The sequence below is a fragment of the Camponotus vicinus genome, unplaced genomic scaffold (genome assembly GCF_025532165.1).
Source record: "Camponotus vicinus isolate PSW18456_S1 unplaced genomic scaffold, iyCamVici1.0 SCAF_4, whole genome shotgun sequence".
Lineage (NCBI taxonomy): Eukaryota > Metazoa > Arthropoda > Insecta > Hymenoptera > Formicidae > Camponotus > Camponotus vicinus.
Window position 1 is genome coordinate 16,426,267 of NW_028141976.1, and position 144,179 is coordinate 16,570,445.

Sequence of the window (144,179 nt, forward strand, 5' to 3'; positions counted from 1 at the left end):
CAATTGCAGAGGGACAGCGATAAAATTCTTTTGTTAAAACGGTAATCTTGTATAAGAGCGATTAAAAATTTTATATTTGATCACGCGATGTGTATATACTTAATATGTACATACTTTAGACGGCACTCCCGGTTTCGGTACGAGCGAAAATCCCATTTCATTTACGAGAATCAGCTTCGAGTCAATAGGTCGGGAACGCAACGATACAACGAGCAAGGATTAAGTCCAAACCGGAAAGAAGACGAAACGATTGACGGAAATAGAGGAAAATGAAGTTCACCAGCTCTTTTTCGCGTATAATTATCCTATCTCGTATCGAACCTGGACCCGCTAAGCACGATTTCAGGTGCTCCGCCCGGACATATTATGCCTCTCGCGGTTGCTATATGCTACACCAGGCTAGTAGACGGCAAAAGAAGAGGATACCCACATTTTTTAAATGCTAACATTCAGCAATTTAGAAAATGGGGAGGCAATCCCTTTTACCGAGCGAAAATCGTGCCTAGGGGAATCCACTCGACTCCTCGACAGGGTTAACACACGCAGTGCGTGTGGCTGTAGACGAGCAAAGAGAAGGGACCCATTGACGACCATTCCGAGCAATCGATCGAGTTCTAATCAATTCGGGTCGAATCACTTGACGAAGCACGAAGCGCGAGTGTACGTTGCAGAACAACGTGTGCAAACTCGAAAATCCCAGTTAATTGGCATCGGAAGTAGAGACTCGTGACAATAATGAAATTGGGATTTTCATACAAAAAGTCCAACGCGGAAGCGCGAAAACGCGACGACGCGAGAATACTACAACGCGGAAACACGGTAACGAAATGCCGCCGTCCGCGACACGTTGACGGCACCGACGATGGAAAGTCGACGACGCAATGTGCGTTCAACGCATTAAATGCGCGTGCCACATAAGAGCCATTGTGGGATCTTACAATAAAAATCCCCAATTTTTAACAGGGCACCGAACTAGACGTCGCGAATGGATCTTATAAGAACCGATGAGAAATAATTCTCCATAATGAAAATCGTTTCGACTCCTCGGCGGTACGAGCCACGCAACTTTCATTAACGTTTATATAACGAAAAGAACAACGATAACTCTTTTATTAAAACGACAATCTCGTCTAAGAGGGCGAAAAGAACGCGGGAAAAACACCGTAATTTTTTCGCAACCGTAATTTATTAATTTATTTATGAATATTTTCCGATACAAAATACACAATCGTAAATACACAAATATAACTGAAGAAACAAATTATTAAATTTCTAATAATTAATTCGCGATTCTATAATAGCAAAGGTGACCGCGATAAATTTTGTAAAGCTAATATTTAATCGTCGACTTATCACATCGAATCTTCACATTTTTTTATTCCATATTTCTTTATATTTAATTATCGCAATGTTCAGGAATATTATCTGACGAGAGGGACAGATAAAATTCTTTTGTTAAAACGGTAATCTTGTATAAGAACGCGAAAAGAACGTGGAAAAAGCACGGTATTTTCGCAATCATAATTTATTAATTTATTTTACGAATACGAGTATTTAGTTCCGCGCGATATGGAATTCATAAATAGATAAATTTAACGGAAAGCATATCATTAAATTATAGTTATAATTGTATTTTATACACATTTATGTCAATAATTAAAAATATCAATATTAGATTATAATTAATATACAATTATAACTATTTACAATTTACAAAATACAATTTATAATGTTATCAATATCAAATAAATGGATTCGATTTATTCAAATGTTTAATAACATAAATAATTTGATATTGACAGCATTAACATTTGGACTTAATGTTATATATCATATATATGTGTAAATTATATATTTATATATTTTTAATTTCTAAATAAAATATAACATGTTAAAAAGTATCTTGAACATCTATAATTATGCAATTTGTTTGATCTTTTTGAAAATAATTTTGATAATTTAAATTTCACTTTTAAGACATTTTTAAAAATAAATTCAATTTAATTTCTTAAAAATAATTTTAATTTATTACAAAGAATTACACGAAAGTATCCAAAATATACGTATAATATAAAATTTATTAAAAATTTCTACATAGTCAAAACAAGACTGATTAGTGTTGGTGAATTATGCGATATTCACTATTAATAATTGATATGCAATAATAAAATTTAATAAGTTTTATGTAACGTAAATATATATAATCGTGATCAAAAGAGTCATTAATAAAATTATCGATCGTTTTTTCGATTGTAGAAGAAAGTATTTGCATCATTGGCGCATAATACAAGATAAATAACGATTTAAAATTCGCGAGAAAACGGTAACGAATAAATAAATCGATAATATTAGTAATAATATTCGATTACCATATGCATAATTTTTGTAATACGATAATCGAAACCGCCAATAGACAGCGCGATATAATTATTATCAAACAAATACGAACATATTTCGAGACATTTGAGATCTATAATATTTGCGAATATAGAATTTATTGTCTGATTTATTTGCGAATTTTAATATATAATTAATATATAATTAAAAAATCGCGTTATCACCACGTTTAATAGAGAATAACGGAACGAATGATTTTATCAACGTCCCTCTAATACTCTAACTACATACTTAACTATATCTGTAACTATCAATGTAATAGTATAGTTTAATAAGATTTAAATAATGTAAACAATCGCGATTAAAACAGTCATTAATAAAATTATCAATCGTCTTTTAAATAGTAGAAAAAAATATTTGCCCTACTAGCGCAGACTATTAACGACAATATTCAAAGACGTGGAAAGATAAACAAAGCTTCGATGTAAGTCAGCGATTAAGTTAGGTAAATCGCGATTTAAAATTCGCGGGAAAACGCGACGAATAAATAAATTGATAATACACGAAATATTCGATATGTATAATTTTTATTATAATATAATAATCGCGAAGTCCTCAATAGATACGCGCGCAATGTAATTATGCTGTCACATAAATGCGAAGATATATTTCGATAGACATTCGAGGTCTGTAATATTTGCGAATATAAAGTTCACTATCCGATTTATTTACGATTAATATGCAATTTTATATGAACGTCGCGATTTAAAATAAGATACATATCTCGCGCATGACTAACTAAATAAGATAAAATGGAAAATTTTTATAATATGATAATCGAAATCATCAATAGACGCGTGCGCGACATAATTATTATCACTCAAATTATCACGCAATTTGTAAATAATCGTGATTAAAACAGTCATTAAAAAAATTATCGATCGTTTTTTAAATAGTAGAAAAAAATATTTGCACTACTAGCGCATTTTGCGCGGACTATTAGAAACAATATTCAAAGACATGAAAAGATAGACAAAGCTTCGATGTATAAGTCAACGATTAAATTATAAGATAATATTAAAATATAAGACACATCGCGATTTAAAATTCCCGAGGAAACGCGACAAATAAATAAATTGATAATATTCGGAATAACCGATTCCGCGATATCTATAATTTTTATAATATAATAATCGAAGCTCCCTCAATAGACACGCGCGCGATATAATTATTATCACACAAAGGCGAAGATATTTCGATAGACAATTTGAGGTCTGTAATGTTTGCGAATATATAATTCATCGACTGATTTACGTGCGAATTTTTATAAGATAAATCGCGATTTAAAATTCGCGATAAAACGCAACGAATAAGTAAATCTATAATATTCAAAATAATCGATTGCGCATAAATTTTATAATATAATTCGACGCCATTTAATACGCGGATGACATACCGGTAATATCCGATAAAAAGAGGAGCGACCTTAAAAATGGAGAACGATATTAACATCTTGTTTCTACATCAGATTTCGCAAGATCAATTTGCGAAGAAAAGTTAAGTGATCCATTGAACGTCGGGAACTTCACTGTAGGAGGGAACGAATCCCGGATCTTCCGGACTATTCCCAATAGCAATGATTTCAGTAATAAATCAACGACAATTATCTCTCGTCATTATGTTCAATTCACGAAATTGATATGCACGTCAGAAAACATGTTCTTCCATTACTAAGAAATATATTTCTTCATTGAAAATTAAATGGATATAACGATTTTTTTTTATAGAAATGTGATTATGAACGATTATATTTATAAATAATAAAATACATGCATCATTGGAGTTTGTGTTAAATGTGCGAACACATAATTTGGGGTACCATTTGCGCGCGCGAGACGAATCGAACCAGATAACAGCAAGATTTAAAAAATTTCAATTCGAATAGTGTGCAAAATAAAATAAATCAAATAATTTTAAATATATAATTAATTCTAGATTAATTCTCTAGATTCTTATTCTTATAACGTTTAAATTAATAATTTTTTTTCTTTTAATCAATATCTTGCTGATATAGGGGTACCCATTCGATTCGTCTCTAAATTTTTAAGTATTCGCACATTTTATGTAACATTCATATATAATTTCGCGTATATATAATATATCATATTAATAAAAATTATAAAAATATTTTGGATACGTTAATTTGTGCATGTATTTTATTATACATATATATATAAAATGGTATATATCTAAAAACTAATATTCTAAAATGGCGATGGATGTCCAATACCTGCAAATAGTTTCTTAAAAGAAACTAAAAACTAATATTAATATCCCCAGTACCTAGAAATAATTAATAATTAATAATAAAATATATTCGTTCGTAATCATTTTTATCAAACAGTTAATAAAAACTATTACAATATGAAATTACTTGAAAAATAAAAATTTATACACAACGCTATATCCATATTTAATCTATTATTAAACCTTTCTGGCATTAGACAATAATAATTCCAATCTTAATAATGACAGAACATATTTAACGAAGAAAAGAATAGATGCATTTCTCTCACATCTAAATATATATTACTTAAATTAATTCGACTTTAAAGAAACGCATGGCGTTCTTCGTTGAATGACTACCGAAATCATTGCTGTCGGAAATTGCCAGGAAAACCTGGGATTAGTTCTATTCTGACAATAAAAATTCCCAATTTTCAACAGGGCACCGAACTAGACGTCGCGAATGGATCTTACAAAAACCGATGAGAAATAATTCTCCATAATGAAAATCGTTTCGACTCCTCGGCGGTACGAACCACGCAACTTTCATTAACGTTTATCTAATGAAAGGAACAACGATAACTCTTTTATTAAAACGACAATCTTGTAAAAGAACGCGAAAAGAACGCGGGAAAAACACGGTGTTTTCGCAACCGTAATTTATTAATTTATTTATGAATATTTTCCGATACGAAATTCGTAAATACACAAATATAACCGAAGAAATAAATTATTATATTGATAATAATTAACTCGCGATTCTATAATATCGAAGGTGATCGTTTAATTTTATAAAGCTAATATTTAATCGTTGACTTAACACATCGAATTTTCACACTCGTATTCCATATTTTTTTATATTTAATTAGCACAATATTTAGGAATATTATTTCACGAGAGAGACAGCGGTAAAATCCTTTATTAAAATGGCAATTTCGTTTAAGAATAGGGAAAGAATGCGGAAATAAATATGATATGTTTCCGTAATTTATTAATTTTACGAATATTTATTTCGGATACGAAATTTGTAAATACATAAATCGAATTGAAAGTAAATCATTAAATCCGTATAATAATCGACTCGCAATTTCATAACATCGAAGGCGATCGTTAAATTTTGTGAAGCTAATACTTAATCGCTAACTTAACATCGACTCTTTATACTCTTATTCGATATTTTTTTACTTTTAATTAGGAATATTTGAGAATATTATTTGAGAGGGACGGCAATAAGATCCTTTATTAAAATGGCAATCTCGTCTAAAAACGCGAAAAGAACGCGGAAAAAGCACGGTATTTTCGTAATCATAATTTATTTCATGAATATTCAGTTCCGCGCGATATGGAATTTATAAATAGATTTCGAATTTATTAATGACTCTTTGATATGAAAATACAAACAGTTACTCTTTTAATGAATATTTCAAAAATATATACTATAGAATCAAATATGTTAATTTAATGAATTACTATTATATAATCATTATACGTATACTTTGGATAATTTTTCGTGTATTATTATTATGTAATTTTTGGTGTAATTTGCATAAGAATGTATTCATGATATTTCTTAAACACTAATAATTATATATGTACAATTTTCTTAATATTCCTGAAAAAAATAATTTTAATAATTTAGATTTTATTTTTGAAGCATTTTTAAAAATAAATTCAATTTTATTTTTTAAACTGAAATAAAGCCAAATTACAAATTTCTATATATTGTATTAGAGTGCTAACACGGCCATATTTCATATGGTAAAATATAAAACAAAAGCAACCATTTATAATTAGGCAGAATTTATGCCGGGTATCACAGAATTTAACGTAACACTGTCACTCTCGAAAGATGCAATTGTAATTTATATAATTATTGCTTGTATATTTATTTTAATACTATATTTTAATATTTTATAACTGCTTATATTATTTATTTTTATCTCGTTGCAGTTTATATTTATTTTAATAAATGCCGGCAAAATGAAATGACACAATATGTATACATTAATCTAATCTGTATATGTATCCTGCCCAATTGTAAATGGTTATCCTGACTTTAGTTGTTAGCAGCCTAGTATAATATATAAAATTTTTATAATATAAAAATTTTCTGTACAAATTATTAATAAAAATTGATTGATATTATAATAATATATATAATTAATAAATTTTTATAGTAATGCATAATTTATAATAAAATATAAAATTAATATGTGTATAACACATCATATTACAAGTTATTTCATTAATTAATCATTTGGCTTTACATTCAGTTTAAAAACAATATCTACAACAAATTCTATAATGGATGAGCTATAAGAATAAAATATTAGAATAAGATAAGTGAATAAGATAAATACGCGTTATAAGAATAGCATCAGATGTAATTGATAAAATTTTTAATGTTCTTTTCAATAAATTAGATAAAATTTATACAAAAATGATCTTTTCTCGATCTTCTTTCTTTATAATTAAAATGCTGCAATATATTTTCGCGATGAATGCAATACATTTCGAACGAATTTATTAAAAGTTATTTAATTTATTCTAGCTCATTCATTTTAAGGCAACGGATTTATCTACAATCTCTATCGTTACCTTAAAATTAAATAAAAGTTTTTGTCACTCACTGTGGCATTGATGTGTAGCAGCGGAGTTGTCGTTATCGAAACTACGTTGTCGTTAATACTACGTGTAACATACAAATATAAAATTCATTTATAACAAAGTTCAAAATACAATCAATATTTCAAAAAATTATTATTGTGCGGAATTTCATATCCGTTGTGTAAAATAATAAGCAGATATAAACACGTATATGGGAAGATTTTATATACATATTTTGAAATTATTTTTTAAATAGAAATTTTTATATTTATAAAATTCTTTCTCTCTAATTCCTTTAAATTAAAAGAACGAATTATTATGCGTACGATTTATAATAATTAATATACAAATAATAAATATTCACCATCAGGTTGCTTCGCCGATGCAAGATGCCTCCCCCAGGCCTCTTCCTCCTCTGACAATAGTTTGTTGGTCTGTAACATACAAAGAAGATTCAAATTGTAGTCACGGTTAAAAAATTATTATTATATGCATTTAATTTTATATCCGACGCACATAAATAATAAGCAGATAAACAATTTTATAAATTTTGAAAAAAATTCTACTAATAAGTAATAATTTAATAATTCTATTAAAAGCTATTCGAACGTAGAAACTTTTAAATTACAGTTTTTATGTAAAAATTTCTCTCTTTTTCTCTTGTTTAAGTCATGTAAATAAAAAATCAAATTACGCGATTAATTACTTAATTTAAATCGCGCGTACGCAATTAATAAATAATTATATATAAGCGATAATTTATTTACCATAGAGTTGCTTCACAGGTGCCTGATGCCTCTCCCAGGCCTCCTCCTCCTCTCATGTTGTTGACGCGCGATACTTTCAACGGCACTCACGAGCGATATTTTTATATCGCTATTTTCGCTATTTTACGCGCGATACTTAACGATTTCCGCACTATTTCGATGCGATTAAAAATTTTATATTTGATCGCGCGATGTATATACTTAATATGTATACCTATACATTAGACGGCATTCCCGGTTTCGGTACGAGCGAAAATCCCATTTTACTTACGAGAATCAACTTCGAGTCAACCGGTCGGGATTGCAACGATACAACGAGCAAGGACTAAGCCCAAACCGGAAAGAAGACGAAACGATTGACGGAAATAGAGGAAAATGAAGTTCACCAACTCTTTTTCGCGCATAATTATCCTATCTCATATCGAACCTGGACCCGCTAAGCACGATTTCAGGTGCTCCGCCCGGACATATTATGCCTCCCGCGGTTGCTATATGCTACACCAGGCTAGTAGACGGCAAAAGAAGAGGATACCCACATTTTTTAAATGCTTACATTCAGCAATTTAGAAAATGGGGAGGCAACCCCTTTTACCGAGCGAAAATCGTGCCTAGGGGAATCCACTCGACTCCTCGACAGGGTTAACACACGCAGTGCGTGTGGCTGTAGACGAGCAAAGAGAAGGGACCCATTGACGACTATTCCGAGCAATCGATCGAGTTCTAACTAATTCGGGCCGAATCACTTGACGAAGCACGAAGCAAGAGTGTACGTTGCATAGCAACGTGTGCAAACTCGAAACATCCCAGTTAGTTGGCATCGGAAGTAGAGACTCGTGACAATAAATGAAATTGGGATTTTATATGAAAAGTCCAAAAGTTCCGCGAAAACGCGACGACGCGAGAATACTACAACGCGAAAACGCGGTAACGAAGCGCTTGCCGTCCGCGGCACGTTGACGGCACCGACGACGCGAAAGGGTACTTAGCTTCCCATTCAGGCACCTTAAGATTTATCATAAATAAAAAAATTTAAGATAAACCTCAAGGCACCATCCAAGTACTAAGCCCTCCCACCACGACAAGGTGTACCCCATGGGAGGGTTATATTATATATAATTTTATATATAATATAATACATAATTTGAAATTTATTTTGTAATATAGTACATAAATTTAAATTCGCAAATATAAACGATAAATAAAAATATAAAGGATAAGAGAACATCTATTATACAAAGCAATGTTAAAAATAATTGATTTTAAATTTAATTATTGCGTGCAATTAATTTTTACATTTTTACTTTTAAATAGATATATTTTAATATTATAAACTGCGTAATTACAAAATAATTTATATTTCTTAGATATAAACTTTTAAAAATATGATAAATAAAAAAATTTCTATTTTTTTGTATGTGAAATATTTAAATAAATATATTAATTTGAAATGTTTTATAAAACATAAAAGTATCTGAAAATATTAATTAATAAAAAATTTTATAAATGTTTTAATTATTTTAAAATAAAATGGAATATTTTTTATAAGTATATGTATTATATATGTTACAATTTAAAATCACTATTAAATCACAATCAAAGAAATAAAATGAAACGAGAAATATATATATTTTGAATATATATATTATTGATAAATAATTTATATATTGTTGCATCCGCGGAACGCGGTTTATATCGAACGCGATATATATCGAACGCGCGCGACACAATCGGCATACGCTGACGCTCGTGCACTCGTAAATAATAACGCGATTTAAGGTGCACAAGAATTTTAATAAATCGCGAGTAACATACAAGAATTCAGAATAATCGTAAAACGGATCACAAATAGATGCGCGTCCGCACAACTTGACAGCTGGGCTTAGACTCTCTGACAGTCGTTGTTTATAACAATATCTTGACAACGCGCGCGAAAACGATCTTCTTCGAAGGAATTCAACGGGTGACGAATACATTCAGCGGGACGGGACGCGGGGACGCAACAATATAATAAATAATGAATGTGATAATTAATTTATATTAATGACTTACATCATATCTTATTGATCCATCCACTTCCAAAATTTCCTTTTTTCTTTTGCTTCCTTCGCTCTTTTCTCGTGGCACTTTAATCCTCGTTGCACTTACACTTATTCACGAAAAGTTCCTCGTTGCACTTGCAATTGTGTTTAGAGAAAGAATTTGATAATATATGAAACGTCTCACATCACTACTTCACTGCTCAAGAGCCACTGAGCGAATGATCGTAAGTCAAGAACATTACCGCGGTACTGTTTATATCGCCAGGATCGACTATGTAAAGAAAGAATTTGATAATATATGAAACGTCACTACTTTATTGCTCAAGGTTACTGTGCGAATGATTGTAAGTCAGAAACATTACCGCGGTACTGTTTATATCGCCAGGGTCGACTATGTAAAGAAAGAATTTGATAATATATGAAATGTCACTACTTTATTGCTCAAGGTTACTGTGTGAATGACCGTAAGTCAGAAACATTACCGCGGTACTGTTTATATCGCCAAGTTCGACTTATACTACGTTATTGTTATAATTCGTCGTTAAAAAAACTTCTACGAATTATTGCCGATTAAGAAAATTTAAAGCATTGGTTGAAATTTATTTAATTCTAATAGATATCGTTAAGGAAATTATTATAATAAGCATTAATAATCGAAAGATCATAACAAAATTAATTCTTTTATCCCCTTTTATGTATCCCCTGTTTCAATTTTTATTCGCAGTAATTAATGATTGCGATGCGATAAAGATTTATCGTTGCGATACAGTTTCATGTCGTTTATTATAAGATAATTAATTTTTAATTATTAATAATTATATCAAATCATGTTTCGATACTAATCGTAATCGTGTTTAGAAAAATATTCGACAATATGCGAAGCAAAATATGTAGTATAATTATAATATAATTTATAAATTAATGATGCTATCAACATCAAATAAATATATATTCGAATTTATTCAAATATTTTCAATAATACGGATAATTTGATGTTGCATGAGAGCATTATAACACACACGCTTGGACTTACAATAATATTATATATATGGAAAGAAAGAGAAAGGAAAGTTCGGAGAGTAAGATAATTTTTCGAAAAATGAAGATATTGCAAGATATATTTTCCATTTTTCGAGACTTTTATTCAAGATTTATTCTCTATTGTGAGTGTTATAAATAACTTTTATACATAGTTTTGTTATAATTTTCATAATAACTTGATATACATAATAAATTGTTATATAGAATATATACATAGAATATTTTATTATATTACACGAAAATATCAGAAATGCGTACAATGTAAAATTTATTAGAAATTTTTAGATTGGCGTATATAGCTGATATAATCTATCGCAATCAAAAGAATTACTAATAAATTTATCGATTATGTCTTTCAATTAAGAAAGAGTACCCGGAATTTTAATGTATTTTGTAAGGTTTTCTAAAAGAAATATTATCACGAAAAGATAAACTAAGTTTCGATGTTACCCAATGATTAAATGAGAAAAAAAAATCGCGATTTAAATTTCACGAATATACACGACAAATAAATAAATTGACAGTAATAGTAATATTTAATTACAATCCGTGTAATTTTTATAATAATCGCAACACAACGTGCGCACACGCAATATAATTATTATCGTTTTATATGATAATAAAAAAGTATCAAGTAATTAATTTTTCTGTTGCATTTAACAATTAACACTTAGCAATAAAACGATAATTTATTTTATTGTGATTTTTATAAGAATAATTATTTCTTTAACGATACTTAAAGATTAAGTGTATTTTATTCGATGTTTTATCATTCAACTTTTTAACAATCTAAATACAATTCAAATTATTATTAATTTTAATTCTTGTCACACACTTCTATTTTTAAATCAATATGTCAAAAATTAAATTCAAATATAATCAATTAATATTCTTATAGATCTATTCTTTATAAAACTCAAAATAATTTATTTTGTAAAACTAATTATTACGCGCAATCAATTTTTTTGTCTTTTAAGAGAGATTTATCTCTGATATTAATACTTTAAATGTAAAATTAGCAAAAATATGTTTCTTTATTATAAATTTTTGAAAAATATAATTATATAAAGAGAGTATGTTAATTTTCATATATGAAATATTTAAATAATTATATTATTTTAAAAATATTTTATAAAATAAAATATTTATATATAAAAATATTAATTAATAACAAAAATATTATAAATGCTTTATTATAGATACTTTAAATGTGTTAAAATAAAACCTGGAATATTTTATACATGCATTATATTACGTGATTTTTAGAGCGAATTATATATACCATTGAGAAAATGAAAAAATAATAAGCAATATGTCTATTTTCAAATTAATATATATTGTTGCGTCCACGGAACGATATGTATCGAACGCGCGCGACATAATTGATCGGCACACGCTCGCACTCACGCACTCGAAAATAATAATACGGTTCTTTGAAACACAAGAACCACGAAACATAGAACCACGAGAAACATACAAGAACTCAGATAATTCGTAAAACGAAACACAGATTTTAACGCGCGACCGCTCAGCTCGACAGCTGGGCTCAGATTCAACTGACCGTCGTTGATGTTAAACAACCTCTTAACAACGCGCGCGGAGACGATCTTCTTCCATCGACGTACTTCCCGACAGAATAACGGATGGCATATACATCCGCAGGAACGAGACGCGGGGACGCAACAATATAAATAATAAATAATTTTTATAAATTACTCACCGCATATCTCTCTGGCTGCTTCAGGCTGTTTCACTGTTCTCTGGCTGTCCGATACTTTTCCAAATATCCTTCTCCTTTCTTCATCCTTTGCTTGCACCTTCACAGCACTCATGTTCACTCGCGAACAAACAATTAATTATATTTAGTCATATGTAGAAACGATTGCGAGACACTTTGCACGGCACTCCCGATCACGGAATAATTACGAGAGACGCACTTTAATATATTGTATAAGGGATAGAGAAGTACGATTCGCTCGACGTTTTTATGAAATCAAATTAAATACTAATTCATTACAAATGTTGTTTTCATTATTGATATATATATGCAATACATGTATATTAATACGAATTATAGGATCGAAAGTTTAATAAAATTGAAAGTCATGATACAATAATTGTTTAAATAATAATTAATTTAAGAATATACGACGTATTTCGCACTACGATCTTTACTGCTCGAGTGTTGCCGTGTGAATGATACCAAGACCGTATGACTAGCGCGCTATTGTTTACATCGTCAAGGCCGAACACCGTGTTATTGTCCGTTCGTCATATCGAAATATATTGTATTATATTATATTATATTTTATATTATAATATAATATAATATAAATATGTTAAAGTACGTAAAATATTTCGATGACGAACAGACAATAATACCGACCTTGGCGTAAACAATACATATATTTTATATTATATTATATTATATTATATTATATTATATTATATTATATTATATTATATTTTACGTATTTTGATACAGCAAATAATTTGTCGATATTGATCGCGATCGCGTCTAGAAAAGGATTTAACGGAGCGTCTTGTACTACTACTTTACTCTTTGAGTGTCGTCGCGCGAATAATAATAGAGCCGAGAAAATTAGTCCGAAAGACCGTGTTATTATTATTTTTTTATCGAAACATTTTTCAAGACTATGGCATATAAACTTTAGCGCGCTATTGTTTACGCCGCCAAGGTCGGTGTTATTGTCTTGTTCGTCATCGAAATATTTTACGGAATTTAACACACACGCACACGCACACGCACACGCACACGCACACGCACACGCACACACATGTATGTATATATATATATATATATATATATATATATATATATATATACACACACATGTGTGTGCGTGTGCGTATGTGTGTGTGTGTGTGTGTATATATATATATATATATATTGTTGCGCCCGCGGAACGATATTTATCGAACGCGCGCGACACAACCGATCGGCACACTCTAATTACGCGGCACCCGCGCACTCGTAAATAATGACACGGTTTAAATGATTAAGAGAACTTTAATAACAGAACTCAGAGAATACACAATAACGATATTAATAAGCCGCGGATCGAAACGCGTCCGTATAGCTCGACAGCTATTTTCCCGACTCAGCTTGACTCTCGTTGTTTATAAACAATTGACTACGGGATCCGGATAACGGCAGGGCCGCACGACTCGGGCGCGCGCGTAACACTGCGTAACCCTCCTCTTCAAGATTGTCGTCCCGACAATCAGCAAGGGGCTCGTTGACCAATCTTCGCGGACTCCAGGGACCCCGAACGATATCCTGCTCTCCCTGAGCTGTTGCTCCCGGTTACCGAGCATCGCTCCGACCAGGCCCCAATCCACTGGGCAGACTCCCAATCAATTCCTTCCAGGGAGTTGGCCAGATCCCCAAGAATTGACTCCAGGGCAGCCTCCCATTTCAGTCATCTTCCTCGTGCCCGGCGCAAGTCTTTTTCCGTCCTTATCTTCCCGTGTCTTTCTTCGGACAAGAGGGGAGTATCCACCGTGGACCCATCGTCCTAAAAGGACTCCCCAAGTCCCTGCCTCGGCATTCGCCCTCCGGCCCACGGGAAAACCACGGCTCAAAAACCGTGGGCGAGGCAGTCTTCTATTAAGATCTCCTCTTCAAATGTTTGTCACAGTAGACTACTCCGACGCGTCTCCAAAATTTCCTTCCTTTATAACAAAAACAATAAAACGAGTAACAAGCACTAAACTTTTCCATTCATAACTCTCCCCTCGGGCCTCGGATGTAGAACCAATCCCTAATCAAAATAAAATTTGGGAGTCCCTCCCACAATACTTCGAGGATTACTCTACCAATTACAATTCATTCAAAGATAATTAGAACCAATACAACCATTATTAAAACAAGCACCGGAAATCACGAATATTGCCATCCAGGCATTCTAATGAAAGAATTAATCCCCTATCCAAGATACATCCGAGCCCGCCTTAATTTACACACACCAGTTCATTCTTTTTTTAAAGAAAAACTTTTTTTAAAGGAAACACTTTCAACATAACGTTTTTTTTAAAAAGAAACAAATTACGTGTGCAGATCTGACTGCGTGCGATTTATTAGCCGCATTTTTAAAATATTGGAGCGACTTAGCTGGATCGTTTGCCTCCTCTCCTCCCTTTCTCGGAGCATTTCGCCGCAGCTGCTCCGTATACTCCGTCCGCTGCCGCATTCGTCCTTCACGGAGCGTTGCCATTTTTAACGCAAGGATGTTCTTTTTATTCTCGGGATTCTCAGATCCTTTCTCCCCGGGATTCTGGTATCCCGGACGAGCCCCCAAAATGTTGCGCCCGCGGAACGATATTTATCGAACGCGCGCGACACAACCGATCGGCACACTTTAATTACGCGGCACCCGCGCACTCGTAAATAATGACACGGTTTAAATGATTAAGAGAACTTTAATAACAGAACTCAGAGAATACACAATAACGATATTAATAAGCCGCGGATCGAAACGCGTCCGTATAGCTCGACAGCTTTTTTCCCGACTCAGCTTGACTCTCGTTGTTTATAAACAATTGACCACGGGATCCGGACAACGGCAGGGCCGCACGACTCGGGCGCGCGCGTATATATATATAACAATATATATACATATGGAATATATTAAAGTATATAGAAGTACTTTAGATTATATAGATTTTTTAATTATATGATTATTTATTAAAAGATTGTATGATGTATCATGGAGCCTTACATTATATTAATTGTTTAGATCCACGATTCAATTATTTTACTGTGCGTCCTTATAATCCGAATTATATTTCAATGATTGAAAAATAAAACAATAAAACGTCGCAGACATATTATATTCGACTCTATAAATATCTATAAATATTAAAGAAATAATTTCTGCTCGTAAAAATCGATTTCATATCGAAATAATAATTTATTATTTTAGATTTCTGTTACTATATATATATATATATATATATATATATATATATATATATATATGATTCTTATTATAATTAATTAAATGAATAAATTACGAAATATGCGATTCGAGAATTTTCGTCGCGGTATGTATATAGATATTAATTATGTGTTATTTATAAAAGTTAATTAATTATATTGTTATAATAAATAATTTTCCGATGTTAATCGCGATCGTATCTAGAAAAGAAATTTAACGGCGTATCACTATATTACTCGTTAGAAAATATTAGACAATAACATATGAAATTATATAAATCGTTTCACAATCGACATGCAGATATTACAATGCTATCTGTATCTCATTTATATAATTTCATATGTTATTGTCTAATATTTTCTCTAATGTGTTATATTAATTATTTTGTATCAAATTTTAATCACGGTAATAAATGATTACGATTCGATAAAGATTTATAGTTGCGATACAGTTTCATGTCGTGAATTAATTTTTAATTAATTAATTTATATTAATATTTAAAGCAAATTGTGTTTCGATACTAATCGTAATCGTGTTTAGTAAAAAAATTACAATACAATACGAAACGTTTCTCACTACTACCTTATTACTCGAGAGTCACCGTGCGAATGATGACAAAGCCGAAACATAGCGCGCTACTGTTTATATTTTATATTGCCAAAGTCGAACACCGTGTTATCAATAATTCGTTGCCAAAATATTTTATATATTATAAAATGTACATTAACGCGGAATATATTAAATTAATGAAGTATTTTAATTTATTGATTAAAATTGATTATTTATTAAACAATTTATCCTTTCATTATGCTAATTATTTGCATCTATAATTCGATTGATTTACTTCGTGTTCTCTCACAATCCAAATTACATTTAGATTGTCAAGTAGAACGATAAAGTAACACGGATGAAATATATTTGTGACTCTAAATATTATAATAATAATTATTGTCCGTAAAAATCGCAACGATCGAAGTAATTATTTAATATTTTGGATTTCTATCATTTAATCGATTTTCGATTAAATTGTATATTGTTTAATAACAAGGATTGAGAAAATTAAAACATTGGTCGAAATATAGTTAATTCTAATATTAAAGCTTTAACATAGCGCGCTACTGTTTATTTTTTGTATTGCCAAAGTCGAACACCGTGTTATCGATAATTCGTTGCCGAAATATTTTATATATTATAAAATATACGCTAACGCGGAATATTAAATTATAGAAGTATTTTCATTAATTAATTAAAATTGATTATTTATTAAATAACTTATCACGGAACCTTTCGTTATGCTAATTATTTGAATTTATTCGATTATTTTATTTTCAAAGTCAAATTCTATAATATTTAGTTTTGCATTTTAGAAGACTGACTTAGAGCGAGCTAAATAAATAAATAAATAAATAAATAAATAATAAATAAATGATGTTGAGAAGAAAAAGAACACACATAAATAAATAAATAAATAATAGCGTGGAAAGAGAGAACATACTAATATTTTTATATAATAAATTATTATTAATTAAATTATTTATATTTTTATTTATATTATTTATATTATCAGAGAGACATATATGTTACCCTCTGAGAACATTCGTGGACATTGGCTTTGTAGTTCATGTTCACGTTTTTATGTCCACAGAGGGAGTATCGCTTCCAGGAATCACCTAAAAGCGGGCCATGACATCTCTCAGTCTTCTCTCTGATAGAATACGATAAACATGTTAAGTCGGGTTTATAACGTTCAGATGGCGCCGGTAACTTCCTGTTATAATTTATGTGTCGTAAGAGCTATTTTTAGTCGCGCGTTTTCAATAAATGTTTGCTCTTAAATTAGAATCGTTCGGAATATTTTACGAGGATCTTTATAAATAATCGTTATATAATTCCGCAATTCCGGTCGAATATATTCGATTAAATGAAACTTATTGTTAACCCATCTTCTCTCTTGCAATTGGTACTTGAGGAAAAATGTTGGGTATATTTTATTTCATTTAAAACTTATTTTTCGTTACGAAAATTTTTAATTGCGCTAAAATGATATTATTTATTATAGCAATTTAAGAATATCCTCGAGTTGTCGATAAGGAAACTTTGTTAACGTGCTCGTACTAATCTTCGAAGTTACATAATGACAATAATAGGAGTATTTATATTTCCTTTTATCTACAGGTATTTTTACTTTAACATTTTTTCGTTATTATCGTTAAGCGAATCTCTCTCTCTCGAAGCATTGCCAGAATCGTAAAGATAAAGTGTATATAAATTAAGTTTACTTTGATAAGTCGCGCGTTTTCTCGAATGTCGAAGATTCTTCTCGCTTCCGCGCAAACGCGATTAATTTTATTCGAACGGGCTGTCGCGCAATTTCTCGCCATTTCTAGAAAGTACTCGAGTGATTTTATCATGCAATCTTATCGATTTTTAACGAGCTAGAAAGCATTCGTAGTTAAACAAACATTCTTTATACTCTCGATCAATACGCATGATATTTCATCGAAACGAAACGACCGTAATTTGCGCAGTTAATTATAGCCGAGGATATTCTATAGCGTGCGATTCGGGCCAGTTTTCCTACATTCGTATCTTTGTCCTTCTCTTTCTAGCCCGCTCGTTGTGCATCGCGCGCTCTCCTTGTCTCTCCTACGTTCGCGACGCATGCGCCAATGGAAGCATCTTGAGGACTCGAGAAATCGCGCCGCGATTGGTCATCCTCGGAAGCTTCTCGAAGCGGGCGATTCGGTATATTAAAAGCGCGGCGGAAGCCGCGTCATCAGTTTCCATAACGAGCGCGACGAGTGCAAGTGTACTCTCGAGTCTACATTTGAGTGTCGACTGTAACGGATTAAATCGTCTACGTGATAGAAAAGTGTGGTGAATATTCGACAAGGTGACTATTCAAGATGTTTAGTTTTATAGATTACAAATTATTTTTTCTTATAAAGTAATCGTATCGTAGTGTAGGTTAATTCTTTTTTGAAAACTACGTCGTATTTTCTGCGACTGTTTTTATTCTCGAGAACGTCAAATCTATATTTTTGGATAGTTTTCTTTGACGTCATCAAAGTTTGCTTATTTTAGTAGATTTAATGTATAAATCTTACTTTTTCACTATCATATAAGTTTCGATTAAAATTTAAAGTTGTAATTCAAATGTGCAAAAATTATGAAAGTGCAATTTTATATAAGAATTTGTTCGAATGAATAACTAAAGGACATTATTGTTGTTATATTTAAATAATAATTTTTATATTATAATGTCGAGATATCTTAACTTCGAGACAAACGATGCAACGACGCAATAATTGATCGTAGTGGAAAAACAAAGTTACCGGCATTTTTGAATGACTTCTTACAATAATATCATATATTTAAAGATATACCGTAATATATTTTTATAATTATAAAAATAATTTTACAATTAATATTGAAATTGTTCAGTTAATCGTTAATCAATTCTTCGAGAACGTAACATGTTTATGCGACATAGTTATTGCGTCGCATTATTTCAAGCGCGAAGTACGTGACAATTCAATCGCTCCAACTTCAGTCGCTCAGGATTAAATTAATTAAATTTATTAAACTATTTTTTTATTAAACTATTTAAATTAAACTATTTTTTTATCGCGATACACATATAGCTCACGTATTATTTTACGATTTCAGTATCTGATTACGTTGAGACATCAGATTCTCGTAAGAGAGGAGGATAACAATGTCGAAAGCACCGGCAGTTGGAATTGACTTGGGCACCACGTATTCCTGCGTGGGTGTCTTTCAACACGGAAAAGTCGAAATCATCGCCAATGATCAGGGTAACCGAACTACACCGAGCTACGTAGCCTTCACCGACACCGAGAGATTGATCGGCGATGCAGCGAAAAACCAGGTTGCCATGAACCCCAGCAACACCATTTTTGGTAAGTAGGAAATTTTCATGCAAGGCATGTTGCAATTGTATATTTGTACATGTTGCAATTGTATCAACATACAGTTTAGTAAGATTTTCCATGTTTTATAATATTTTAATAGAGTTTTAAAATTATATTAAATATTATTATGTATATCTATGACTTTAACATTTTAGAATTTATAATATTTTAATATCGAGATAGTTATTTGACTTTTTTGGGATTCTTTGGAATTGAAACTGTATACATACAGTACATATCGACATATTGTGTATCTTACTACATTAACGACCTTGCACAATCTTCTATATAGCATCTATTCGTGCACGCAATTCCCTCTTTTCTCCGCCCCTTCATTTTCATCCTTTACATTGTAGCCGGGCGTTCTAGCGTTTATACACGTCATAGTTTTATATAATCCTAATTTATGCCAACGACAAACGTTATTCACCAACTCATGGAAATTGTTGGATTGAAATCAAAATTATTTGCACGATATATTTTTCGCTAAATCGAACATTATTAACTTTTTACGTAATAAATAAATTGCGTAATGTCGAACATTGTTAATTTTTTACGAATGCGCATATTATGTTTAACGCATTATATTGTGATAAATATTTTTTACTTTTATAATTTACTTTTATAATTAATAAAACTTGGTAAGTAAATTACAATTTTTTTCTTTAAACAAAAGATATTTATAATATTATATATATCAAATATTGTATATTTTTTATTATTTTAACGCTCTGCAACTATTCCTTCAGGATCCAATACAATCCACATCCTTATTTCCAGTTAATTGCACGGCATGTTTTAAGAAATGATTTTTGAAGAAACAAGACAACTTATAATTTTTTATAATTTTTATCTTTCTAAAGACGCAAAGCGTTTGATCGGTCGCCGATTCGATGATGTGACTGTACAAAGCGACATGAAGCATTGGCCGTTCACGGTAGTCAGTGATGGAGGCAAACCAAAGATCAAGGTGTCTTACAAAGGCGAGGTGAAGACCTTCTTCCCTGAGGAAGTGTCCTCCATGGTTTTAACAAAGATGAAGGAAACAGCGGAAGCGTATTTGGGCAAAACCGTGACGAACGCCGTTATTACTGTACCAGCTTATTTCAATGATTCTCAGAGGCAGGCGACGAAAGATGCTGGTGCTATTGCTGGTCTGAATGTTCTTAGGATAATAAATGAACCGACAGCAGCTGCGATAGCGTATGGTCTCGATAAGAAAGCCGCAGGTGAAAAGAACGTCCTGATCTTTGACTTGGGTGGTGGTACCTTCGACGTGTCAATTCTGACAATCGAGGACGGTATCTTCGAGGTGAAATCTACAGCTGGCGACACGCATCTCGGCGGTGAGGACTTCGACAATCGAATGGTAAACCACTTCGTGCAAGAATTCAAGAGAAAGTACAAGAAGGACTTGAGCTCTAACAAGAGAGCTGTGAGACGTCTGAGAACAGCCTGTGAAAGAGCGAAGAGGACATTAAGTTCGTCGACGCAAGCAAGCATTGAGATTGACTCGTTGTTTGAAGGTATCGATTTCTACACATCAATCACCAGAGCCAGATTCGAAGAACTCTGCGCCGATATGTTCAGAAGCACTCTTGAACCTGTCGAGAAAGCGCTTAGAGATGCGAAGATGGACAAGGCTCAAGTTCACAGCATAGTTCTAGTCGGTGGTTCCACCAGGATACCAAAGATTCAGAAATTACTTCAAGATTTCTTCAACGGTAAAGAGCTGAATAAATCCATTAATCCGGATGAAGCCGTTGCTTATGGCGCAGCAGTTCAGGCGGCTATTTTACATGGTGACAAGTCTGAGGAAGTTCAAGATCTACTTCTACTAGACGTGACTCCTTTGTCATTGGGCATTGAAACCGCTGGCGGTGTCATGACAACTTTGATCAAGAGGAATACAACGATACCAACGAAGCAAACCCAGACATTCACTACATATTCCGACAATCAACCAGGAGTACTTGTCCAAGTCTACGAAGGAGAGAGAGCAATGACCAAGGATAACAATATTCTTGGCAAATTCGAATTAACTGGAATACCACCGGCACCTAGGGGTGTACCGCAAATTGAAGTTACTTTTGATATCGATGCGAATGGTAAGTTTAATATTTCAAACATTAATTTTTTTTATAATCAAAGATTATTTAATTTGATTATTTAATGTTTTTCTTATATTTCTATATTTTATTTTGTAGGCATATTGAATGTCTCTGCGATTGAGAAATCTACAGGCAAAGAAAATAAGATCACGATCACCAATGACAAAGGACGTTTATCTAAGGAAGAGATAGAAAGAATGGTAAATGAAGGCGAGAAATACCGGTCAGAAGATGAACAGCAACGAGAAAGAATTACTGCTAAAAACGCTCTCGAGTCATATTGCTTTAACATGAAGACCACGATGGAAGATGAGAAGATTAAAGATAAGATCGATGCGTCTGATAAGGAGAAAATTATCTCTAAATGCAACGAAATTATCTCGTGGTTGGACGCCAATCAATTAGCGGAGAAGGAAGAGTTTACTGACAAGCAGAAAGAACTGGAGTCTATTTGCAATCCTATCGTAACGAAACTTTATCAAAGCGGTGGAGCACCCGGTGGTTTTCCTGGTGCTGGAGGAGCAGGTCCCAACCCAGGCGCTGGTGGTGCTGGTGGTGCTGGTCCAACTATTGAAGAAGTCGATTAAATTGATCATCATTTTATTTTTTCTTCTCATACAGCTTGGATAACATTACATTTCATCTCACTTTACAATGCGTATTATTATTTATAATAGAGTTATTTTAATTCACATTTCTTGTAAAATAAGATTTTTTATTTTTTAAAGATTATATAAAAAATTAATTTTGATTATAAAAAATATATAAATAATTAATATAATGATAAATTTATTATAATATTTATTAGAATTTAAATAAATGTTATATTTATTTAGTTTATATAAATATGTGTATATATAAACATTATATTTTCTTCTCTCCTACATTTTAGTGCTATTTATTAAAGTATCAATATTTTAGTATTTTCTATTGAATTATACGTCCAGATGTTCAGGTCGATAAAATTGAACGAGAATTATTAAGTAAGTAGTAATCACACCAACAAACTAAAAAATAAATTATTATTTATTTTGATGTATAGTACTATTAATTATACAATATTATACAATATTATAAACAACAAAAGGACGAATTAATTTGTTTAATAGATAATAATCATGTACTCACATTACTAAGTAGAGCATTATTCATTTCGAAAAAGTTGCAAGCCGTAATTGCTACTCGATGTTGTTGTAATTGAATCGAAAAATCATTAATCTCGTTTCTGATACAGTCTCGATCCAAGTTTTTACGCAGGAGATTTTCCAAGGCAATGTAGTTTAGATTATAATTGCTACTCCTATTAGAATTTTGCTCACCATCTTGGTTTTCCGGTGCTATTTCTAGACTTGATTGATTTCTTGTGTCATTTAGCTTATCAGAATTCATAACGTTGTAATTTAATATAATCGTATACATAATTATTCCGATTTTATCAGATTCTTGACGCGCGAGCGTACAGATCCAACACATTAGGCCAAATTGTGCAGCATATAAAATCCAAATAATATTATTTATCAGCATAAATGCATAATTTTTTTCTACAACGCCCATGTAAATTCTAAATAACGTAGCCACGACCATGGTGAAACAATTTGTTGAGCAAAGAAGAAGATGAAAACCATAAATATCGTTGATTATGATGACTAGATCACAAATTCCTGCATAACAGAAAATTTTCTATTATTATTTCTCTGATATCTATTTTTACAAATTGCACATCTATTTTTACAATTACACATATTAAATTATGTCTTGAATTTTACATGAATAATAATATACAAAGTGTTTTATATAAAGTGTTACAAGATGTTTTTTTTTGAAATTTCACATCATAAAATAACCAGTTTCAGATAAAATTTATAAAGTTTTGAGAGAAAAAAAATTAATAATTTTGAAAAAAGTTGATAATTTTGAATTTTAACTCAGATCACTTTTCAAGATTATACGAAAGTAAACCTAGTTTTTTAAATGGAAAATTAATTCAATTTTTTATTCAAAATTATCAATTTTTTTCTCTTTCGGAATCTTAAATTTTGTCTAAAATCTTTTTTTATTAAGGTATTTTGAAGAAAATATACAATAACATTTTAAGTTAAACACCCTGTATATACTACTATCAAAAAAGAATAATACTCTCTATAAAAAATACTAAAGTAATATTTATTTTCAAAGAGATTGTAAAAATATTTTTAATAAAACATTCTCTTACCAGTATGCAATTCTCTGATGCGTCTAATTTTAAGCGTAATCCATGACGCGCTTAATTGCTTATCTAACTGCAGGATTAATTCATTTATCGTTTGAAATCTGTGATACAGCACATAGATAATGACATCAAAAATAAAGCTGTTAATCAATGACTGAGCTATCGTATAATAGAGTAGCAAATCGGATGCGAAAATATCTTCAGGACGTGTGAAATAATAATATACAGCATGTATAATTAAAGATAAAGGTCCGCAAGCGAATGTCACGAGAATAGTCAGCACTTCGATACTTTTTATGGGCCGATCATTTATTAACGTTTCTCTTCTGATCTTCTGATCAAGGTTTCTCATTTTTCTCATTAATTCAGGCCATTTATCGTATTGTCTAATGCCGTGATAAACATAATAATATGACGACACATAACACATCACTTTGTTCATGTAATACATAATCTTGAATATATCACTTTTGAAAACGTTACCAAAAGTGTAGAAAAAATCTCTCGCACCGTAAACCACGATAACGGAACATATTCCGAAGTGAATGATACGTAGAATTATCGTAATAGCTTTAGGACACTTTTGCGGACGTGCAACGCCAACACCCAAGAACCAAGACACAAATACTATTGGACGTAAAATGTGCTCTATTGAGGGCGAATTATCTTCCACTTGCACAGAGATTTCCTCTTCCATCTTTTGCTTCCAATCTCCTTGTTACCTCCTTATTAACTGATACCTTTACGACGTAAATAATTACATTAAAGTTATATTTTTATTATAAAATTTTTGAAGAAAAAATATATTAAAGTATATGTTAAGCTTTTCTGGAAGTAATGTAAGACAATCTGACAAGTACATAATATGTTTTCCCTGGTATATCAGGTAAAGCAAAGAACACTTGTAATATTAACGAAGCTTAGATTGTTGTCAGCACGTTTTAGTTGTCCTACGCATAATGCGGTTTTAGTAAATTAAATCGATCCTTAAGCAAAGAGAGGAACAATATATCATTATATTAATAATGCAAAATTTTTGAATAATGAAAGCCTTGCGTTATCTTTTTGAGATTGCTTTTTTCGTAAGTGATATTTTATATTACATTATGTTATATTAACACATGCAATATTAAGAAAAACAATTTAGAATAAACTAACAGTGTTGATAAAAATATCAAAATAGCAATTAATGTGTATTATACAATTTATGTATGACACAAAAAAATAATATACGTGATAAAAAAGTACATAATTTTAATTCTTGCATCAAAATATATCTAAAATATATCTAAAATATGATTTTGTTTTAAGTATGCAGTTTCTCTAAGACTTACATATTGCTTTTATTGAGAAATCTAAAAACTGTATCTCAAGAGATGGGTATGGTTCAATATATGCTTAAAGCTCTTGCCGCCAATATAATATTTACCGCCAAATTTATTCTAAGAATAAAAACCACGTGGTAGTAGGAATGCCGATTAAAGATCGATTTTTTAAAGATCGATTTTTGTATCATCAATTGATTGACTTTTAGATCAATTTTCGGGCACTAATCGATCGATTTAATAATCGTGATACAATCATAAAAATCGTGAATCAATTTTCACGGTTGCCCTGGCGAAAATAAATATCGGAGCGTAAGTCGAATGTAAAGAAAGAGTAACAGAAGTGTAAACGAAGCTTCTAAGAGGCGTAAATTGAAACAACGAAACGTAAACGAAATATTAACACTTCGTTAGCTTCTGTTACTCTTTCTTTACATTCGACTTACGCTCCGATATTTATTCGCCAGGGTGCATTTTTAATTTTTTTCTAACCTCTTTATAATTTGCTTTTAACAAAATAAAATAATATATTACGCAAAATCTTTTCAAAACGCACTTAAACCGGTTTAATTTTCCGTATTTTTAAAACTAATTTTTCGAAATCTTAACAGTCGTCGAGTCATCCTCTGATTTTTCCTATTTTCTATATTTGTTTTATCAATCTTTCATAATTCATTTGTGACAATATGCACCTTAAAATTTTTTTTTCTACACATGATTTTGAATCGATCTTATCCAACTGATTTTTCCGTGAATCGATTCTTGATCTGAATCAATTAAAAAAATCGATTTATTAGAAAAAATCGACATCTTTACGCGATAGGAATAAGATTTACCATGTAATGTACACAAAGAAAAACCATATACGTATGAAAAAAATAAGTTTAAAGAGTTATATATATAATTATATATATAAATTATATATGAAACAGATTTTATATATGTCCACATATATATGTGTGCGCGCGCGCGCGTGTGTCTGTGTATGTGTGTGTACGCGCGTGCGTGTATGTGCGTGCATTCGTGCATACATGCGTGCGTGCGCACACACATATTAATAATACATATAATCGCACAATAATATCTTGCAAGATATTTGTTTTATCAATGATACCTGCATGTTATCTGTACATATTACCTACATAGAAATTTACCTACATCAGAAATTTCCATGCAGCGCCTCACAAAACGATTAACTATAAGGCATCAAAAGTGACATTTTGGCAGCCTAAATTATTCTCTTGCGTGCCATTTTATTATTATTCATTCTATACTAGTGCAGTAATGTTTAACGTGTTTATGAAACTTATAAAATGTTCCGAAAACTAAGTTTAGCAAGAAATATACTGTACAAAAAAACATTTTCCATTCTTTTCAACAGTTATCAAACCATGTGTTTTCTCGCTTACTTTGATACTCATTTTAAGGCTATTTATCAAGGGAAAAACTTAGTTTTATATTTTACAGGTATGCTAAAGTGATCTGTAATGTTATTTTTTCAAAATATCTTTTTACTTAAAAATGGCATGCAAGAATTCTCAGTGTATCATTTCTCGCTTCTGATGTCACGATTTTCCATATAGCTGCGGTGACTATTCAGGAAACTTAAAGCAGATGGGAAAGAGTGAATCACTTAATAATGACTTCACTATCATTAATATACTCTAATAATATATTTCTAGTATACTAAGTAATACTAATATACTAATATATTATACTAATATGTACTATATACTATTATATATGTACTATATTATATATGTACTATATACTATTATATATGTACTATATAATATGTACTATATACTATTATATATGTACTATATTATACTAATATGTACTATATACATATTGTATATATATATATATATATATATATATATATATATATATATATACAATATGTACTATACTAATATAATACTGTACAAATAATATATTACTATTATACTAAATAATCAATCGAAAAATGTAAAAATAATGATAAATCGTATTCGTAATAATGATCAATCATATGTATGCTTATATCGAAAAACGAGCTTTATTTACCCCAACGACTATATTACAATCTTATAATACAGTAAACACTTAAAATTGGGATAAAACGATAACGTTGTACATCGATTTTTATAAATCAGGCGTCATTGATTATATATTGAATATTTCGAAGAAATGCGGCCTGTGCATGATATAACTTTACTATTTATATCCTCTTACTTAATGATAATAGATCGATCGACTACGAACGAGCCTAATAATCAGATACGATCGTTGCCGAACACATACGTAATTTTATCTTTGTGTCGAGTGTACATAGATTTGCGTGTAATTACATATGCTTATACAGCGTTCACGCTAGCATGTATGAATGTATGAACATTCTAGAGTTTAACGCGATACGCTCTTTGTTTTTTTAATCTTTGTCTTTTTTTCATTTATTCGGAAAAGGCAGCGTAAATCATCCGAACACGAGAATGTCGATATATGCTTTGCTATAATAAATAATGTTTCTGACGTTCGCCTGATTCCGTAAATCTTTATCACGGACATGATTGCGCCATATGATATATAATTTCTTCTAATGATTTGTAGTATTTATACGTTTTATATTTTACATGTGACTCCAGCGACCAAAAATTATATTTTAAAGACTTATGAAATGATCTTAAAATGTTACGATTATGTTTTAACTATAATAATTAGAGCTAGTTTGTGTCATCATATAAATTATGAATTATGCAATTGCAATAGAAAAGATCTCACAGTTTTCTCATGAGTCATCATTTCAATCTTCAAACATAAAATCAATGAATATCTGAAAGTATGAATATCTTAAAAGCAAAGTTTTTTTATCATTTTGACTTAAAAATATAATGTAATATATAAAGACGTAAAATAATTGACTGAATTAATTTTTAAATTACGATTAAAACAAAATAGCTATTTATGAGTAATCGAAATTTTTTTTTAAAAGACAGATATAAAATTTACGTATATCGCGTGTACATTTAATAAACAAATAGGTCAAAAGGTCTTTTTGATGCTTAAAACAAATCAATGAAATGTTTGCATTGGAAGGAAAAACTCTGCAAAGCAGTAATGCAATATGAATCTTATGATTTTTACAATGGCATTAATATTTGTTAAATCAAAGTAAGACACTATTTTTTAAATTTTTATCGCTTATATAATAGTAGAAATATATTAGTTAGTTCACTCGAGAGATCGTTCTCTTTTAACAGCTTTCTTTATCAAATCATAATTCTTCATAATAAAAGATTTAATATGATGTTCATGATGATGATTACATTCGGCCGAATGAAATAGTGCTTTAGGACGTGTTGATATATAGTCACACTCTGAAACAAGCTCACATGCGAGTTTTATGTAACTTGATTTAAATAAATGGTTATGTAATGATTATATTTTTTATATAAGCATTGAACGGATATATTGACACCAAAATGATTTCTAGTTCAATCGCGAACTTTTTAGATAATAATATAATATAATTCATCTTGTTAATATGAGAATCGTTATTGTATATCAGGTTCAATTATATTAATATGAGAATCAAAAAAGTTACGAAACATTGTTTTATATATATATATATATATATATATATATATATATATATATGTATATATATGTATGTATATAATGTTGCTTTTAGGCGAATCAATGCTTTCAAATGATTTTTGATATGTAATTATATAGTGATATATATATGTCCTCATATATAAATTATATAAAATCGTAATCGAAATAACTAATTGAATTCTTGTTATAAATTTTTTGATATAATTTATTTCTGATATAGTTGATTTTTGTAAAAATAGTTTTTGTTGAGTTCTATAAATTTCTGTGTAATAAAAAATGTTTCGATACGGAAGAAATTCAAGCATACAGTACAAATATACGATTTTCATATCATTAACAAAATTTTTCTTTTGTAAAACTTTTATCCGATACTGTAGTCCTGTGTCTGTAGTCCTCAATGATTTCAAAGCATTGAAACGCTTCGGTTCTTTTTCTCGTTTTTTGCTTAATTCGGAATATCCTGTCATCAATTTCAAGAACCCTTGCATAATATATTAAATACCTAAGTGTAAATGCACTTTTTTCATAATCCGACATTATAAACAATTCCAATATTTTTGTTTGTCTTTCTATCAAGCCATGTCCAAAAAGAAACTATATACTATACTTCTATCGTTATGTTGATTTGCTTCGCTTGTGTCATTAACTCTTGCTCTCTTTTGAATATATAGCTGCATTCTCGTAAGTATTTATCTGTCTGTGCAAGTACCGAGTAAAAATATGTTTTGTTATGTCTTCACCTTTTATAACTTCGTTTAAGTACACTTGTGCCCAAGTACATTCACTTAGAAAGTGCATTTGCATTCATACTCTGTTAACGTTACGAAATCAGCACCAAGATCTTGATTTTCAAAATCATATTTCGTGGAAAAAAGAAGGCATTAAAAAAGAATTTCATAAATTAAATTATTCAAGTTAAATATAAATATATCAATGATATTATTTTTAGAATATTGTAAAATGCAATACTTTAAGAAAATAATATATATACAGGGTGTTTGATAAAGATTGAACCAACGTTCGTAAGCGAGTAAAGCGCAGTAAACTGAATAGAAAATACCCTTATCATTTTGCAATTGTTACAATAATTATTGATATAAATATTAATTAAAAAGGATTGGCAAATGTGCGCCTGTTTCGTATAGCTAGATCATGAGATGTGTTCTCTAGATATGTCAATGGCGAATGTCGCAGGCAACGAAAAGTTCGGTCGTGTCTTAGGGCCATCACACACAAAATTGCAAAGCTGCATATGCATAACATAAGACCATATGGACCAATGAGCATCGACTATTATGTTATGTAAATCAATATGGCGACTATACTCGATGCTCATTGGTCCATATGGTCTTATGCTGTGCATATGCAGCTATGCAATTTCGTGTGTGAGGTCCCTTATCCGACTCTTGTTTTTTTTTTCGTTGCTGTGCGACATTCACTGTTGATACGCCACATATCCCATGATCTAGCTATGCGAAACGGGCACTCATTTGCCTATTCTTTTTAATTAATATTTTAATAATTATTGCAAAAATTGCAAAATGGTAAAAAACTTTTCTGTTCAATTTATCATACTCTACCCGCCCACGAGCGTTGGTCAAATCTTTATCAAACACCCTATATATATTATAATTTTAAATAATAATTTACATTACAATTTAATTGTAATATAAATATATAATTTTGAATATTATATTCTTTCTAAAAAATTAGAAATAAAATTAATCATTGTATTAAATATCGCAATATGTATAATCGTTATTTAAGAAAAAAATTATTATTTATGTAGTTGGATTCTATGTTATAAACATATAAAACTAATTTCTTAATGCAGACAGAGTATGGATTTAGCTTATTTTCGATATTTATGCATGCCTATTTATATTAGAGTATTTCTCGTATTAAGAGCGAGTAATTGCTCTTTTTACGTATACAGTTCCAGCTTCGTACTGTATGTTGCGGTTGGTTCTTGCAAATATGATAAAAAGGTTGTTAATAAATTGTAAGTCCATTGACTTCATCATATTTTGACGAAGATTACACTTGAAAAATGTCATGGGAAGCCCGTGGCGCAATGCTCGTCCCGAAAACGGATGTCGTTGGCGTTGGCGTTGGCGTTGGCGTTGGCGTTGGCATAGATGCAGTCTCGCCTATTCGAGTTGTTGTTACATTGGAAGTTGTTATCATCGTCGTCGTAATGGTTGTCGTGGAAATGATGTCTGATACATCTGAAGTCGTCGGTACCTGCTGCAAAAGCAATCGACTTTCAGCAAAAAAGACTCGATATTACAATCAGAGATTATAATTTTACAGTTTATATTATCAATATGAAATCGATAGATATATTTTACTGAAATAAAATTTATTTTTTCAAGAGTTACCATTAAAAAATTAAACTATTGACATGATGATAACAAATTACGATGTATATATCTCGAGCGAGATATAAACTACCTTACCTCATTGTAAAAAACTTCTTTCCCCTCTTCAACCGAAGGCAGCAATTCGTCTGTAGAATGGGGTGTCCTAGGACTAGGCGTCGGTATCACCTGTTGTGGCTGTTGCTGCAGTTGCTCCCGCTGCTTTGCTAGTCGGAGTTCTTGAAGCGCTTGGCGCTGCTCCTTATCGTTTCTCTCCTTCTCGAGTCGACGAGCGCTGTAGCTACGAGACGAAGAGGTCGAACTATGAACCGACGCTAAACTAGGACGGCGGGAACCTACGCGAAGAGAAAAATCATACATAGAGATACAATATACCATACATGATAATTCTATTATCTATGTTAGACAAAATATAATATTGAAAGGAAGAAAGAATCTATCATAGTAGATAATTTGTAAACTGAATTTTCTAAGGCTGTAAATTTCTAAGTGCGAGATTGTAATATATATTCTTGCGATACCTTTATCGGCGCGATAAATATTCGATGAAGTGGTGGGAGTAGAAGCTTGCGAAGAAATGTAGTGCTATAAATTGAGCAAATAGGGATATGAATGAACATACGAGAATGAGAGTAAAAATAGCAATGAATTATTAAATATGTATTTGTTTACTTTTTTTATGTTTATTGAAAAAAAAGACTTAAATATTGTAAACATGCTCATTTAAAAAAAAAACATTATTACAAAAATGTTTTTGGTATAAGTGTATATATATTGCAATATAATTGCAGATATTCTATAAAATAATTCATGCATGTGATAAATTGAATTAAACAAAAGAAAGTGATACTGTACAAACGGTATAAATTTATAATTGAAAAATTGATAGCATTGCAAATTGTGATATATTAATAATTGTAATAATTGTAGAATTATTTATAAATTAAATAATATTATGAATAAAATTCTCTTTTCTTGTTAGAACTATTTGTTAAAATTTAATAAATATTAAATAAGAAATGATTATTATGGCGTACAATAATGATGAAAAACAGTGTTAAAATTTCTATAAATATATAATTTATACGTAATATTCGTAAAATTATCAAAATGCACATTTTCATCTCATATACAAGCACATTATTACGATGAGATACATATAAATATACTAAAAAAAAAACAAACTTGAGGAAATACATAAGCTAGCAAAGCGAGCTATTCTAAAAAATATCGTATTCATTATTTATGTTGCGTATATGTATGTTGTGTCGTGTATATTTATGTGTGTATGTATCACGTATGTATACGTGTCTTGTACATATGTCTGTGTAGAGAGTTTTTCGGCAAGAAAATAAAAAATGTATGTTAAGTAATTAAACATTTTTTTATTTAAACTTTTTTGTTACCATTAATTTTCTAAACAATAATAATTTTATAAGTTCCACAACATCTACACCGAGAAACTGATCTCATATATTAATGGCTGTATATACTTATGTATATATATGAGTATATATATATATATGTGTGTGTGTGTGTGTGTGTGTGTGTGTGTGTGTGTGTGTGCAGCGAGCTAGCTAGTGCGTAAGGATTTCGTATCTCTTCTAAGTCTTACCAGGAAACATTCGTTCATAAACGAGTAACGAAATCGGCCGCTGCCATCTTGCTATCTCGTAACACACTTGTGCTGCATTTTAATTTCATATATTTTTTCGCGAATATAGATCTATTGTCTATACAGTTTTGAGAGAAATATATCATATATACATATATCTCGTTACAATTACTCATTTATTAATTATATGAGACATTATGATAACGGTAAAGAAGCATATGTTTTCTATTTTTAGGAGAAAAGATCGTCATGAATTATATATGCACATATATAATATGTACATATAATTGTCACTGTAAAAATAGCAATGTAAACAGAAAATAACAATTGTGTTACGATGATACAACTAAATACAATTAGCGAAAATAATTAAAAGAGAACAATTATATTCAGAATTGAAAAGTTTCTCTTGTGCCTATTCAAGTAATGTTATATATTACATGTATTTTATAGAATAACTATTACATATGTCCAGCGAATGAAACGCGTTACGGACAAAGTTATCAAAGGGACTGAGATCTCCGACGAAATGCGAATATCTAAAACACCTATCGACAACAGCTAGTTATCATGACCATGTAAGAGCGACAACGATATGATTTGCTATAAAGCATCATTGCTACCGCGATACACCATCAGTCATTGTTATAATTAATCTTCTTTTGATAGTTAGCATCGTTGCTAGCACAAGAAGCGAATTGCGTTGACGAGCACAGAAACGAAAAGATAAAATGGAAAAGTATGGGGAAAGAGAAACAGACAGTTGAGAAACACATAGCCACGACGGGGACACATGAATCTGTTATTGTCGGGATAATACTTGTGTGAATGAACACAATAATAGTAATGTCGACATCTCCTAACGCAGGCCTCCTAAGAGCAGGCAATATTCTTACAACCTCGTTTCGCGTTCTCGAATCGCGTAATTACAAATGGAATTCGCAATATTTTATGTAATATGAGCGGATCGATAAGCAAATAGGAAGACGGAGAGAATGTCAAACAGGAATAAGGGACGTATTCGTATGTATACGATGGAACATAAAATATTCAGAAAGAGAGAGCGAGAGAAAGAGAAAGAAAGAGCAACAGAGATAGAAAGAGATCGTTGATCGTCTACCGAGGCCGTCGGACGATCCTTCAGCTACATCACTAAGAGTACGTCGATGCTTGTTGTTGTCTTTGGTCGCCTGAAGGTGACACGATATAAGCAAGATAGCGGCGGCCCGTGCAGCACCTGCTCTGGATGCTGGTACCAATGGTCCACGGCTGCCACCGCTGCTAGGCCTCCTGGTGAACGCGCAGCTAAGGGGTCCGGCGCTATTACTTCGTTGACTCGATCGCGAGGATGGTCGCCCGTGTAGCGTCAGCGGTATGCCTACAAAATTATTTTTGAGGAAAATAATAATTTTCTAAGTCTCTTCGCAAAAAGAGAAAAATAAAATAGCCAAGTAAGAGTCTGGCTGCATTTCATGTGACTGTGTATTTTCGAGAGCCTTTGGAAGTTGCTATGTATTTCTGATATGTATGTATTTCACTTTGTATAATATTTTGATGTATCTTATTTTATATGATAATTCTTCTTTTTTATTTGTTTAGCAGTTGTTGAAAATGATCTTAAAATAGATCGAAATGTTCGATTAAATTTTTCTTTTAAAAATTTACTTTTAAAAATTTAAAGATTCATTTGCAATACGATTTCCTACACTTTGCTTTATTTGCCTACTGTTTTATTTTTTTATATTTTCGGTCAATTATTTTCACACATACATATAGTGTAATATGTATCATAAACTGCATTATTTTGACTGTTAATCTTTTGCACTCATTTAAAACGTCTTGAAATTTAATTTTTAACGAATTTCATTTAATTTTTGGTGGGTGTCTCTCATTTAATCTTTGAATTAAATATACTAATGATTCAACATTTTGAATAAAAATATTTCGGATGCTCTGTGTATTTAATATGTTGGATATATATGATAGCAGAAGGTATGATATAGTTGCATAACATTTTTCAATGCCACATATATAATTAATAAAAAAATCAAAATTAGAAAAATTAGACAAATTAAAAATTATCATTATTTCATTAAAATTAAAAAGCTATACAGACAAAAATGTTTGCAATAATATTTATTTTTTTGCATGTGAATCGATCATTCCTGTGAGATAACTTGTCAATGAATAACAAAATAATTCATCTCTCAGATTATTTTTAGCTGAGAGAAATATATTTAATTTCTTGATGTGTGTATGCACCGTATTTTTTTATATTTCTGAAATTATTTCTTAAATTTTTCTTTTCTTGCTGCATTTCAAGAAGTAGTTTGATCTGTGACGTTGTAAATGACGAAGTAAGACAAGAATAGATTTCTCTTTGGAATATACTATGCATCTCTTATCGATATATAGATATCCTTTATTGATTTTGTAGAAGCAAAAGTAGGTTTCCCACGAAAGGAACGAGTATTATTGTAGAATATATAACAGATTGAAATTTTATGTATTAATCATATGTTGTATTTAATACAAAAGGATACTAAGTATACTAAGCAGTTTTAGTTTTAAAAGTTATGAAAATTAAATATAATAATTTGTTTTGCATTTTGTCAATAAAAATAATTGCATTATAAATTTTTTAATGTGTCATTTATATATGCATGTATATATAAACTTTAACTATATTAAATTGTTAACTTGATATTAGTCTTACAGTAATGTTCGATTATTATATAAAACGACATTAATTTTTCGTAACTGGACATAAACATTTTTAATGTGAAATAAAATTGAAATACTATACAAATAAATATTATACAAAATCCAATTATATAATATAAAATCATATTCATGAAAATTATAAAACGGGAATTGAGTGCTGTTATGCATTAATCGAGATATATACTAATTCTAAACTTTTTCCGTTTTAAAAAAATAAGGATTATATTATTTTAATATTTTTTTAAATTTGAGCGCAAAAATATTTGATTACAAAGATTAAGTCAATGAAAATAATATCACTACTTCTGTCATAATTAACGTTTTATTTTACCATATTTCTACAATTGTAATAAACACAATTTCTTTAATTCATGATATCTTTTCTGCAAAATTTCCCTATTAATTGGTCATTATTACTTACCTGTATCGCTGGAAAACAGCATAGCTGGTGCATGATTGGCGTTGGCGTAATGCCGCGGCCTTGAATACCTCGCCCGGCTGAATAGTTTGAGTACGAAGCATATCATTGCCGTGAAGATGGCTATCCCCGATGCTATGCAAAGTAGGGTCGGCAGGTCCGTAGTTATCAGCACCAGATCTATCGGAGGAGATTACGATATATTAAGGATGACGTAACTCAATGACTCGTCGCGAATCGATATCGAAATAAATAGGTCTTCTCAATTTTCGTTCAATGACACAATTTATTTCAATGTTGGTAATCAATCAATTTTTTATATATTGGGTGTTAAAGAGAATTTTAATTTTAATTTTAATTTTAATTTATACAATAAAATAAATGATGATGACGGGAGGCAAAGATTAAGGAAACTTTCAATTATAATCTGATCTCCTAATAAAATTATAGGAATTTTTCGGGAAATGTTTTAAATAAATAATATAATTTTAAATATACATTGACTATAAATGGAGCACATACCCTCTGCGCAAAAAACCTTCTTATTAGGCCTAGAAAGAGCAACCCTGTGATAACCCTCCTCACAATCGCATACTGCATTGTGTTGAACTTGGGTGCACGTCGAATGCTGATCCGTAAAAGTGCACGTCGCACGATAAAAGCACTGTTCTCCGAGTCTTTTAGCTGAAAGTAAGAATCGATTACTTGAAACGACTTCGCTTATTGAGAAACGTATCTTTTATTCAATAGAAAGTTAATCAAAGTTTCATCTACTTGAATATATGATATCTTCAATCTTTTCCCAAACTATTGATAGAACTTTGTATTTTCTCGAAATTTTTATTGTTATATCATTACATTTACAAATTCTAAATTTATCATTTTAATACATTTTTAATTCAGAAAAACAAATATATATAATATTATTCTTTAAATATATTTTAATATATTGATGTTCGTGTAAAATAGGTACTATAATAATTTTAAAAGTTTATTTACAGATTTGGTGTAAAAAATAAATGAGTACGCAAAGTCTTTTCACACATCACGTCATTCATTTAGGCCATTAGGAGCATGGGAATATTTATTTTCACCGACCGTTACCATGGAAGTTATGATATCGGAACGACCTACTTGTTAGGTGCGCGAGGGTTACTAGAGCTGTTAGCTTTTATACATACGTTTGGCACATCCCTTAGCAGGTCCGAGACGAACAGGGTAGAACTTTTCGCACTCGCAGAGGCCAGTGATTGAATCACAGAATACGTGTTGTAGCTCGGGATTGCACATGAGGTCGCAAGGTGAACCCAGATATCGTCCTTTTTCTGTAAAAAGAAATCACAAGAATAATTAATTTAATTGTTTTTGGAATTTAATTTGAAAATATTTGTATATATTTCTATGCGAATTTCTATTTGTATATATTTGCTATTAATAAAAACAGAAAAAGTAAATAACTTTTTGTTTTTTGATGACGATAGCAAAATAAATTGTTATATTTGTTGTATTGTTTTGTATTTCAATATTTTTACTTCAATAATATAATCGATAAAAACGTAGATATTGAAACAATAAAAAATTTTAAATTCTGCAATTTATTAATTACAATTGCAAAATTTAAATACAATTAACTGTCAGCACGCCAACTTATTTATTATAAATTCACTGCCAGACTGTTGTAACACTGTATAGCACTATTTTCGATTCATTTCACATTAATAAATCAAGCAATAATTGCTAACTTTCTCCGGCACATTTTCAAATTGCAATATGAGCAATATGAATGTAGCAATAATATTACGATAAAATATTCTGTATGATTAACTTAAAATAAAAATTAATTTTCTAAAATATGTATATTTTATAAAATATATACTTTTAATATGTTTAAATTTAATTAAATATTTTTTTATATGTTTAAACTAATAAAATATCACAAGATTCTTTCTCGTATCCTTCAAATTCATTATCTTTAATTTATTAATATATTATTCTACGTCTTAGTATTTTATTTTATTATTTTAATGACATTTCTATTTTAAATAAACGTCTTTATTTATCAGTTGCTTACGATTTACTTCTTTTTGGACTGCATATGTTATTCGGGCAAATCGTTTACTTAATGACAATGATAGTCGTAAGTGATAAACGTTTTGCGTCATTTAACGGCGTCATAGATGCTTATGCAAATGCAGAGATTTCAATATTACAGAACTCATTGTTTTGCGAATAATAGTGTCCACGCGACATAGTTTGTGTCGATTTGTGATGAGTATATACGGTTTTATGTTCTGCGATTAGAAAAATGTAGTCTTTCGACAGGACTTTTTTTATCAGGCTGTATTTAATTTCATACTTAAAGTTCATTGCACGTACGCATTACGGTTACTTCGCGTGTACTCTATCATACTTTCATCGAGGGAGAATTTAGATTAGTATGATTTATAGAGAGTTCATTGCAAGTTTTTAATGCCATGCAGTTTTATAAAGTATAATTAAAAAAGTATAGTTAAAGAAAATTATATTCGAGTTATTAAAATCTCTGATTATTTTAATTAAATACAAATCATTAAGAGTTAAAAAAAAATATATTAAATATGCAAAGAGATATTTTCTTTTAATATTGAATAAATATATTTTGCACTCTCTCGCTAAATTATTAATATCGCATAATAGTGTATTTTTATTATTATGATAGTATAATTCTATTATCTTATATTTCTTAATTTGACAATTAATGAATTTGAAGCACCAATAAACTTGAAACTTTTCTTATTCTTTCTTATTATTGTATTAATTTTCATATTATAACTAAACAGCTCTAAATTTATTAGCTTAATCCGTTCCGTTTGAGTGCTTCTTTCTAATAAGAGCAAAAATATACAATCAATGACGCGTTTTATCTTTTTCTTATTAAATTTTATTCTCACTCTAAACTCCACTTTTGAAACAAAACATAGACATAATATACAGTTCAAGTCACATATGCAGATCTGAAGAGGACAAAGCTTGGCAGCATCCATTAAAATCAATACTAGTGGTATGTTTGGCGCGAAAATCAAGAAAACCGCGTTTTCTCCTCGGTTGCGCGCTACACTAAACCTATTAGAAATATTTTCAATCTCTTCTAGAACTAGTCTGATAATATCAAAAATATTATACATATAAAAATCGAGAAAAGTAAATATACATAAGAAAAATAAAATAAAATGTGTTTTATTACTCGAGAAAATTAAAAATCTTTAACAAAGTAGATAAAAATATAATGTAATATTTATTTAAATAAAGCGACTTTACATCGCTTTAGGGAAGCATTAAAATTAAATAATAAATAATATAATTTTTTAAAATTGAATAAAAAATGTTCTATAATTAAAAATAATTAATTTAAGTAGTTACATTCACATTTTAGACAACATATTTTTTGAACGATTTAATTTTGCTATCACTTTGTTTAAAAGTCTAAAAAATTATATTTATATAAAAAACACATTTTATTTAAATTAATTAAAAAGATAATGTACATCATATTCCCATAAAAGTTATAATACCTGAATATTCAACCAATCATGAAATGTCAATCATATTCGAGAATACTTCGAAGACAATGCTACATATATATACTTTAATGAACATTCTCGAGAGTGTTTGCACATTTGTGGAGCAAGCGCAAGCAAGAAGAACCTTGAGATACATTACCTTCGATCGCTTTTGTCTTATGTGAAAATAGAGCATTGTCGTGTACATATTTCGATTGCAAATTATATTAATTATTGAATAAAATTTCGTATAATAATAGATGCTTTATATAAGTTCTGTTATATTATTTGTATTTGTTTCAATATCTTCTTTGGTTACATTTTTCTCTTGTTTTATTATCATTTTATTCTTTTGAAAAAAGTAAATAATTTTATTGTAGTATTGCAAAATATTTTTTTAAACACATTTAACTTGCAATTTACTTTCAATAAAATATACATTTTTGCTTATGTTAATATTTGTTTATTTTAATATTTGTAAAAAGATTTAATAAAGTCTTTACATTTCATTTTCATTTTTAAGATTTTATATTTAATAACTGAAGAGAGAGAGAGAGAGAAAGAGAGAGAGAGAGAGAGAGAGAGAGAGAAATAATTTATATTCGTTTATGAAAAATTTTAAATAACATACAAAGCAAACAAAAATTTATTAGAGATTCATAACTTTTTTATTAATTCTAGATATTTTAATTTAAAATATAAAAAATACGATGTCAATCTTGATTGCAATTACAATTACACAATTTCATTTCTTATATCATTCAATTTTTATCACAAAAACACATTTTGACTTTATTTTACAGCAATAATGCTATTTTGAAACAATATGTTATAAATAAATTTTGTTTAAAGATATATCTAAGAGAAATTAAACATTTTATATCTAAAAAATTTTTTATTTTAAATAAAATAATGTAATATTATAATATTGCCTTCAATTGCTGGAGACAAAATAACTACTGAAAAGTCATCAATGCGAACTGAAATCTATGCATTAAAATTAGACATTGTATTCTCTCTCTCTCTCTCTCTCATAAATATTTAATTTTTAATTTTTATCTTTATCTTGAATATTATAATGTATTAAGAAATAATCAATATCATTAAAATCCGGATTATTTCATTTTTTTATTACTTTCACAAGTACTTCGCAATAGGGATTACAAAAATAATAGTAACACAATCTTTAATTTTCTAATCTTCTAATTTCTAATTTAATTTTTTTACTAATGAATCATTGAACTGCGCGATTTTTTTCTTAAATTTTGAGAAAAACGATAAATTTATTCAATAATAATATTAACCCTTAAAAACTTTAAATAATTTTGTCTTCACCGATATTGTTAAGTTAATGTATTATATTAGCATTAAACTATTTGAACAAAATTCTTAACTTTTAAATCTTGCTTTTTCAGGATATCTCAATAATTATTAATATTGATAACTTTATCACTTTAAAAATTAAAATTTTCGAGCATCTTTCAATAATCGACAAAGAAATATTGATTAACTTTTTAATGGAAATATACTTGAGATAATCTTTAGTGATTTAAGCATTTTGTAATCATTATTGAATTTTGTTAAATGTAATCACGACTTATCGGTCACTTCCGAATATACAATAATTCTTTGGAGCATTGCCATCGTCGTATTAAACAAGTCAATAATACTCACCGGCGGTAATATTTTTATCGAACCAATTTTCGCCATTGTCACCAATCTCCTCGTCGTCGTAGACGACGTCGGTATCGTCGTGATAGTTGGACCCGTGCACGAACGCATCATCATCACCTCCTGGTCGTTCTCGTGTCCGACGTACCACTTGTCGTGGCGTGTCGCTGGTACAGGGTGCAGGTATCAGGAAGACGACGAGACAGATTAGCAGGAGCCAGCAGCAGCAGCAGCAGGTCAATCTCAGGGCGGAGGGAAATGCGCTCATCGCCCCCGCGGCGCGAGTCAACCCCCGAAACCGACCACCGACGGCGCATCGACATCCTTTCCCGTCGCCTTCCCCTCTCCCCTCCCTCCCACCCTTCCTATCACCCCCCTGGCGCACCCTCTCGCCTTCGATGCCCCAGAGAAGCGTCTTACACCACGTTCGCCGAACGTTTGTACACGTCTGTCCGTATCTACTGCGTTACGTTAGATAAAACGTACACGGAACTGTCCGCCGCACCCTCTTGACGTTTAACTTCCACGCATTCGCGATTCCGAGCACTCTCTGCGAGGATGTATAATTCGGTCCCGTTCGAAACCGCACCGTCTCGTTCACTGAACGCCGTAGTCCTCGCAGGGAGAACGAGGACACAGCTGCAGCTGCGCGCGGCCGCTACTTCGACGTGGCCAACGAGCGTCGCGGCGCCTCGCGTCGTCTCGTTTCGCCCTCGTCGTACTACGTCGATCGAGAGGACAGAGTTAGTCGTCGTGAGTCTGCCTCTCCGGAGAGCGGAGATGACGCATACATGTATTAGATTTATTGGTTTGACATTAGTGGTTCCTCTCTTTTGCTTTCTCTTCTTCTCTCTCCCGTAGAGACTTTTCGTCACGATTTCCATAAATCGACAGATATCGGGAAGATTTATTTTCTCGAGACGAATTTGACGACACGAAACAGCATATCGGACATTAATTTGCGGCAATGTAATCGATTTACCCGCGTCCGGGTGAAAATAAGGGGCAATAGGAGGCCTCTCTCTCTTTCTCTTCAAGTTGGAGCTAGGTTTTATCGCTGAATGACGTTTCACTGTTTTATCGTCGGCAGACATCTGTAGACACGATTGTAAGGGTGCAACTGAGGCAGTAATTATAGTTTAAACGAGGTGACCCCGATATATTTTGATCGTACATGTCAAAAACTGTTTCGAAGCAACAACAATATTTCATTATAGTTGAATGTTGTTCAGTAATTTCAATTAGGTCATATCTTGTATTTAAACAGCCTATTTACATGAATCTATTCATGGATCTCTCTTATTGACAATATTATAACGAGATATATATCGCGTGAATTGTACTCTGGAAATGTCTAGATAAACTTTATTTTAATTATTATTTTTTATATAATTCTTATACATATAAAATATTTTGATATATTTATCTAAAGAAATAATTAATTCCATCAGTCTCTTCCCTCTTATATATATTATAATATTATTAAAATATTATTAAAATTTATATTATATTAAAAGCAATTGCTCAAATAATATTACGTTATTTAACTTTTCTTTAGGAAATAATTATTAATAATAAAATATGATTTCTAAAAAAGAATGATTATTATTATAACTACTATATTTATTACTATTTTATCACGACTCTATTATAATTCTTCATTGATTTTCGATGTTGTTTCTTTCAAATATCGATCACATTTTCAGGTAATAAAGATTCGGTGGCGTTAGATTTTCGTACAAAGAGGTTTGTCGGCATACCTGCAATGAAACAAATCTCTCATAATAATTCTTATTGTTAAGCAATGGAATAAATAATACTAATTATGAAGATGAAAATTTTCTACTTTAACATTTATCATAATTATCATAAAAACATGATTAAATATTATTAAATGATTTAATGTTGAGAAAACTATGTATTTCTCTTATCATTCACATGAAACGACCAGCATGATTGCCTGAACTTATCTCATACGTGCTGTCGGAAATAACATATCACAATTATCTTTTGATTTAATTATATTATTTGGTGAAACTGTCTAAAACTGTCTAAAAATATATTGTAATCCTATCTATATATTTTAGAATATATACCTATAATCAATTTCTTCTTTTCGTATCTGCGATACATTAAATATGCTGCCGTTATTAAAATTGTCGCAATTAATATGGCAACAGCCACGAGAGGCCACACTATTTTGGCGACGTCACTCGAGGCGCTGTAATGAGGTACCAAGGTGAGAAAACAAGATAAATCTGAAAAATAAAAATACATTAAAAATGAAACATATACAAACTGTCGAATACTTTAATAAATAATTTTAATAAATAAAATGCAAATTCACTATTTTTTCAATATTAATTTTTTACTATTTCGATTAATTTGTAAAAAGTATTTGCGTAGCCAATTTTTTTATGTTAATTTTATAGTTTTTTATAAATTCTTACTTTTATAAATTAATTAAAAGCATTATTCTGTTTTTAAACGGTTTATAGAAAAAGTAAAAAATTCGGATATTTGAAAATAATATTTACTTTAATAATTACATAGAAAAATTAATAAAATAAATAAAGTAAATATTCTTTCCCAATTTTTTATCTTCATCTTCATTTTTTCTTTTCTTTATTAATATTAATAATATAGAAACGATTTATATTATATAAAGCAAAAGTCATTTCTACTTTATATAAAGAAAATAAAAACTATTTTTGTATTAAATATTAAATTCTTGTTTAACATTTTTTATGTTAAACAAGAAATTACATCTTTTATACGGAAGATAACCATTTAGAATAGAGAAGAGTTTAAAAAAGAATGAAAGATATAACTTTTTCTATAATTTGTGAGATATAAACAATTAACATGTTTTTAAGGTATAAAAATAATTACACATTAAAAAATAAAATACATTAAAATTTTCGTTCTTATATATAAAAAGTAATTTCTCTCCTGTCTCAAATACCTGTACTTAATAAACAGCTGATGATTGGAGTCGTATTGCCTTTATCAGAATGTATCATGTAGCAGAGTGATTCTTTGTTAAGGGAATTATTGCATTGACAATATGGCGCGTTTTCGTAGACTTGTATGATTGTACTATTTGTATCGTTACGGATTGTAATTCTGCAATCACATTATGTCATTCATTAAACAATTCATTATTTACTACTGATTATTTAATGCTATTTACACGCGCAATCAAAGGCGGAAAATCGGTAGGTCAATAGTGTTCACCTATTGATATCGCTGCTATTGAAATCCATTGTTATAATGCATATAGTTGGTTGATCGCAATCCCATCCTGTCCAACCATAGTGACATTTACATCTGTACTCTTCGTCTTCAATAATACACGTGCCGTGGCCACTGCAATTACGGGAACACATGGGAATGCATTCCGCCTCAAAGTTAGACTCGAAATTTGGCACAAAATGATTGTGACAAATGCAATAATTCGGGCCGACGCAATTGCCATTCTGACAGCCTCTTTCGCAAATCGGCTCGCACAAGCTTTCGTTTTTCAAGGGGAAGCTTGCATTACTGTAGCGATATCCCTCGGAGCAAGTGCATGTATTGGGCGACGTACATCTCCCATGTGGTCCACAAGGTACTGTGCAATGCGGCTTGCAAACTGGATCCGTCTGATTGTCATAAACAAAACCCTCGTTGCAGACGCATACTCCGGGCGCGACACACGTGCCGTTGCTACAATCCATCTCACAGATCGGTTCGCATATGTATTTCGTACTTTCATCACGGTATCTGTAACCGTCGTTACACCTGCAAGTCTGTGGTGCGATACAAGTGCCCATTTTGCATGGCTCGTCACAAATTGGCTCGCAAACGCTCACGTTTACAAACATATAACCGTCGTTGCAGAAACACGACTGTGGCCCTACGCACGTGCCAAAAACGCAGATTGGGTCGCACTTAGGCGAGCAGGTGAAACGATCGTCCAGTAGCTCGTAACCATCCGGGCATTTGCAGACATTAGGCGCCACGCAATAACCGTTTCTGCATTCGTGATCACAAACAGGCACGCACGTGGACGAGGTGGAGTTGTATCTAGTTTTCTTGTAACCGGGACGACACGAGCAGACATGCGGTTCGTTGCAATGTCCGTAGTTACGTTCGCATTCCTCGTCACAGACGGGACGACAAGTGAATCCGTCTGAATCCAACCAGTAGTCCTCGTTGCAGCTACATATGTCAGGTTCGATGCACGTGCCGTTGATGCAACCATTCGTGCACACGGGCACGCACGTCTCTTTGTCGTTCGTGTCATTCGAAGCTCGATATCCTGCGTGACATGTGCAAACGTTCGGTCCGGAGCAGTATCCCTTCTTACAAGATTGACAATGCGGTACACAGAATGTATCGATTTGAATATAGCCTTCGCAGCATACGCGTTCTGTAGTCATTATGACGTGATGCTGTAAAACGAATTAGAATTAGAGACATATAGTTTAAATAAATAAGAAAAAAAAGAAAAAAGAGAGATAAAATAGAATTAAAGACTTATAGTATAAGCAAGTAAGAAGAAAAGAAAGAAAGAGAGACGTCAAATAGCATTTATATAAGAAACAAGAAAACAAGAAATAAAATTTTGCATCTTTTTATTATCTGTTTACAATGTAATACTAATTTTACATCATTTAGAAACAGTTGTTTACTGATGCGTTTTATTAAGTTTTTTTTTATTAAGTTTGCTATAAAGCACAATATTTTATCAAATCACATAAATTTGATATAACGTACAAACAATTCAATATCTAGTTTTTGAACATTTTTTATTAATTCAATATCTATGAAATAGATGAAATCTTGTTTTAATTAATCTCGAGAATTCTTAATTTCGAGAATGAAAATTTATGATTGCGAGGCAAAGTAACAACAACAAAAAATGCATTTGACATATATATGAATGGTTTCTTTTACTGTTTTTTAATTTTTTCGAAATTTTTTATTTCTTAATTCTGTGTTATTTTATATTTCTTATTATGTATTATTTATTAGATTTTATTACCCTTCTCCTGTAATTCAATCGTTCGTGAAGTGCACGTAGTGACTGTAGTGGAGTGTTATATGTTTCTATATAAGGAATGTAGTGTGGGAACTCATGCCTGCAAAAACAATTAATTAATAAAGTTCAGAATTAAATACTTAATAGATATAATTAAAATATAATTTCGACATAAAGGGAAAAAAAGATTGTATAAGAAATATAAAGATACCTGATTACTTTAACACACGTTGAATTTTTAATTGGTATATGGTGCGCAGATGGCTTATTATGATCTATTACAGACATTACGGAAATTTCACCATTTGTGTACAAGTTGCTTATTTGTAAAAATAATATCCTGGCAATCAATAAAGTGATCAAATTTTTAAATAATCCCATTGCGTTGTTATTATGAATACTTGCTGTATTGACACTTGCTCCGTGAAACTTAAACTGACTATTGTAGCGTTTTCTTTCCATATATTATCTCTTTTATCTCCTGCCTTTGTATGGGTTGTATGGCTTTAGTGAGACAGGATGTGCTGTGTTATCAAAGAGTTTACTGAAATGTGTATGTGTATTTGTAGCATAAAGTTCATTTAAATATTGATATCATTTATGTCGAGATAATATAGGGTGAAGTAAGATTTATTTTCAAAAAACACTACTAAATGAGTCAAAAATAAATTTTTGTATGTGATGTTTTTTACACATAAAAAGATGATCATGTATACATATTTCATTTCTTTTTTCTTCACAAAGGAAAAAACATCGAAAAAAGTATGGAAAAAAATATTTTGTAAAATTCCGCAGCAAATAAATATGTGAGAATTTCAAAAACTGGACATGTAGTATGTCCAGTATTAATTCCAAATCATCAAAAGAAAATTTAAAATCCGAAACATACACAAAAAATTTACATTTTCTGCCATAAACACGATTATCTTGAAGCAAATAGTAGTGAACAACCTATTAATTATTTTTTATCAAAAATTTCAGTAATCAAAATCCTGAATTGAAGCATCCGTGTTTCTTCTATCGTGGTTCTACTAAATTATCATGCGCTCCAATAATAAAGTATTCTATAATGAAAACAATAACGTCTACAAAACTGATCGCTTAATATAGCATCGAATCGTATAAAAACATAAAATTAATTAATATATGAAAGCTTTAACAATAAAGAGAAGAAAAATTTTTTGTAGATGCAATCGTGTTTCTTTCTAATTCATATCCTGTCAAATTTTAATTTTATGACAAAAAAATTGTTAACGTGCAATGAAATTAAATATTACAACATAGGAATTCGAAACACGTCACACAATTTATATTCTTAATTATAGTTTATTGAATCTTACATTAATAAATCTTACATTAATATCTTACATTAATAAATATATCCATTTTTAACTTCAATTAACAAATAATTAATTAAATTATCAATAATCATTTGTTTCTTTACATTTATCATTATTACAGAAATTTTAAAAATTTCATATTAAGTTGTCCACAGCATTTTTCATATTAAGAATTAATATTACTTTGTTCAAGTAGCCCTTGCGTTAATGTACCATCTCTGCAAACTATTTGCTCATCATCTATTAAGGAAAATAATTTGATGAGTATATTAATGTACTATTTAGTTTGTTATACAGGGTGAGCCATTTTAATTAACGCACGCAATTATTTCGGAAACAAAGCATTTTAGAGAAAAATGTTTCAGACAAAAGTTTTATGGTTTCGAGGGGGCCATAAGATGGTATCATTGGTTTGACCTTGAAGAGTTATTTGAAGGTCACATGAAGGTCACCTTCAATTTCTTAAATGGAACCTACTATTTGTCATTGCATATTCTTGTAGCTTATCTCGAGAGCTTTCCAAAACACTATAATTAAGTACCTTTTCGTTAAGTACTTTTTGAGTTATGAGGCTTGAAATAATTTCTTAATTTTACATAAACCGTAAAATATCTTGTAAAATATTCATTTTTCGATTATCTTACCTTAATACTTTTACGTACAAAATAATGAGAGGAATCAACTGGTGTAAAGAAAACACATAGTTGTTTTGAAGAAAAAAATATGGAATTGTTAATTGCAAATTATATATTTTTAAAATGGCTCACCCTGTATAATTGCCTTAAATATATATTTGTCTTAAATAGTCATGTTTCTTTCAAGAACATTCGAGAAAAGAATATAAGTTTTATATATATATATATATATATATATATATATATATATATATATATAAATTAATTTATTAATATAGCAAGTTCCTATATTATAGTTGCATCATTAATATAATTTCAAAAATATAAAAAATATTTTTTTTTGTTCAAGCATATATAGTGGGAATTTTATTTTATTTTTTAGTTGCAATAATATTTACATATTTGATTCATTTATATATTTCTTTTATAAAAAATTGATATTTATAACTTATATTCTATTTTTCCCCAGCACTTTCTAAAAAAAATAAACATATATAATTTCAGAAATTATCGCTGTAATTATCTTATTGAATGTATAATGAAATTTGATAATAATACCTGGACCAGTTTGTCTATTTCGACGTTTTCGTAGTACTATATAAGCTGTTATCGCTATTATCAGAAGTAATATTCCGAAACCACCTGCGATTCCACTTAGTTTGATAATTTCTTTTTCCTTTCTGTAACTGCTCAATTCAAGGCATTCTGTTGCAAAAAATGACAAGTTTTTGTTTGTTCATCGCGTAATATTATATACACGGAGTGCCGCGCTAATGCTTCGCATGAACTTGGCGCGAGACATTATCGTGTCTCTTGATTGAAAAAGAATTAAATTTGACATAACAAAAGAAAGAAAGATAGATATATGTATATATTATTATTATTATTAATAAATTATTATTAATAATATGTAGTATATATTATTATTAATAAATTAATATTAATATGTAATAACATACATGATAGAACTGTGTTATACGGATATATGAATATGAAGAAAGAAAAAGTATTAGTATTAATTTCGATATATTTATATATCGTTGTATATGTAACCAGGAAAGATCTTGAAACTTTTATCTTTTTGCTCTTTTTTCTCAGAAATAAAAAGAAATGCTTTTCAAGTAGATTTATGTTCATAACAAACCTTGATTCATTAAACAACCAATTTGTGTTTCCTCCTCTGTAGCATTAGTATACATCTTAAAGCACAAAGTTTTATTGTTTATTTTATTAATACACTCGGGACATTCTGGATTATTTACAAGTACATGCTCGATAGTATTATTTTGTTCCTCTATGACTTTTAATCTGCAAGGAAATACATGAATTATAGATGATTTATAGATATATATTTATACGGGCGGAGGGAGGAAAGGTATTTATCCTATTTATTTATATATTCGATAATAACTTATTGATAATAACAACGAGTATATTTAATCATTTGTATGTAACGAGATATCTATTTAGATATCTATTTAGATATCTCGTTGCATGCAAATGGTTAAATATACTCATTGCTGTTAGATCAATTGCTATTATATTTATTTAATAAAAAAAGTGTAAATTTATAAAGTGCTATATTAGATACTTACGACTCGGTACGATTGTCTTCGTCGTCCAAAATCGAGATACACAAGGTTGGTTCATCACAATGCGGACCGGTCCATCCGTAATTGCATTCGCAAACCCTGCGTTCATCGATGCATTCGCCGTGAGAGCCGCAGCCACCTTGGCACGCGTGCTCGCAGGTATCTTTGATTTTCACGAAACCGACATGACATTGACACTCATCCGGTGCCATGCAATCGCCGTTATCGCAATTTTCGCAACGCGGCACGCATCTACTTGCGTTTCCGAGCTCATCCTCAGAGAACGAACTCAAATTCCCCTCGGGTCTGGTTCCCGAATTTTCGAGGACAAATCCATCGTCGCATTCGCAAATTTCAGGTGCTACGCACGTGCCATTGTTGCACGTTGAACAAAAAGGCTCGCACCAGCCCGTTTCCGCATTTCGATAACCATCGAAGCATGTGCAGCGATCTGGCGCTGTACATGTGCCATTTCCGCAGTCGACGGTGCAGATCGGCTCGCATCTAAACGGAACATCTTTTTCATCATAATAAATCATGCGATAATTATCCTCGCAAACGCACAAGTTAGGCGCCTCACAGATTCCATTTGTTTCGCAGGCTGGGTGACAGATAGGATCGCACACGTTCGTAGAATGCGTCGATTGACGATAGCCTGGTTTGCAATTGCATACGTCGGGTTGGACGCAGATACTATTCTTGCAGCTTGGATTACATATCGGTTCGCAAAGGTTCGTACGATTGTTCTCGATAGGCTGGTAGCCGAAGTTACAGGTACATTCATTTGGCGCGCTGCAATATCCGTTGATGCAGTCAGTTTCGCAGAAAGGTTCGCATATGTTCGAAGAATTGTTTTTGGCAGGACGATAGCCTTCGTTGCATGTACAAATTTCGGGTGCGCTGCAAACGCCGTTTATGCAATTTTGGCTACAGATAGGTTCGCAGATATTGGTAAAGTTGCCGCCTGACGGTTGATAACCGATATCACAGCTACACGTTTCAGGAGCGCTGCAAAATCCATTGATGCATTCTGTGTCGCAGATCGGCTCGCACACTGAATTATCAGCAAAATATGATATACTCTGAAAATAAATATTATCTATGTGAATATAAAAAAATTGTGTGAACATGAAGTATATGCAACGTTTTTCACAAAATGATATAACTATAAGAAATCTTATTTTCGAATTTTTTTTTTCTCTGAAACCAACAACTAACTTTCTTGGCTTGAGTCCTGTCAATTAGACGATATCCTTCGAAACAAGTGCAAACATTCGGTGCAGTGCACGTGCCAAACGGTTCGCAAGGAATTTTGCAATAAGGTTCACAAGCGTGTTTCATTGATTCATCGCCTCTCAGTTGAAATCCTTCGTTGCATGTGCATATCCCAGGCGCAGTGCACCTCCCATTGATGCAAGCTTTTTCACAGACCGGCTCACAAATATGCTTTGAATTTTCAAGTAATCCATAGCCTTCGAAACAGCTGCAGCTTTCAGGAGCCACGCAGATACCCATGATGCAAGCTTCACTGCAAATTGGTTCGCACGTACTCGGAGTTTTTAAGGAATAACCTTTGTCGCAAGTGCACATGTTAGGTGCCGTGCATGTGCCATAAAGACAACCATGTTCGCATTTGGGTTTACAAACGAATATATTATCTGGATCAAGCTCATAACCATCATTGCAAGTACAGGTATCAGGAGCTGTGCATTCACCGTGAATGCATGGGTTTTTGCAAATAGGTCGGCATTTCTGTGAACAAAGAGATACGAATGTATGTATTGCTTTCTTTTTCAGTATATTTTTTTTCTTTTAATATTAATATCTTTTTAATTAAGAGAGTAATTATTTTCACGACGCATATAACATTGAATATAATCAATCTTTTCGATTTTATGTACAGTAATCGTGACCATCGTGTTAAATAAACAAAATTTAAATTTAACGAAACAAAATAAATCATATTGTTTACCTACGTTAAGTATTCTGAGATCTTGTTTAACAATTATATCGGTGTATCCATCTAGACAAGCACAGTGATTCGGTTCGGAACAATATGATCCTGTGAGACATAATAAATCGCAAACAGGTTCACAAGTATAATTATCTATGCTCAGTGAGTATCCATGATCGCATGTACAAACGTCAGGCGCGGTGCATTTGCCATGCACGCAATTGTGAGTGCATACAGGGACACAAACAGGATAGGAAAATGTTTGTTTTTCTTCATATCCATGATTGCACATACATAAATTTGGTTTAATACAAATGCCGTTTCCACATTTAGGTTCACAAATTGGTTGACATACAGGTGTCAAATCAGGTATAGTCAGTTTATATCCATGGCAACACACATATTGTCTGTGCCATGATGTATGATACTAAAAGTAGAAACAGAGTTTCACATTTATTAGGAATATTTCATGTTATTGCGATATTTATCTATATGAAAAGATACGTAAAAGATTTTAGGAAATATAAATATAGAATTATTTGGCTAAAATTATGCGTAGTTGGTTAACGGAAGATAACAATCTTTATCAAAAATTAAAATTTTTTATAAAATTTAATTTTTATATTATAATTTTTTATTACAATTTTTTAATAAATCTTACCTCTGTCTTATAATTCCATCGAATCCGAGTCTTATAAAAAATACCCCACGTCCTTTCTTTATATGTTTCTGAGTATGGAACTCGCTGAGAGGTTTGATAACTACAAACAATATGCAATTTTAATTACATCAACTAGTTTATGCACTGTACTAATCATATTAAATATGTCTGATGAGCATTATTTTGATTTAAAGAGAAATTTGATATAAAGAGAAAAAAAGAAAAAAATATATCCACTATATCTTACCTAACTAATTTAGTACATCTTCCTTCTGACTCAGAGATATAAAGATTTTCAAACGAATCTTTATAAATCATTAGAGTAACTGTAGTGATCAGTTCGTTTTGTAAAATTGTAAGAATAAATACGACATACAAAAATTTCATAATTGCTTGATATAAAAAAATTTATTTTCGAGAGGAAACAATTAGTAAGAAAGAGCGATTAATACATGGTCAGTTATATATCACGTCGCAAACTAGACTAGAAGCTTCTTCCTCTCTGTTATGATGTAGCGCGTTATCAGGATCTGACAGGATGTTAGCTGTTGTCAGGCAGTAACAAATTAAAATTAAACTATGAATCCTCAATTTATGTATGATAAATTTCTCTCTTCAAGTTAAGTAATCTTTTTTTATTTCATATAATAAATAATTATTGAAAATTCTTTTATACATGTATTGTGTTTTAGATTGCAATTGTTAACTTATTTTTAATATATAAGAAAATGTTTCAAAAAGTATTTAGATTTCCCATTGAATAAAAATATTTTGTCTATTCATATTTTGTAAATTATGTTATATATAGAATATTCTCCATATAATAATTTTAAAAATTTGTTAAATTACATACTTACATTATGACATATAGTACACTGACTATGTGATAATTGTAAAATACCTAGTGTACTTTTTTTTTAAATGGCATTAAGTTATAAAAACCGCATAATTGTTTTATGATGTAAACGAATCGATTCCGCATGCTTAACAGTGCATAAATGGAATGTACATTTTCTCGAGAAAGCTTTAAGATGACATACTGAGTCAAGGATGCAGTCTGCAATGATCCATTTACGATGCAACAATATCGGTTATATGCAAAGTTGCACAATAAGAAAATTATATCTAGATTAGTTTATACAATGTTATTTAAGAATTTAATATCAGCCATCAAAGTAATTATTACAATATAAAAATTTTAATTACATATAAATGTGTGATAATAATCTATCTGTACATTATTATTTGATACATTTTTCAAATATATCATAGCAAATATATACATATATCATAACAAATATATGTTGTAAAGGAAAAAAATGTATATTATAAATTTATGAATATAAAATTTCTTAGTTGATTATAATGCGTAAAATTTACTTGTCAAATTAATCTAATATATCAATACTAGAGTTACAACGAATATTCGGCTATTCGGTATTCTGCAATATTTTTCGGTATCCTGCAATTCTATTCAGTAATATTATTAATATATTAATCCACTATTCGTTCGATTGCCGAATATTTTTAAATGTCTAAATTGAAGAAAATAGTAAAATTATAGAGTTGCAACGAAGTATATTCGGCACCTAATTAAATATCGAATATTAGACCAAATCATACTATTACTATTTCCTTCATGGAGTCATGCTACTATTATTTACTTCAATTTAGACATTTAAAAATATTCAGTATTCGAACGAATATCAAATAGTAAAAATATTGCCAAATAGAACAGAATATCGAATAGTTAGCCGAATATTCATTGCAACTTTAATCAATACGTTTCGTGTCATTAAATTTTTTTTACATTTCGGAAACAGCGTTTATTCTTGCGGGTCACATATTCGCCGACCATTTTCCTCACGGTACCCGAAATTATAAATACAGACATTCAGACGCCGTTCGCGCATCCGTTTTTGCATTCCGGCACGCAACTTGTGAGATCATCGGTATCGTGAATGTATCCTTGATTGCAAGTGCATTGGTCCGGTCCGATGCAATAGCCATTTAAGCATGGATGCTGGCACAAGCTTATAGCCATATTATTTCCGTCATCTCGGATACACCTATCCGTCAAAAGATCGTTGCAGAATCCTGAATCGCACTCGCACAAATTCGGAGCAACGCAGCGTCCGTTCAAGCTGGAACCATATAGACATTGCGGAGAATCTGCCAGGGAAACGCATTCACCGATAACATTGCGCGTAAAAACGGGTCTGCATTGACAAATATTCAGCGCGAGACATTCGCCGCTATAGGCAGGTAGACAATGAGGGATGCAGGACTCACGGTCGTTGTAAATATTAGGATACTTATAACAGTTTTCTTAATGTTAAACTTGTTTTGTCAAACTGGATAAAAATATTACGAAATATGCAATACAGACAATATTGACGGTATATATTCGTAATATTTATTTGTAAATTTATTATGCTTGTAAAACCACACACGTAATTATTTATATCGCGAATATAAATAATATTAATTGCGCAAACGTTAGTGTATATTTATGAAAGTTAAAAAATAACTTATTTATATGTATATGCCTACATATATATAAAATTACAAGATCTATAATTACTCTGCAGCGTAATATTGTATCCGATAAACTTAATATTCTTTATCCACTATATATATCTTCCCGTTCTTCAAAAACAGATTAAAAATATAATTTTACAATTATGAGGCAAAGTTTAATCAGCGTGTAGAATATTATGCCGATGCTAGAAAGATTCCGTGATCATCGAAAATCATAAAATAAGATTCGAAAGGGTAAGATAATTACTTGTGACAAGTGCATACACCTGTTCCGCATGTACCGTACAAGCAACCTTCTTTGCAAGCGCCTACGCACTCGTTGTTATTATTCAAGATGATTCCTAGCTTGCATTGACAAACATTCGGCGCCACGCATTCGCCATTTCTGCATCCATCGGGATAGACAGATTTACACTACGCCGCCTACCTCCTCGTAGCTTCAGCTGGAGCAACAAAATCGGGAATAAAGCAACAAAAGAGCACTAAATTTATATATAAGTTTTATTCGATTGTGCTAAAGTGGCTGTGCCAGCTTAATAGACGTGCATATTTCTGGGAAGAAACAGTAGGCGTTTTCTTGGCACTCATATGTGCAGACAGGCATGCAAATGTTATTTGTCACGTTACGCTTGTAACCGATGCAACAATCCAGAATAGTAATCCAACTATCATTATACTGAGGTAAACAAAAAATTTATCTATTTTTATAATCTTTATAGAAACTATTTAAATAATTTATATCGAATTTTGTAACGCACAATGTTACATTTTAAGATTACATTTTGTATGTTTCCTGGAAATTTAATTTACTATATTTATCAAAAATTAACATACAGAAAAATTTTGGGTCCAAAGAAACAGATATTCATCTGTTGGCTATCTTCAGGGAGTTGTGAGATGATATTGTAAGGCGATTCGCTAGAATTCAAAGCATGATTGTATCTATAATAAGAATAGATATTTATATTATTATTACGCGCACATAGTAAATAAGAATATGAAAATAGAAAATTGAAATGTATTATCGTCAGAAATGTATTACGCTCGTTTCGAAAAATTATTTATGGCATCGTTTTGTAACAAAGAGCATTTTACGAGAAATTGGTCCATAGAAGTTGATAATAGTGTCTGTACGACAACGCGGTCGATGTCCATCCTTTACACCGTTTGTTGCCCAGGTGCTGACACATATGCACGTAAAAAAACTAGGCAAATCAATAATTTCTGCATGTTGCATGAACGATCGCAAATTTACTACTATTATTACTTATTTTCGTTCAGAGAGCGACCATCATCGCGATAAGACTGCTTTAAAGGTCAATAATTTTCACCTTCTCGATTAAACTGCGCAATATTCGTTCAAGGAAATAATTGTTATATATATATTGATATATAGAAGAACATTAATGGAGCTTTAAAAAGCAATAAAGCATTTATTTTTGTTATACTTTTATTCTTTTATCTTAATTATTGATTTAATTATTGCTATAAACTGGAATATAATGAATTAATTTAACACAGATTTAATTAATAAATTATATGGCTTGTAACTTTGTGTTAAAAAGTGAAAAAAGAAAATAATAGATTACAATTAAATTTTAGTTTAATAATGTCATCAGATATTTTAGAATTTTAGATGAATCATAAAAATTAGGCTTTGCAAGATTTTTCTACATTCCAAATAAAAATTGTAAAACATAATTTTCTTTATATTATGTATTTATGTCATACACACATATTAAATTGTGATAAAGTGTAAGAGAAAATATATAATGTGTGAAAGTTATTATAATTAAAAAACATTTTTTCGCCTTACTTTCTGAATTAGATTATCCGATGGTTTATGCTGAATTTAATGTTTATATGCATATAATGGTTTGAGAAAAAATAATTTCCTCTTAAAAAATTAATTAAATTTTGAAATAAAAATTAAACTATCGTATAAAAATATATGTTTTCTGAATCTGTATGTATATTTATTATAAATTTTACATATTGATGTTTATACAATCCCTCTCATATCATCCGGAAATGAATGTATGCTCGCTTTGTAAAATTAATCTAAGTATTAAGACGCTTTGTGTCATCAGTTTTTCCGTACATCTTGGAAACAACGCTTATTCTTGCGGGACACATCTTTCCCGACCCTTGACACCGCTTTCTTTCCGATATCCGGGATTACAAATACAGCGATTCGGCAAGGTGCACACGCCGTTCAAGCATCCGCCCTTGCATACCGGCAAGCATCTTGAGCGTGTGACATCACGAGGATCGTGAGTATATCCGTCATTGCAGGTGCACTGATTCGGCCCTGTACATCGGCCGTTCAAGCACGGATGGTGGCAGATGTTCACATCCATATCATCCCCTTCATATACGCATCTACCTGTATCAGGATCGTTGCGGAATCCCGGGTTACAGATGCACACATTCGAGGCGATGCACCGTGCGTTTGGACCGCAACCGTATCTGCATTGCGAGCTGGTCGCGTTGGAGGATGGCAGGGAAACGCATCTACCGGTATCGGGATCGGGTATGAATCCTGGTTGGCAGGCGCATCGGTTATGTCCAATGCAGGTGCCGTGCGGACCGCAATCGTATCTACAGTCACCGGAATGCGTTGGGATGGTGGGTGTCGATACGGGGATGCATCTACCGGTATCGGGATCGACGCTGTATCCGTATCCGCACTGCGATGAACCAGGACTAGTCGGGACGCATCGACCGCTATAACGATCCCGCGTATATCCGGATCTGCACGTACAAGTGTTCGGCGCGATACATTCGCCGTCTTCGCAGCCACCCGGACAATTCGGCACGCAACCTCTGGTGCGATCGTGCGTAAAACCGGGTCTGCATCTACAAGTGTTCGGCGCCATACATACACCGCTGTCGCAGTTGTCTGAGCAGTGAGGGATGCAGGACTCGCGGTCGCCAGAAGGATTAATGTATCTGTGAAATAATTTATGTTAATGTTTCGTCAAACAATATGTTGAAAATATCAAAATTAGCAAGTGCGAAGTGTTCTATATAGTATAACAATTATATTATAACAATTGTATATCTCAAATTCTTTAGTATCTGTTCTTCTATACAAATAATATTACTCACGCAAATGTCGATATGCGTATAAAAATTTAAAGATAAATTATTTACATGTCTGCATAAAATTAATCAGTGTGTAACTATTTGCTGCGTAATATCATGTTCGATGAATTTAATTTTGATTTATCAATTATACATAGATATCTCTCCGTTAAAAACAAGGTTAATATATAATGTACAGCTTCACAATTATGAGGCAAAGTTATGCTAGAAATATTGTGTCGTCATCGGAGATCGTAGGATATTTAAAAGGATAAGATAATTACCCCTCCTGACAGGTGCACACACCCGGCGCGCTACACGTGCCATGCGTGCAGCCTCCCTCGCATGCGGCTACGCACTCCTTACGTTCATTCAGAGCGTATCCTGGTCTGCATCGGCAAACTCGCGGCGCCATGCATTCGCCGTTTCTGCATCCGTCGGGACAGATTGGTTTACACTGACCGTTTACCTCATCGTAGCCTAATTTGCATACGCAAACCTCCGGAGAGAAGCAATAAGCGTTCTCTTGGCACTGGTACGTACAGACAGGCATGCACACGCCGTCTTCGGAACGCCATCCCGATTGACAGCTGCAGATATTCGGTCCTGTACAACGACCGCCGAAACAGCCGCGATCACAACGCGGTTCGCACAAGCCGCTCGTCACATTGCGTTCGTAGCCGTCGCAACAGTCCAAAATAGTAATCCAACCACCATTGTACTGATAAACAGGATATTTACCTATTTTTATAACTATCGCCTTAAAGGACTTATTTGAATAATTTGTTTCGAATTTAATAGTGAATGTACAAATGTTGCATTCTAAGATCTTGTGTTTATCTTATAAAATTTATTAATTATATTTATTAAAAATTAACGCAGGAAAATTTTCGATCAAAGAAGAGAGTTACTTACAAATTGGCCTTCTGGTGGCTGAGGGATGGTATTATAAGGCGACCCACTAGAGTTCAAAGCCAAAACATGACTGTATCTATAATAAGCAGATATATTTACATATTTTATATTATTCTTAATGCGAGCATATTAAACAAAGTAACGAGAAAGTACAAAGAATATGTATGCAAAAAATAATATTGAATTGTATTATTGTCGGGATTATTACGCTGGTCTCGAATTGAAAATTTATTACTTACGGAACCGTTTTATAGCAAAGACTATTTTGCGAAGAATTTGTGCTACCATAATGGCTTGTGGGATGACGCGGTCGATGTCCACCCTTTACACCGTCTATGGCCCAGGTGCTGACACCCAGACACGTAAAAACGACCAAGCAGATCAATAATCTTTGCATGTTGCATGAACGATCGCGAATTTACTACTGGGTGCTTATTTTCGGTCAGAGAGCGGGCATCATCGTGATAAGAATGTCAAAGAGGCCAGGATTCTTCATCTTTCTGATTAAACTGCGCAACATTTGTTCAAGGAAACAGTTATCAGTTATGCATATCGATATGTCAAAGAGTCTTAATGGGGCCAATGAAGTGCATATGCCTGCTTCTTTAGATTTTTTCTTTATTTAATTATTGATTAGGTCATTACTAACTGGGACATAATTGACTCATTCGACAACGATTTTAATCGCATGAATAAATTATTTGTTGCAACTTGTAACTTTGAACATCAAGTGAAAGAAGACGATAATGTATCACAATTAAATTTTAATCTAATAATATCATCGAATATTTTTTGGGTGGAAATCATAAAAATTACACTTTTGCAAGATTCTTCTGAATTTTAAGTGAAAAATAATTCTTTTCGTGTTTACGCTATACACATATTAAATTATAATAAAGTATATGATATAATTGCGATAAAGTATAAAGAAATACATATAATGAAAGTAATTATAGTTAAGAAAAAAAAATATTTACAATATTTACTTACTTTATTTAAGTTATCCGAAGGTAAGATTATATTGAATTTAACGTTTATATAAATACAATGTTTCGAGAAAAAATAATTTCTGAATTTTCAAAAGAATAATCAAATTGTAATTTTAAAATAAACACTAAACTATCATCATATCACAAAACATGTTTGTTTTTTTAAATCTGCATGTGTATTTTATTTTGAATTTCGCTTTCCATATCGGCGTTGTTTATACAATTCCTCTGATATCATCCGGGAATGAATATATAAGCGAATCAGGGCAATAAGCCAGCGCAAGAATATGTTAAATGTGATAAGTGTACACAGCATATGTTTATTTAATTATGATAAACTAATGCTGACTGTAGATAACAATTCCTTGAAATGAGTGCTACTATTTATACTAGTTCTTCTCATTTTCTCTTTCCACAAAAATTATTCTTTTTTGAATAAATGAGAATAAAATTTTTCTAGGTATTATCAACGATAATAATATATATTCGATATTAATCAATTCTTTCCCATTTTTTTACAAAAAGCATCCTAGCATACAACGTTAAAATAATGCGACACTTTAAAGTAATAACATCAAAATAGTAATGAATAAAAAATTTAAAAGATTATATTAAGTTTATATAAGATATATATTTTCAGTACATAATTTATTTTATTTATCATACATAATTATCAAAAGATTTTTTTTTCATTTTTATGGAAATATATTAACATTATATTTTTCTACAATGCATATACATTGCATCGATTTAATATAGGATTTTATAATTCTTTGGCTTCATTTTAACACAAAACAATTATTAAGTGTAGTCTTTACGATTAAGAATTTACATCATTGATTATAAATTATAACTTACTTACATATCACTACTGATATAACTCGGAAACGCAGTGCACATATGATTATGAAGTGTCGGAGGATGTTTTTATATGTAGAAAAAAATGCTACATTTTTAAGATGAGATTATTACAAAGTAATTATTAATTTATATAAAAAATCTATAATAATATTAAAAATGAATAATAATGTTATAAAAAATTGGTAAAAAGATTCTTAAATTTAAAAAAGGAATATTATATACTTGATATTTTGTTTCGTGAGCAATATGACAATATTTAATCTAAACGTATTACTCGTAATATTAATTGTGGAGTAAATAATTAATTTATTAATTTATACAATGCAATTAATACGTAAAATACGCTGATATTGAATAAAATTGCCACATTTATCAGGCAATTTATTTTCATATCTATTTATTCGTAAACAGATAGCTTCGCATCGACTATACAAATGTTTAATATTAATGATAATGATAGTATGTCAGCAAGTTATATTTTCCCGATTGTTATACGAGAATATTATTTAGCGTTTTCCACCTAATTGTGCATTCGCGCGCAATCGTAATTCAGTGAATTTTCTCTCTCTCTCTCTCTCTCTCTTTCTCTCTTTCTCGGTTTGACGTCATTCCGTTGAAATAGTTGATTCAGAAAGTCATTGACAGTAAAGCTTAAACTTGTTTTTCTGCTTATCCCACTTAATTATAGTCACGTCCAGCCTTCAAGTGCATTTAACAGTTGTACGTAAGGTCGGAAACCAGTTTCGCGCATTTTTCAATAGAATCGAGTGATTGACTTTTCATCGATTCCTAATAGATCCTAATAGATTGTATTTCATCTAAAAATTTCATTTTTTTTAATGACTATATTGCATTATCAACTATAGATAGATTTGACTACGAATCTAATGAATAGTATCTTTATCACATATCCTTGCGATTGGATAGCGGAGTGGTTTGTAAAGGTATTTCATCGTATACATGCTCCGTATGCTCCGTATTATGATCAAAGTTTGTCTGCAAACGTATCAGAGTTGCTGATGGTCGATCGTAATGGCCGTCTTGTAACAGATCTATGATTCACAGTAATATAAATTAAATATTTTAAAGATGATATCATAAATAAGAGCTTTATAGTTTAATCTTTTTGAAGCAGCAATTATATCATAATATTATAATTACATTAATATGTAAAATATTATCTATATTACATAGATTAACTATTTACATCTATTACCTATTAGATTTTTATTAATCTAATGAAGATATTTTTTTGTAACTATTATGATATTGCTGCGTTTTTTGCGAGTATGATAAATTTTCTAAAAAAATAGGAACTTACCGCGAAGATTACCGGAAATTCGCAGACCGATTGTAGCGGCACCATTAGCATAAGTATTCAAGGACTCTATGCCGTCAACAGTCAATATCGTTTCCGGTTCTGTATTAGTAGCAAATATGGAATTCACACGAATCGGAAGTGCTAAAATAGAAATTCGCATATATACGTATATATACGTATGTTGGTACAACAAAGCTAATTAGCGATCGTACAAAGGACTAGATGATATCGCACGATTATAACTTCTTCGCTAGTTATGACGGTCAAGAACCATCGTCGCGGTCGTTACGTGGCTAGATTGCATCAGGGTCAAGGATATATGGATTTCACTAACAATTCAGAACTAAGAAGAGAATGTTGCATCAAGTGAGTGTAATGCTCGGTACTTACGAGGCAAGCTAGTGTTCACCACTGTGGACAATCTTTTGCTGTTCATGCTTTCACGTTCTTGATTCTTGGTCTTTTCGTCGTCGTAGATGGCAAGTCGAACGGTCTCGAACAGTTTGGAACGCATGTGAAGGACCATAACCACTGCGAGCGAGGTCAGACCGAGGGAGACGATCGCAGCCACGACGATTAGAGCGATGTCCAGTGGAATCGGCGTAGATGTCTGAATGTCGTCTGACGTGGCAACGAAAACACTTTGTTTCAGTAGATCGAATGCATAAAATGTGAAGATATTTATATATATTTCCAAAATATTTCTGAAAATAATACCTTTATGAACGGTTTTTACATAATCGATATTTGGCACATCAATACTTTCATCGTTTTCTACGTGTCTGAGAAACGCATTCTTCGTTGCAAACTTTTGCTTATCTTTTTCGACGTCCCTTCTGCGTTCGGGAACAGAGACTAGTACAATTACTGGTCGAGCAGTGGTCGAAAGATTCTGTCGTGTTTCGTTTGTTGTTGCTTCTTGAGGAGGGATCGCGATCGAAGCAGTTGCTGGACTTGTCGTTTCCGAAATATAATTTGTATCATTCCATCTGTCATTCATATCTACAGGTAAAATTAACTATTATAATATCTTACAATATCATTAATCTACATTATTAGTTAATTATTAAATTATATTAAATTAAAAGACAATCTATCGTTTATGTCAGAATAGAAAGTACCATGTACCATCGATCATGGCAGCGTGTTAAATAAAAAGTGTAAATATTATTAACAAATAATTTTTTTGCGTAAGGAGAGTAAAAAATATATAATTTGATTGATATTAAAGTTCTTTAATTAGAGACTCTTATATTAGAAACTCTTTTTAATAAATTTTAATTAATAAATTTTTCTTGACACTTCTGTGCACTTCTCTAACAGGCTTAAACACCTGAAGAGCCATTTCTATATTTATGGAGAAAGAGCCATTTCTATATTTATGGGGAAAACAATTGTGCAATGCGCACACAAATACTTTCTTCGGTAAATGCATTATTTCACCTTCTGTCTGGCGCTCAGTAGTCTCACGCGGCGCTGAGACACCTTCTGTATACTCCATGTCGTTAATTCTGGGTGTTTTAGTAGTAGAGCTCCGCAAATAAGCAGGTGACGTTTGTTCGGCAAAAAAAGCATCATCCTTTGTGCATCTTCCGGTTATGGCATCGCAGTTATTGTCCCGGTTTTGACATGTGCATTTGTTTGCGCAATCCGGACCCCATTGGCCGATTGCACAATGCTCTTGGCATCTGAAAAAGAAATTATAATCATTTTTGGCATAATTTTGATTTTAACTTATTAAATATTTTGCTGCCTTCATTTCTTGGTAGAAGCTTTCATTTATGTAAGATTTTTTAACTGCTTACTGTGGCCCTTGCAGTCCTGGAGAACATTGACAAGCGCCATTTATAGGATCGCAGATGCTATTTTCATCGCAATTGCACATTTCCATACAGTAAAGACCCCAGGTACCTGGCGGGCATCCTATTAAATGAAATTAATATTCGATTTTATAAATATAATATATAACGTTTGAATATTTATAAGAAATAATGTCTGATATATTTATTCCACTAACATCTTTATTTGTACTATTTTCTTTCCAAAAAAAACTTACATTTTGAACTATATCATATATGTATTTTATGCAATATTTTAGACTACGATTTGATATATTTCCATGTAATGTATTAAAATATTACATGAAAATTATACTGATGTAACAGAGATAATTAAATGTAATTGCCGAAAGTAACAGTTTGAAATAGCTGTAAAATGTATCTAGGAGATATATTTTTAAGATACATTTTTAAGAATGAGATTATCATTGTGCGAATATCTTTTATAAAGCATTAACGTCACGATTATGTTATGTGTCATGATATCAACCATTGTATCTGATCCATGCCGCCCACGACCTTCTTGAATGTTCATGAGAAAGTAACGGCTTCGTAACTTCCGGGCTTCCGTAACTTTCGAAGCCCCCGATTGTATTGATGCAACAGTTGTATGTAACTTTTGCTTGTTTGATAACGCGATAAATTTGTAATTTTATTATTAACCTAATACTCATGATTTCACAATAAAGAAATTGTTAATAATTTTAGTAAATTAAAATAATTTTAAAAAGTAAAATAACTTTAGTAAATTCAAATTGAAAAAAGCAAGATTAATATTATATAAATAGCAAAAAGAGAATTGATTGAAGTTAATAGTATAAAAAAACAAATATTGCTTTAAGAATTTCTCTAGTTATGCATTCTATTGCTTTAGAATAATTAATATTTTTTTAATCTAGAATAATTAATATATATTGTCGTCTTTTTATAGTAATTTTGCTTATATTTTGCTTACCATTTTGCAACGATGTTAATATGATGTTAGTTTTAGCGAAATGTGAGAATGATGCCTTATTTATCCTGCTCATTATGATTTACATGGAAATATTATTTGTCTTTGAAAATAATCACTTTATATGCGCGTTCTTTTGATCATGGAAAGTCGGTTTGTTTTATAGAACGTGAAATTTCTCGCTGTATGCATTTTGTAATTTGTTTCAGATTTATTCGCTCTCAATTCTTAATTTTTTTTCTCTCAATTCTTAATTCTTAATTTCTTAGTTTTTCATAATTTGATAATGCATCACTAATTTATTTAGTCCCACGTATTTTTCGAATGGAAATTATTTTAAAACTGTCACTGAATTTATAAATCACACAGACCTTGAATGTTACCAGTGAGTTTATTAATTATACGGATGTTCAAAATTTTTTGAAGGTTTACTGCACGCGACTTTATGTATATTTGACTATATGTATATTTATAACTGTTTATATTGCCTTGGTTTACATATTTTTTTTAAATGTCAGTGATTCATTAGCATTTAATTAGCACTGCAAATATTATTCCGTTCCAATAAATAGATGTTGCAAGTATCATCGACTAAGGAGCTTGCTTCAAGGACCTTCTAAAACGCCTTCATTTTTTTTTAGGTATCTAAATAGCCCACTTTTATATTCATGTTGCGAATGATGTTACGTTTCATTATCAGATGAATCTAATGTCTTAAGTAATCATATATGTCGAGCAATAGAAATTAAATTAGTAAATTTAACATTGCTAGATAAGAAACATGTAAAGGAGAGATGCAATAAGACTTGTAAATATAATAGAAAGAAAGAATTTCATTCTTTTACTTATTTTAATGTAATTTTTTTGCATCATCACAGAAAGCAGAATAATTATGATAATAAGCACATGTTATATGTGATATTCATATTATAAATTATATGAAGACCTTAAAATATACTTTAATTATAAATACAAAAATTATAAATTTAAATGATCAATAATATATCACCAAATTCAAAACTAAATTTCATAAGGACGTTGATTAATCAATTAATTTTAATATCAACTCACCATGTGCGCAATCATCTCCGTGATATCCAGGATCACAGTGACATTTATTTGGTGCAATACATACACCCGCCAGACATTTGTCGCATAGCGGTGAACACCTCGCATCCGTCTTTGTATCATTGTAAATCATCAGCATTTTGTATCCTTCGCAGCATTCTCTTACAATTTTCGATTTCTGTTCCGTCTGTAATACATATTTCGCATATAATATATGTTTGCATATATTTCATGATTATATTTCAATTAAGGTAAATACAATGTCAAAAGAATATTTTGAAATTCAATTGTATTTTAAAATGTGTTTATGGTTTCGGCAATTATTAATAATTTTTGGCATTTTTATTGTCGCATATTAATAATTCATTGATTTGAAAGTTTAATATTTACATTATTAGTATGAGATAATATTTAAACATATAAATGATATCTCGTCTTATTTTTTTTTTTGCTTTGAGAACACGTACGATTTCTCCGATGATTCCAATTTCAAAAAAAAATTCCGGGGATAAGATGATTATTTCACTCCTTAAAGTATGAGATTCCGACCATTAATGAGAGTAAAAGTGAGAATGCAGAGAGCACACGCGATGAGAAATGAAAAGGAATCACAAGGAACATGATGAAGAATATACGTGAGCGTAACAAGTTCTTCTTTGCATAATAAATTTATTTGTGATCAAATCATATGTAAAAATACAAAAAAATATGATAGTAAATAGATAGTAGAGATAAAATGTATTCGAATATAGATTGAAAAGATAATTCTCAAACTTGATTTTTATTTATTTGTTCAGTTTTAATTACTTATTATGAATGATAAATCACTTTATTTACATTTATATGATACTCTTTTAAATTTTTATATAATAATATATTTTATTGTCAACTATTTTTCACAAGTCTCGAACTTTTATTTTGGCAGATTCCTATGTGTAATAATTTGTCATTATTTCCCAAGAATGCTATTACGTGATATGTGCTCACACATACACACACACACACACACACATACATTGAGAATTAAATACCGAAGACTCGAAAAAAATTCTCTCTGACATAAAAGGATACGCGCGTGAAAACAAGCGTTCATAAATTAAGACCGTCCGTTTTTCATTTCTATATATACAAACGTTATTACATTTCGCCGCCGTTCACCGCTTTTGCGGTCGAGAAGTGATCGCGTTATGTGAAATTCACCTGAAACATTGCAGCAAACCAATGCCAAACGATCGCGTTACATTCTTCTCTTTTACTTAATTACGGATGATGTTCCGTTCATAAAACGAGCAGCGCACCTTTAATACATATTATTATGCAGATTTCACACGATCTAATTTCTCAACTGGATACGCCGTCATGGAGATAATGACTTCATAGCATACTTTTAGAAACATAAACAAGGTCTCTGATATAAACTAAATTATATGTAAATTGATTAATATATGTGTGTCATAAAGTTTGAACGCTTTCTTTCGCTTTCACTACGATATATTATCAAGAGATTTTATTATTTTAACATACGTGATGTTGCATAATTATTGTTATACTTTTCATTTGTGGATTTTTCAAATAATTATTTTTTTCTAGAAATATGTAAAATTGAAATAAGAAATATATAATCTACGTAACACACGATTTATCACACATAAATCATTATAAAATGATGTAAGCTTAAAAAATTAATTCATCGAATATTGAATAAAAATAGAAATTATAATTTTATTAGCTATATTTATTTTCTTTTTAATTACTTTATTTTTAGTAGATTTCTGATTTTAATGTAATTGTTAAATATCATTGTCTAGAAACTTTAATTGTCTAGAAATTCCAAAAATTTGGAATGTGTGAAAATGTGTAAAATAATGCTTATAAATAATTTCTTATTAAAAAATACTTATACCAAAATGTGTTTTTTATCTTTAAACTTTAAAATTTAATATTTAACAATAAATAATTGTTGTATAAAATTTTTATATAAAATTTGAGTTGTATCTTATATTAATCAATGAATATTTTATCTATTTTCATAAATTATTTAAAATCACAAATCTTTGGAGCAAGTTATTAGATGCACTGAAAACTAAGGTAAAAGTTGTTCTCATTAATAACATGACTGACATGATTAATTTACAGAGCAAATCTTTCGATTATATAACATGATTCTCTTTCGATCAAAAGAGATAGTTATTAATTAAAATTATTAATTACATCGATTTAGGAAATCTGGTGAAATCATTAAAGTCGATAAAAAGTATGCATAATGTAGTAAATTGTATTATTTAACTATTATGTCATTATTTAATCAATATAAGCATCATCTTGATAATGTTTGTACTATTCAATAATATCTTTTCTCACTTTTACTTATGATATACTTTATTTTAATTATTTTATATATAATTTAAAAAAATGAAAGTATGCCTTGGTTTATACGATGTATTGAACCAATTATACGTTGTAATTGTATTACGAATTATATATAAAAATATTTATATAATTAAATTATATATTAAATATTATGTAACTTATAGAGAAGAAATCAAAATTTTGAAAATATTTAACATTATAGATAAATTGTAATAAGAAGTAAAATGCTTGGTAATATATATTCTGATATATATAAATATCTATATAGAAGATTTGAGAGATTTAACCATAAGTGTCTAATGCTCGTGCGATATTACTCAAAAGTTGTGCAATTCAGACGTTTTCTAGAACGTTAGAAAACGCCAAATGACCTCAACTTGTCCAACAGTAATTCTCGCTCATTAGCTTGCTCATGTTTTTTTATCGAACATTCTTGTTTTAATCCAACTGTTAGGTGACATTGCAATGATAAATGTCAATTATGACATGCATGTCAATAATATACAGGGTGACCCATTTTAACTTAGGCAGCCAAATAACTCGAAAAATAAGCAAGATAGAGAAAAATGTTTTAGACAAAAGTTGTATGGTTTCGAGGGGGCCATAAGATGGTATCATTGGTTTGACCTTGAAGAGTCATTTGAAGGTCACGTGAAGGTCACTTCAATTTTTTTAAATGGAACATCCTATATATTTTTGTACATTCTTGTAGCTCATCTCGAGAGCTTTCCAAAACACTATAATTAAGTACATTTTCGTTAAGTACTTTTTGAGTTATGAGGCTTGAAATAATTTCTTAATTTTACATAAACCGTAAAATATCTTGTAAAATATTCATTTTTCGATTACCTTACCTTAATAGTTTTATGTACAAAATAATGAGAGGAATCAATTGGTGTAAAGAAAACACATAGTTGTTTCGAAGAAAAAATATGTATTTGCAATTAACAATTCCATATTTTTTCTTAAAAACAACTATGTGTTTTCTTTACACCAATTGATTCCTCTCATTATTTTGTACATAAAAGTATTAAGGTAAGATAATCGAAAAATGAATATTTTACAAGATATTTTACGGTTTATGTAAAATTAAGAAATTATTTCAAGCATCATAACTCAAAAAGTACTTAACGGAAAGGTACTTAATTATAGTGTTTTGGAAAGCTCTCGAAATAAGCTACAAGAATGTACAAAAATATATAGGGTATTCCATTTAAAAAAATTGAAGTGACCTTCACGTGACCTTCAAATGACTCTTCAAGGTCAAACCAATGATACCATCTTATGGCCCCCTCGAAACCATACAACTTTTGTCTAAAACATTTTTCTCTATCTTGCTTATTTTTCGAGTTATTTGGCTGCCTAAGTTAAAATGGGTCACCCTGTATATTACAGATTACTGTTAATAACGATTCTTTTTATCTTGTTTGCGTTTCTTTATCACGATTTTATTTGTGATAACTTTGATATGTTCTTTTTTACAAAACTTAAAAAACAACTTTGTATGTTGTTTTTTTACAAAAACTTGGGAGATTTCGCTTCATATCTCGTAATTGTACTACTTATCCCTAAGTTCTTATAATCGGTAATTAATAGCGCATTATCTTTACGACTCCTTTTTTTAATTCCCGATTAATAATCTCTTTTTGTAATTCGTGCGAAAGGACTGTTGATTTTTTTTTTCAATGGCGGAAATAAAACAAAAGAAATTCTCGCGATTCTTCGTGCTCGCGATTTTGCCCCAGAATCTTCACAATGATGTTTTATCTTACAAAGCTCGCACGTTTATTAATTTCCAAGAACGCAGCCGGTAATTAGCGAAATAACGACAAACATTGTTTTCACACAATGCATCTGCTCGGATTCGCGCCATCGTGTAGTCCCGTTTTTGTTTACATAAGCATTGCGTTATCAATTACATTGCTCCTCATACATAATCTATGTGTTACACGATGACGGCATAATACCTGGTCGTCCGTTTCGATTGTTGGTATGCTAATAAGCCAAAACCTTCGATTGAATGGCGAAATCATAAAGAACATGCGATTCAATGAGTCAGTTTACAGTTACGATAAATTTCGATTGGCAAAGCTCCAATGAAAGCTGTTGCGTATAATTCTTTGTATGTGTAATTCTATCATATATAATAATAAATGTATATAAATTAAGATAATAACGAGATAAATGCTCTCTGTAAAATTCTCAAATAGGCAATAAACAATTGATACTATTTTAAGACTTAATAAATGAAACAAATCGTTATTGAAATTAGCATGTTTTGCTAATTATGTGACCATTATGCAAATAAATTTTTAAACATCTCTTGTGTGAAAGCGAAAATAATTAAAAAAAAATTTTTGATTGCTCTATTGTAATGGTTTTTATAACATCACATTTATATTTCTTTTTAATTTTACTAAATGGAACTAAAATATAGATATCAAATAAAATTTTTTGATGTATGACAAATTTGTTATATAGAAATAAGCATCATAATTCAAGAAAAAAAAGGTTCGATACTTTTTTCTCAAAACAATATGCTAATTATAACAATGCGTGCATAATATATTATCGACACATAACGGCGAAATATTTTTTTTCTCATAAACTGCATGAAATAAGTCCATTGTCCACGTAATAAGCAGCGCGAAAATATCTCACGTACATATACGTGAACCCTACTTTGCATTAACTTACATTTTGTATGCGCGAGTTCTCATTCCGCGGGAATGTCTCGCACGGTGTTTTCCGTTTTGATCGTTCTCTTTCGGCTTTGATATAATACACAGTGGTATCACATGCCAATTACGAAACATCTTATGAGCGAGATCATTTCACTTCCGGTCCATTTTTCGAACCGCGAATCCTTGAACACGCACATTTTAAAGCAGGGCTGGGCCTTGTTAATCTAATTGGCAGATGGGCAATTTGTTCGATTGCTATAGAATCATATGAGAAAGTGCGAGTTTCTCTCGTATAATTTTACGTATTGCAATTCTAAGTTACATATAAGTTATATTTAACTAGTATTTTTAAATTTGATTCTTTGAATTATATCGAAATAAATCTAATTTATATATAATTAATTAATATTTACATAATTAATTACATTACAATAAAAATCTCTATTTAAATAAGTTCTAAGTATTCTTCCAAAGATAAATTCCAGAATTCTCTCTCTCTCTCTCTCTCTCTCTCTCTCTCTCTCTTATATTACTTCACATAAAATTTTTAATTTGATAATATATAACATAAATAAAAATAAATAAATAAATATACATAAATATTCAATCAAATTAAATGAATTGAATATTCAATTAATTAAATACTCATGTATATTTATTTATTTAATTTATATAAGAATTTATTATGGATTTGTGATTCTGTATTTTGCAAGCTTCTCCTTGAAAATAAAGTTTTTGCTTTTACATTATTCTGTTTCTTAAATATGAATATTTTTATTTTGTAGATAGCGAAAAAAAGTTATAATATTATATATTTCTTTTTTTAAAGAGAAACAGATTTTTCAGATTTATTATATATCAGATGTGTATGATTTTTTCAAACATTTAAAAAAGAATGAACTCACTAAAATTATATTTTTATAAGAATCTTATCCGCTATTAATTTTGGAACATGATCAGTCTGCGATGATATATGATATTTTTTACACATCAATTACGTTCATTTTCGCTACAACTCGATACACGTCACATCTCATCGTCGTTAAACGTTACATTCACTTTCATGCGGTATATTATCGAGTGCGCAAGCAGAGTAAATTAACAAGAGATTTCACATCGACTTTATTATTATGTCTGCGCCTCGGTAATTTATTCCTTAATTGAAGCGATATTGGGGTTCGATGTCGATCTTTCGTTAAATTATAAGCAGGCCTGTAATCATTGAATACATACTTGTAGTATCCCCTGCGAGATACAATCAATCGTGTAAATATAATTCTCAGAGGCCGTTTGTTTGTATCTTCCTATTTACGCGATTAGGTGCGTATTCTTTGGAAAAAAAGTTATTGCACACGAGAAATATACATCCTTTTCTTCTTTGTATGCACCTTTCGAGAAATTGTCTTATTATCGCGTGAAAATCGAAGATATATCTGCGATGTGTCGAGTTAAACGTTTCGTTTAAAATTGTCGACTTCCGGCATTTCCTTTTTCGAGGTGCCGCACAAAGTCGTGCGAAATCTTTTTCACCTAATGGCCCTCTTCTGGGTCGTTTCGTAATCCCAAGACAAGACAGGTTCCTCCTTCTTTCGGCGCGATTCGTTAATTCCGCGTTTCACAGAGTTTACAGCTGCAACTCGTCGTCCTCTTCTCGTTCCAACACGCACATGTGCGTACATTTTACTTTTTTTTATTTATTTGTTTAATCAGACTGCCGATTAATACAGACTTTCCCTGCGATAAACTCGGACAGCAAGAGCGAGAAAGATGGAAAACAAGGATGTACGTGTCACGAGAGAAAGACGGAGGATAAGAATGCAAAAGCGGAAGAGAATAGGTAGGTTGTTTTGTTGCATTGTGTATATATGGGGCGTGTGTTACACGATTTATCGCTTAGATATCAGCCACGCGAAGTATTTCGCCGTGTCCGCAGGCCGATCGTTTTCGATTCGCGCTGCTTAGGAATGAAACTTTTCCGTAACGAGAAGTGGAAATGAGAGTATGGCCGTGTTCCGAAATTACTGCCAGTTTACTGCCAGCACTGAAAATATATAATATACGTAACGTGCGCTATAGAATTTGCAGTACTGGCAGTAATTTCGGAACACGGCCTTTATGTAACTCCTATATAGCGACGCAATCGCTGTCATTAGAATAAATTATAGATCTATTGTTTAGCAAGTGTATCTTTTCTTTCGATAATTTTAATTTCGTCGATTCGCGGCGACGCTATTTCATTATTATACGTCACGTTGTTATATCTGATGCATAGGAATTTTAAGTTATCAATTTTATATTGATTAAATTAAATATAAAAATAACGTAATTTTTAATGGAGTACTTTCTCGCCTGTTGTATGCTACAAATTTTTGCAACACCGATCTTATTATATACTGACAAATTCTATTGTTGTATAAGTTTGTTATATTTTCCTTTGCACAGCCTGGGAAAATAACTCTTTTCCACGAGCCTTTAGCGTAGCGAGAGCTTGCAAAACTTACACTATCATCATAGTAGATCTCACTCATGAAGGATAAAAATAGCAAGCCTTTGTCTGCATAGATATTTGCATTGAACGCGAATTCATGCATTTTTATTGATAAAACTAGGCGTTGTCTTGATATAAATAACAGCTTCTCTGTTACTAATTTACTTATTAAAGTTATTTATTAAAGAAACTTTTAATTGATTATCTTCTAAATTTTTTAATATATTTTATTTAAATATACCGTCAAATAAATTGAAGAGAAAAAAAGAATTGAAAAATAAATGATAGAATTGATATTCCTTAAATCACAAAATTAAAATTAGCAATAAAATTAATAATAAATATAATAAGATTAATAATAAAATTAAGACTCACCTTTATGCGATATCGTTTTCGTAGCTCGGTCCGCGTCTTGGGGCATCTTGGGGGAATTTGTAGGCACCAGGTGAATGTATTGACTACGACCGGCTCGGTGTAAGTCTCGTACGACGTAACTGTGTAACTGTAATGTACGATCAATTAGTTGTTGATTAGTTCCGCGATACCCTTATCGAGCTTATAGCGGTATGCAGCGGCAGCAAGATACGCACATAATAATATGTGGCGTATTACGCATGCCGGCTTGACATTGTCAAGGCTTTTAGGTGAAGGTCTCTCTTAGAAAATATACATAAATATATATAAATAGATTTATTCTATGATGTCATCGAAAATAAAAATTATCATACCTATGTTTATTATATTATTATATTATTTGCCACATTTTTTGAGACACTAACTTTTCTACTCTTGAACACACGTGATCCCCGGTCAACGAGCTGGAAAGGGATACTGTCTCAAAGACCATGATCAAAAAGAAGATCCACGAAATCTCCGAGAAATTCATTTCAATACAATTACAAGATCTAGAAAATGCACTTTTTAAATATTTGTTTTATATATTTTATATGAACATATTTCAAGCAATTTTTTAAGTATTTTTATAACATACTTACTACTGTTAATATGATAAAAATATTTGAGCTTCGTGTTTTCCACAATTTCTTCACAATAATCTACATCGAATGAACCCTAATAGTCGTTGATATTGTTTGAGTAAAAATGACACTTTCATCTTCTTGTATATCACTAGGCAGAAAAAAAACTGTTATCGAACAGAAAATATATCTTTTTACTATTAATAATGTAAGACAAGAATAAGAATACGTCATGTAAATTAATTTCTACGCAATAATACACATACACACACACGCGCGCGCGCGTGTATATATATATATATACAATATATATTTATATATTTTTATTATACATATTATAATATATAACTATATAAAAATTATATACATATAATAATTTAAATAATTATTGAGGAAAAGGGTGATTTATTATAATAATAACTATTAGACATTCGTACAGGAATGGGCGGAAATGACAAATATCCCCTTTAAAAAGATCCTCAATGAGAGGAAGCATTAACTGTGAAATTGGTCGATCATGGTTTGGTAGAAGTGTGACATTCAATATTGAATATGCGTCACGTGTGAATGTCAAACCGTAACAAGGATAATGTAAAACAGAATACATGACAGAATAAACCACTAAATAGGTGAAATCGATATTCTCCATGAGAGTGCACATTTCGAATAGTGAATTTTGTGATATAATTTTCTCAATAATTATTTACTTATTATCTTTGATATTATTATAACTTATGCCAATGTTTTGTACGATTATTATTTGTACTTTTTATTGCAAAAAATAATTGATCTAATATACGACATTCACAGAAAAAATAGAATATATTATATAATTATTTCATATAATTATATTATATTATTATATATATTGTGAATATTTTTCTAATATTGTATCAATTTAAATCAATTGTTTTTTATAAAGAATATAAATAATAATAATGTTGTTGTTTGTAATATCTAATTGCTAATTTTAGAGACGTATTTATTTGTAAAAATATTGCGAAAGACATAAAAATATTGCTAATTAATTGATTAGAATAACTGCGATATGTTAATTCAATCAACTAATTTCGACTAATATTATAGCTGACATTTGAAATTTCACACGTGATATATAGCACAACTTTTTTCTGCTGTTATATCTTTTTTCACTTGAAGCGAGGTGGACAAGAAGTTGACGAGATATCGTCGTTTATTCAAACGCGTTCACCAGCTGTTTTAGTCGTGAGAATTTCGTTTCTTATTTAGAACTGTTGCGACAACCAGTTTAGTAATTTAAAAGAAAGTATCTCGATCAAGATGCACGTTTTCTAACATCGTTCATGAAATATATGCGTGAAAGCTGATAGTTAATAGCCGAATATATTAATTTATTATCTATGTAATGTCATTCAAAGTTAACCATTAATTCAAATTAAATTTCTCTATTTCTCCTAAAAAACAAACATTTTGATGATAGCCAATAGCTTATACATAATTATATTAAATGTAGAAAAAAATATTTTCTCCATTTTATATAAATTTTGAAGATTAATTGTTCTAGATATATAAATTAAATGATTTATATCTTTCGGAGTAGTTTATAATTGCTTTCATATTTTATAATATGTATCTCATTTTATTATTTTATATGTACCTGTGTCTCATTATATGTATTAGAATTGCCAAGACAAGGTGAGTAACAGACTTGTTTTGTAATTATTATGGAAAATATTAATAACCGATTTAATTAAGATATAAAATTCAAGCATATTGATTTCTTTATTAATTTGAAGATAGTCAATTCCTTTGTCCTTGAAAGTCACTTTAAATATTCTATTCTAAAGATCATCAATTATAAGGCTTGTAAGAACCTTGTTAGTGATAATAAGAACTTCGACCGTGATTATATAATTTGCAATTATCGAAATATCTAAATTAAAAATGCATCAAAAGTGCATCTCATATCTAATAAGGCAAATTATCTTTTTAGGCAAATTATTTAGGCAAAATATAGATGCAAATTTTATCAATGTTATCTCATTATGTATTTCTTTCACGAGTACGTTTATATAATTATAATTAGTACTAGATTATGTATTAATTAGACAATACTCTGATTTTTTAAAAATATTTTTATAATATTTTTATAATATTTTTATAATAGCTTACGGAATAAAGGAGGTGAATCAATACGTTTTGCGCTCGTAAAAGGGGGAAAAATTTGGCATGCATCGTCAGTATGCGGGTCAATATCAGTGTGTGAAAATCATATTTATTTTTACACTATTCTTTTCTGTGATGAAATAATTTTTTTGTTATTCTTGACTATAGCAATATAATAGTGTTTACATACTTTAAAATTTTTCTTTATTAAAATTGATATGATTGAAGTTATTAGAAAATACATTATATAAAATAACGTGTATTATAATATAACTCACATGAGAAACATAAAACATAATTGTCTTTATTTTTTACTTACTTTGAGTACTGCAGTTTTTATTTAATCCGTGTAAGTCCTTAACGTTGTATCACTCTTATATTATAGTTTCAGCTCATTATGTTCTCCGCAATTCTCATTAATGTCATTTAAAATAAAAATTAAATTATTTTTTCTATACTTTTTTCTCACACAAAATAACATATTAAAGTAGATAGAACGCCATGTCGCTTATACTTTAAAATTTACAAGAGATATTTGCATACTTCTGTTTTCACGTCATGTATCTTTTGTAAAATTCAAAAATGTGAATTCAAGTGAATTCGTGACGCGAATGTGAACTACAGACTATTTTTTATCTCACGAAAATGCCGTATCATTCCGCGAACACACACAGACGTGTATTTCTATTATGTTTTTACTATTGCAATGGCCAAGCCTTCACTCCGGAAAATGTCACTGTCGCTTTCACAGAGCGATTCACAACTGGTCCCAGGTTCGTAACGAGCAATTGGCGTCGCCGACACTCGGAATGCACTTGTGGCACAATGAACTCCGACCCTCTGACAACGACGATCACGACGACTACGACAACGATCACGTTGACGAAGAGTTGAGGGAAGGGCATGCTCAGAGGCGCGGAGGTCGTATGGGCCCTCGTTCCCGAAGCAAGGGAGAGAGAAGGTGTGATATCATCATGCTGGTACTTTAGTTAACAAAGCGACGAGGATATCCTGCGGAGACATTGACATTGCAAAGTACTATTGCGAGGTACTAGTAAAGCATGACAACAATAGAAGAAGGCGAGATCAATATTGTATGTAAAGAGACGCATTGGTTAATCAAGCGACATGAAGTTTAAGAGCAAATGAAGATGTGAATCGATAAATGACGAAATGTTCAAGTTGTGTTCTTGAAAAAGTAGGCTACTGAAACAGAAATCGACTTTTCTTACGCCATATTCATCTTAGCAAAAAGAGACTTTCCATCTATCACGAAACACAAGCAATAAACGGAATATGAGAAAACTTGTGTTATTCCATAATGTATGAATTTATTATTAAATACGTTATAAACATGTATAATCTAACTTTTGCAGTAATTGCATAAAATCAAAACATTTTATTATACATTACTTTGCGTTATTTGCAATTTATAGTCTGTATTTATTTCACAGTTAACTCTATTATTATATTATACATTATATATATTCGCTTGTATAATTTGCAAACGGATAATATTTTTTTTCTTGCAATATAATAGCTTTATTTTCATTTGTAGCTTGATGTCTCGGATACAGATGTAATTGCTCTCACGTTAAAAAAAGAGTTGGAATAGATATGCGAAAGCCAGAGTTTAGAATTGTCTGTTGGAATAGCCGAGAGCAAGCAGACTCATGTAATGAGATGATTGGAAGAGCAATTCACTATGTTCCCTCTTGTTCTCGCAACACGCAATAGATCGTTGGATACTCGCTCGAAGCATCGACCGCTTAATCTCATAATGCTGTACAACATCTCGCTAAATAGAGTAATTAGTAATTACGAAGAAACGCTCCCTTTGCCGCTTGTGTGTTTCGAAAATTAGTCATTAATTATAGTAAAAAAAAACTTGCATAATCTTGATATAATTTTTCTTGCTAATACTATTAATATATATTGAGAGTACTATTAATATATATTGAGAATACTATTAATATATATTGAGATACTATATTTAATCCTTTAATTGCGGGTATGTATTCATACTCGTCGTTTATTGACGACAGCTGTAGTTAAAGGGTTAAATTTAATGCACTTTTAGACTCGTCTTTTAAGTAATACGCATTTAATAAAAAAAATTTTGTTTATAAATTAATATAATATAATATATATATATATATATATATATATATATATATATATATATATATTTTATATAATATTGTCTTCCGCTTAAAATATATTACAGAATAAATATAGTAGACATTTTTAAAAATTTTTTTGCTTATCTTTTCGTTATTTTCATTTATATTCTGTTTACATATTTTATCCTGTAACTGCAAATAATTAAACAAACATTTTATAATCACAAGATAGTCACATATGTGACATAAATTCTATTTCTGAGTACATTGTTATATATCGTTTATTTGCGCGATGTATTGTGAAGATTATTTGATGCACAAAAAAGTACAAAAGAGCTCAATTTAACAATATGAATAAAATTAAAACTATTTATTAATTTTGAAGCACGTTATAAAGATTTTAAGAATTATTATTATTGTTTTTTATATCTAAAAATTAATAAATTTAAATAAATTTTTATTTAATTATATAAAATTTAATAAATATTATAAATAAATAATTATATAACTTATAATAAATAAATTTAAAAAATTTTATAAATTAAATAAATAAATTAATAATGAATTAAATAAATTTTTTCAATATAATTTACATTTTTAAATAAATTTTGTGAATATAATTTACATCATATTTTATTTATGATTTATTGTTTTAATTTATTATTGAAATAATAAAATGTAGAGAAACGTAGACATACGAAAATATTATTACATACGAAAATATTATTTTTGAATAAAATTTGAATATCGATAGGAATAAAAAGTGTGCAACGTACTATAATTATTAATTGTATGTATAAATATATATATATATATATATATATATATATCATATCATATCTTAATTTTATATTATTTGTGTATATTATTTATCATGCGCGGTAAGAGCTCACCACTAGTTAAAAAAAGTATTTTTTTCTGCCGAGCGATTGCTTATCAATTATAATCGGTTCTTTGACTAACGTAGAAATTATGCATTTCCGCCTCGGCGTAAGTTTTCCACATAATAGACACGCTATGCTTTTACGCTTGTTTATCTAAGAGAAGTAATCATCAATTTTTGTAAGTTTTGTATTTTATTAAATTGTATTCTTGCATATGTAAGTTATATAATATATTTAGCAATTATTTTTGTTGTTTATAACAGTGGAAATAGCACATAAATATGGATTACAAAATATCAATTGTTTTTCAATTATTTTTGTTGTTTTGCGTAAAATCTATGATTGAATCTGTCGCACAGTCGTAGCAGTATAACGAAGTTAATTAATAAAAATACAATATTTCAATGACAGTGTCGCACGTACTAACAGCATGTCGATTAATTAATTTCGCAATGTTGTGTAAAATCATGTGCACCGATGCTTAATAATACACGGAGAATCAGTCAGCTGCGTTGAGAATATTTTTCATTTGTGGAAACGCAACGAGAGACTGCGAACATATGAATTATACAATACAAACTAAAACATCATACATTCTAACTTCTTTTGCGATAAATAAAACGGGATTTCTATAAACTTTTTAGTTTATTGAATAAAACTATGTATAAATATAATGCTGTAAAAAATGTAACGAAATGTTAGTGCTTTTATTAATTTCGTATCGATTATTTATGTTTTCTTTAAATTGTGGCAATTGATTGCTTTAACGAATGCATAACTGGTGATTATGCATATTGACGAGGATTCGTTTTATTGGTCGGCTATTATTAGTAAACGAAATTGTCGAGCCTCTTTTCACGATATTATAATTAAGCGCAGCAATTTGCCAGCAATGAGTAATGAAAGAAAGAAAACGAGGCCGCCCCAGAAATGTGAATTTGCTCGTGGCATTTAGATCGATTTAACTTCTTTTCGTCCTTGCTAAAGTGAATAAGCAAGCTCTTACCGAGACAAGGAGCAATTGTTATAAATAACATCTATTTGCTGTTTTTATTCGATTTCTCGTTCTATGAGTTATGTATAAACGGCACATTTGTTTGCGCCGATTATAATCAACAATATTATCAATTATCATTAACCAAGGATTATTTAAATTACATCGAGAGAAATTCTTCATAAGCATTGACAATGTTCACAGATGTATATCTAAAAAAAAGTGAGTACTAATATAATTGATTTTAATTGAATGATGAAAAAGCTGCGGAAAAGACTCCGACATTCGCTTCAATGGATTTATGCAATTCTGCATTCGTATTGGGAACCGCCTCTATGAGATTTCGATTGCGAATTGACAGAACGGATTTGCGGAACAACGGAATTGCGTAACGATTACGCTAATATGTCGTGTTGTCTAATGCGCCCGACTGAACGTTGATCGGAAAACGTTCATGCATCGTATATTGCGAGATACATGATTTGGACACAGGAAATAGAAAGTAGTCGATTTGCAGAAATTTTGTTCGTAAAGAATAATATTAATATAAGGAAAACTAGATACTAAAGAAAATCGTAACGCTCTTATTATTAGACATCTCTTGCAATGATACTTATGCTTTTAATAAGTTATCAAAGGTATCAAAGTTTCATTACAAGTAATAAAATCACGATTATGTGTTATAATAAATTATACAGATGAATTGATCTTAATGATAAAGATCGAAAAATATTTGTTGTTGATATTTGCTGCAATATGTACAATGTTTAAGAACGTTATAAACAGACAAAATAACTTTATTTCTAGTGTCTATAAGTTATTCCATGATATTGATTAATTAATTAACTTATTTATATTAATATTTATTATTTCAAATAAAAAAATTCCGAATTGAAAATAAATGATGAAAATAAACGATAATAATGTAGATAATTTTTTTTTAATATAGATGTGTGAAAGAAGATTCTTGAATATATATTGAAATATTGTTTTAATAAAAGTTACAACGCGGTGTTTTCGCCACGTTAATTTTAAAATGAACAATAGGAATTATACTATATATATATATATATATAATGAAAAAGTATAGTATAGGTATAATGATTATTTTAATATTGAAAATAATATTTGTATGCAACTTTCTGTCATAAATTTTTAATGGAATACATTCTATTTTTAGTGAAAGAGAGCGTTTCTGAAAACCACGTTTTTACTAGTAAACACGTACTTGAAACACGATTTCGCGATTCCTGTTCCATTTGAATATATTAAGTTTGACTTTCTTTTTTTCTAACTACCATGTTGTATGAAAACAAGAAATGGAATTTCCCTTATAACGAGGCTGTAAAGTGTTTGGTAAAGCATATCTGGAAAATATATTCGGCGGAGAAAAAACATAGAATTATAACCTTGTTACATTATTTAATTTAACTTCAGGTTTTATGATTATTGTAACAACAACATGTAAATAAACTATGAAAATTTTATCTCATAATTTTATTATGTCTATAGTAATCTCATTAATTATACAAGAAATTATGTAAAAATTTGTTTAATTTCTTTACATTATATATAATTTTTATAACAAAAAAATTTAAAAAAATCACAAAATATATATGTAAAATTGAGAAATTCTTCAAAGAAATTGATAAATTTTCTAATTAGATTGAAAGAAGTTAATATACTTAAAGAAAAACAATTGTTAAATGAAATTGATATGTACTTTCGGCATTATAATATAACTTGTTGCATTAATCAGCGACTCAATCGTGCGAGGCAGTGACATTGGTGCCGCTCTACATCTCGCATTGCGTAAGACCAAGTATTGTTTCGTTGAAATAGGACTAATCATAATTACCCTCATTACCAGCCGACTAATGCCAGATATTATTCTGGGATATCGTTGACCCCGAGTTTGTTTCGCAGACGTAATAGTCTTTACGATCACCATAACGATCTCGGTGCAGCTCATTTCTCAAAAGCTCACCTTTTAAAAGACAGAAAACCTTCATTATCTTTCGCTATTCGTCATGACGTTAATTGTAACGCGATGTTTTCTCAAGCAGAACCGGCTAAATAAAGATAATCAAGAAAGATAATCGTTTGCAACGTCAAAATCTTTTGACGCTTATTTGATCTAACAATAATGATGTGATACTATAAAGAAAGAAATTCGAAATTATATAATATTAGTACAACGAAAGATTTGTACATTTTGCCATAGAATATTATGTGCTGTAATTTAATAAATCTATTAAAATAATTTTTTATATTTTTGAATAGATGCTCTTTCGATAATAATATAATGATACGCCAATGTTACTCTATTTATTTTTTTTTGTGTTCAAAATTCTAAAGCATAAAAAATTCTAAAAGATATTAAAATCAACCATGTTTTGACTGATTTTTATTACGTGTAAAAACAGCAGCAGGTTTGCTAAAAAATATCTAATGGAAAGTTAAAAAGCAAAGCCAATTTAGGCAGCATATTTTTATCGGAAAGATTAAACCAGTTATACTTTATGCTAATTAGATCTACTTTATATTCTAACGCATCAGCACACACATACACACACATATTCGTGAATTAGGCGAAACAGTACCTCTCTTTTAATTTATATTTATCATTTAATCTCTTTAAGTTTGATCACTTTCACCGATAGTTTCGAAATGCCTAACAACGTCGCCAAGCACGTGCCCATAAATATTGTACTTAATGCATGATCGATCTCCTTCGATATTCGGTCCATCTCGTGTCATCTATCTTGCTTAAAACGATTGCATATATAATTCTATATATTCCATGACGTAACTGATTCCTCAGCCCGTCAGCGTATATTTTAGCTCGCGGATTGCTCAATGCAGTGAACGCAAATACGAAACATTCATTTTTTGCTATCTATAAAACATGCATCTGTATCAATGTCGTCGTATCGGCAGAGAGAAGGGAAAGGGGGTATCGAACCACTTTCGGGATCACTTTCACGCACAATTTCGAAACGGACGATTTCGTCGAGAGGATCTGGTCGAGAGGTACCTTCTTTCCAGGAGATACAATTAAAACGATTACATCCGATTCCGGTTGGCCGGCGAAATTGCGCGCTTCTTTTCTCTCTCTTTCTTTCTTTTTCTCCTTCTCTCGCCGATTTTGGTTGATCACCGATATACATAATCGAAGCTCGTATCGCGCCAGCAAAACCAACGTAAAACTGTGCGTGCAACCGACGGTGAAAGTGGACGAGAGTGGCGTCCAGTCAGCCGACTTACATTGTGCGTCTCGCAGACATTTCGCGGAAAGGCACAACTTCCCGGTCTTCCGATTATGCAACCGGTCGGACCAGTTTTGGGGCAGATCGCCAAAGCGTCCATCCCCATGGGCGTCGACCAACCATCTATCTCGGACCGGTTTTCATCTCGGAACGATTTATGATCGGTTACCAGAAGCATCTCCCAGCCTTAAGCTTTATCCATCAATATTGCTTAATCCTAGTATTATCACCCGGAGAGAAACTTTCTTCGTCAATGTCTTCTTTCATCAAATTTATCCTTCACCTATCATTACTTCACTACTCTGTTACGAAAGTAAAAGTTAGAAAAAAGAAAAAGGAAAATAATTTAATTAATTAACAGCATCTTTCTCCATGTTATATAACATGCTGATCGATAACTGAAATTATAAAACTAACAATTTAGTATCTGAAAATATAATAAAAAATAGAAAAAATAATTGGTACAAATTATTCTATTTATTTTCTTTCTCGTTTCCAGTTATTAAAATTATCACTAGGTCTTTTCAAGAAAAGTCACACTATTATAATATTTGTTTAATATCCAATCGAATCGAAAACAAAATCGAAATACGAATGAAATTATAAGATTTAATATTTTAATAACTGACGCCTATGCCTGGCGTAACGTTATGTATTCCTTACAATCTACTCGATTTCTCACTTTCAGATTAATACTGGCAGATATGTATCAAATGGAATACGAATCGTTTTTGAACGCAATGTTACCGAGGTAATGTTTAATGCGCATCTCTGAAGTAATACTTTACTCATGTTAAGTAAGAATTTCAAAACAATTTCAGGATAGAAACTTAAAATAACACGATACTTAATTGTGAAGCAATCTGCGATTTCATAACAAGGTAGATCAATTCGGAATAGCTACATTCCACGGATTTTACTATTTTTTTTGCTACAATACTTTCAGCAATTTCCATATTTAAAGCTATTGACAGGAGGAAATTAAAATTGCAGATCGATACGCGTTGTTACGGTTAATGGAATCGCATGTCTTTTTGACAAGAAGCAAAATGACTCCGGGCGCAAGTATTTCTGGATTACATAAAGAATTACCGTACACTATGTAATTAATTCGACAATTTAATCGGTCGTTACGAATATATGAGAACTTTATCTTACTGTGTCAAATATATTGAGATTGACAAGCTCTCTCACCTTCTCTTCATATTAAAATTTTTTTAATAATAAAAAATATAAAATGTATAATAAAACATAGAAAAATAAAATATAAAATATAAAATATAAAATATAAAATATAAAATATAAGATATAAAATATAAAATATAAAATATAAAATATAAAATATAAAATATAAAATATAAAATATAAAATATAAAATATAAAATATAAAATATAAAATATAAAATATAAAATATAAAATATAAGATATAAAATATAAGATATAAAATATAAGATATAAAATATAAAATATAAAATATAAAATATAAAATATAAAATATAAAATATAAAATATAAAATATAAAATATAAAATATAAAATATAAAATATAAAATATAAAATATAAAATATAAAATATAAAATATAAAATATAAAATATAAAATATAAAATATAAAATATAAAATATAAAATATAAAATATAAAATATAAAATATAAAATATAAAATATAAAATATAAAATATAAAATATAAATATATAAAAATATAAAATATATAATAAAACATAAAAAAATAAAAGAAAAATTAATATAACTTTTTCACATTACACTTATAAAATAGCAAAATAATAATTAGTTATAAAAGTTGCAAATAAAATTTACATAATCCTATGAATTCGTAAATACAGTTTAATTATAATTAGGAGAAGGGAAATTTACGTAATATGAAAAGCAGAAAAAAGTAGCTTATAAGTTACATTGTCAAGTTTGCAGTTATGTAGTGAATCGGTATTGAAATGAAATATTCCGCTTTCGTCGTCACGATAAGTAGATACATTACGTCGAGAAGTGATAAGATCAGGAATATTTCCGGTCCTGCTCGATAAAATACCACATTGCACGTTCGATGATGTAAGCATTTCTTTTTCCTTCGCGGTCGATTTCCGCGTCTTCTTCTTACGCAAAGCGGGCGGACCACTTTCTGGACAGAGACCACCTTTGTACAATTACGTTTTAGTGACGTGCCTTTGCAAACAATAATGGCATCTCTTGTCACTACTCGTGAAAGCTGTCGTCCTACGCGTTGGCATACATTGCAATGAAAAATGGGATGGGAATGACCGTAAAATGAAAATATTCAATAGAAGCGCCGAACCTATTGTTATGCAATTTCTCGAATAATATTTATATCTAATTTTTATCTAATTTGATACATTTATAATTCTTGGAAAAATAGATATTATTTTTGCAAAGATGTTATATTAAAAACCTAAAAATTTTTCATGTGCAGTTTATTAATTAAATTATATTGCTAACAATTTTTTTCTAAATTTATTAATGAAATTTTTGTAATTAATTGGCATGATTTTAACATACTTAATGTTAAAATGTTTACTATTCCGGCATATCATTTGTTGCAACAATATACATCAAATAATAAATTGATCGTAATATATAATTACATACATATTATTTATAAATTAAAGCAAAATTAATGAAAAATTGTTATTCGGATTAACAATTTCATTTAAAAAGAGTAGGAATAATCTAATAGTGGCGATAAAAGACATGTACAATAAGGTGACGAAGGATGAAGCAGCTCGATTGAGTTTACAGGTAATTTGACAGCAGAAGCGCGATTTCACTTGGTACGATTTCGCCGACTTTCAATTACGCAAGATAAGGGAGCTGCCCCTCCCCTTCTTCCTCCAATATATATCCCATCCTTTGTTGTCAAACGTCTCTTATGCATTCATTGAGGAGAATATCTTCTGCTTATCGAATAAAATCTTTTTCTCTGATGAACGCGAAAGTAAAGGTTTCGGTTAACGAGTCTTCTCTCTTGACGAGAGTTCGATAAAAAAAATTCGATCGTTAAGAAAAGATATTTGGATACCTGATGATATTAAGATTTACAATATGAGTGTAAGGATATTAGTAAGGATATATATAAGGTATATTTGTAAGAATATTGAAAAAATTAGAGCATTCACATTTCACAAATGCTTAGAAAATGAAATTGTCCGTAAAAATGCTGCAATACAAACATTTACAACAAAGAGACATAAATTTATTTTACTTATCAATAGTTAATAGTTACAAGATACGAATCATGAATTGTTCAAGTGTATAAAATAATTTATGCACTTACATTCACGCACGACACATACAACATTTTTTTCCACATGCACGCTTTATAGATTGTATATATATTCTTAATTGTAAAATAAAAATTTCTCTGTCTCTACGTACAATATCTCATAACTAATATAGTGCGTTATATTTAGGATAAAATACATACTTTTTATCTTGCAAAAAAATTCAGTTTTTGCGCTATGCACTTTAGCGCATTTGTTGGCAGTAGTAATAATTATTTTTTTTATTAATCGACTTAAAATAAATAATATTTGAGTGGATAATTTAATTATTTTTGTTCAGGATTCTTCGGCGGCAATCTTATAGCAATATGATTATGCGATTTGGTATATTTTGGCAGATTAACGGTGTGTAGCGAGCTTTTCCTTATTTTTATCATCATCAATGCCCGATAATATACTGATTGAATCATTGCACTTAATAAAGCATCGATACTGTCCAAAATGTCATTATGATTCCTGTTGCGATCCAAGACACATAGCTCGATGCAGAACCGCCATTGTAAAAACCGCTACCGTAGACCTGCAGCCCTGCAGTTTCTATGCTCCTCTTGCAAAAGTCTCCATCTGTAACAGATTAACATCACTTTGAATTGTATAATAGCTTCCAGACTTATGAATCAAGACTGGTTCTTTGCAAACAACAAATACCTTGCATATATTTTTATTTCATTGATTAGACAAGACTGCTTTTCTATTAATTGGTAAAGTACAACAAAATGTGTTTAACGGTACAAACATATTTAAATGATAGTTATGATTATCCTTGGGCAAGGAATTTGTTGTAGAAATCGGACGACTGTTTGCTGGAGGTAGAAAAGAAAAAAATAAACCGCTCTATAAAATTCCGTAATCGAGATCGACAGGAACAAAAACGGAACCTTGCGGCGAGTAAAGAGAGAGGCAATCAATCTCCCTTTCCTTTCGTGACTTTTGTTTCTCCGGTTTTGCGGATATTCGTCAAATTCATCGATTGAATCATGTACCGTTCCGCTTGATTCGTTCATACATTAAAAGCTCTCATATCGCGATCTTACATCTCACCAAAGGTGATCCTGCTATACAGTTTAATCTCAGTTGTTACAGCGGAAGGTACGAAGTGGAAACGTAAGGCTACTTAATAGTAACACGTTCCTTTTGTTATCTTGCATCGTGCACAATAAGACATTGCTTCATTTAGATAGTATGACGTATTAATGCGATTTTTTAAAGAAATGTCATGGCTGCGCTTGAGAAATTAGCGATCTTTCTTGTGATTATAAGTATCACTAGAAAAATAACATCAATCTCCTCGAGTGAAATATGATAGGATAATTGATAGTACATGACTACACAGAATATTGATTCCTTTGAAGAGATAGAATAATCTACCTTTTAATTAGATATAATTACTTTTGCAGCACGTGTACAGAGAGAGAAAGAGATAGCGAATTATTTAAGATAAATTATAGTCTGTATATTTTTTTATTCTTTTTATAAATTAAATAGTAGTATTCAACTTTCAATCTTTGAATTGTTTGAATTTATTTTATAAAAAATTGAGCTCGAAACATTCTTATTCTTTACTTTTCTGTTACATCAATTACATATAACACGAAAAAGTTGAACAAAAAAAAGAACAAAAATCGAATTAAATTCAAATTTAAATTACACTCAGTTCCAAAAAATGCGGTACACTTGAAATTTGGAAAAAAATCACCAAATTTCAAATGACGATAACTTTGTAAATAATAAAGATAGAAAGGTCTATAAAAAATGAAAATAAAGCTTGAAATCTCTACTTTAAAACTAAGTTCTCCGAAATGTTACGAGATAACATTTTTAAAAATGACGGATGACGAAAAACGAGAACATGCAAAATTGAAAAATAATTGTTTGAGTTTGCCATGACACGTGGCGAGAATCAAATGTCGCAGGTCAATGGGGTCAAAAGCATATGATAGTACAGAGATTCCTCTTTAAAATGCTTTTTTGTTCATCTCGATACGATGATTTTTCACCGAGTTATACGCATTTGAAGAAAAAAGCGGCTTTTTACTCCATCGAATGAGGTACGCGCACGAGGAGGTCATACCCACTATTAACACACACACACACACCACAAGGAGGGTTTGGAGTCTTAAAATACTGTGGAGTTGACGAATCACGGGGTTCTTATCCTTGTGGTATACAAACACACACACACACACACACACACACACACACACACATCACAAGGAGGATTTGGAGCTTAAAATACTGTGGAGTTGACGAACCACAAGGTTCTTATTCTTCCAATTCAGCGTTATTAAAAATTCAAAATTGAATGTTTCAGCATCTAATACAGCTAGCAAGATTTTTAAAAAAGCATTTTAAAGGTCCGGATGTTTACTTTTTGAAATTTTATATCGCAATTGTGTGCGACAATTTTTTAAAAACGACGGATGACAATGGAGTAAAAAGCCGCTTTTTTCTTCAAATGCGTATAACTCGGTGAAAAATCATCGTATCGAGATGAACAAAAAAGCATTTCAAAGAGGAATCTCTGTACTATTATATGCTTTTGACCCCATTGACCTGCGACATTTGATCGCCACGTGTCATGGCAAACTCAAACAATTATTTTTCAATTTTGCATGTTCTCGTTTTGTCATCCGTCCTTTTTAAAAATGTTATCTCGTAACATTTCGGAGAACCTAGTTTTAAAGTAGAGATTTCAAGCTTTATTTTCATTTTTTATAGACCTTTCTATCTTTATTATTTACAAAGTTATCGTCATTTGAAATTTGGTGATTTTTTTCCAAATTTCAAGTGTACCGCTTTTTTTGTGTATATTGGTTTTTTAGCGTGTTGTTACATGTAAATTTTGCATCTGCTTTTTCCATTAAAATCATTTTTGAAAAGAAAGCTCTTCTTGCTTAGCATGACTAAGTGTTGCTAAATTAAATTCATTTATGCGTCATTTCTCCCGTTCATTTCATCGGTTATTTTTGTTAAAAATATTAATAGGACGCGCACGGACAAATTATGTAAGAAGAGCTGCAAGTGTCCAAGTTATTCTCAAATTCAGGTTAAACTAACGATACTAACGTTGCCTGCATAACCGCTGCAATCAGGTAAAACGAACTTCTGCAATGCAAATTGGTTATTCTCAAACAACTCTCTAACATTACGTTGTGTCTTTTCACCTGCTGCGACTGGACATGACGAATATATTTACCATGACTAACCCGTCTTGTCATTTCGTGATTCGCATTTTCTTAACGTTGTGCATAAAAAGGAAGTTAACAATTTTCAACCTTTTAAACGTACATCTAACGCATCTCGATTTCAAGACAACTCCCCTCTTCCATATCTTTCGCCAAAGGTATAATTATTTCCTGTTGGGGACTAACCCTGTCCAAGTAGATCAACCATGTGACTAGTGTTCTCATTACATAATATTACGTACGCTATAAACTCGAATGATTTCTCGATCCGGTTCAATCACGCGTGCCAGTTCCTGATTGACCGCGTGAACGCGATATTCGCTCTCACGCGAGAAGAGACGGCGGTGCATGTGCGATGGATGGTGGAGGAGAGAAGGGAAAGAGACAGACCCGCGTTCATAATATTGGCGAGCATATGCACGTGCAAATCTCGGCTTCCATTCGCGAGCGGACGGATGCATCGGGGAACTATTACGAGAGAGACCACGTCTGTAATATCGGCGCAACTTGTACTCTCTCGATAGAGACCAGACTGCCAGAGTCAGTCGTCGAACGTGAATGTCTCACGACTCTCGTTTAGCCCTCTCCTTTCTTCCCCTCGCGTCTCCACCCCCGCCTCCATGTTTATATTCTTTCCTAGCTCTCTTCTGCTCCAGCACCCTCTCCTCATTTCGCGTTTCGCTTTCGCAATATTGCTAGTCCCACGGGGCCAGAACTTTACAATCGGGTCCCCTGACTTCGAACTGTGCTGCTTTTGCGTTCCATACATTTGCGGAAATAGCGCCAATATTTCCTAGCGTTATATATATCGAGAAAAGAAATCGTCTCGACGACAAACTAGGAAACCTTCTGATTGAATAATTCGCATTGCTCGTCCTCCATCAATCACTGTAATTACATTTTTTTTCTTTTTCGAGGAGAGTTAAATTCCTCGCTTGGCGATATATAATGTCGTTTTCGTCGCGCTTTGGTTTTATCGAAATTCCTTTGCTTGTTTCTCTTCCCGTTTCCTGGAGACATTCTTAAATTTATAACGTTTAATACGTAACGTTTAATACGTGTTATACGCGTTTTATTTTATTTGTGAGAATTCATAATTTATTCCGCTCGAAGTGCCGTTATGTGCTTTCGAAATGCATCGACATAATTTATGGGATAACCGCAGCGCGATGTGCTCGTACATATATGTACATATCCGAGTTCTTTCCTATGTAACCGTTTTTTATATAACGTTTGCTGGCGACCGGCGTGAAAAATTTGGCAAGATGTATGCTCTGCTAGGTGCAAGTCGTTAATCTCAATAATTTCGCCGTACATCAGATCGTAATTCGCAGTCGAATGTCGTCATACAATGAACATTTGTAGCGCTTACCGCTAAGTAGTACGTGGGAACTGCAACCTTCAATCTGTTACGGTAGGAAATTGCATAATTTGTAGCAAGTTACATCGAAAGGCACGACGGTTCTATAACGACACGTCAATCGATTTCTGCCCCCGTGATCCGGTTATAAATATAAATAATTACTAATTATAACTGAAAATGCACGTGGAATATCGCTGTAAATCATAATATGGAGAGTATTGCAGCGGTCCAATTATCATATAAATTTAAGCAAGTAATGCGTTCTCACCGTATGACCAGCCGACAATTTCACCCGTCCTCAAATTCTCGGTCCTCAACCAGTCCTCCAACGGCCGGAAGTATTCCCTAAGAGCGGATCCGTCTAATCTGGACTCACCAGTGGCTTCCCGGAGCGTTTCCTGCCATGGAATGGACGAACCCTTTTCCATCAATCTCCTATAACAATACATTTTTATTGCTTCATTAGTTGCTCGAGTTTTTAATATAATTGAATATTATTAATAATAAAATATGTAACAATCCCTTTGTTATAAAATTATTAAATCATTGAAAATCTTGAACAACTTTCTTTTAGAAAAAATATATAGAATTAAATAACTTTAAAAAAGTATTAAATGTAATTGTAATTAAAAAAAAGTAGTTAATTATTAGTAATTTTTGCTAGATTATATTTTAATGAAAATATCTGGAACATTAAGCAAAGGGAATGTGTATGTCGCGCCATTGAGAGAAAGACGTCATATAATCCGGTAAAACATGATTACATAAAGGCTAATCTCAATGTGATTTGCAGCTAGATATTATTCAGTAATGTGCGCATAGTGTGGCGCTACGAGTTATGTATTTATGGCTCGGCATTCTTCCTTTGTGTGTTGAACGTGCTTCTCGCATAGAATGCTTCTCGCGAATATATCGAGAGAAAGAGAAGGAGAGAGAAAGAGTATAGGAAAGAATTGCGAATTTACGGAATCGTGATAGCGAGGTAACGTAGCACGTGATACATAATGAGAAGTGTAATGGTGCGCGATTTTATAATTCCGCCGTCAATTCCACGATTTTCCAACCGGGATATTTATCTCTAGTAATCTGTGTTTGCTGTATGGCGACTCCTACTCTGACACGCTATAATCCATTTCTTCGGTAAACCGTTTCCACTGAGATTTCAATCTGCACAGGCGATTTATTTCGCGTTATAACAACGGAATGTTACCGAGGAATTTATTACATTATTATTACATCGCTATTTAAAATTCTAGGAAAGAATTTGTGTCAACATCCACGTCATATCTTTGACAATTACGCTGCTTAATTGACTTAGCTATTATTATCATGTAAGATTTATATTTCCCTTTATTTTGCACACCTGAATTTTTTTCAGCAATACTTTTATTCTTACTTTATTTTTGGGAATAATACAAAAGACGTAGAAATGTGTCAAAAATTTTTAACAATTAGTATCCTTTGTTTTCATTTGTAATATGTGAGTTACGATAAATATGAATAAAAAATCTTTAGATATATGCTCTTAACATTTCAATTTTAAATATAGATCACGTTTAAAAATGACATGACACTTGCAGATTAAAAATTCAAATATTTTTTATTTTTGCTTTCATATTTCTTATTATTTCTGTGAAATAAGAACATAATTCTTCGGAATAGTAAAGAGATGCAAAAAAGCTGTTATATTTCTGCTCTCTCCTTCGCTGCATTTCCAATATTAGCTATAAAATGCAAATTTAATCAAAGAAGCGAGATGATAATAATTTAATCTTAGAAAAAGATAAATGATGGAATGCAAAATGAATTTCAATCAAGTCGTCAATACTGTCGACGATCATCATGCGCCTGTAACGCCGTGCGATCTAAGATTAAATGATGATTTAAAGGCGATGCTACGGTCTGAGAACTGGTGCATCGTGCCGAGGAGGTGACTGTTTAGATACGAGGTCTATGCTGTTATGCAACAGTGGCAGTATCCCGCGCCTCTCGAGTCGATCGCTGAATCGACGTTGAACTCTTGCAACTTTTCCTCTGTGCATAATCACGGAATTGGGACAATATTATAGCGTAACGCTTATTATAGTAATAGCGTACTCTTAATTGGTTTATTTAAAAACATTTCGTGATCATAAAATGTTACACTGCGTAAATTTTTTCCTAATGATTGATTGCGATTTCATGCTCGATTTACAAGATCTTTAGAAGAATTTTTGCACTTTTATCAAATGTTTTATAACTTTTTATCCTTGTATATACGTATTTATAGTTGAATTTTGCATGTTTTTCTGTTCATATAAAGTAAAATGAGAAACATATATACATATAAAACTTAGAGAAATTATTTATATTATTTAATTTTCCTTGAATTATCTGATTGCTTTACCACTTTATACTCAGATTTTTCAATAAAAAGCCTTTATTTGTACATCCGATACAATTAATGAAACTAGGTCGAGTAAGAACGATCAATCGGAACAATATTATTATTCATATATCACATTCGCAATAAATCGTCTCAGGGCCGCGCATCGGTTACATCAATAGTAGTGGCTATCTAACTGTAGTAATTTCATGTTATCAGAGATTGTGCGACCGACGTAGCTATAATCGTGACGCCGACGTTACGAGCCTTTTCGCCATGCGAGATTTCGCAGAAATCAATCCCGCCTATCGCTTCCGGTTCCTTCGAGAGACCTCGCTCTCGAAATAAGAAACCTTCATACATCCGCCGTGCCTTTCGTGAGAAACGATTGGCAAAGATATTTCGATATGGTTTCGAGAGAGGTTCGATTTCTCCCTCTTTCATTCAATTCTCTTGTTCTTTTTCTTTTAGTTTAATTTATATTGATCGCGTAATTTTCAATGCTTGATACGTAGGCGAAAAATAGTATTTTTTTTGCTGACGATGCAGTGATACATTTCACAATGAGAGATGCTGTGGGCGAGTGTTTCCGATTTAATATCAACAGGCAGATATTGTGTTTATCAAGTGTAAAAAAGAGAGCGAACTTGTGACAAAATTATTGAATTTAGGGATATAATACATAAATAAAATTGTTTATCATATTATTATTATATCATCTATAATAATCATAGATTTTAATTTGTTACCACAACAAAAATTTTTATATAAAATGCTTTAAAAAGTAAATCGTGTTTCTTTTTATGATTGTGGATAGAGATGATCTCATTCAGAATATTTTAAGATGGTAATTACGTTCAATCATTTTGAAATATAAATGTTTTGAAATATAAATTTGAAATATAAATGTACAGTATCCACCGCAAAATCTTTCCGCCATTTCTTGATCGAAGCAACACTTTCAAATGATTCCTTTCCGATTCTCTACGTGATCGTCCGTGACAACCAAGGACGAAGTACCAATTTGCATTTGCGTTTAAATCACAGTGTCGATAGTTAGAGAATGGAATAAATCAACCATGATGTCGTATATCTCTTTTGCAATTCAGAAAATCAACACTGATCAAATAACATGAATGAATATAAATATGAGTATAGTAATGTAAATAAATATCTAATGTAAATATAACGTAATCAGGTAACGTAAATCAATATAATTTTTTTAATTAGTTCCACGTGGAATTTTAATTTAAATTTTGATTACAATATGTATGTCACAATCTAAGATTGCTAATCAGAAACACTTGTTAATATCTTTTAACGTTGTCGTTAAAAAAGATGGATTTCAAATTTACGCAAGAATTAAATTGATAAGTAATATGATTTCCGCGACATTCTTGAAAAAAGAATTGTATATGTATAGGAAATTGGCATAAAAAAATATTAGTAGACGACAGAAGGATCACAAAGCTTTCCACCTTCTACTCAAAATACTTGCAAAATACAATTATTTGCTTATGCTTGCGGAAATGCGATATATATTACGCGACTACTGACAGTGATTTACGAGTAATTCTCCAGTCGCGCGTGTGCGACGCCCTCGAATCTTGCGTAGCGAAAACGGAAGTGTAACGCGTAACAGCCGCGCTCTCCCGAGCGTCGAGTTTCTTTGGCGTATTAACTGCGAACTCTCTCGTGGTATGATGGTAACCGTTTGCGTTCCTTTACACGACGCACGCACGTTTTTACCGCGTATACTGCTTTCGTAATCGTCATCGTCGTCGTTATAAAGCGTCATAAAGCGAGAGCTCGAGATCGTCCTTCGATTACAGGAAGTCAGTCCATGCATTCAGCGGGATCTCGATTTTCATATCGTGAATGATCTCCGATTGAATTTCCGTTTGGGCATCCATAATTTGTAATGCACTTACCACGGCTCATATGTTATATAAAAGTCTGAATAATAAGTGGATTGGATTTTAATTAATAAAAATGTTGGATATACAGATAGATTCCGATAATAAGTAAAATTTAATCATATTGCAATTGCCATTGATAATTGTTGGAAATACCATTCTTTATGTATTTAATGATTTAGTGATAATTAAATTTGGTTATAATTTTGATTGCATAAAACTGTATAAATCTTATCCAATTTTTACAAAAATTTTACTGCCTTACTGATACTCCTACATACATAGATATATACATATAATGAAATTCTACTGAGCTTACTTAGGCTTCTATGCGGAAACTACGTACATATATTGCAGGAAGCTTTAGCAACTTGGTCGGTGGCCAAGAGATTTCGATCTATGAAGCCCCCGATTATCTTTATACGCGGAACAATCATTATCGAGTTTCCGCTTGCAAGAGAATTTTATATATATATATATGTGTGTGTGTGTGTGTGTGTGTGTGTGTGTGTGTGTGTGTATATATATATGCGACTTGCATCGTCTCTATAAAACTTTATTCATGTTATGTCTGCAAATACACATGAGCAAGTACGCGAATTCAGAGCTCGCAAGTATATCGTAAAAAAAAAAGAAGAAAACAGGCGCGAGAACGTTTCTATCATAAATTATCACGTCGTTTGAATAACATTGTTTACCATCTAATGTTTCTTACAATTCTTCAGCGAATGTAATTTCGTAATTGCAAAGAAAACACAGACGTTTCAACTAAATCTGTGTGTCTTATTTTCTCTCCTTTTATAGTAAACACATACGGTAATCGCAATAGACTCCCTTTTCTCGCACGTCCCACGAAATTTTATGGCAAACATCAATTTTATTGTAGCATCTTATATCAGCCCAGTAGACACGCCAGAATTTAATTATTCGAAATACTTCGCGAGTCATATGTGAAAGTCGATCGGATTTTTTAAATCTTTTTATAATAGTTAATTCTACACCGCGCGATCGATACTACGTCAACATAAGAAACATCTTATTTAACACGTATTGAAATTATATTACCACACGTATTTCATATCATGATATCATATACTGTAAAACCTTTTAGTACATATAATCAGTAGAGATTATATAAATACCAATGTGTGTGTATAATATCAATATTACATCCATATTTTTACTGGATTTCTCCCAGCTTTGCATCAGCTTGATTACGTGTGTTTGCTATTCCGCAAGCTAAGATTAGCGCCTCATTCTCCTTAGGCGACTACCAACAATTATTATTTTATCATTATTGAGATATTTATCTGGGTTGAATGAAGTTATTGGAGCGACACGAAGCATCGTAATAACGTCGAGAGACAAATACTGGATTGACGGCCGACTGAATTGCGGAACCGAATAAAGAGATTTCCCTCTCGTTAACCCAGATAACGTTCGCCAGAAGGATTGCCGCTTGATGGGAAGGCTCGATTCGATCGAGAAGTGATCGGTGATACGATACTTAACTGAATTTATTCGAATGCTCAATCGATATGCAGACATTATTTGTACGTATGTGTATACGCGTGTATAAATAAGGATAAAAATTAACTTAATTTTCGAGTAGATGCAAACCTCAATTCACCGTTAAAGTGAAGGTGCCGTCAAAATCCATCCGGCCTCTTGCGATAGACCGATGCGATCTAACAATACGCGTCATTACCGTGGCGTACGCATTTTGCAATACTTACGAGAGGATCACGATCATGCTCGCGTGTGCATAATGCGTTCCGTAATCAACGACGCAAAACCGCAATCCAGGCGTCGACCATTCTCGCGTCAAGACCATGTAAACATAGTGCTACTTTAATGCCACAAAGGTGATCGCTTAGCACCACCCTTTATAAAGTAGCTCACTGTATTATTACATATCCCGTGCATTATATCACGTGTACTTGAATTTAATGATTTTATTAACCGCTAGCGATTTTACTAACAAGCGCGGTTTCTAACGGAGCTGTACGGCATTATGGTTTTTCAAAAAGTGATTGTTTAGTAATTTAAAATAATTGTGTAATCGAAATAATTTTTTCGTTACATTTAAATTTTAATATTATATATTACATCATATATATATTAAGATTTAATAAAAGATTGATATTCCATAAATATAAATAAAAAATATTAAAATATATAAATCAATTATTAAATTATAAAAATCAATTAAAATATATATTATAAAAATATATTAAAAATCATACATTAAAATATATTAAAATATATTAAAATATATTAAAAATCATACATTAAAATATATATTATAAAAATCAATAATATACAAAAATGTTATAGATTGTTGACGGAAATAATTATTTAACGTATGTTTCAAAACAGATTAAGACTTTACCAATTTAGAATTGTTATTTTTTCTTCAGTACCAACAATTGTCAGTATTACACAAGTTACATTCAGCAGTTAGTGTCTATACCGAAACGAGCGATTATTCGCAAGATATCCATATAAGAAGAAACATTATAAAGATATGTAATTATGAATGTCGAAATCGTCATAGAGATCGTCACTTTATACTTCATATAAAGACTTTTATATCTTATATTAGATCTAACAATGATGTTACTCATGAAGCTAGGATAGTCATTTACAATTGAGCACAATATAATTACTGCAGGCAGAATATCAATCTACAATATCAATCAATACTTATTTATGCATGAAAACAGATTATATTTTAATAACTGCTAATAAATTGAAATATGACTCTGTATCAAAGTATAAATTAGTATTTATATATTCCGCCCACGCACAATTGTAAATGATTACCTGTTAATGTTAGTAGTCTAGGTATAATATATAGAAGTCTGTGGCTCCATATTCCAAATAGAGCTATATTAGAAGCTTTATAATGAATGGGAATATGATAGGATTATGTAACAATAAATAAATGTGCAAACTAATTGCTTTCCACTAGAGGTCTGTGATGGTGATATAAAACTTTATAAGTGCATTATAGTCTGCAATAAACTGTAATTTAATTTCAAATATACATAATAGAGAGAGAAAGAGAGAGAGAGAGAGAGAGAATAAATGATGTGACGCGATTTAATTTACACAATTTACGTATATTTATGAAAATATGCAAATAATATTATATATTTTTACATTTATATAATAAATTCGAATTTGAATTTTTCTGAATAATTCAGTGCGCACAAGTAAAGTATTAAGAATAAAAACGTTTTGCATAATTTTTTATAGTGGAATTAACGATCAGCAAAATAATAAGACGTGACGATCTTCTGTTGTTCTCTTTTTAGGAAATTCCAATTCCTGTATAGATGACCATGACGCATGCATTAATTTCTATATAAATTTTAACCTTGAATCGTAAAAAAATTCGAGGCCAAAATATCAAGACCTGGAATGAAGTATCGATCGAGTTCGCGGCTCTACCTTGCTGTGGGATTTTACGAATTCCTGACATTTTAGACTGGTTTTCTATAATTGTGTATCGGCCAAGTTAAATCGAATGAAAAAATCTTCTTATGAAAGTAGTCATTCGTCGTCATAATTAACAATTTTAGAAAACGAAGCAGGCAATAATCGAGTTTATGTTCATTCAGAAACATTTTCGGCAATAATTAGCTTTTATTCTTGGAATTGTGAACTTGAAAATATTCCAATGGGATTAAATAATAAACTTTCTGATGCTAGACTTTGCAAAATTAGCAAAATAAATTTAAATTAAGACATTTATGTAATATAATTCCAAATATCACTTATCGATATATATATGCATGTGTTTTACAACTTTTTTAGAAAAATATTTCTTATTAAATTTAACTTTTTTGTACTTTATGTTCTTTATATATATCGAGGAGAAGAAGTGTGCATAAAGTTGTAATGACAAAGTCGTAATATCATTGAACAGTTTTTCCTTCATCCTGTTTCTTCTCTCTACTCGTTCTCCATTGATCTCCGTGATCTACATTTTTTTATTTATAAATTAAATTCCACAATAGTTTCTCGATTTAAATGCGCGCGTTTTTATCTTTGTTAAAATGTCTAAAGTATTTAAATGACTAACATTTTGTGGATATTATTATTTTAGACACGCGATATTTTAGATATGTCTCATGCAAAAAATAGAGAAAAAACTGCGTCAATATTTTTTTCATTACGCGTAATTAATATCCTTGATATTATCAAGTACTTTACAGTTATGTATTCACCTGCACTATACGAACTTTAACGCACCATTCAGTCCGTAAAACGATACTTGTGTTTTTTTTGCTTCCACATCGCACACCTTCGTATGACGTGTTGAACGTTGAAATATGAACGCAAAATAGTGGCGCAGCTTTTTCAACCGTAAAAATGTGACGCGATTTGCAAGCATGATATATGAAACGTTTGCTTTTCGCGTTTTCATTTTGCTCGAATGATCTTCAATAGAGCCGTCCGTGTTGGCTACGATCGATCTCGACGTTTGTAAGAAATGTGCTATTGCGAAAGTACACATAGTACACGTAGATTAAAAACTGATTATTAAAAGGCCGCTTTTACGCCTGCATTTCCGCTTCTGAACGGGCGTGTACGGCGGATTTTGCGCAAGACGTGGCGTAAAAGATGACGCAGAAACTTTCTGCTTATCCGGCTTAAGAGAATGGCGATTTATTTGATTTTTCAATACTCACCCCAAGATTCCGCCGGCCTCGGGGTTTCTGTAAAAATCGCATCTGTGCAGCGGTCTTCTTGGATTGTCAGGGTATCTCTGTCCCGCAGCTTGGCAGAGAGCGCGATACAGTTGGAATTGAAGGACGCCAGCCACGAAATTCCTGTAAAATATGAGAGAAAGCTAATTAGCTTATATCATGCCTCTTACTCTCGAAATATTTATAAGCGTTGGATCAACCTTATGTGGAATGAAATATTACAGTGTAGAGGTAATTTCGAAAAATGAAATCCATAATACAAAAATTTAGCGCTCATTTATTAAACCGATAATCTTGTTTTCTGTTGCACCTGACAGTTTATTTAGCCAATTAATTTTAAAATACATAATTTCGAAGCATTAACGGGTTAAATAATACACTAATAAAATAAGAGAAAATATAGCAAAAGATATCCATAAAAATCAAATTTGCAATTTTGATAACAATTATATAATTCATAAATTTATAAGACCTTAATTTTTTGTTACTTGTAAAGAGCAAAAGTAGCTGATGTATCTAGGTCACATTTAAAATGTCAATTTTCGTGAGTCTTGACCAGCCACCTGCAAGACTAGTGTTAACAGGGTTAGTGAAGTTACGGAGAATCTCGATCTCTATGGGATGAGTAACATGATGGAAGATAAAATACTCTCGCCTTCTTCGCGTAGAATAATATTAGCGTCAGGTGGCTAGAAAGAGAGAACGCTCGGCAATATACAGGTAAGTATGTTGCCGTTTCACTGAGAGTGAGACTCTTCAACGACCTTTACGTAATATCATCCAGGCGATCCTCCCGGAAATTATGGTATTACGCTTGGTCTCCCGACACATCTACTTTCCACGAACGATCTCCTCGCGCAGACCAGTCGTTTGAAAATATATACGAAAGTGTCGTAACACGCATGACATCTGAATATATATTACGACTTGCGTTACTAGCGAGCATTAGTCATGAGATCATCGACGAACTTAATAAAATCCACGATTTCCCAATTTAAACACGTTTCAGGAAAGAATCTAAAAGTACGCAAGCCATCCCGGATTTATCACTGTAGCGGTTCTATAATCGATTTTATAGCATATAGACATATAAATAGCTATATTAATTAGAATACTTCTGATAGTAATTATTATTATGCGTTAATTGAGGAATCTCACAAAACACCATTCCAAAATTATGAATAGGTTTTTGTAAACAACTGAATTCAAGATACGAATAATCTGACGAGGGATTGGAACATAAAATTCAGCATTAATTTTGTCGCATTGCGAAATTTGGCATAGTAAAATAATTATCTGCTTTCGCAATTGCAAACGTTTTGCTTAAATATTATCGATCGAACCTTTCTTGCTTAACGGGTGGGCGAACGCATCCAAATAGCGTAGCAGGAGAGTGAAATCAAGTTGTCATATTGGTATTCAAGGGGAAATAATCATATCGCGAGAAAACGATTGAATCAGGTTATACGGTTGAATAGAGTCGAGGTGAGACCTTCGCCTTGAATGACAGATATTGTGATAGCTTCGACTATTTTGATGTACTTTTTCATTAAGAAAGAGAAGATAATAAATAGCTTATAAGTAAAGATTTTATTAAAATTGATTGTTAAGTGAATTAATATCATAAAGTATTATTCATATCATAAAGTACGCACAAATACGATGTAAGGAGTTTGAAGTTTAAATAAAATTTGATGAAAGATTAAGGGAAAAAAGATAAATATGCGACAAGATAATTTTTATTAAATTTTTATACCTAGTGATCCCTTATATATATCATTATGCTTTATATTATCATTTATATATTATTTATATATTTTATATATTTTTAATTAAATCTTATAATATTTTATATATATCCTCTTAATACCTTAATTAAATATATAGATTCTATTAATTTTTCTACATTTTAGATACGCAAATTATTTAACTTTCTCTCATCATTGATTTTTTTTATTGATTTCAATTTATAATTTATAATTTATAATTATTAATTATCGATCATACTTTTATGTCAAATTATTAAATATATTTCCGAACATGAAAATTTTTTAATTTTCATTTGATTCAGCTTTCAAAAACTGTTTACTTGTCATTATTATATAAATTAAAACAAACAATTATATCTTTCGATTAAAGTAATAATTGTTTTTCTTTTTCTTTCTATCTCGTATTGCGAAACATATTAATATACTTTCGCCTATAAAAAACAAATTGTTGTGCATGCTGTGGATTTCTGCGAATACAATTCTTTCTCTAATATATATTTGCTGAGTAAAGTGATATAATACTAGACAGCACCGTCACGTAGGTGATCATGTTCCATATATAATGCGATGGTAAACATCGACATACTTGGCCACATGGGAGCGGAGGTGGAAAGCGGTACTTTACCGACTCTAGAGCGAGATTGTGATGTGGGACCGCATGTCCCTCGAAACGGAGCAATGCTACACCCACGAGATCGACGAGAGATAAATTCTAATGGCGTTGTCTTGCGCTGTTTGTGATGTATAGTATGTGTACGTACATATATATATCCATTACGTGGCACAGGAGACGTTGGTCGGGTTGGAGGTGAGGACGAAAACGGAACGGTAATAGCGAAAGGGAGAGGATAGATGATGACGTTGATCGCGCGCGATTCGCGTGACCGTTGCAGTCAATTGCTACGAAAAATAATGTATTAAACCTGAAACATGTTACACGTTGCGTCATGATCGGGCGTACAACAGTTTTTAGTCAAGGAAAAACAGAAAACGAAAGGAATTTTAATTTTCGAATTTAATTTTCTAAGTTAATCTTAAGTTTTTTGCAATCATTTGCCTAGTCTGTATAATTTAAAATCTTTATTTCTTTTTACATTATCAAAGCGAGTTTTCTTGGCTTTTACTCTAGTTCCAATTCTACAATTAATTAAATATCTTTTATTTCGAGAATTGTGAATAATAATATATAATACAACAAATCACGATTATTTAGCATCTGAGAAATCATTTTTCACAAAAATTTAAAAATAAAAAATTTAAAATTAAGGAGAAGCTACGTTTCTGCTATTCGGTAAGATGGAAAGTGAAAAATTTATAATTTAAAGACATGGAGAAGGTATTCAACATAATGTTGGAATATGCATTGAATGTTGAAATATGCATTCTTGTAGGAGGACACACAAAATTGTAGGGAAAGGTAAGAGAAATTGGTATAATTTACTGACGGAGAAACTAGATTGGCATGTCAATGCTCTATCTAGATGCATATATGCACGCATAAACATGGCATATAATTTATTATAGATTAGTATTAGAAAAAAAGTGTCGTTAATGAAATTTAATGAAAATATATAATTCTGTGAAAACATATAATTCTGTAATATGTAATAATTCCCGGAATTGATGCGTGTAATGTATGTTAAAATATCGAATTTCATAAGACACTTCTTCGATTGCATTTCAACGATTGCAAGTCAATCCGATTGCAAGTCAATCCCTCTGTAGGTGGGGTTTTCCCGACTTCCGTTGGCGAAGCATTTCTACTTCTTCAAGGAAATACCTACGGGACGTATACAGTAAAAGTTTAAACACATTTTAACTACATCTCGAAACGGAGTAATGGCGAACAATGTACGTTTACGAAATGTCGTCAGAGAGCACACATTCGACAGAGCACCAAAAATTTAACTTTCAACAATTTCGTAAAATTTCATTTAACTTGTATATTAAGTTATAAATCTTTCCCGAGGTGGGGAACTGACACGCGCCGAATGACAGCCGACAACAGTCACCGTGAGTGATATATGTCACGTTTTAATCGCACGATTACTAACGATATTCGCATCGGCTGACAGATTTGCCGGCAGGCGAATCTGTTCGATGCAAACTCTCGTGAAACGTTACGTACGAAGAGGCAGGTTTTTTAACATACTGTCAATCTAAGTTCACCCAAACTGGAAAGGCACGCGGATACGATCGATGTCTCGTCGACGGCTTCCGATACTAACATAAGGAACGTTACGATGGCCAATCGGTATGTCATCGTTTCTCAGAGAAAGTATCATATAAAACTAAAGCGCAGTCGAGATACCTGCGAAGACATGTGAGGAAAAAAAATCAGGCATCGCGAGCACAAGCATTTGACGAAGAGGAAAGAGAACGAGATCCGTTCGTTGAAAAAAGAGAGTTTGTTCTTCGCGACGCGCGTACCCGCACGTGCGTACGTGCGGATGTAAGTATAGGGAAGTTGAAGAGGGGGAGTAAGGTGTCTGTCCCAAAGGGGAGTGGTGATCGCTCGCACGGTAGGACCGTCATCGTCATAGTTGAACAAAGAGGTATAACGTGGGGGTACATGACTTGGGGCCCCGGACCCGACGGGCCCCGGGTGGCGAAGGCGAAAGTGTGCTGCGTATATAAGGCCAAGAACCGACGGCAATCAGCATCCAGTTCACTCCTGGACGCACCCGGAACATCGCGAGAGCAAAAATGAGAATCCTGGTACGTCCTCCATCGTAGCTGATTCGTTTGCAACTTTTCGTCCTAGTGTTGCATTATCGGAAAGCGAGAAACGTCGGTGAATCGTGTATCGAGGAGGCTCAGATAGATAATAATATCTACGACAAGTGAATCGAAAATAACCGGGGTTGTGGATCGTTCGAGAGAGATTAAACACGTGCATAGATTCGGCTCGTAAATCATGCATTAAAGAATCCCGATTACGAGAACAAGTTGTACGCGGAGTGTATTTCTAAACGAACATTCCGCATAGCATTATCGGATAATTACGCGACTTGAATAGTTTCACTTTATCGCAGAATGAACGATCGTCTTCGTATCTATTGCGCTTTCTTGATCACGACATTTCGATTCTGAATTTTTGCTAAAATTCTAAAGAATTTTTATTACATCGTGTAGTGATGTATGTGTATTTAATCTTAAATTAGAATAGATTTTTTGAACGTAAACAAAATTAATACATCTCGCTACAAATCTTTACGTATCGAGTTGATACGAAAAATAGCATGTGTTATTAGTAGAAACGCTTACACTTGCGGATTTAATACTTTGAATAAATTTTTTAATACATGTACATCCTTCGAAAGCTTGTTTTCCTATTGATTGGATGCTTCATAATTTATATATATAGCAATCGAGATACCACTTAATCAGAACATAATGAGAAATAATATTGCATATTTTCTAGATTTGCGTGGCAGTTGCCGCCCTCGTGGTTACGACAGTATTGTCGGAGGAGACCGCGAAAGTCGAGAAGTCGGTGGAAGCGAAGTCCGGAGGCGAGAAGAAGCAAGAGAAGCGCGGCCTGTTAGGTCTTGGTTATGGTTACAGCTATGATGGTGGATACGATATCGGATCTGGTGGACACGTCGGCCTCGATGTAGGCGGTGGATATGGTGGATACGGCGGTGGATATGGTGGATACAGCGGTGGATATACCAGCGGTGGATACGGCGGTGGATACGGCGGTGGATACAGCGGTGGATACGGCGGTGGATATGGTCACGATCACATAAAGACCGTGACCGTAGTGAAGAACGTCGCCGTGCCATACCCCGTGGAGAAACATGTACCCTATCCGGTAGAGAAGCCCGTACCGGTTCCCGTCAAAGTGCCCGTACCGCAACCGTACCCAGTCGAGAAACAGGTGCCTTATCCCGTCAAGGTCTTCGTGAAGGTGCCCGTTCACGTACCCCAGCCGTATCCGGTAGAGAAGAAGGTTCCCTACCCAGTTCACGTACCGGTCGATCGCCCTGTCCCGGTCAAGGTTTTGGTACCGCAACCTTATCCCGTAGAGAAACACATTCCTTACCCGGTAAAAGTACCAGTACCGCAGCCGTATCCCGTCGAGAAACCAGTCCCGGTACCAGTGAAAGTTCCGGTTCACGTACCTCAACCTTACCCGGTCGAGAAGCTTGTACCTTATCCAGTCAAAGTCCCAGTCGATCGTCCCATTCACATCCCAGTTCCCAAGCCCTACCCCGTGCACATTGAAAAGCATGTACCTTATCCAGTCGAAAAGCCAGTACCTTACCCCGTGAAGGTCCCAGTTGACAGGCCGTACCCCGTCCCAGTCGAGAGACCCGTGCCAGTCGCGGTTAAGGTGCCAGTACCGCAACCGTATCCAGTCGAAAAACCAGTGCCTTATCCGGTCGAGAGACCTGTGCCGGTAGCAGTCAAGGTCCCGGTCGACAGACCGTATCCCGTTCATGTCGAGAAGCCCGTACCTTATGCGGTAGAGAAGCCCGTGCCTTACCCGGTTAAAGTGCCGGTAGCTGTACCGGTGCATCACGAACACCACGGACACGAGGGCTACATCTCCGGTGGATACGAGGGTGGCGATATAAGCTACGGTGGCTACGGTGGTTACGGTCATCACTAATGTCACAATTCCCGATTGGTCATCTGTCGTCGTTGCACAAAAAACTCTCCACCGCGCACGATGACGGATAACCGCGAGGATCTTGTCTTAGAATATGAAGAACCGATTCGAAACGTTGCCGTGCGGCGCGGCGATATCCGCCACTTTGTACCTGGATCGGATCGGAGACGATCTCCGGTAAACGATCGCGTACTCCGATTCCAATGATAATCGCAACGAAAGCGCGGCACGGCGACGTGTGCCAGTTAGGAAGAACGAATGACCAATAGGAATGTACTCGTCTTTAGCGATCTTCGCTCGAGAGCAGCTCGCTTATCTTACTTTTGTACCGATAATAGCAAAGTATGTATTTTTTTACAGAAAATGAAATAAATATTATTGTAAAGTAGTTATATATAAGACTATATAACTTCTGTAACTGATTTATTTATTTACCCTAATTCCCATATAATTTCCTTCTTATCAAAAAGATTAGTAAAGATGTTAAAAGAAATAAAAAATTGATGAAAATGAACATGTCCAAAATGTATTCAACGATTACTGAATTTATGACTGAAAATAGAAAAATGATAAAACATATTCTAATGCTACAAGAAAGCATAGTATATAAAGTAATATATTATATAGATATAATAAGAGAAGTTTTTAAATAAAAAACATTACAAAATTAGCAAAAGCAACAGTATGAAAAAACAAGTGTGACTCAATATATATTTTATATAAATAATATTAAATAATATATAAAATGATGTTTAATGAATATGTATATTAAAACATTATTTTATACTGAAAATTTGCAAAAACAAATCAGAAAAAGCTACACACATTGTTGAGAGATTAATATCAATTCTTTTTAAATTATCTTAAGTTATATTCTTCATAACGATCCTATATTCGTCGATAAATGTCTTACATAAATGTCCTATATTCGTCGATAAATGTCTCTGTATTCTATTAATAATATGAAATTGCAGCTTAAATATTTAAATCATCAACTCAGTTTCCGCCGTCAATTCCGCGATATTATCAAATTAATATAATCTAATTATACTTATATCATTATTATTTCCTTACAATTTTAATTTTTAATAGATATAATCGAAAATTATTTAGAAATGATTTATTTAAAAAAAGATAAATTTTTCTAATACTTATAAAGATGATATTTTATCAAAGATCTATCCTTTTTTTAAAATATGTATGATGTTTTATTTTTTGTTCCATTAAAATAATATTTTTCTTAAATTTCTTACTTTTCCACATCTCTTAAAATTCTTTATATTATTAACCACTAAATTTTCTTACGTAAATTATTAGCAATTAAATTGTGTATGTATGTACACATGTATACGCGTATAAATGTAAGAAAATTAAGTATTGATCCGTGCATCATGAAACTCTGAAGCAAACATATATTGATGTAATATGATACATTCAATATACATGTAATTAAGTTTATTACTTTGACCTTCATTATCGTATATTTACATTCCCTCAGGAAATATCAAAATTTGATTAAATTCCCATAGTGATCTTCGTAGAAAAGTTGTGTAATTTAATCCATACCAAATACCTTAATTAAATTAATATAACGAAGCTAACAATAAGTAGGTAAGAGTTCTCACAAAGTTAGCGTTCAGCGGAAATTTATGATATAATAAGATAAAATAAGATGTTATCCACATCTTGCACGACACGTGTGTATGCAAATTTCCACGATTTTAATTAATATCGATTGCATGATCTTTCGGATGAAATTTCCGTATTTTCTCAATGTCGAAAATATTACAAAGTATAGGCTAAATATGTACGAATAAATGATAGACAACTAACAAATTTATATTTACTTAATTATTATCTTTGTTTATATTTTTTGTCTATACTTTTATGTATTTGTATTTCATTTTGGAAAATTATGAAAAAAAAAGAGAGACGAAGATTTTAATTTATATAGAAATTTGAGAAAAACTTTCTGTGGCTTGCATGATGCAAAAGAAGCAATGGGTACCTCTTCATATCGTTACATCGATTTATGCTAAACTGTCTTCGGGGATGCAATAAGATAAAAAATTCGCGCGCGAAATTGAGCTTTGATCAACTTCATTATTCCGTTGTTCGTGATTCAGTTTTGTCGGGGGTCCCCTGATATCTGCAGAGGTAAAGTGCATCCGCGACTAATTTCTTGCACGACCCACTTCGGCCGAAGCGGCTTTGCCACTTGACTCACGAACGACGACTTACGTGCTCGTCCGGATCACAGGAACGATTATGCAATCGTGCCATTAGCGCACGCGACGTCGAGGCTGAAAGTAAGAGTCTCCCCTTCGCCTCGCCGAGAAAGATCGTGCTGCCGTAAAGTCCACTTCCCCTTTCGTCCGTTTTCCACAGACCCGAAGCGGGTCTGTCCTTTCGCTTCCTTTATTTATCCCGCCGCACCTCTTCGCCTTGACTCGCGAAACTATTCCTTTTAAGACAATTACGCGGAACGAACACGATGTTTTGCATCCTTCGTTAAAAAATATTGCACTATAAAGATCTTAAGATCACGAACATCAGAGCGTAACGTGGGAAGGCTGATAGTTACTTAAATGTCATAGCTTCGATAGATTTTCAATTATTCGAGATTGAAAAATCTTGCTTTTTTTGGAGATAAATTATGGAACATCTCTCTCTTTTAATTTTAATAGATATTTAACTTGACATTTAATTAATGATAGAAAATTAGATTGTTAATGAATATTATGATATTTAAGATTGAAAAAAATAGCTCAAATTTCATTTAATTATGTCTGAATATATTCAATGAGAAATTATGAAATTTAATTTATTAGTTTATATTAGAAATTTTGCTTTTTTTTTAATAGTATCACATATCATATTAACAAAACTAATAATTTTTGCGATTGTCGACATTATTATGTTTATCCATTCATATATTTAATAATTTTGTTATGAAATCTTCTATTACTTAATTGCATTGGTGAGAGGAGCAAATTAGTTATTTGATATTTAATATAATATTCACTTTAATTTTTAAGCGAGTTGTCAATGCATATTTAAAGTGTTAAATGATACAATTAGAAATAAAGAAAGTTTTTAATTAGAATAAGGAAAATTTATATATATATGTATGATTGAAATATAATATATCTAATAGTCTCTCTTAACGAATAAATATCAATTCCTAATTTAAATTCTTTTAAGAGTATATTTTATTATTATAAAGGGGTATTTTTATATTATCTAGTAATTGAATTAATTCAAAAGGATTATTTAGAAAGGAAACGCAACTCTTTGTTTTTTAAAAAAGAAAAGAAACGGCACTTTTCTCAATTATTTTCAATGACAGTAACCGGTAAGGTAGTTTGATACTTTTACATTTGCTGCTTTAATAAAGATGTTCTAGCAAAGGATATTCTCTGTCTAAATGAAACAATTTCATTAAGTTACTAAATATTACAATATCTTCGATTATATTTTCTCCGAGCATTTTATGAGATCAAATTTTTTAAAATAAGCTAATGGTTATAAATACATTTCTTATTAATAGTACAAAAATTAATGTCAAAAAAATATAGTATTTTTATTCATTATTATAATCCTGAAATTTACCATATGCACTCATTGAAATATGATTCATTAAAATATTTTTAATATCTGTATATTTCTATCATCTGTTGATATATAATTGAAATTATTGCAGTTCGTAAAATTCACCTGAGGTATATATCGTGAGAGAAATACTCTCTATCAACCGTAGTTACTGCAGATCGTTACTATTTAAGCAGCAATCTATGTTCAAAATTAATAGACATTAAATTGCATTGTGTGAACGCATGATAAGTGAAAGTAATGACGCAAACGCATCCACTTTGCGCTCTTGGTGATTATGCATTTGATATTTGCAGAGGGGTAATTTATTGCAATTGCTATCGTGAATGATAATTTGCTGTAATTTTAAGCCTAGAATATATAAAGTAGGACTCTATCAGAGAGCACAATTTAAAATACATCGATGTTGCTTGCAAGATACCACATATCTTTCTTTTAAATTGCAAAATTCTTTTAAATGAATTTGAAAAAAGTTTAACTTTATGAAAAACATGCAACATGTATATTGTTATATATATGTATATATATTTATAATATAATCATGAATGATTGCATTTTAGTTTTTACTCATTGATTGTTATTATTGTACATTATTTTGATTATTGAATCTAATGTATTTTATCTTTGCGATATAAGAACTATATACATTCGTAATCGGTCATTATACGTGAAGTCGTGTTAGTATCCCAGAACTAAGCAGGCCGCAGCGACATAATTAGAAGATTAAATAACAGATACAATCTCTCAAAATAGTGTCGCTTCCTATTACTAGAACACATCGTCTTTCCTATCTTATGTGCGCAGAAAGCATGTATATCAACATAGCGATTTCGAGAAAGTGAAGGTAAAACCTATATATTAAAGATGTAAGAAAGTTTATGAGCATACAAAACACATAGTTAAGTTCCGTTATTATTAAGACGACATTAATTATGAAAACAAGTTTATGAACAAAGTCTATTAGTATTAATCTACAGATATCGCGCTTATTAATACGTTTAAACATTTGATTCACACATCTTCCTCTCACTTTTGAAAATAAATTGCTAACTTGCTAGTGGTGTGTGTTTATAAGCATAGATTTACATAGGTTTGAGAATTTAACCATAGTATATCAAACAATTATAATTAAAGGTATATTGAAAAAAGTTACGCGTAATTAATTACGCAAGATTAACTTTTTAATTAGCCAGCCATCCCATGTTTGAAAAATTATTATTATTATCGTAGCATTTGCTGTGTAATTTAAAATTCATATTCTAAATAAATATTTCAATAAATTATGCGCAGAGAATGTACCATCTCCTCATGTTTATCGCTCGATAAATCTCCCATTTATGTCATAATCTAGATATCCGGAAGCGTGAAGCAGCTTCAAAGCGTATCGCTCGCGCTTCCGCTCTCGACTTCCTCCTTCAACATACGTACAACGAATTCCCGTGAATATTCATTTAAAAGAATCTTAATACCGTCGTCACTGCAAGAAACCAACTGCATTCTCGCATTACAATGTTAACAAGTCATTTATTAGTGCAGCTTTTTTCACATCACGCTGCGTTTCTCTGCAGTCTATGCATCTTCGAAGACTCGTCCTATCAAACGATAAACTCTCTCCATGTTCGCGATCTATCTTGAAAAGGCACGAATCATTTTTCCCCGAGTAACGACGTGTAGATTGTACAGCTAATTACAGCCATGTGGTTGCTGTCGAGCGTTAAATATTTGACACGCAAACACGTTGAAAAATAATAATGAAGATCGGTGATCCACAATTAAGATCGCGTGCAGATCGCAAAATTCATGCAAAACGATGTGAAGCAATGCGATCATTATTTTCTCCTTGCGATGGTGAAAAAATTGGAAAATTTGTCTTACATTTATAAAATCGCACATTTCAAAATACATTTAAAATGCAAATTCAAATGCTTCACAACATATTATTATTGCTCCTTTAATATCTTTCATGAAAACATTTGATTTACGATATCATCTTGAATGAATCCAGATAAGAGATCGTCCTAAATAATGTGTCTACTTTTACTACAATCGCGTAGCTTAAGTGGTCTAATAAGCAAATTAATAATAGACGACAATTAAGAAATGGGTTGTATAATTTAATTAATGTCAATATATTATGTATAAACTTTTTCATATCATTCTTAAGTGTTAAAAAATTAAATATTAGTTCGTAATTATATAACTCAATATCGATGAAAATGTTTATGTAATTTAAAATTAATTAATGCACGTTCATTGTAATGCTAACGTTTACTTCGCTATCTGAATTAATCTCTGCGAAGTAATATGTAATCATGATTTATGGCAAAATGTCAAGTGGTCATTTTTTAACGATACCCGTAACTGGTTTTTCCATACAAGTTTCCGCATCGATGTGAAAAGGTCTTTGACATTTTTCTCTTTCTGTTCAGGACGTTATCTTGGCGAAGCAGCGATGCGTAACTGCAAATTCTAGTTTACTGGATTTAGGTTTATTTCCAAGTGACCGATTATGTTTCCGGTAATAGGCTCCGCCATGCGTTATAGTAAGAGTAGTATATAGACTTTAGCGATAAAAATAGAGATAATTGAAAGATGAATGAAAAATAATCGAGCTATTCTTATTAAATTTTCAGAAAATTGCTTCTATGGCATTCGACGATTTCACAGAAATTTTCTCTGTGAGTCTTATTTTTATATTTTGTTGTTATTATTTTCATTTCTTTTTTTTTAAATAATAGTAATTTTTATTATAATAATTCTATTATTTCTATTATTTTACGCAACAATGTTTACTATTGTTTCAAGATCATGGTTAAGAGAATCGATCCGAGAGAATGTCAAGATTCTATAAAAGAAGTGAACGATTTTCACTACCTTGAAACAATAAATATTACTCCTTTCACAAGTAAATCTATTAAAATCAGCGCATGCTAGTGTTTTCCCAGGTGATTTTTACCGTTTCAAAAAAGACAATTTCACTCACGCGAATAATAAGTAACGCGAAAGTGATTATCCCCTCTTGAAGAAGATATTGCGTGCGTCTCTAGATTAATAACTACAACGTATTCGTAGCAACCATATATATAAGATGGTAAAAGTATACAACTGATCTATTTACTCTTTACTCGAGCAAGAAGATTGAAGATTCCCAAGAGATTGTTCTATTATCTTGTTCAGGATGAGATATACGGTATGTTCTTATACCGTTGGAAACGTTAGTTTTTTGTGAATAAGTGTTGAAATTATGTCACATTGTGCAGAATTTTTCTTTCAAATAGTGTTTGTGTGTCAAATTCCTTTTAAAATAAAACCATAACGTTTTGTTAAAGTGTGATAGAAATTCTTTCATAAATCTGTTTTATTCTTTTTGCAATTTGTGATATTGTTTCTGTGATGTATTGAAATAACAGAATCTGCTATTTTATTAAAAAGAGCATATGTCAGAAAAGAAAGCTTTTCAAAATTAAATGAAAATGTTTGTTTCTATCAAATTTTTTTATTTTACAAACATTTTATCAATAAAGTAAAGTAGATGTTTTGATTACAATTTAATTTTGTCCTTTCAAACTTGATATAATAATTTCTTCGGAAAAAATAATTTTTTTTTATTTACGTAAATGAGATTCATATCTTCTCTTTTTTTAAAAAATAAATATATCAATTTGATTTATATTTTATTTAAACAATTAACATAAAATGTATTGTGGAAAAATATTATTTTTATTTTTACGCAAATTAAATTTTTACTCTTAGAAAAAGAAATAGGATGTAAGTTGTAAAAATATTTTTAAATAGTTTTATTTATTCTGCACCAAAACATGCAATAGATATGACATTATATGGGTTTTGCTACTTGCAGGAATACGCGATACTTTTATTATCACTCTTTGTGGCTATGGTGTCAACTTTTTCATTTCATGACAACTTTAATAAATACGTATACAAATACGATAATCTTCCTGCAGCACAACAAAAGTATCAAATTATGCCTTATCACATAAGGCACAATAGAATTAATATTGCAGAAGGAAACATTCACATAAATGATATACATAAGATACATAAGATCAAACTAGATCAATCAAAAGATAATGAACGTAAGTATTCTGATAGGCGTTTTTAATAAAGTTAATAATGTTAATAAAGTTAATAATGTAAGAACTGATACATTTGTTTATTTACATTACATATCTTTTAAATGTGATTTGATATTTAGCAATTAAATTTCGATAAACATAAAGATGATAAATACAGAATATTAAAAAAGTGGAAACGTTTTAATGCATTTATAAAATATTATTATTATAATTTTTTGTTTGAATTTATTTATTCAATATGCGTGTCTCGATAAATGGCATAATTAATTTTAAAGAAAACTAAATACAATTTATAAAAAAGGTTAATTTCAGTTTCAGAATCTCATGTTGTATATTTTGAAAATGGACCTAAAAATGAGTACGAATTGCCAAACAATTACGGTCATGAATCAAATGGTGGAGGAGATGAACAAAATATACACAATAATAAAGCACCAGATCATCATGTACACGAGAAGCATAAAACAGTAATGATTATAAAGAAAATCGCGGTACCGTACCCCGTAGAGAAAACTATCCGATATCCCGTGATTAAGAAAATATCGTATCCAGTTCAAGTGCCTGTCCCGCAGCCGTACGCGATTGAAAAAAAAATACCTTATCCCGTGAAGGTTCTCGTTAAAGTTCCCGTTAAAATTCCGCAACCAGTACCGGTCATCAAAAAAATCCCGTATCCGATTAAGGTACCAGTGGATCATCCCGTCCCAGTTAAGATATACGTACCAAAACCATATCCCATCGAGAAGAAGATACATTATGAAGTAAAGATCCCGGTACCAGATCCATTTCCCATAGAACGGAAGATACCAGTACCGGTGAAGGTACCGGTACATGTACCTCAACCGTATCCAGTCGAGAAAGTCGTTCATTATCCTGTGAAAATCGCGGTGGATAAACCGATACCGGTTCGAGTACCAAAGCCATATCCGGTCCCGATCGTGAAGCCAGTTCCGTATCCTGTTGAGAAACCGATTCCTGTACCGGTCAAAGTTCATGTAGAAAGGCCGGTCCCGGTGGACAAGCCAGTGTTGGTCAAGGTAAATGTTCCCGTACCAGCACTATATCCGGTCGAAAAAGAAGTACCGTATTTTGTAGACAAATTCGTACCAGTACCGGTGAAGATATCAGTGCACAGGCCTATACCGATTGACGTAAACAAAGCGGTTGATCACATCGAAAGACCTATTCCTTATCCGGTTAATATACCAGTCGAGGTGCCAATAAATGAACAGGTAGAGCATAGAAATGATACATGAAATACTAAACTCAAAGAATGTGGCCATTCTTGAAAATAAATTAAATAGATGTCAATAGATGTTAATAGAATTATAGCTGCTAGAGGCTTTGTTGATTAATTGATTAATTTTTACCAAATCCTGAATATATAATTTTGAAGATTGAGGATATATAACTGCCAAATTTTTAATACAAAATATAGAATTATAGTACAGAATATAGAACCAGAATATAGAACTTAGTATTTATTATTGATTTCTTGAAAAGAAATTTATTTACTTTATACGAATTTTTCTTTACTTGAATGTATGTGTACACAACTACATAAGATAATAAAATTATATACATTATCTTTTAAAATATTATTTTCCGTATTGTTGTTATAATACATTTTATTTATATAGTTACTGATGGAATTATTCTGATTATACATATTTATACATATTTTTTCCAAATATTGTAAACTATGAAAATAAATGATTGTTGTTGAAAATATTATAAAATATTATGAAATATTATTCTTCTAAGGAAATCTAATTACTATATAGATTCTAGATGCTATAGTATAGTATTCCAGATGCAAAACGGTTCAGTTAAAAAAATTTAATATAATTAAATTAACTTAACTTTTTTTTTTATCGCTGTCACTATTATAAAACAGTTTTATAACATATTATTATAAGCAATTAACACGTAAAGATGAAGGTAATTAAAAATAGGAACTGGTACTAAAATCTAATTGAATCAATATATATTAAATTAAATTAATTAATAATATATAGACAATTAACTTCTTAAGATATTTGTTTAATCATTAAAGTCTTTCCCAAGTTAATCATTAAAGTCTCTTCTTGTCATCGATTTAATTCCAGTCACTTTCACCGCGTAATTATAGCGAGACGAGGATCGACGGAATGTAATTGATTTCTGCAAAACAACAGTCTTTCAACGACATTGACCGTGAATCTGATTACGGAATGTTCCGCAATACCATAAGATTTCATATAATGTAAGTATATATATATATATATATATATATATATAATTAAAATTTATAAAATCATGAATTGACCTAATTCTTTAGTAAGATATTAATAATTAATAACACTTTTTTTCTTATTTTATAAATTATAAATATAAAAGGCATATCGCGTATAAGTTATAAATATGAAAATATGTAATATCTGAAAAATTAGTACTTCGTAAAAATATACTAAATATATTATATATGCGCATGTATTATAAAAAATACAACTTTCTATTTAATTCGTAATAATCTCAAAGTAGAGAAGTTATAATAATATATAGATTGCTTAGATTTATAATACAAACTAGTTACGAATCTAAACTTTCAAGAATTATCATAAATATATACAGACATATGTCATGTTTACTACAGAAAAGGTACCGTTTTTTTCCATAAAATTTTAATTATTTAAGTACTAGATGTAAATTTTTATAATCGATTATATATAATTTTTTATACTTTTAACTCAATCTCGAAATACATTTATATTCATAAATCAGTATATATACTTTACAATTTTTTGTAAAACAGGTGTGGAATAGAATCCAGTTAATGTACTTATACGCGAAGCAATTACAGACATATCGCTCTTATATCATATTATGGTTTTCTTTATAGCGACTGTAAAATTTACGAAATAAATGATTATATAGTTCATGTAATAAGTATCCAAAGCGACTCATGTTACGATTTCACTTATATTAGATTCTTCCGTGTTGCAAAGATAGGATAGGCGTAATTTACGTATATAATATTCGAGATATTATAATTATATATCAAGATTATGATGAGCAAATAAGCGACACGCCTTTTTACTATATTGTTAATATAGAAAAAATGAAAGCAATAAGATAAAGCGCTTAGCTGAAGCTGTCATTGTCCGAATGACGAAAGTATTTTTTTTCTTCGATTATATCTCCGGGAAGTATCAGAAGAAAGTTTCGAGAAGCGTATAAGTTAAGTGGTGTACAACCGCTGCCAAAGCGGGAAAGTTTTGTGCACCTTCGAGAAGGTAAGATATGTGGAGAGCGTATTTACACCGGTTTCGGTTTCACTAGTGTTACTGATCCGAGAAATTTGATCGAATTATTCAATTTGTTACAAAAAAAAATGACGAGCGATACATATGCGATACATTGTTTGTAACAGAAGAGACCTATGCACATTTCCTATGCATATCAGTGAGTTAATACAATGTTCTACGAGTTATCTAACCACACTTGACTACAAGTGATTATTTAATATATAGAGTATGAAAGACTTAATACACAAATTGTTTATCTAATTTATTAATTTTTCTAATTTTAAATATGATGAATTATAATATTTTTCTAATTTTATTTTTCTCTTATAAATTTATTTATTTATCTTTACCACTATTAGCATATAACTTGCAGAATTTTACGTATCGAAATTTAGCGGAAGATTAAGAAAACTATTATTATCGAAAATTTAATCGATAAAAACAGAAAAAAATAAATAAATTAGTATTTGTTAAAAAATATGATCAAATGATCTGGAAAGATAAAACTCCGTATATACAAAGATTAGTCAGTTTTATGATTCAATAATATAGAAAGTACCCTATTCATAAATCAATCGCTTTCATAAATCAATCGTAAATAACTTTTATCTAGAATTTTTTTGTATAGATTAATGAATTAGAACATGAGTAAATGCGTTTCTCTATCATAGATCAAATAATTTGTCTCTGTAGAAATCTTTGAAATCTTTATTCTTATATTATAATATAAAATATATTTATATATAATATATAATATATAATATATAATATATAATATATAATATATAATATATAATATATAATATATAATATATAATATATAATATATAATATATAATATATAATATATAATATATAATATATAATATATAATATATAATATATAATATATAATATATAATATATAATATATAATATATAATATATAATATATAATATATAATATATAATATATTTATATTATAATATAAAACAGTATAGAAATTTTCTTTGAGTGCATACGAACTATTATTAACATTTCTTTTAAACTAATAAATTTATTGTAATCTATTATTATAAATTAGATATTTTATAAAATAGGTATTAATTTTGATAGCAATAAAACTTAATATAAGCTAAAAATTTATTTCAATTAAAATTTTTTTCATAGAGGTTTTTGTATCTTTCTTTTAGAAGCGACAGTTCTCGCGATTCAAGCTATTTACGCATTTCGCGTTTCATCTCAGCTTTAAAATAGATAGCATGATTTATTCTTTGCGAATAAATTTGCAGCATTTACAGCCTATAAAATAATGATGATCGTTTAAGCGTAGATAATTGTCACGAATAGGTTCTGCAGAGCTATAAAGGTCCAATTGGTTCAACTAGAGAAAGTAGTCTATGATATATAAATAATAATAAGATATCTTTTCGATTGAATTCAGTATAAATTGATCTATCGTAAAAGCGCCATCATGGGACATCAGGTAGATACTTTAGCTTTATATAATTACTAATTTTCCTTGGTAATAACTGTCAACTTTATTCCGTCTAAGTTCGTAAGAGATAAACTTAATTATTTTATATCGAATTTAAATATTTAGAAATTTTTAACTAAAAATATTTCTTTTTTTAATAAAAGTAAACATACTTTACTCAATAAAGGATAAGAATAAATTTAACATTTATTACAAAAAAAAATTAATAATAACGGTATTACCTGATGCCCTCCATGATAATTTGATCAATGATTATTACATTGAAAATTTCTAATATCTAAATATTTTTATAATTCCATATAACATATTTTTTTAAACAGCGGCAGTGTTTTATGGCATTTCTAAGTCTGGGTATCGTTCTTATATCATCAGCTCGCAGAGAGGAACTTGAAAGAGCCGCGGAACTTGCTGTGGAAAAAGCAGCCGAAAGAACAGCCGAAAGGGCAGTGGAGAAGGCCTTCAACAATGGAAATATCACTACAGAATCCAAGATTATCCGTGAGTTCTATTTCAATATCAGAAAAGACCCGCGAAAAGAAAAAGAGTATAATGATTATGACAGATACAATCCAATGAATGATGAAGAAGAATCAGAGGAAGATGTGGGCGATTGGAGTACATATTCAAGATTCGCCCCTGAAAATATGAAAGATAGAAGCTTTCGTGCATGGTCTAGTAAGATCAATTTCAGAAATTAGGAGAAGATTTCCGAGAAACATATAATCCCTTGAGGATATCAGTTGAGATAAATCGAACGAAAAAGTTGTAATTGTGAAGAAAAAATTATCAGTATCTGTGACGTAAAGAAGATCCCGTATCCGATCTATAAACATGTTTCGCACGAGATTAAAGTATCCATGTCACAGCCTTATGCGATAGAGGAAAAGGTACTCTATCGGATGAAAGTCTATATAAATACCCGTCGAAGTACCAAAAAAGCCTTATTACGTCAAGACAAGTTCTTTACAGTGAAGATCAACAATCCCGTATCGTATAAAATTGAAGTACCGGTTACTGCAGCCATGTATTGTCAACAAGTCGATACCTTACAAGATTAAAGCGTCGGTCAAGGTACAGATCGCTTACAAGATCGAGAAGAAAGTAGTGCTACCGATGAAGGTCATCCTTGACTGACTATATCCGGTACCACAGTATCGAAACTATATCCTATAGAAATAACTAGACCGTATCCGATAAAAGTATCTAAACCATATCCAATAAAAATCAAAATATCTGTAAACAAATCATATCTAATAGAGAGACCAGTTCCGGTAGCCGTTAAAGATCCTCGTATACTATGAAAAAATCTGTGCCGATAGAAATAATAAAATCTTATTCTGTTCCAATCAAAATATTTGTCCCCTGGACAAATCTTACGATATACAGAGATATACAAAACGAGGCAGAATTCTTGGTCTTTTAAAAAAGCCCTTTTTTTATATCGTATAACTACTGTCTTCTATTAAACTTGGTTGGAAGAATTAAAATGATACTAAGAAAAAGGAAAATCTGGTAGAAAGCGAAAACGCCGACAATGAATGACAGCGATTACAATGATTAGATCACGACTCATTCAAGCTGCAGATATTTATATTATATGCTAAAGAATTTATTATTTTAATACTGTTGTAAGAGAGCAACGTATTGATTTTCATTATAATTAATAGCTTTATGTATAAAGGATATACACAAGTATATAGTGTACATAAAATTGCGCAACATATGAAATTTTCTATTAGTATAATCATTGATGTATGAATAATTGATTTTCCCAAACAACTTATGTATGAATAAAGTGAAAGAAATGAAATATATAATTGGAATTATGTTCTTATTTATCACTTCCTTATTTGCACTTGCTCGGAAAAAAAAATCTGAAACTGTGGTAATAAAAGTGTTTTTGTCATGAAATGTATATTGAATTTTGCTTTTCTTGTTAATAGCGTAATCTGAGAAAATAAAATGATCCCTTGCTTTACTTTAACATAATTTAAATGAAGGAATTACATAAATTTTGTGGTATATATGTAGCCTCTATTAATCAATGAAATTGATTGTGTGTCAGTATCATTAAGAATATTTAAAAATTATAAATTTGAATTCTAATCTTTTAGCCGACTTATTTAAGCATACACTCTCTTTTCTCTTTCAGCAATATTAGTTTCGCTTACTACTTTTTATTTTTTTCGCTATATAGTTTTATTAGAATGTAACTCACAGATGTATTCATCTTTATTTAAATTAATAATTAAGGATTAAGATTTCGAGCAAAAATTCTAATAAAGTGAAAAGTTATATTCTATATAAATATATTTTCAGTGTTTTAATCGAACATTTTTTTTACGAAAAAATTATTAAGAGAAATTGTCATGTGTTTGAATCCAATTTAGATATTCTTTATATTTCTATTTTTCACTTTTAAATAATTAGAATAATATTAAATTATATTTATTAATTAAAAACTTTTCCTTTCTCTATTTTCTTATTAGTATACATAAGCAATAATTTTTTACGTATATTTTTTAATTATGACGAATAATTAAAAACTCTCTACATATTCGAAATTCAATCACAACTACGCTCGTCACAGAATGTTAAATATTATTCTTGGCTACGATTTTCTCGCATTGTTTGTTTAAGAATCTAGTATTTCTTATTCCAAGCAAGTCGTAAAAATCGGAGATTACCGTACAACGCACCTAGTAAACGGCACATTATAATGCGGTCGATCTCACATCAGCATTCTAGAATTTATATCTTCTTTTTGTACACATTGCGTCGTCTCTCTCTCTCTTTCTCCTCTCTTGTCCACAACTTTTTCTCTCTTTCTTCCTAGCTCTTCCTCTCGCTCTCTCCCTCAGAGAGCTGGAGAGACCGTTAGGTGTCTATCGTCTCGGCTGAGAGAACTCGTATGAAGCCTGCTGCAATCGCTGCCGCGTCTTGTTCGTCCTTCTGTGGGGACCGGATATAGAGAGGGAGAGTCCTGCCGGACAGCGATATACGGGCGAGAAACTTCCACGAGATGTAAAACGGCGGAAGGAGGAAGAGGGAGGTTGCAAAGAGAAGGGAGATGACAGTAGGGGAGGAATGGAAACGTATCCAATGGCGTAGGTGAACAAGACTAAAAAGAATCGATCATTACGTGTAAAATTTAACAGAAGAGCATAAAACAATTAATACTCTTTATCTCAAATCTTAGAATATTTTCTTTGCAGACATTAATTCTTTTGGCAGAAGATTATCTCATTCATAGTATATATTTTACAATTAGCCGTTATAAAACTGTCCATCTATTTTTAACCATTTCCTTAAATTTCGAATATCCATTTGTTCCAAATGAATAATAGTCATGAAACATCTTTTTTTACGACACATATTTTCTATATCACATATTCTCTTGAATTTTTGAATATCATCGTTGTAACTTCCGGTATTCAATTTTCCACGGTTGCTACACCGTTAGACACGATTATGGAAGCACCGACTGTGTGTCTAGAATTCATAAAAAAAAAAATACCATAACGCTAAGTACGTCGGGCGAACGCCAGACGTGTGTTTCACTTTTCCGCGAGAGCGCAGAGGGGCTCGCTTAATACGCGTTGGGGGAAAGCGGACTATAAAGACGGTGGTACCTTGGGGGGAAGCATCCAGTAAAGTCTGGACTTTAACTAAATCGTGAGAGACCTGGTAGACATGAGAATTTTGGTAAGTCACACCGGGTGGAATTAGCTTCCATTAATTATGCAAATTAAATCGTCTTAGCTCTTTTGCATCACCTTTTTAAACTTAAGGTTTCATTTAAAATAAATATGACGATAGTTGTGCGATTTTTTAAAATCAAATTAATCGCAAATAAAATTTATCGATATATTTCTTCTTGATGTCAATCGTAACAAAGGCGATAAAGTTCACGATCAAAGAACAAAAATTTATCGAAAGGCCCAGTGTTTTATATATATTATCTCTGACATATATTATTCAAAACATATTTACGATTATATCTAGCGCATAAAAAGTATTTTTTCATCCAAAAGACAGTATTGAAGCGATATAATCGATACAGCATTTCTATCGATTACAGTTTCTCGCGCTATTAGCGGGGCTGCTGGCCTTGGTCGTGTGCGAGGAGAAACAGATTGCGACTAAGAAGATTGAGTCAAGCGAAAATGCTGAGGGCACGGAGAAGAAACAGGAGAAGCGCGGGTTGAGTCACATCGAGGGAGGTTTCGGGGGACATGAAGAGGGCGGTTATGGCGGTGGCGATTACGGTGGTGGCGATTACGGCGGCGGAGGCGGTTTCGAGGGTGGTCACGACATTGGCGGTGGTGATAGCGGCGGTCATGATATCGGCGGTGGAGATGGTGGATACGGCGGTGGATACGGTGGTGGATACGGTGGTGGATACGGCGGAGGCGGAGGCGGAGGCGGAGGCGATGACGGCGGCAAGATCAAACAGATCACGATCGTGAAGACCGAAAAGGTACCCTATCCGGTTGAGAAGAAGGTTCATTATCCAGTGGAGAAGGAAGTACCGTATCCCGTTAAAGTACCAGTACCACAGCCGTATCCCATCGAGAAGAAGATACCGGTCCCGGTAAAGGTATTCGTCAAGGTACCGATTCATGTACCGCAACCGTATCCTGTCGAAAAGAAGGTACCCTATCCAGTACACATACCGGTGGAGAGACCAGTACCCTACAAAGTATACGTGCCCCAGCCGTATCCGGTCGAGAAGAAAGTACCGTATCCGGTAAAGGTACCAGTGCCTCAGCCATTCCCGGTGGAAAAGCCCGTACCATACACCGTAAAGGTCCCAGTACACGTGCCGCAACCCTTCCCCGTGGAGAAGCCGGTACCGTACCCGGTGACAGTGCCCGTCGAGCGACCTTATCCGGTACACATAGCTAAGCCGTATCCAGTCCCCGTCGAGAAGCCGGTACCCTATCCGGTAGAAAAGAAGGTACCCTATCCGGTTAAAGTGCCCGTAGAGCGACCGGTGGCTGTACCTGTAGAAAAGCCTGTGCCCGTTCATGTTAAGGTACCGGTACCGGCGCCGTATCCCGTGGAGAAACCGGTACCCGTCCCGGTCGAGAAACCTGTGCCCTACGCCGTAAAAGTGCCTGTCGAACGACCCGTGCCGGTTCACGTAACGAAGCATGTCCCTGTGACGGTACCCAAAGCGGTACCGTATCCCGTAAAAGTGCCGGTGCCGGTACCAGTGCACGACCACGGTTCTTCCGGGGGTGAAGAATACAGCTACGGGGGACACTCGGGATATTAGTATTAAAAGCGTGACAGTGGAGGATTTTTCGCTCGTTTCAGAGAAAAATTAATGTATGGTAGAGGGAAAAAGAAACATGTTATAATATAAATAGCTGTCATTGAGAATCTGTTAACTCAACTGATCAATATCATAATTAAAAATGTACATATAGTGTATATATTTGAAATTAGATCATTAGTAAGTTAATTCGTAAGAAAAAAAAAATTCTCCACTGCATCACGAGCGGACGTATTGGCACCTGCTACGGAATACATCTCGATAATATTTTTTCTATCAAAATTTGTCAACGCATTGTGTCGAAGAGAAAATAATTGTAGGAAATAATGATGATCTTCTTAACATGTTTAACGGCTGATTTTTCACTCGAAAGCGCTAACGAAGCGTTTTCTTTGCCTGACAAGTACTTCGTTCGAATGCGAATTCGCGGGCGAAGGAAACGCGATGTATTTATTTTATTAATTTAGCAGTGTCGTCCACTCGGCGGGAATCTCCCGGCGAGGGAAATGAGTTTGCAGAACAGTCGTTTTGCGTCGCGAAAGATGATTCCACGGGTGCCACGAGTCCGCGTAGACAGCGCTAACGATTTCCTTAGATATATTATCGACACTTAAATATGAACGCATGTTCTATTATGTGTTTCTCTTTCGACGTTCGTAACATGTAATATACGTCTTTTATGTTGTACCATGTCTTTCGCTTCTTTTTAATAAAACCAAAGAGCAAAACGACACAGTCTTGAAGAAAAAATTCATTCTATTGCCATATTCTACAAGAAGCCTGAAGAACTAACTTGCGCTTATCTTTATATGCATGTCCTTCCTCAATAAACTTCACAAATGCAATTTACGACTCTTGCAAAATCTACTATTCCTTTCTTATGAGAAAGTTATGTATTCAAACCGAAACAAAGATCAATCTAGATATGTTAATTTTTTTGATGATCGAAAAGCCGACCGATAAAGGTCATTATACGTTACGAGGTAGAATTTTCCGTGTGCATTTTTCCCATCGGCATCAATATCCTTGAACTTCGTGCAGCGTGACGAATCGTTTATCTTCGATCGCGCTCCACGCAAACGATATCTGTTTGCGATGGTAGTATTATAGGATTTCTTGTTCCGGCAGAGAATAAGAAAAAGTAGAGCTGGCGAAAGTTTCTTCGCTTCTCGCGATTTCGGCCGGAGTTATACCCGGAAAATTCACCCGATAATTAGTACCGCAAAAGATCCTATGCGTAATTAATCTCGTACGGTCGATGAAATTGGAACTTTCCTTTATCTAGCATGACTAACGAAGAAAAGTGCGTATACGTAATACTTCCGATTCGATAATATCAGCGTCTTGTTCTGTCTCGCGATCTATCATTTGGCATGTGGTTCTCAGGCATTAAATCTAATTCAAACATCATCATTCTAGCTGCAACGCGTAACGATAATCGGAGAAAGGGTTTCCCATCTCTCTTTCTCCTCATCTGCCAATGTGTAAATCATAAGAGGAGGCGCACGAGATCGCGAATCGAAAGTGAAATCGTTGATCTCGTGCATAAGACACTCAGGCGCGGAAAATTGTTCGCAAACGAGATATGGGCGTGTTGAAAACTTTATGTACGAAAGTACTTTACGTGCATTAGCAGATATTATTTTATCTTTATCTCATCAATGAGATAAACTTATTGAAATAATAATATATCCTGTAGAATGTATATAGTAAGTTATATTCAGGATATCAAATAGTATGATTGCGAAAATACTGCTTTTCCTGTTATTATTATCAAATTTTTCCCACATATCTAATCTTAATTAAAATAATTACTCATAATTACTGAGATCGTTAAGAAAAATAAAAAATTAATACGTTAGCAAGTAATAATTTTTACGTCTACGCAAAACAATCGATTATTATGAGAAAACTCATATTAAATAAAGCAAAAACATGCATGAGAAATGAAATGGAAACAGCGACACTTACCTTATGTACGGGATGTTGGCCGGGATGTGATACTTCGCACCTGGATCAAAATCGTCCTCGGATCTCAGTACCGGCGGTTTTGTCCCCGCGTATTGTTCCATCAGTCTATGCCAGTGACAATTGTATTCTTCCCTGTTGATGTAACCGCGAGCAACATCCCATCGCCATCTGTCCATCGTGATACTGAAAGGTAGCATCACGAGTTTTTCCATTGCCAACGAAAAGAGGTAGTTGATATCCGCGGATCGTTCATCGATGAATTTGTTCGCTAGACCCAGAGTTTGCAGATGACGCGGTGTCGCGACGCTCAAAGCGACAGTCTCGCCGATCGCTTCGTGAAATCCTGATAATTATATAATTAATACAATTACTTATGATATAATAAGATAACGATTAAATAAAAAAATTGGCAAAAATCATAATTTGCTTTCTTCAAGAGATTATTAGAAAACAATATAATTATTTTAATGTGAATTTATAATAATCAATTAACGTTAGTTATGAGTTTATTTCATAATGAATTTTATCGCAATCTTTCAATTGTGAGATAAAAAATAATTTCTTAATGTACGAATTACAATTATTTGGGACTTTTCTTTATGATTTAATATCTTGAAGTGTTGGAGCGTTATTCTTTTAAGAACATTTGTAAACGCTTTACAAGAGTTCGGATGTTTGATAATCGAACGTCACGGTGAAAGTCGACATCAGATGAAACAGATGGCTTGTCGCTGAGTTCCGTCTATGATTATTGCAAAGTTTCTCGAGGTTCTCCGGTCTACGCAGATAGTTAGATCGGTGGCTTTTTTGCGCACGATATGATTTAACGCTAACCAGGATGTAATTAGTAGTTTGAACCAATAATTCGAGCGTGGTAGATGATGTTGATTATTTCTCTTTGAATCACATTTCCTTATGCAAATTGTACTTAGCACTCGAAAGTGTAATTAAAACAATTTCATAACTCGAAGTTAGCATTAATTGGCCACTAAGTAAGTGGGAAATATAGATGAAAAGAAAGATAATGCAATATATATAATATACAAAAATAATTGTATAAAAGTAATAATGGTATATATTGAGGTAAGATAAAATTTACATCCTGGATAGAAATTGTTTACGTGCAGATAAATAAAATTCGTTTGAACCTACATCATAATTTTAAAATAATTCTAGATCATAATAACGCGGATTCCGGTGGAAGCGATAATGCGTCTTCGCGAGAGAGATCGAGGCATTGCTTGCAAATTTTATGCGAAATCGATCGGCAAGGCCACCTCTGTGAAGTTGTTCTCGTTCGAAAACAATCCGTGTTCCGGTATAAGGCGAATGACCGGGTCTGGCCGACCGGCCGGCCATTGCGACGGTGAAAGCGCGATTGCACTGTAATAAAAATATTTTAACATCCGACGCCAATGTACGCGAGTAACATCTACTCGCCTATTCGCGAGTAGTGTAATGCGCAGCATACACCTCGAGCGTATCGCTCTCGCTCTCGCTTTCGCGCTATTAGTTGTAAAAGTACACAAGTTGGCCGTGCCTTCCGGAAGTCGGGCCAGAAACGAACGATGTATTTACGTAATGCGTGTCGTCTGTCCGATGTTGTATGCCATCATCGCTCCAGCTATTTCCATCTTATTATTCTAGTCCGTCGCTCGGAATTTTTCTTCCTGATGTAATTTTTCATTATCGCATTCGTGTATTGTGATAAACATCAGCGACATTAACAATAGACGTATGCATATTGTGCGCGTTTTATAAAACCGCATTAATATAGCTTCATGACGTAACGCTAGAGCATTTATTTAACGTTCATTTATTTATTGTGAAAAATAATGTATAATTTTATTTTTGCATTTATTTTGATGATTATTTCGTTGCAAAAAGATTTGTTTTCTATTATGTGACTTGTTTTATTCTTTATTTTATCCATTTTTCTTAATTATTTAATTTTTTTCGTAACTTTTTAATTTTATATTAAAATTTATAATAATAATATTAAAAATAAAGAGTTAAAATTTAAATTATATTATCTTGTGAATTTAAATTTAAATTTATACAATATATATTTTGTGCATCCTGATTGTATTTTTTAAATATCCTAATTCTTATAGAAAATACGCAGATAATATTCAAAAAATTCTAGATGTATTTTTATACCTGGATTAGCGCCATCACGAAATTCCCGAGGTAGACCGCTATACCGTAAGAAATACTGAATGTGTGCCATCTCATGATGTAGAGTTATCAGATCCTTCATTGTCACTTTTGTACACATCTTAATCCTAAATATATATACAAATATATTAAATCATGTAATCCTAAATATATACAAAAGAAATATTAAAAATTTTTATTTCCTTGCATTTTATAAATAATATTAAAATATAAGTTTAATATTTGTTTATAAAATTTTAAGATGCTTTCAAAAGATTTTTTTTATATTGTTATTAGATGGTATATTAAATAATGACAATTGTCTATATATTATACATGTATATATTGATAAGTGAATTTACCTGTAATCTAAACGATTGCAAAAGTCCCACGCAGAGGCTTGACAGATTAGTGGACGGTCGCCTGGGTCAGCGATTATACTTCCGGCCCAAAATTCCGGTGGCATAGCACTCAAGTTCAAGGACAGATAAAATTCCTCGGCTACTCGAATCATGTCAATTGGTGTGTAGCCCTATTCCGTTATAATATTCAATGATCAAAATTAATTATACATTTAATAATTATCAATGTTGATTGTATATACGCAGTGTATAATAACACATGTATGCTATAAAATATTAATTACAAAATTAGAAAAGTGTAGGAAGATCTTACTTGAGCTTGCATTTCTGGCGTGACATCAGGATATGTCTTTCCAGGATACGGTAAGGTAACATCTAAAAGATTGCTCCAAGATTGTGCCCATATATTACCTGTAATGAAAATAATGATATAATTACATAACAATAAATAATATTTACATATAAAAAGTTTATTATATTTAGATAGTTTATAATATTTAAAAATTATTGGTATATTTATTGTTACTTGGCATTATTTATAGAAATAATTATACTTGAGTTATATATATGATATTATACATATAGTAATGCATAACATTATTTTTACCAAGGATATGAGATGGAAGAGGAGCATGTCCGCCGATTTTTTCAGGACCGTAAAGTTCTCTCAACTTTCTGCGAATATAAGCGTGCAATTCTTCGTAAAGTGGACGTATCATTTCCCAAACCCCGTCAATATCTTGTTGAAAATTGAGAGATTCATAAGGGAACATCCAGTATTCAGCAGCATCCGTAAAATCTATAAAAATAATAATATAAGCACTTATAATATTCGTGATATATAATCAATGCCATTATTATTTAATGCGTAATTTAATTAAAATATATGATATTTGAATCATTTCTTGAACAGTTTTAGTACCGCCACTTTTATTTAATGCATCGTATTTTTATGTTGACTTCGAATTAACATTAAACTTACTGTTCAATCTTGCAGCATCATTGTTCAGCGTAATCAGTTGTTGATATAGATCCTTAATCGGTGTACCGCTTCGTCTTCTCCATTCAGTCCAGACGTATTGCAATTCATCCCAGTCTCGACTCTTTGCCATAATTTGCGATATATCTGTAATAAAAGAAAAATATAGTCAATGTTAAAGTTTATATTTTTTTACGTTGCTATCTTGTTCGAAATTTTCAGAGATTGTCAAGTATCTTTCCGGTGTTCATGTTTTAGTGTCTGCGGAAAAACTGACCGTTCTTTCTCTTGTCTTGAGATACATAACAGATTTAAATTGGTGTATTTTAGCAAGAATATTACTAGACATAAGCAACCGAGACGTAACATTCATTTGTCAGAAAATCATGAGCCGGATCGTAAATTTCTGGATCGAGTCGCGTAAACTTACTTATCCTTTTTCGCTCAAAACCCAGATACCTTTTCCGATGCAGCTAATCATCACTTCGCGGCAGATGCGAATTTAATTAAATTCCTATAATAAACAGTATTTAATTGCGTAGCGTATTTACTTAATTAATTAATTATTCGCTTTCTACACGTGCACGCTCTACTATGTCTCGGAATGATTATTTATTTCGTGTCTAAATGAGCGTGCCTACGAATTTACATTGTAAAAATAATAGACAATTAGGAGCGCATATAGCGGCATAGAAGTTTTTATAAATTAACGGAAAAGGAGGGACTCCCTCGGCGAACGCGAGTGCGCGTGACGTATTCTATTTCTTCACACTTTCATGCGCATTTTGGACTTACGTAAACTCTCCTGCGAAGTTTCGCCGCGACGAACTATGTGTACGAACGCGGTGGTATCATATGGAATCGATTGTTATTTAGCGTAATCTGTGGTATATTACCTGGATATAAACGTAATCCACATCGGAAGGGATCGTTGTAAGCACATATGGTGGCCCCATTATAAACCGCAAGCATATCATTGATTAAGCGATTGTACTGTAAAAAAATAATTGTTTGCAATACATAAGGTGTGTGTTTATTATTAAGTAAGCAATATTACGGCTCAGCTATTTGAATAAAATTAACATTTACCCTGTCTAATTGATCAGGTGGTAGTGCCGAAGGACCGACGACGAATAAATAACGAAGCCGTCGTCTAATTATGGGATCCTGAATAGAATTTATGTCAATTCTGGAAATCAGAAGCCAAGCTTGATATTGGAAATCCGCATATAACCTTTGTGCATCCAGCTGAAAATGTAATGTAAAATTAATATGCATTAGAAATAATTCTTATGTAAGAATAAAAATTTTTCTATATAATATTTATACATATAAAAAAAAACATGTGTAAATAAATTATACTAATTATTTCTAAATGATAAAAAAATTGTATTGTTATCATACTAAATTTCTCACATAATTTTCTATATAATATTTATAATATACATATAAAAAGAAACATATATAAATAAATTACACTAATTATTTTAAAAAATTATGTATTGTTATTATACTAAATCATCATACTAAATTAAAAATTTCTCACATAATTTTCTCACATAATTTCTCATATAATTATAAAGTAACAGACAATTTAGAAAAAGTAGTCATTGTGTAATTGTTTCAATAATTACATGACATAAGAAAATCTGTCTATAACTGATAAAGAAACGCAATTGCAATAAACCGCAAAACTTTGTGAAGTGCAAGTGAACGACGATTTTACCGTTAGAGATAAAGCCGGCATAGATAAAATATATCTATTTGTGCCTTTTCGTGACAGTAACCTGTTTTCAGAAAAATGTGACTAAGAAAGTGAAATTGCATTTGAGTCCTTCTATATTTAAACGCAATTATAGTGCAAATATTATATATATATATATATATATATATATATATATATATATATATATATGTATATATATCAAGATTTTGATTATTAATTATTGTCTTAAGAGTTAAATATGTACTTATGTACATTTATTATAAAAAATCGAAAGATAATGGCTACATAATATGTAAATGCAAAATCCAATTATACAATATTTTTAAATAGCACGTTAACATTCATTTATAAGAAAAACTTAGGCAAAAAATGTTATGCTACATGCGCGATAAAATATTCTTATTACCATTAAAATAATTCACGTTTGTGTGTGTGTGTGTGTGTGTGTGTGTGTGTGTGTACAATGTATTGTGTGTGTGTGTGTGTGTATATATATATATGTATAAACTTATAAAAAATAAATACTTAACGCGGTTTATATAATTGCGTAAAATTTAATCAGTTAAAAGATAACTTCAGTGATTGATACTTCCCATGCGATAATGAGCAAGACGATGATTCGTACATGGAAGTTTTCAGTCACGGAAAAGGAAAACATCTTGATTATGTTAATGTCACGCGACGCAAGCTTGATGGAGTTTCGCATTGAAAAGTACAAAATTCCCGTTCCCCAGCGATACGAGACGGCTGGGTAATTGCAAAATCGTTCAGAACGACTATCACGACAATGCCATCGCCTGGGAAGATTTCCCGCGGAGGCGTTCGGCCTTTTGCGGACAATACAAACGGTCTTGTGTCAGGGAAAATTGTGATCGCGATGTGCCTACAAAATAGCGTCAGTGCTTCGTCAACCGATGGACAAGTCAATGTATGCAAGCATCACGAAGAATCACACAGGAGGAGGTCGAGGTCCCATTGAAGATGTTTCATAGGATGGATGGGAAACTTATACGATTGTACGTGACTCATTTTCCATGATTATCATTGTATTTCGTTTTGGTGTTGAAAGCTTAACGCCTTTCTAAACTTTTACCTTTGTAATTGCATATTTTACGATAATAATTTCAATCTAATGTATCTTTTATTTCAACAATGAATATTAGAATACAAGATTTTTTATTTTTATACTTAAAAGGCACATTTGTTTTCTAAACTTTAACTTCTAATTGTAAATATGGATCATTGCTCTTTTAAAACAAGAGAAATCTATTTTCTTGGAGATTTATTAAAATATTATTTTTAAATTTTATTTGTTTGGTTAACACAAAATATAATTTTTTTTAATAATTTTGTTGCATCACCGACGGATTTGTATTACATTGTAAGATAGCCTAAATTACAAATACAGGCTATAGATACATGCGGGTTCCACTGCCGAAAAGAAAGTTTCGAAATTTGTTAGCCTGATTAATGAAAGAGTTAAGTATCAGAAACTACGCGGTACGATAAAGTGATTAGTTACTTAAAGAAAGTGATATTATTTATGTAATTACTTAAAAAATAAACTCCTTACTTAAGGAATAGTAAATAAATGATAAGAGACAATAAAGAAGACATAATCAATAAAAAAGTAATACTTCTTAAAATAGATTTAACTGTCTTAGAATTAGTCTTACCGCTTGCAGCTGTGTATATTCATTGACATTGGTTTCGTACGCCCACTGAGCTATTACGTTGGCGCTGCATCTCTCTGCACCGAGGAAATCTAATCTAGCTATGATATTTCGGTAATCTACTTCATTGGAAGGAAGTTGACGGCCAACATTGTCGTCCCTGTATGGCGGCAAGTCCAATTGACCGAAAATTGCCGGCACCAGACAAAGTATGAACGCTGTCCATCTTATCTATATCACATTATACATATTTTTGTATTAATTACAAATTCTAAACAAAAGCCAACAAAGTTATATAAATAGCAAATTGTGATCCAATTAATTTTAAATTAATAAAGGAGTAATTAGATTAAATTAGATAATCTTACACACACACACAGACACACACACACACACGTCTACTGTTGAATTGTATATATAAAATATTTTTCTAAAAAATTACATTTTTATTTTAATTGAATTTTTTACAAACTTTATATCTAATTTTACGTTAATAAATGTTTTACTTATTATTTTATTTCTGTGGCTCTTATGTGTCAATCTCGATTTAATTTTTAATTATTTGAGCCAAATTCCAAATTATTAAATTTTATTTCTATTTATATCATTATTGATTATATTATTATTTATAGTATTATTGAGTCTAGCATACAATCTTTCTCTTTAATATTCTTATAATCAAGATTTAAATGAAGATTACCAATGCAAATAATATATTTAAAAAATGATCGATATTAACATTGACTCATAAACGTAAAGTCACTTGAAGTTCTTAAGCTACCGTTAGAGTCAACTACCCTTAGGTCGTCAGCTACCCTTGGGTCAACTACCTTTTTTCTAGAATCGATAAAATTGATATTTCCAAGGTTGCAAATGGAGTATAATTAAGTAAGTGAATTTCACTTATGTCCATCGTCTTTTGCCTGTTTGCTCGAAATTATTTAAGTTAGTCATATAAGTGTAATAAATTTTTTATTTAATTTTCATTCCAGTGCTTTGTGTAACATATATATAGAAAAAAAATTCTCCATGATAAGTCTTCTTAAGCTTTTGTGTGTCAGAAGTCTCATAATGATGTTATGAGTTTTCATTTTTATGTTTTATTCTTTACAATTATGATATTTCCATAATTACTCTATAATGCATAAATAAAGTTTGAATAATTTTAAGATAGTCGAATGTATATTATTTAAAATTGAAAACTATCAGTAACAAAGAAACAAAAAAAAGTTTTATCAAGTGTTTCGAAAGCCATTTTAACAATTGTGTCAAAAATTCAAATCGTCAAAATCATTATAAGAATGCAATATAATGACTTGTATAGTATTGAATTCAGCTTTCTGTTGCAATATAATAATTATAAACGATTTGCAAAATGATGAACCTTACATCATGGATTAGCGTGTCAGAAACTACCACGAAAATTATTATGGAACATGTCTTACGAATTAATATAGGAACCTCATTGTTTCTTTAAATCACGCTATGACATTATGAGGAAAGCATTTACGCGCAATTCATTTGTTGGTCTCACGGTCACGTGTTACGTCTTCGCGTTACGTACTTCCTTCCAGCATGAAAGGTACCTGCTTATCCACAGTAGTAGGTCATTTGCGATTGATCGAGATGCAATGACCTTGATTCCATTTTCTCATTGAAGAATATATATTTCATATTCTTATTCTTTAACTTGCAATTAATTATATAACATTTAAGATTTTGTGTTCTTTTGCATTTTGTGTTCTAAAGCACATTTTAATATTATTTGTGCAAATGAATGATCTATATAATATTTTGATTATTATTAACGTGTTTAAAGTTCATATATGTATAATATAAATAATTCGAGAGTATATTTATATGAAAATTAAAATGAGTTTTTAATACTGTGTATTTTATAGATTTCAATATTCGTGCATTAGAATCCAATAGATGGAGATAATTTAAGAATCGAAGCATTTATGTGAACAATATTATCTATTTTATAAACATTTTGTGCAAAATTTATTTGATTTTGCAAATATAGTGATCCTCTTGATACAAGAGAATATATTATCACACTATTTAATTCAAATATAAAATAACTAACCTAAATTAATTATCCTTATTTAACTACTACTAAAATCAAAGCTTATTTAAAATTTCTTAAATAATATTAACAATCATTATCTCACTTTTAATTAATTACAAATTTTAAAATCTTTCTTTTTTTATATAAATTTGGGGAAAATAAGAAAATATGTGTGTATCTGCATCAATTAAATTTTAAATATTAATTATATAAATAGATACTATGTGCAAAATAGAAATTTGATATGTACTGTATAAATAATTATGGATTAAATTGCATGTTTACACTATAATTAGTATCTGATTATTCTTATAATATATTCTCAATTTTACTATGTGAAAAGTGTTGACACAGTTTTTAACATTAGATTCGTTTATCTTCTCACTATTAAGTGTGTTAATTTACTTAATCACGCGTTCATTTCGTAAATTAGATTAGACATCCACCATATTTCTTTCAACATTAGAAGAAGCACACTTATTATTTTGATGCAGCATCTTTGTATCATTTACATTTCTAATTTTTTATCGGAGTCTTCAAACTTGACGATTTATTATTAATTAGAATTGTGCAACTTTCCAAGATAAAAATTCAAAACTATTTATTCTATAAATCTTCCATTAGAATAAGATGGATAGCAATTGCTGAACCTCTTTTAGTGTTAAAATTTGTATCACTATGGAAAATAGCCACATTGATGAAGACTTACGAAGCTTGCGCTAACGCAGTTTAACAGCTTCCCCGTCTCACTAAAGGTAAACTCCATGTGTTTTAAAAATAGAATTGATTTTGATCCTTGATAATGATCATTTACAACTGCCGACCGATTGCACGCAACGACGTCGCCGTCGTCGTCGTCGTATAAAATTTTGTTCCACCGATCGAGCACGACTAACAAGAGTGATGATTTCGTTCTGCCGACACTAAAAGCCTCGTGGCCGACGTCAAGTGTACATTTATCCCTACGAAGCTGTTCGAACGCGACCACGGGGAGGTCATCCGTAGCGAAAGAAGTGGGGAATTCGCATATACCTTATTCGTGTCGTTAGTTTGTCGCTGCTGCTCAAACGGATAGTCGTGGGAGTAAGTGGAAGTAACCGAGGACGAAGAGGAAGACGAAGAGTTGCGTTCTATGACATCTGACGTGCGAAAAGAACAAGAAGGAAGAAAGAAGCGATGTTTGAATAAGCAATAAGGCAGACACACCTGCAGATGCAGAAGAAAATACAGATTAATTGTAAAACTAAAAAAAGTGTTTAAAAATGGAGTAACGAATTTTTCTTAGATTTCTAAAATTTTTTTCGGCATATTTCACGAGAGTTAAAGTTAGCACGATTTTATTTCTCGCAAAATGTGTATATCTACCAAAAAAAGGAAATAAAAAAGAAGCGCAGCTAACAACAAGAGAGAGAGAAAGAATGGAATGATAGGGGTCGAGGGGCCAACCCGGCTGCCGATTGCGACAACCTAAGACTCTCACGTTGACAAGAATCAGTCGTCGATGCTTCTCAATGAGACTCATTGTTTATCGAAGTGCATGTCTGCTCGACGCAATTTTGCAAAACGTATTTAAGATTGGTTTTCGCGTAGTCTTTAAGACAGAAAATTGTATTAGATAGCGGTCAGAACTTATTCAGAATAAGAATAATGAATTTGTTTTCTTGGCAATGACGATAAAATTTAGATATGAAATAGATATCTAGAATATTTTTTATCGATAGATGTATTTATAATGATTGAGTGGAAATTTTGCAGCAATTTATTCTTGAAGACTTGCATTTAAAAAATTTAAATTGCACCGATGAATAAAAAGATTATCGATGCATTATAAATAACGCACTTTAAATAACGGAAATAATGAATTTTTAATCTTGTATTAAAATAATAAAAAATAGAAATTATCATTATTAAATTTATCAAATTTGATAAACTAAATAATAATTTAATCTGTTTAAAATATTATTAAAAGTAATTGTACGTGTATTAATATCTTGCATATATAATATAGCGATTTTTAATTATGAAATCCTGAAATTTATTAGATTATGTCATTTTAATATTAAACTAAGCGCTCGAAATCAATAATTAATAATGAATTAATTATGAATCAATAATGACAAGCAAAATATAAATAAGATTGCAGAAATCGCTAGTGTAATACTTCCTGTGCATCATTCATAGATGAATCGAAAGGGCGTGTTTATATGAAACATCGATGATCAGGTTCCGCGAAGCATTGACTTAAACTAAAACTGACTCTTGCAATTTCTAGCAATATGAGATGACTCATAGCTTACGAGTATCCGCGTAATTATGCTTAATCTCATCAAGATTACGACGATATACGTGCCGTTTCCTGATTCCAATCGACCTCTCTTTCTCCTGAGAACTATGGCACCATTGTTAAAACTCGAGATAAAACCTACAATATGGAAAGGGATCGGTGAATTGCTAGATTCGATTCATGCATTTGTTACAACAATTGGATATTTTAATCGCATCTATCGTGTTCATCGATAAGGAATTTATCTCAACTGCCAGAGAACATCGTCATTCCGGATGTTGTGCATCAAAAATTATCTGTAAATTATTTATAATATATGCGGACCGATTCATCATACATATATGCGTAATGTAGCGTATAAACGCAGATATAAATCGGTTCACATGTGTATTGTATAAACGTTTCTCGCCACGTGCGTTCGCGCTGTGGCTGATCTTGAACTACATGTTCCACTTCGCTTTCATAATTGGCGCCCTCTTTAACAGTCTGATAGCGACCGCATGTTATCTAAGAATTGTGATTAACATGACAACGGCTTGTAATAATAAAAAGCATAAACAACCACACCCAATAGACTGAGAAAGGATAGTCTCACGATGATCTGGAATATAACTGCAAATAGTCTAGGCCATTTTACCAGACCTTGAATCGTTATGGCGGAGTTCTTATGTATCTGCATATTCCGTACCATATAGCGCCGCTATATAACTAGCTCATGTATCCGTTTACATAATACGCTTACATGTTTATTGTGAATATTATATAATATAGAAAATGTGATTCATATAATTTGTTTTTAGATTTTGAGTTTTATGCATCAAACAATTTTATGTATGTCTCTTATTTTACGTTAAAATAGAAAAAATATAGGTATAATGCTCTCTAACACTGATTATTACTACACTTTATTATTATTTATATTGTATTAATTACAATTATAGTTTTAATATTTTTAAAATATGTATATAGAGATAATAATTTTTAGTTCATTTTTATCAATAAATAATTTGGAATCCCTTTTTAATTAATTTTGTTTTATAATTTTTTTACTTACAATTTTATTTTAAAATAATTTAAGTTTTAAATAAAATAAAATATTTATTATATAATAAATATAATGAAATTTCAAATTTTATTAATTTTTTTGTTTTAATGTTAAGCTTTTTTAAATATTTTTTAAGTATGAATGATAATGATAGCTTTTTATACACCAAAATCTGGGATCTAGGAATTAGATCAAGGTAAAGGCAAATTCTACCCCGTAAAATTAAGTCAATGTATACGCCCTGGAATTACACCTTCAATGCCACTCATATTATTGTTATATTTGCGCAGGTATCTCACTTAAAAGCATACGCTAGTTCTGTGCGTGCCGAGACTTCGCTAATGCTAATCTTATTGGCAGATAATGCGAACATCGGTCTCACGTACTGACCACAATTCTAGGTTCAAGTACGAATATAACGTTTACTATATATTTATATGGTACAATTATATATCTCTCGAGGTTCTTTTTGTCACTTTTGATCGAATCTTAATCGACATTGTCGTAAAAGCGTAAAATAATAGACAGATAAAAGAAGAAAGATAACGTTACATCAATATTTGCGCAATTCGTCGAACTGTAATGCTAATTTAAGTGGCACAGACTACAAGAAATTGACGGAAATGCATTGAATGTTGTTCCGGTACTTTCGATCATTGTTATTCATATATACAGTTATAGCCAATTCTCCAATTTCCTTTCCTCAAACAGGTAAGCGTTTGTTTAAGACTTTGGTATCGATCCTATAAATACCATCTTTTCTATTTCATTGACGTCAGTTATTTTCTCAATTGTTGTATCATTTCTATTTTTAGCGTCGTTGAATTTTGTCATATATTTAATTTATATCTATAAAATTTAAATGAAGATTCAGATATATTAATAATAACAAATATATACTGACGGCGAGAACACGCAGAATCATTAAAAATTATGAAAAATTATTTTAAACAATTTATTTGTGTCATTCTCTTGAAATTAGTCTTTAAGAAACATTTTATAACTCTTAAACATTTTATTTCTAAATTAAATTTATATAAAAATTAATGTGAACGATAATTTAATTATATTACAATGTAAAGATAAGTATTAAAAAATACGAAGAAAAAAGAATAAACCCATTCATCGTTTTTTGCGACACAGATTTTTTCTTCTTGAAGTTTCCCTCTTTGAAGTCTTGGAGTTAATAAGTAATAAAGTGTATGCATCTCTATAAAACTATAAATTTTTTATGTGCATGTATATTTATCATGCGATAAAACAAATGTGATTGTAATACGTGCGAATAATTATTTATCTGTTGAGAGAACGTGGGAAAGAATGTCGAGATGCGTAACCGGTATTACGCAAATTCTGTTAAGAATTATTTCGAGTAAAATGCGACAAAGCACGGATGGAAGATTATTCGAGCAGCCGACGAAATTCTTCATCGATTTGCAGGATCCGGAAAATCTCGAGTGCCTCGTTGAATATTTCCCTTCAACGCAAAAAAATAATCCTATAACAAGTAAGTCATGCAGAGAAATACATTACAATTTCCGCGGTGCGGTAAAATTGATTTCATGAACTCAATCGCGAATAACAATAAGAAACTGGCCTGATTGCTGGTCGGTCTTCAAGGTAATTTCGCTGACTATGACCGAGAAATAAATAAAGCGGAAATGTAATACAGCTAATGTATTATATAATCGTTTTTACATTAAATGGTTTTACATTAAATAAATCGTTTTTACATTAAATGGTTTTACATTAAATAAATTGTTTTTAGCTACGCTAAAATTAAGTATGCTAGTCTTATATTGCATTAACTATCTGCCGACAAAGCACTCTTGCGAAGTACAATCGAAGAAATAAAACTATAAAATATGTGTTTTATACATGCTATTTCTAGCTCGTCGCACTTAGAATATAAATGAAGATGAGTATGATATTTCTTTGTGAATATTATGATAGATTCTGAATTTCTCGGTTAGGTTCCGATTTCGCAAATAAGATGGAAATAATTTATAACACAAGATTGCCCATTTGTTGCCGAAGCATGTGGCGTCAAATATAAATGAAGAATATGCTTTCTTTAATATTATAATTATCGAAAAAAAATATTATTTATAATTAATAGAAATACTCTCTCTCAAACATTCGCAAGAGACATAACAATATCGACATAATATTAATATTAATGACATATTAATGACACAATATTAACGATTGTTTTTTCTTATGTTAGATATGTTTTTCTAATTTGTCGTAATTTTATTTGTACAAAATTTTTCATGTACCACTGTTTAAGTCGCGCGCTTAAGACAATTTCATCGCGGTATTACGTAGTCATTAACGAAGATTGTTGCTTGTCGCCCGGTACTCACGACCCTGCGTACTCTCTGAATCACATCGATTGAGTAAGAGTCAACCTTCTTTTTTCCATATACACGTACTGGGATATGTATGTCGTGTGACTTGATGCGACACACGCGGGACCACGAAGAAGGATAAAAAAACTTTATTTAACGAGAGATACACACGACAGTTATGCAACATCAAAGGATCGTTAAAATTTGCATAGCGCACAATTTGTAGTTTTTTATTGTGCTTCCTTCATGAATTTTATAATGCAGAATCTTTCAGAAATTCATTATAAATTCATTTAACGTTCGTTTTAACCGTTGCAATTGTGAAATTGAATTCATTAATTCAAATCGCATGTGCATGCATTTGTAATACACAATACTGTCTCTGGCATAAATCTTGAGTACATATATTCATCTTTACATCCTTTAATAATAAGCTTATCAATCTCTATTGCATTATATATTCCAAGAGAGTATATGTATTTTCTTAACGTGTCGTAGATAGAATGTCCAGAAGATTTTTTGTTTTCATACAAAAAGTCCTTGTCACATCAACATTAATTAACTCTTTTATAAAGGCTTAATAAAGTTTGACAGTTTTATCCTAGGATATAGAATAATATCTGAAAGTTTGAATTTTTTCTCAAATCAATGATAATTACAGTTAAAACTAAGAATCACACAGGTTATCTTGATAAGGAAGAGAGATATCATGAAGACTGTTCATATAAAAATTTTATAAAAAATTTATTAAATAATTGAAGAATAAATATAAACTATTTAAAAAATATAGTTTGATTATTTTTTGGTAAGATGAATAATTACGACTATTAGGTAAAACACATTAATAGACGACGATCTTATAAAGATCAAGTGGCGATATTCATATACGTATACGCCTCATATTTGTATTCCTGTGATATCCCCGTTGGTCAAATTACTGTTAATTTGAGACGGAGAAGATTAATTCTAGACATTATCAAGCGTAACGCAATAGATAAGTAGATAAAGTTTAATATTTGGTAGAATAAGTTTAATATTTCTCGACTACCTCGAAAAACCGATTAAAATATACATACATTAAAAGAAGTATATATAATAATGCGTTTTGAAGTTACTGTATTACGTATCTTCCTGCCTTACAAAAATAAAATTTACAACAATATTAACAATATAATCTTTAGAAACTTATTAATTATAGAAGATTAGGAACTTATTAATTACAGAAGACTTATTAATTATAATAGATCTTATTAATTATCATAGAAATTAATATTAAAATATGTACAAAGAGTATTTGTAAGCGCAAAATTTTCGCATGACATTGACCAAGTTGCCACTTTCTTTCTTTAAAATATGTTTAGTCTTTTAAAATGGCATCGTGGGATTATAAAATCCCTCTCTAAACGAAGCAATTAATTTTATCTCTTTGCAAGATAGTAAAATATTCAATAAATGCAGTTTCAAGACCTATTATCATGCACACGAATTATATTATTTTAATATATTATTATCTTAAGTTTGAGATCGAAAATTAATTATTCCCGTTCAATTATGTAAATTAGTAAACATGGGCACATGCTATCACTAAATGATGTTTTCTTAAACATCAATTCCAATTCAAGTTTATTGTATCGATTTTACAATGTCAAATTTTTAAAATAATTGTATTTGTAATAAAAAAAAATAAATTTTATATTTCTCTAAAACATTTTTCTAGATAATTTCTCATAAAAAAGAAAATGTTATATAAAAATTCCATTTCTTATGTATTAAATTCTGTGTAAATATTTGTCATCATTATAAGAAATATGTATAATATTGTTTTTATAAGAAATATGTATAATATTTTTTTTATACTGTTTAAATCTTTTGAAATATTCTTTATTTAACAAATATGATTGCAAAAATTTACACCTCAGAGAATACCTTAATGATTTTCGAGCGTATCATCAATACAAAACATCGGAAATGATAGTGATGATTAGTAGGACAAAGTTGCTGCGATTCCGAATAATAAAAACTGTCGTGATTTGAATGAGTCATTAAAAACCATTACGTTATAATAATTATGCGTTGTACGATAATGTCAGATGAATGAGGAATCATTTCCTTGTGATGAATGACACAGTAAAAAATTATTTTTATTTGATACTTTGTCATCTTTAAATATATTTTACTGACATGTATCCAGCAAATAATTAAATACATTTAGAAAAAAATATATTCTATAATTGTTTATTAGTTAACAATTTTTGTACACTTTATATATTTATATTT

General features: G+C 31.3%; 11 protein-coding genes, 1 long non-coding RNA gene and 1 pseudogene across 17 annotated transcripts; 5 read left to right on the forward strand and 8 right to left on the reverse strand.

The window, feature by feature from the left end:
* Positions 1-18,667: 18,667 nt before the first annotated feature.
* LOC145969989 (heat shock 70 kDa protein cognate 4) lies at positions 18,668-22,930 on the forward strand. The gene is made up of 4 exons (XM_083096325.1): positions 18,668-18,931; positions 19,708-19,961; positions 20,837-22,081; positions 22,181-22,930. The coding sequence occupies exons 2-4, from the start codon at positions 19,757-19,759 to the stop codon at positions 22,669-22,671; spliced, it is 1,941 nt and encodes a 646-aa protein (XP_082952451.1). The 5' UTR covers positions 18,668-18,931; positions 19,708-19,756; the 3' UTR covers positions 22,672-22,930.
* A 71-nt stretch (positions 22,931-23,001) lies between these two features.
* LOC145970658 (uncharacterized) lies at positions 23,002-24,990 on the reverse strand (annotated as a pseudogene).
* A 2,645-nt stretch (positions 24,991-27,635) lies between these two features.
* LOC145969613 (uncharacterized) lies at positions 27,636-41,919 on the reverse strand. 3 transcript variants are annotated; one of them, XM_083095674.1, is made up of 7 exons: positions 41,570-41,919; positions 37,538-37,681; positions 36,879-37,040; positions 36,360-36,536; positions 34,452-34,592; positions 31,678-31,934; positions 27,636-31,465 (listed from the first exon to the last, which is right to left on the reverse strand). In XM_083095674.1, exons 1-7 carry the CDS (start codon positions 41,832-41,834, stop codon positions 31,256-31,258), a joined length of 1,356 nt encoding a protein of 451 aa, XP_082951800.1. In that variant the 5' UTR covers positions 41,835-41,919; the 3' UTR covers positions 27,636-31,255. The 3 variants fall into 3 exon arrangements, with proteins under 3 accessions (XP_082951800.1, XP_082951799.1, XP_082951798.1); XM_083095673.1 differs by having other exon boundaries at positions 27,636-31,462; positions 34,335-34,592; XM_083095672.1 differs by having other exon boundaries at positions 34,335-34,592.
* A 1,109-nt stretch (positions 41,920-43,028) lies between these two features.
* LOC145970659 (uncharacterized) lies at positions 43,029-53,243 on the reverse strand. The gene is made up of 14 exons (XM_083097529.1): positions 53,022-53,243; positions 52,775-52,874; positions 52,136-52,540; positions 51,378-51,911; positions 50,163-51,241; positions 49,712-49,875; positions 49,126-49,272; positions 48,130-48,172; positions 46,804-47,031; positions 46,596-46,692; positions 44,804-46,002; positions 44,532-44,692; positions 43,663-43,824; positions 43,029-43,326 (listed from the first exon to the last, which is right to left on the reverse strand). Exons 1-14 carry the CDS (start codon positions 53,159-53,161, stop codon positions 43,250-43,252), a joined length of 4,536 nt encoding a protein of 1,511 aa, XP_082953655.1. The 5' UTR covers positions 53,162-53,243; the 3' UTR covers positions 43,029-43,249.
* An 801-nt stretch (positions 53,244-54,044) lies between these two features.
* LOC145970660 (epidermal growth factor-like protein) lies at positions 54,045-55,729 on the reverse strand (the record flags this gene model as incomplete). The annotated part of the gene is made up of 3 exons (XM_083097530.1): positions 54,045-55,088; positions 55,344-55,359; positions 55,563-55,729. Coding segments are annotated over 3 exons (603 nt in total), but the record flags the coding sequence as incomplete, so codon positions are not given.
* LOC145969615 (uncharacterized) lies at positions 55,610-56,790 on the reverse strand. 4 transcript variants are annotated; one of them, XR_014438203.1, is made up of 3 exons: positions 56,411-56,790; positions 56,150-56,233; positions 55,610-55,758 (listed from the first exon to the last, which is right to left on the reverse strand). It is a non-coding gene; the product is annotated as an uncharacterized LOC145969615 (long non-coding RNA). The 4 variants fall into 4 exon arrangements; XR_014438202.1 differs by having other exon boundaries at positions 56,150-56,257; positions 56,358-56,790; XR_014438201.1 differs by lacking the exon at positions 55,610-55,758 and adding an exon at positions 55,825-55,991.
* Positions 56,791-57,265: 475 nt separating this feature from the next.
* On the reverse strand, positions 57,266-59,774 carry LOC145969614 (uncharacterized). The gene is made up of 4 exons (XM_083095675.1): positions 59,557-59,774; positions 59,318-59,393; positions 58,687-59,123; positions 57,266-58,267 (listed from the first exon to the last, which is right to left on the reverse strand). Exons 1-4 carry the CDS (start codon positions 59,712-59,714, stop codon positions 57,433-57,435), a joined length of 1,506 nt encoding a protein of 501 aa, XP_082951801.1. The 5' UTR covers positions 59,715-59,774; the 3' UTR covers positions 57,266-57,432.
* Positions 59,775-60,979: 1,205 nt separating this feature from the next.
* Positions 60,980-77,866, reverse strand: LOC145969616 (uncharacterized). Its single transcript, XM_083095677.1, has 11 exons — positions 77,330-77,866; positions 74,884-75,016; positions 74,668-74,793; positions 74,264-74,390; positions 66,350-66,533; positions 64,294-64,411; positions 63,932-64,176; positions 63,206-63,490; positions 62,879-63,109; positions 62,489-62,629; positions 60,980-62,219 (listed from the first exon to the last, which is right to left on the reverse strand). The coding sequence occupies exons 3-11, from the start codon at positions 74,772-74,774 to the stop codon at positions 62,071-62,073; spliced, it is 1,587 nt and encodes a 528-aa protein (XP_082951803.1). The 5' UTR covers positions 74,775-74,793; positions 74,884-75,016; positions 77,330-77,866; the 3' UTR covers positions 60,980-62,070.
* Positions 77,867-87,430: 9,564 nt separating this feature from the next.
* Ance-3 (angiotensin-converting enzyme Ance-3) lies at positions 87,431-137,168 on the reverse strand. Its single transcript, XM_083095837.1, has 13 exons — positions 136,932-137,168; positions 134,155-134,382; positions 131,842-132,000; positions 131,649-131,745; positions 130,756-130,899; positions 130,381-130,572; positions 130,087-130,184; positions 129,774-129,943; positions 129,415-129,539; positions 127,255-127,597; positions 101,124-101,264; positions 92,411-92,577; positions 87,431-88,158 (listed from the first exon to the last, which is right to left on the reverse strand). The coding sequence occupies exons 1-13, from the start codon at positions 136,986-136,988 to the stop codon at positions 88,010-88,012; spliced, it is 2,070 nt and encodes a 689-aa protein (XP_082951963.1). The 5' UTR covers positions 136,989-137,168; the 3' UTR covers positions 87,431-88,009.
* LOC145969685 (uncharacterized) lies at positions 105,521-107,927 on the forward strand. The gene is made up of 2 exons (XM_083095839.1): positions 105,521-105,628; positions 106,335-107,927. Exons 1-2 carry the CDS (start codon positions 105,617-105,619, stop codon positions 107,526-107,528), a joined length of 1,206 nt encoding a protein of 401 aa, XP_082951965.1. The 5' UTR covers positions 105,521-105,616; the 3' UTR covers positions 107,529-107,927.
* On the forward strand, positions 114,970-116,493 carry LOC145969740 (uncharacterized). Its single transcript, XM_083095942.1, has 2 exons — positions 114,970-115,237; positions 115,550-116,493. The coding sequence occupies exons 1-2, from the start codon at positions 114,970-114,972 to the stop codon at positions 116,491-116,493; spliced, it is 1,212 nt and encodes a 403-aa protein (XP_082952068.1).
* On the forward strand, positions 119,918-121,713 carry LOC145969686 (uncharacterized). The gene is made up of 2 exons (XM_083095840.1): positions 119,918-119,990; positions 120,323-121,713. The coding sequence occupies exons 1-2, from the start codon at positions 119,979-119,981 to the stop codon at positions 120,698-120,700; spliced, it is 390 nt and encodes a 129-aa protein (XP_082951966.1). The 5' UTR covers positions 119,918-119,978; the 3' UTR covers positions 120,701-121,713.
* LOC145969684 (uncharacterized) lies at positions 123,613-126,101 on the forward strand. The gene is made up of 2 exons (XM_083095838.1): positions 123,613-123,707; positions 124,084-126,101. Exons 1-2 carry the CDS (start codon positions 123,696-123,698, stop codon positions 125,281-125,283), a joined length of 1,212 nt encoding a protein of 403 aa, XP_082951964.1. The 5' UTR covers positions 123,613-123,695; the 3' UTR covers positions 125,284-126,101.
* Positions 137,169-144,179: the final 7,011 nt, after the last annotated feature.

What these genes read in the sequence shown, in the direction of transcription:
- LOC145969989 (XM_083096325.1), top strand. Translation starts at nt 19,757, where the DNA reads ATGTCGAAAGCACCGGCAGTTGGAATTGACTTGGGCACCACGTATTCC. An exon ending in CCCCAGCAACACCATTTTTG is followed by an intron (nt 19,962 to 20,836) that starts GTAAGTAGGAAA and finishes ATCTTTCTAAAG; the next exon opens with ACGCAAAGCGTTTGATCGGT. An exon ending in TTTTGATATCGATGCGAATG is followed by an intron (nt 22,082 to 22,180) that starts GTAAGTTTAATA and finishes TTTATTTTGTAG; the next exon opens with GCATATTGAATGTCTCTGCG.
- LOC145969613 (XM_083095672.1), bottom strand. Translation starts at nt 41,834, where the DNA reads ATGAGCGCATTTCCCTCCGCCCTGAGATTGACCTGCTGCTGCTGCTGC. An exon ending in AGGATCGTCCGACGGCCTCG is followed by an intron (nt 31,935 to 34,334) that starts GTAGACGATCAA and finishes CTCTTCGCGTAG; the next exon opens with GTTCCCGCCGTCCTAGTTTA. An exon ending in AAGAAGTTTTTTACAATGAG is followed by an intron (nt 31,466 to 31,677) that starts GTAAGGTAGTTT and finishes TTGCTTTTGCAG; the next exon opens with CAGGTACCGACGACTTCAGA.
- LOC145970659 (XM_083097529.1), bottom strand. Translation starts at nt 53,161, where the DNA reads ATGAAATTTTTGTATGTCGTATTTATTCTTACAATTTTACAAAACGAA. An exon ending in ACAGGACTCAAGCCAAGAAA is followed by an intron (nt 51,242 to 51,377) that starts GTTAGTTGTTGG and finishes ATTTATTTTCAG; the next exon opens with AGTATATCATATTTTGCTGA. An exon ending in AAAGAAGAAATTGATTATAG is followed by an intron (nt 43,327 to 43,662) that starts GTATATATTCTA and finishes GTTTCATTGCAG; the next exon opens with GTATGCCGACAAACCTCTTT.
- LOC145969614 (XM_083095675.1), bottom strand. Translation starts at nt 59,714, where the DNA reads ATGCAAAGATTATTGATCTGCTTGGTCGTTTTTACGTGTCTGGGTGTC. An exon ending in CTTTGCTATAAAACGGTTCC is followed by an intron (nt 59,394 to 59,556) that starts GTAAGTAATAAA and finishes TGCTTATTATAG; the next exon opens with ATACAGTCATGTTTTGGCTT. An exon ending in GTGTGCACCTGTCAGGAGGG is followed by an intron (nt 58,268 to 58,686) that starts GTAATTATCTTA and finishes ATTATTTCACAG; the next exon opens with ATACATTAATCCTTCTGGCG.
- LOC145969616 (XM_083095677.1), bottom strand. Translation starts at nt 74,774, where the DNA reads ATGAATTTCTCGGAGATTTCGTGGATCTTCTTTTTGATCATGGTCTTT. An exon ending in GTGTGTTCAAGAGTAGAAAA is followed by an intron (nt 74,391 to 74,667) that starts GTTAGTGTCTCA and finishes CGTACATTACAG; the next exon opens with TTACACAGTTACGTCGTACG. An exon ending in GGTGAACACTAGCTTGCCTC is followed by an intron (nt 62,630 to 62,878) that starts GTAAGTACCGAG and finishes TTTCTATTTTAG; the next exon opens with CACTTCCGATTCGTGTGAAT.
- LOC145969740 (XM_083095942.1), top strand. Translation starts at nt 114,970, where the DNA reads ATGACATTATATGGGTTTTGCTACTTGCAGGAATACGCGATACTTTTA. An exon ending in TCAATCAAAAGATAATGAAC is followed by an intron (nt 115,238 to 115,549) that starts GTAAGTATTCTG and finishes GGTTAATTTCAG; the next exon opens with TTTCAGAATCTCATGTTGTA.
- Ance-3 (XM_083095837.1), bottom strand. Translation starts at nt 136,988, where the DNA reads ATGGAGTTTACCTTTAGTGAGACGGGGAAGCTGTTAAACTGCGTTAGC. An exon ending in CGCCAGAAATGCAAGCTCAA is followed by an intron (nt 129,944 to 130,086) that starts GTAAGATCTTCC and finishes ATAACGGAATAG; the next exon opens with GGCTACACACCAATTGACAT. An exon ending in TGCAATCGTTTAGATTACAG is followed by an intron (nt 129,540 to 129,773) that starts GTAAATTCACTT and finishes ATATATATTTAG; the next exon opens with GATTAAGATGTGTACAAAAG.